The 129,871-nt window shown below is 46.1% G+C and overlaps 2 protein-coding genes across 6 annotated transcripts in view; both read left to right on the top strand.

Annotated features, from left to right (window-relative positions):
* Positions 1 to 36,505, top strand: part of ITGAV (integrin subunit alpha V) — an 89,548-nt gene extending 53,043 nt beyond the window's left edge. For both annotated transcript variants that reach the window (XM_041773838.1, XM_041773839.1), the window contains exons 13-30: positions 297 to 488; positions 2,778 to 2,823; positions 4,027 to 4,134; positions 6,378 to 6,436; positions 7,932 to 8,086; positions 17,321 to 17,458; positions 19,998 to 20,065; positions 20,712 to 20,859; positions 21,417 to 21,509; positions 22,356 to 22,435; positions 23,509 to 23,589; positions 24,091 to 24,196; positions 24,800 to 24,958; positions 25,763 to 25,873; positions 31,489 to 31,602; positions 31,707 to 31,814; positions 32,370 to 32,492; positions 32,776 to 36,505. In XM_041773838.1, the coding sequence (XP_041629772.1) occupies positions 297 to 488; positions 2,778 to 2,823; positions 4,027 to 4,134; positions 6,378 to 6,436; positions 7,932 to 8,086; positions 17,321 to 17,458; positions 19,998 to 20,065; positions 20,712 to 20,859; positions 21,417 to 21,509; positions 22,356 to 22,435; positions 23,509 to 23,589; positions 24,091 to 24,196; positions 24,800 to 24,958; positions 25,763 to 25,873; positions 31,489 to 31,602; positions 31,707 to 31,814; positions 32,370 to 32,492; positions 32,776 to 32,871 (1,985 nt within the window). In that variant the 3' untranslated portion in view covers positions 32,872 to 36,505. The remainder of the gene's footprint in view (positions 1 to 296; positions 489 to 2,777; positions 2,824 to 4,026; positions 4,135 to 6,377; positions 6,437 to 7,931; positions 8,087 to 17,320; positions 17,459 to 19,997; positions 20,066 to 20,711; positions 20,860 to 21,416; positions 21,510 to 22,355; positions 22,436 to 23,508; positions 23,590 to 24,090; positions 24,197 to 24,799; positions 24,959 to 25,762; positions 25,874 to 31,488; positions 31,603 to 31,706; positions 31,815 to 32,369; positions 32,493 to 32,775) is intronic.
* Positions 36,506 to 46,489: 9,984 nt separating this feature from the next.
* On the top strand, positions 46,490 to 108,762 carry FAM171B (family with sequence similarity 171 member B). 4 transcript variants are annotated; one of them, XM_041722196.1, is made up of 8 exons: positions 46,490 to 46,827; positions 81,477 to 81,710; positions 88,378 to 88,470; positions 91,368 to 91,526; positions 94,077 to 94,247; positions 97,895 to 98,011; positions 103,628 to 103,751; positions 104,000 to 108,762. In XM_041722196.1, exons 1-8 carry the CDS (start codon positions 46,611 to 46,613, stop codon positions 105,342 to 105,344), a joined length of 2,460 nt encoding a protein of 819 aa, XP_041578130.1. In that variant the 5' UTR covers positions 46,490 to 46,610; the 3' UTR covers positions 105,345 to 108,762. The 4 variants fall into 4 exon arrangements, with proteins under 4 accessions (XP_041578130.1, XP_041578131.1, XP_041578133.1 ...); XM_041722197.1 differs by lacking the exon at positions 46,490 to 46,827 and adding an exon at positions 56,550 to 56,580; XM_041722199.1 differs by lacking the exon at positions 46,490 to 46,827 and adding an exon at positions 58,885 to 59,593.
* Positions 108,763 to 129,871: the final 21,109 nt, after the last annotated feature.

The raw sequence follows: 129,871 nt of genomic DNA on the forward strand, positions 1-129,871 counted from the left end.
CAGATGCTGAGCGCTAGTTCTGCTTTCCTTGGTAAAAGCGGATCCTCTTCAGCTTTCTTTCAGGCAGCAAGGACAGGTCCTAATGCAGGTCTTACCTGACAGCGGCTGGGTGGGGGGGGGGGGGGCTTTGGAAGGCAGAAGATCCCTGCATTTAGGCCTCTGCCGTGTAGATAACAAGTACTAACACCACTTTCTCTCTGTTCTCGCCCCCCCCCCCGTCCCCCTTACTTTTCCTCCTCCTTCCCCTTCTCCTCACTTCTCTCCAAACCCCCCCTCCTCCTTTTCTTCCCCCACAGATATTGCGATTGCTGCACCGTACGGGGGTGAAGATCAGAAGGGACTTGTTTATATTTTCAACGGAAGACTAACGGGCTTGAACGCAGCCCCATCTCAGGTCCTGGAAGGGAGGTGGGCCGCGCGGAGCATGCCGCCCAGCTTCGGCTACGCAATGAAAGGGGCCACGGACATAGACAGAAACGGATATCCAGGTGCTTTGCCGGGAAAACAGAAGCGGTCCTTGGGCTTCCCAGGCCCCATGGCACACAGTTGTAGTTCCCATCTCAAACCTCTCCATCTCCTGATGGAGGCTGTGAGTCATCTCGGGGCATAGTTCGGGTGTTGGGTATACCTGCTGCGCTGACGGCGCAGCTCTGGTCGCTGAAGCGAAGACCAGTCTGCTCGTTGGGAATCTCCAGTGTGACCCGCCCCCTCTACGTTTCCTTTCGCCTTTTGTCCTGAAGTCTGTAAGCGCGTCAGAGAAAAATGTTGCAGGAGCTCGAAACAAACGCTGAATAGTCATTCTAACTTTTTAAAGTGTCTTTTTTGTTCGTTTGTTTTTAATGGTCTAGCATTTTCACGGGCTTGACGAATCTTTGTGATTTAAACAAACAAACAAAAAATGCGTTATCGCATGTGATTCTCCCGGGAAGGCCGGTGAGGACTCTAGGCCAGCCCAGCCCCCTCTTGCACCCCGTGACGGATGAGAAAAGAAACCGAAGAAGGGGGTTTGTCCGAGGTGGTTGCCGGTTGGTTTGAACCAGCACAGGAAGGGAGGCCTCTCTCTAGCGCTTATATACTTTGGCGCGTTATGATGGATCCGGATCAGAACGGGTCCATTCTTTCAACGAAATATAAAGCGGAAGATTGGGGTTACGTTAATTGTTGAAACCGGCTCATTTGAGCCCAATATCCAAATGTGTTGAAATGCTTTGGGAAATAGGACAGAAAGTTGATTCTTACCTGTTAGTGTTATTTCAAGAGATTTTTTGGTTATTAATGCAGTATAGTTGTCTTAGAAATTTTAGAAAATGAAAAAAAAAGAAATTTTAGAAAATACAACAAAGTGTATCTTCCAATCATTTTTCCAATGCATTCACACAATATTTTTTTTTAGCAAAATAGAGGTATGCTTCAGGCACCGATAATAGCATATTTTATTCACTTAAAGTCAAGAATCTTCTCCTGTATTATTCATGATTCTTCTAAACATGAGTTTTACATTTCCTCTTCTATCAAATGTCCGTATCGTGTCTTATTTAACTTTATTTTGGGACATTTATATCCTTGCATGTAATTCCAGTGCATAACTCTGATTATTTCTTTAGGACAGAGTTCTAGAATCCTGAGTCAAAGATAGGCACTTCTAAAAAAAGTCTGTTGAAATGTATCGTCAGGTTACAATCCCGCTACTTCCAAAATATTTTGCAACTTTTTAAAGCACTCACCAGAGTGATCATCACCCAGACATTTGTGTCTATACTGAGGATCATCTGTTGTTTCTTTTAAAATAACTTTAAATTATATGAGAGGTGGAAAATGTTACTTTGTTCTACTTCATAGTTTTAATCAGGGAGGGTAAGCATTTTTATTTTATATGTATATAAAAGCATTTTTATATATAATATATATAATCATATATATATATTCTGTGAATTTCTTTTTACTTTCTTTTTGCTTATTTCTATTGGAATGTTATTTTTCTTATTTTTTTTTCTTTAAACTTGTGGCAGTGCCTTAAATATTGAAGATTCTAACTCCTTAACATATATATATTATATATATAAATATACATATACATTTCTGTTACGTTTGCTTTTTGCGCATAAAGGAGTTCTTAATTTTTATAGAACCCAATCTATGGATCTTTATGATTTCTCATGTACTTTTCTGCTTAGAAAGGGTTTCCTCAGACTTACCCTGGGTATGCTACAAGATGGAGCTCTTCTTTCGTTTTTTTGCTTGATTGCAAACCCGTTGTACCAGCTACATATAAAAATTAATGCATTGTTCATTTGAATGCTGCCAGCTGTCATTCTAAGTATTGTGCATATATGTAATGTGCTTTTTTGGTTCTGTTTTGTTTTTGAAACAAAGTGAAAAAAATTTATAATGAAATTTAAATTTATAATGAATTTTACAACGAGACTGTAAAATCCACAGGCACCTCTATAAAACTTCTTCCTTTGAGGGGCATACGTATTTGAGCTCTAAGCATTTCCTTATTGTTGCTTAGGTTTATAAAGTTTTCGTTAAAAAGGTACTTGTCTACCAGATGAACGATTAGCTTTATGATGAGTGTTTGCCATTTGATGACCCCTTATTTAGAGTTTTCATAGGTCTTTGCCTTATAGATATTATCTTACAACCACTTAATGAAGAATAGTTTTGAAACTATGTCTAAGTCTTTCTTGCTTGCACTGAAAGTTTCATAGAATGGTGTGTGAATTTAAAAAAGCATTATTGATTATTACTAACATGTTTTTCTCCTCTCTTTTAAGACTTAATTGTAGGCGCTTTTGGTGTAGATAGAGCTGTGTTATACAGGTGAGCATGATTCTATACCCTGTAATATAGGAATATTCTGAATTGACAGGGAAATCTCAAAGGAGAGAGATGGAGAGATTTTTTTTTTTTGATTTGGAAAAGCATTCAGATTTTAAATTATGTTCAATATATTCTCCTGTTTTAAATCTCTCTTTAAAATTTACATGAGTTTACATTCTCTTCTAAAGAGGCAAGAAATAAATTTGGTGTTTATGCCCCAGCATTCTGTGACCACAGGGACAGTATGTAATGACTCCCCAAAACCATATTTTTATTATTAGAGCAATATGTATAAATCCACATACCTGTATTTCTCAGCTTCATCCATGTTCCCGATTATTTATATTTAACCAGTTCCTCATGCTTTAGGCTATCATCTGGAATCCCAAGTAGGTTACACTTCCATGGGCTGTGTTTATACGTGCCAGGATCACCAACATTCGTTCTGTGTAATGGAATTTGTGTTGGTCAGCTCGAGACCACCTGTGTGTCCATATAGATTCCAGGATTGATCCTGGGAAGAAAATAGTATATTTCTTACACAGGGTTTAAATCTGTGCATCTGAACTTTGGAAGACTATTTTAATTTATTATTTCGGGTTTTCAAAAATGGTCATCAAAGAATTAATCATGCGTGTTGTAAATACTCAAATAGTACAGAAAGGGCATAAACAAAACAACACGCTTTATCTCATGCCGGTCACTGGTTTACGGGTATATACGCCACCAGAAACAGTCCGTGCACTCAAAAAGTAGATGTGTGGGGGTGTGCATCCTTTGTACGTGGTGGTTTATATTATCTCTCATAAAAATTACATGTTGGATGTATCTTAGAGATGAACTGACGTCCCCACGGTGGACGTATGTCGCTCCTCTCCTCTCCCGGATTGCGTTGCGTCACGGAGAGCCCCACAACGCGTTGGGCCATCCTGCTCGGGTGGACTGACCGCAGATCCGGTGGCCGGTTGTCCGGCTTTGCCTGGAACTGAGGGATTTGCCAGGTCATGGGACTTCCAGTGCTAAGCCACAGGCCCCGGCAGACAGGAGTGCTGGGCCACTCTCTGTGTAGCTGGTTTTTATTTTTGCTACGATAAAGAGTGCTTTAGTGGACATTGCACTTGCATATGCGGTGAATGTAAACCTAAGGTGTTTAGGTCAACGAACATTTCAAATTACTTTTTTTCTTTTCTTTTTTTACACCAGAGCCAGACCAGTTATAACCGTCAATGCTGGCCTTGAAGTATACCCTAGCATTTTAAATCAAGACAATAAAACCTGCCCACTCCCTGGGACAGAGCTCAAAGTTTCCTGGTAAGGGCATTGGGCTAATAATAGTTATTATTGTGATTATTGTTGCAGTCATTTTGAAAACAATTGGAAATGGGGTTGGGGGGACCTGACATATTACTAAAACAGTTTCTGTGAGTGTCCTCTCTTTTCGTAGGTTGGATTATGGAAATATTATTGCAAAGTAGATAAGTAGAAGTCTCTAGAAATATGCTGCAAACTAGTATGAACTTCATTTTTAAAAAAATGATGCATGCTCAGTGAATATATTCAAACAGAAGAAAAAGCTCATAAGATCTGATAACTCAGTTATATTTAAGTCTAAACAGGCCTATGAACATATTAATTTTTAAAAGATATGATGTTGGGACTCCTGGGTGGCTCAGCGGTTTAGCGTCTGCCTTGGGCTCAGGGAGTGATCCCAGGGTCCTGGGATCGAGTCCTGCATCGGGCTCCCTGCAGAGAGCCTGCTTCTCCCTCTGCCTGTGTCTCTGCCTCTCTCTGTATCTCTCATGAATAAATAGATAAAACCTTTTAAAAAAAGATATGATCTTTTCCAGATTTAGTATCTGTGAATAGCTAGCTGTATGAAAAATATTATATATATTAAATATATATTATAAGTAATATATTACTAGTATAATACACTTATTCTTCTAATTATTCCTTTATTAATTTCTAAAGAAAAATATAGTTTTTGGTAAGTTTAATGTCTGAATTCTTTTCTAGCCCAGTATTTCTCAATTCTCCATTACTTGCATGCTATTTTTTGCTACATTATATGATTTTTAGTATATTTTCATCCTACCTATATGTATAAGTTTTTAAAGTTTTTTTCTTCCTCTTCTTTTTTTTTTTTTAAGCCCGTCATGGGGCTTGAACTCATGACCCTAAGATCAAGACCTGAGTTGAGATCGAGAGTTGGACACTTAACTGACTAAAACTACCCAGGTGCCCCTACAGTATTTTTTTTCTTTAAATTGATTCATATTTTACTTAAAAACATTTTTAAAATAAGCTAGAGAAACCCAGCATCTTTTTCATACATGTCAAAATAAGGATAAGATTAAGAAAAATCTTGACCCATTTATTACTGAAAATGCCATGAGTACCTCACTCTGGGGAACATGTTTCTTTATGTTCCTGGTTACATGGAGAAATCAGGGATCTTCTGACAAATGCAGGGTGGAATGATTGGAAGCTGGGGAGATTTTACTTCAGAGGAATTAACGAAAAAATATTTTTCCTGATTTTGTTTTTGAATTACATAGTTACTAAAAACGTTTTTCACAGTTTTATTTCTTTCATTGGCTTGCATTAAAAACTTACTAACATTTTATCCTAATTTATATTGATTGGCAGTGAAGTTGTTTTCAGATTTTGGCTTTAAGTTTTACTGTCTTTCTTCCCTTTACTTTGCATACCCTTGTGAAGTTGCTAATAATAATTTAAAATTTTGCTAATAATTCAAAGGTTTCGAAGACACTGAGCAGTAGCTTTCATATGTTTTTGATTATGGCACGTAGTATGAAATACATTTTGCATCATGAGCCAGTGAAAACATGTATGTAATTAAAAGTTCTATGAAATCCTACGCTTCAGTCAATTTTATTTATTTGGTTTATTTTTTTAAGATAGTGGCTAACCGAACCCATTAAACTGATTTCATCACCCGTTAATAAAATGTGAAAAACACTCTTCTAGAGGAGCTTTCTAATTAAAGGAAGCTTTGATGGGGCTTTTTAGTAAATGAGATGTTATTAAAGATTTTATTTATTCATGAGAGACAACAGGGCGAGGCAGAGACACAGGCAGAGGGAGAAGCAGGCTCCATGCAGGGAGCCCGATGTGGGACTCGATCCCAGGACCCTGGGGTCACGCCCTGAGCCCAAGGCAGATGCTCAACCACTGAGCCACCCAGATGTCCCAATGAGATGTTATTTTGAACCAGGTCTGCCCTTTCCTCCTTGAGATTTATCAGTAGGTTCTCTAAACATGAGAAGAGGTTAGAAGATTTCTTTCTTTCTTTCTTTTTTTTTTTTTTTTACCATCAAGGTACCATGAAAGGAAATGTGCTTAAATTACTGAAGCATGAGTTAGGTTATTCTGTGTAGTTTCACATTTCATGAATAATATTAAGACATGAGAGATATAGAAGGCTTCACTATGTAAACTATGTGTTAGAAATGTGAGATTTAGGGGTGATATTCAAAACTTTGTCTAAACTGGATTATAGTATTTGTTAATACATTTTTATTTTCCTACAGTTTTAATGTCAAGTTCTGTTTAAAGGCAGATGGCAAAGGAGCACTTCCCACGAAACTTAGTAAGTATTCTGTGGAAAAATCCTATAATGATTCTGCATATATAGCACTCAAAGTGTTCTAAGATACCTGAATACTCAAATAGTTGTTATTGTTGTTTTTTATTTTGATATTTGTGCTTAAACACACTTAACATTGCAATATAATTACCTTGTTGACTCTTAAGTTAATTCAGATATAATACATATTTACTGACAATGTGAACAGAACAGCCCACGGAATGGTAAATGCGGCCTTCAGAACGTTAAACAATTACAATGAGAGATAAATGAACTCTAGGGTAAATGAGTGTCATTGTTTATAAATAGATGCCCTACTGAAGAGTTGGTATTTTCTTCCTTGGAGAAGTCCCCAGCAATCTCAGGAGTGGGGAGGGGTGCTCTAGCCACAGTGGAAGACGTTTTGGCCACTAAATTTAAACCACTTGGCAAACTCCTGACTTGACTCCTCCTTTCCAAAACCTGGTTTATGTGGTCCAGGGAGCAGGGTGGGAGAGCTAAGTGACTGTTGCCAAGATTTGTCATCATGTCCGTGACAAGTGCTGAGAGGTAACGGTAGAGCAGGGGAAGAGGACTGTGTCTTGTTGGGTAAGTGTTTGTGCGTGGAATATCAGAGAGAGGAGCAAGGCAAGGTGTCACTGGAAGGTGACTCTTCAGGAAAGACTTGAAGGAGATGAAGGAGCGAGGGGATGTCTGGAGGGTATTTTGCACGGAGGAAATGGCAAGTTCAGGGGGCCTGAGGCAGGCGTATGCTTAGTGTGTTTGAGAAACACAAGGAGGGCAGAGTGGGGGCGTGGACTACAGCTGGAAGCAAAATCACCCTATTCTCACCCACGTTGACGTGAAGTCCAACATTTAGAGAAACTTGGTTTTAAGGTCTGCACTCTTACCCACTCGGAAGAAACTACTTAGAGAAGAACTGAGTCTTAGAAGGAACTCACCCTAACAGACATGCGTCAGCCTGGGGGTTGCACATTCCTTTTAAGGTCGTTCTTGATCCAGTCAACTTTGCTTCATGAGGGACATATATATTTATCTGACCATCCGATATGGTGGCTTCATTAGAAGTAGTAGTTGCAGGTGATGCAAACTGTTTATTCATCCTTGTGGTTAATAAAATGGCATGGGTGCATATTAGCGAGAAATTGCTGCTACTCAGATTAACCCTGGAAGTCATAATTCACGTACCCTTCATGCCCCAAACTTCTTCCTCTCAGCTTCAAAGAAAAAATTTCCCTTTTATCTGGTAGTTATTTTACTAGTTATAGTCTCTATTGTCTGCCTTAATATATGGCATTACTTTGGGGATCGTTGATTATTCTTAAATATTTATCTGTAATTAATATGTTGTAGTCTTACTACATTATATAGACATTTTTAGTGAATTGCAAGGAAATTACTTCTTAAGCAATAAACATCTCTGTTTACATGAAAACTCTAGGTGTCTAGGACAGATAGGTGTCCATAAAGGTTGTTATATATCCTTTGGTTTGTATAGACTTCCAGGTGGAGCTTCTTTTGGATAAACTCAAGCAAAAAGGAGCAATTCGACGAGCGCTATTTCTCCATAACCGGTCTCCAGGTCACTCTAAGAACATGACTATTTCAAGGGGAGGACAGATGCAGTGTGAGGAACTAGTAGCATATCTGCGGGTAAGAGATACTTTTCTGCTTCATTATCTTTTACTTTTTACTATGTTTTTAAAAATCTGTGTGATTTTCACTTTGTATAAATATTTTGGTATCAAATCACAAAAAAAAAACCACAGAAGAATACACTTGAGGAAATCTGGCTTTTTAAAGTATCAAACCTGAGTAATGGATTTTTGTTCCTGGCAAACTGGATTTTCCAAATGGCTGTTCTAAAATGGTGCTATTGAATAACTGTAACAAATACATTTCTTAAATATTGCTAGATTCCAAAGACATAAAAGGAATCTCCAGGGCCCAAGAAAATAAGTGATCAGTTAAAAAAACTACATTGGCAAAATTTGACTTATTAGTTGTATACAAAGATGTGAGCCAGAGCAGCAGGGGAAAGGATGAGCAGTAATTGCCATCTCAGCACAGGGATTCGGTCTCCCCCGGGGACTTTTGCAAGCTGGGGGGTCTGACCTGATGGCTTCATTAGGTCTAGACACTTGTTTGAGGCTAAAGTGGCCCCAGGAAAAAGGTGTCTCCTAACTCCAGCAAAAGCAAAATGCTACGCCTATATGGAATAATCTAGTATGGGCCCCTCATGATTTCCACTGGTTAACTTAAGTGAAATATGAATTCATTAAAAAAAAAAAGCATAATGAGGGAAAAATAGCACTAAACACACAAGGAAATAAGCCATTAGAAGAAACAACAAATTTTAAACCTGCAGAGGCATTAGATGTTTGAATTATCAGTTGCAAAATATGAATTTTTATAAAATGTTTAAATAGAGAATAAACCTTTTTAAAGAAAATACAGAAACATCAGTGAAGATTTAGAATACAACATAAATAACAACCTCAATTTGATAGACCTGTATAGAATACAAAAATTGGCCATATATAGGTCATAAAGGAATTGTAAACAAATTTCAAAAAGTTGGAATCTTAGAAAATACATTGTTTGATCATCGTGCAATTTTTGGAAGGTAATAACAAAAAGATAAATTGGGAAGTAGGAATTGCGATTTTAAATAACGTGGATCTAAAAAGAGGTCATAATGGAAATTTACTTAGAAATGAATCACAATGAAAATTCTGTTTACTAAAATGTGTGGGCTATCACAGAAGCAGAAAGTAAAGTAAATGTGTAACCTTAAGTGCTGTTTAACTTAAAGGTAGATCAAGAAAAAAAAATTGAAGGAAAACAAAACAAATTTAACTCCACAAAATAAGGAATTGAAAGGGACATAGTGACATAAAGAAGAGATTACAGTAATAGAATATTCTAATAACCTTGTGCTAAGATGTAGAAAAACTTAAACAAAGCAAGGATATTCTTAGAAAATCATAACACAACTGCCATAGAGGAAATAGAAAACGTGAATAAGCCATTTAACCGTATAAACCATTTTAAAATAAAGTTGACAGTTAAGAATCTTTACACAAAGGAAACACAAGTCCCAGGGGGTGTTATAGGTGATATCTACCAAACTATGAAGAATGAGATATTCTGATATTAAGCTCTTGGAAGCAATAGAAGAATAGAAAATGTGTCCAACTTAATACTGTTCCTATGAAGCCAGTGTAATTGATACCCAGACTGGTGGAGGATAGTCTAAGTGGAATTTCATGCCAGTCTTTCAGAAAGACATAGATGTAAAATTAGTAAATCAAATATAGGCAAACTAAATCTTAAGAGTTCATAAACAAAAGATAAAATAAGTAGACCAATTTCAGTTTGTTCTAGGGTGGGTTAACTTTAAAAATATAGAAGTATGACTTAACACATGAATACACTGAAGAAAAAAACAGGAACGTCTTAAATAAAGGAAAAGCTTTTGATTAATTTGAATTAAATCACTCTTCATGATTTCAGCAAGCTTCAAGTTGGTAGTTTTCCAAGATGGTGGAGGAGTAGGAGACCTTGGTTTTGTCTGGTCCCAGGAATTCAGCTAGGTAGCCGTCAAGTCATTTTGAACTTAGTGGGAGATGCAAGAGAAGAGTAGTCATGTGACCACTTTCTGCACAGCAGAGATGCAGAGAAGGGAATCTGGGGTGATATATGGGAAGATGAACTGCAGGGGGAGGGAGCCTGTATAAGCCAGCTCCTAGAAAGTGGTAGAGCAGCGGAGCACAAAACCAGAACTTGCAGAAGTCTGCTCTATGAGGGACATTCCTGCCTGAAAGTTGCCCAGGTGGCGAAGTGGGGTGGGATATTAGGTGGGACAGTGTGGTGTCGGGATCCCTGGGGTCACAGAAAGAACAGGGGTGCCTGGGGGCAGCAGAGTTCCCAGGCGTTGGAGCGGGGAAGGCAGCTGCAATCAGCGAGCCCAGGAGGGGGCCCTCAGCTCAGTGTGGCCATGAGCCCTGAACTGAAGCACAGGCAGGCGACCGCCCTCTGAGCTGAGGCCCAGAAAGCATAGAACCTTGGTGAGGCCCATTCCTCCCCAGAGAGGAACGGCACAGGTGCAGCTGCAGGAGTCTGTAGGGTTTGGAGACCCGAGACAGAAATGCTCGGTCACAGGCTGGGTGAGCGTGGAGTGCAGAGGGAGACCAAGGAGACAGGAGTGATTGACTGCTTTTCCCCAAGGGCGCACTGAGGAGTTGGGGCTCCTGGGGCTGCAGATTGGGAGGCCACCATTTTCACTCTTGTCCTCTAAAGCCACCTAGAGCAACCTGGGGCCTCTTACTTAGCTGAGCCTTCTGGCAAAGTTGGTGCAGTTCTGCCCCGGGGCAAAGACGTCTGAGAACCAGCGCGGCAGGCCCCTCCCCAGGAGATCACCAACGGCATCTGGCTAAGCCTCAGTGTACTGATCCCACAGAACTGCAGAACTCCAGCCCTAGGGGAAGATTGTATGTAAAAGCCACGGGGTTTACTCTCATGATTCTGTAGACTTTCAATTTCTTTTTTTTTTCTCTTTCCTTTACAACCAATTTCTTATTTTACTAACTCTTTTTAAAGTCTTTTTTAATTTTCATTTTTACACTTACATTCTATCCTTTCATTGTATTTGATTTTACTTTCATACGTATATTAAGTTTTCCTTTCTTTACAGTTTTGGGATCTAGTTTTCTAACAAAGAGACCAAAATACACACAGGATCCAGTGTATTGCTCTGTTCCATTCCCCTATCTATATTTTCTCTTTCTCTTTTTTTTTTCTATTTTTAAATTATTTACTTATTCATTTATTTATTTTTGATTTCTCATTTGTTTAGTGTATATTTCTCTGGGGTCTTTGTTGCCATTTTAGTATTTTGTTTTCATTCACCTGTTCTTTGGACAGAATGACAAGATAGGAAAACTTAACCTCAGAAAAGACAGCAAGAGGCAGTACTGACTGCCAGGGACCTAATCAGTATGGACATAAGTAAGACATAGGAACTAGAGTTCAGAATAACAGTTATAAGATACTAGCTAGGCTTGAAAAAAGCATAGAAGAACTAGAGAATCCTTTTCTGGAGAAATGAACTAAAATCCAATTAAGTTGAAATCAAAAGGCTATTATTGAGATGCAATAATATATAATCTAGCTGTTAGGATAAATGAGGCAGAAGAGAGAATAATGATCTAGAAGACAAAATGATGGAGAATAAAGAAGCTGAGAAAAAGACAGATAAACAACTACTGGATCACAAGGGAGAATTTGAGAGATAAGTGATACCATAAAGCAAAATAATTGGGATCCCAGAAGAGTAAGAGGAGAGAGAGGCAGACTATACTGGAGAACTTCCCTAATCTGGGGAAGGAAACAGGCATCCAAGTCTAGGAGGCACAGAGAATTTCCCTCAAAAATCAGTAAAAATAGGACAGTGCACCAACACAGAATGTGAAACTTGCAAATCTCAGAGACAAAGAGAAAATCTTGAAAGCAGCTCAGGGGAAAAAGAGGCTTGTAACGTAACAGGGTAAAAACATTAGACTGGCAGCAGCCCTGTCCACTCAGACCAGGCAGGCCAGGAAACACTGTCCTGATATATTCAGGTGCTAAATGAGAAAAATACGCACCCAAGAATACTTTATCCAGCAAGGCTCTTATTCCAGATAGAAGGAGAGATAAAAAGCTTCCAGGACAAACAAAACTACAAGACCTTGTGATCACTAAACCAGCCCTACAAGAAATATTAAAAGGGATCCTTTAGCGAACAGAAAGCCCAAAAGTAACAGACCCGAAAGGAACAGAGCAACATACAGAAAGTGACTTTACAGGTAATGTGATGGCACTAAATTCATATCATAGTTACTCTGAATATAAATGGCCTAAATGCTCCAATCAAAAGAGACAGCATGTCAGATTGGATAAAAACACCACATCCATCGATATGCTGTCTCATTTTAGACCCAAAGACACCTCCAGATTTAAAGTAGAGTGGAAAACCATTTATCATCTTAATGGACATCAAGAGAAAGCTGAGGTGCCAATGGTTCTATCAGACAAATTAGATTTTAAACCAGAGACTCAACTAAGAGATGAGGAAGGACACTATATCATAATTGAAGGGTCTGTCCAACAAGAAGGTCTAACAATTGTAAATATTTATGTGCCTGACATGGGAGCCGCCACTTATATAACCCAATTAGTAACAAAATTAAACACGCTGATAATAATACAGCAATAGTAAGGGACTTTAACACCCCACTCACTGCAGTGGACAGATCATCTGAGCAGAACAAGGAAACAGGGGGCTTTGAATGACACACTGCACCAGATGGACTGCACAGATAAACTCAGAGCATTCCATCCTAAATCAGCAGAATGCACATTCCTCTTGAGTGCACGTGGAACATTCTCCAGAATAGATCACATACTGGGTCACAGATCAGGTCTCACCCAGGACCAAAAGATTGGGATCGTTTCCTGAATATTTTCAGACCACGATGCTTTGAAACTGGAACTCAACTGCAAGAGGAAGTTTGGAAAGAACTCAAATACATGGAGGTTAAAGAGCATCCTACTAAAGAATGAATGGGTCAACCAGGAAATTAAAGAATAATTTAAAAAAAATAATGGAAACAAATGAAAATAAAACTATTCAAAACCTTTGTGATGCAGCAGAGGTGGTCCTAAGAGGCAAGGATGTAGCAGTATAAGCCTTTGTCAAGAGAAAAGAAAGATCTCAAATACATGACCTAACCTTATACTAAAGAAGCTGGAAAAAGAACAGCCAATAAAGCCTAAACCCAGCAGGAGAGAGAAGTAATAAAGATGAGAGCAGAAATCAATGAAATAGAAACCAAAAGAAAAGTAGGACAGATCAATGAAACTAGGAGCTGGTTTTTTGAAAGAATTAGTAAGATGGATAAACCCCTGGCCAAACTTCCCAAACTATTGTAAGAACATATTCTGAGCAACATAGCGAACAAATTAGGTAATCTGGAAGAAATAGATGCATTCCTAGAGATGTATAAACCACCAAAACTGAAGCAGGAAGATAGAAAACCTGAACAGAGCCATAACCAGTAAGAAAATTGTAGTAATAATAAAAAAATCTACCAGCAAACAAGAGTCCAAGGTCAGATGGTTTGCCAGGGGAATTCTGCCAAACATTTAAGGAAGAATTAATACCTTTTCTTCTGAAGCTAGTTCAAAAAATAGAAATGGAAGGAAAACTTCCAAACTCTTTTCTATGAGGCCAGCATTACTTTGATCCCCTAACCAGACAAAGACCTCACCAAAAGGAAGAATTGCAGACCGATATCCCTGATGAACACGGATGCCAAAATTTTCATCAAGTTACTAACCAGGGGCAGCCCTGGTGGCTCAGTGGTTTAGCGCCGCCTTTGGCCCAGGGCATGATCCTGGAGACCCAGGATCAAGTCCCATGTCGGGCTCCCTGCATGGAGCCTGCTTCTCCCTCTGCCTGTGTCTCTGCCTCTCTCTCTCTCTCTCTGTGTCTCTCATGAATAAATAAATAAATAAAATCTGAAAAAAAAAAAAAGATACTAACCAGTAGGATCTAAGAGTACATTAAATGGATTATTCTTCACCACAACCAAGTGGGATTTATTCCTGGGCTGCAAGGGTGGTTCAACATCTGCAAATCAATCAATGTGATACACAGACATTAATAAAAGAAAGGACAAGAACTGTATGATCCTCTCAATAGAAGCAGAAAAAACACTTGACAAAATACAGCAGCCATTCTTGATTAAAACTCTTCACAGTGTAGAGCAAACATGCCTCAATATGATAAAAGCCATTTATGAAAAGCCCACAGTGAATATCAGGAACAGGTCAGGAACACAGTAGGGATACTGCTGCTGTTCAGCCCAGTCCTAGAAGTCCTAGCCTCAGCAATCAGACAGACAACAACAACAACAACAAAAAAGCATCCCAGTTTGCAAAGTAGTAGTCAAACACTCACTCTTCACAGATGAAATGATCCTGTATATGTCTAAAATCCAAAAGACTCCACCCCAAAATTACTAGAACCATACAAGAATTCAGCAAAGTGACAGGATACAAAATCAATGCCCAGAAACCAGTGGCATTTCTATACACTAACAATGAGATGGAAGAAAGTAATTAAGGAGTTAATCCCTCTTAGAACTGCACCCAAAAGCATAAGATACCTAGGAATAAAGCTAACCAAAGAGGCAAAGGATCTGTACTCAGAAAACTATACAACACTTATGAGAGACATTAAGGAAGACACGAAGAGATGGAAAAACGTTCCATGATCACCGATTGGAAGAATAAATATTGTTAAGATGTCAGTGCTACCCAGAGCAATCTACACATTCAGTGCAAACCCTGTCAAAATACTGTTAACTCATTTCACAGAGCTGGAACAAAAAAATTTGTATGAACCAGAAAAGACCCTGAATAGCCAAAGGAATGTTGAAAAAGAAAACCAAAGCTAGGGGCATCATAATTCCAGACTTCAGGCTTTATTACAAAGCTGTGATCATCAAGACAGTGTGGCACCGGCACAAAAACAAACACAGAGATCAGTGGAACAGAACAGAGAACCCAGAAATGGACTCACAACTCTATGGTCAACTCATCTTCAACAAAGCAGGAAAGACTTTTTCCAATGGAAAAAAGTCTCTTCAACAAGTGGTGTTGGGAAAATGGAACAGCCCCATGTAAAATGAAACTGGACTGTTTCCTCACTCCATACACAAAAATAGACTCAAAATGAATGAAAGACCTAAATATGAGACAGGAATCCATCAGAATCCTAGAGGAGAACACAGGCAGCAACCTCTGCCACCTCAGCTGTAGCAACCTCTTCCTAGACAGATCTCCAAAGGCAAGGGAAACAAAGGCAAAAATGAACTACTGGGACTTACGATCCAAAGCTTCTGCACAGCAAAATAAACAGTCAACAAAACTAAAAGACAACCTACAGAATGGGAGGTGATATTTGCAGATGACCCATCAGATAGATAAAGGGCTAGTGTCCAGGATCTATAAAGAACTTACTAAACTCAACACCCAAGAAACAAACAATTCAGCCATGAAATGAGCAGAAGACATGAACAGGCATTTCTCCAGAGAAGACCTACACATGGCCAACAAGCACATGAGAACATGCTCCGCATCACTGGCCATCAGGGAGATACAGATCAAGACCACATGAGATCCCACCTCACACCAGTGAGAATGGGGAAAATTAACAAGGCAGGAAACCGTAAATGTTGGAGAGGATGTGGGGAAAGGGGAACCTTCTGCACTCTTGGTGGGAATGTGAACTGGGGCAGCCACTCTGGAAAACCGTGTGGAGGTTCCTCAAAGAGTTAGAAATAGACCTGCCCTATGACCCAGCAATGGCACTGCTGGGGATTTACCCCAAAGATACAGATGCAGTGAAACGCCGGGACACCACCCCGATGTTCACAGTGGCAGTGTCCACAATGGCCACACTGTGGAAGGAGCCTCGGTGTCCATCGACAGACAGATGAATGGGTAAAGGAGATGTGTTATACCATGGACTACTGCTCAGCCAGCAAAAGAATGAAATCTTACCATTTGCAACGACATGGATGGAACTAAATGGTATCATGCTAATTGGAATAAGTCCCATCAGAGAAAGACAGTTAACATATGATCTCACTCATATGTGGAATTTGAGAAAGCAGGACCATAGGGGAAGGGAGAAAAAAATAAAACATAATGAAATCAGAGAGGGAGACAAACCATAAGAAACTCTTAATCATAGGAATCAAATGTGGGTTCCTGGCCCTCCAGTGGGGTGGGGGGATGGGGTAACTGCGTGGTAGACATTAAGGAGGGGTTGTGATGTGATGAGCTCTGGGTTATATAAGACTGATGAGTCCTCCAACTCTACCTCTGAAACTAATAATACACGAATGTTAAATTAATTGAATTTAAATTCTAAAAAATGTTTAAAACAATAAACAAGCTTCAAGCTGTAACTGTGAACAAACACCATCCTCCTACATTCAAACAAAGCTCGCCAATACCTGTTGGTTGGTCAAGATGTGAATCCATGGAGTTCCTCCACATTGCTGGCGGCAGTGTACGTCGTGAGGACTGCGATCTTCCTGACCTCAGAAAGCTATTTACCAGCATGTAGAATAATCTCTCTCTTAGTTTTTTAATAATAGTAAAAACAACTTTCAATCCCCAAGCAAGCCAAATAACCTTTGACAGGAGGACGGATAAATAAACACACTGTGGGTTCAATATATAATGAAATATTTCTCCGCAGTAAAAACATCAGTTGCTTGCAACATCTCGGACGGATCTTAACAAGAGTGTTGACCGGAAAGCAAATCACAGAAGAATACATATGACCTCACTCTGAAGGACACGGAAAAGGAAGGGCAAGCTGAAAAATATATTGTTTAAGGAAAAATATAGGATGTAGTAAAACTACCGGAAACAAACAAGACACTGATGTACTTAAAAATTTAGGACAGTGATTACCCGAGAAGGAAGGCCAGGGCGAGAGACGAGAAGCGAACACGGGGAGCTTAAGCATGATTGGGAATGTTCTAGTTGTTTTGAGCGCGGCGTGCCTGTCTTATTGACGTGCCTTGTGTACTTTTGTATGAATTAAGTATTTTATCATAAACCAAAATGGATTAAGGGTTCTCACTGAGAAACAAGCGTTTCCGGATGCTCTTCTCACTCTTGAGTACAGCGTTTCAGGGTTTCGGTAGAATTGGGCCAGGCCGGAACGCGGCTGGCTTCGTGTGGTGCCCTCACAGATTTCCCTGGGTGGTTTGATGTCATAGATTGAGGTCCTCGTTGATGGGAAGCTTTTCTGTTTCTTAGGATGAATCTGAATTCAGAGACAAACTCACCCCGATTACCGTCTTTATGGAGTACCGGTTGGATTACAGAGCGGCTGCTGATGCGACAGGCCTGCAGCCCATTCTCAACCAGTTCACTCCCGCCAACATCAGTCGGCAGGTACTTCCTACCTCCCCCTTACCGCTGCTTTGTGTTTTAGTTTTTCAAAGTCTTACAGTTCATCTTTTACGTATCATCAGGGATTGCTTTTACAATGTTGGCTTTCCCGTCAAAGACGTCCGCGGGGAGGGAATCCGAATTTTCACGTCAGCGTTATTTGAAGCCACTCGGTTATATGCAGAGGAAGAGAGAGTCGTACTTCACACACATGAAACAGTAAAATAGTTGAAGGAGAACAAAGTGCAAGTGTATTTACCTAGTGCTTCAGCATTTTGATGAACAAGCTTTATATCTATGTTTTCTCTGATTTACATTTTAATTGTAGAGAACGCTGTGTGCGCACATACGCAGCTGCTTAATCTGTGTTATTTACAGATTCGTGTATATCGTCATTTCATTCTAATTATTTTTTTTTATTTATTTATTTATTTTTTTAATTTATGATAGTCACACAGAGAGAGAGAGAGAGGCAGAGGCACAGGCAGAGGGAGAAGCAGGCTCCACGCACCGGGAGCCTGACGTGGGATTCGATCCTGGGTCTCCAGGATCGCGCCCTGGGCCAAAGGCAGGCGCCAAACGGCTGCACCACCCAGGGATCCCCATTTCATTCTAATTAAATTGACATTTAAGATCTGTATCCTGGGATCCCTGGGTGGCGCAGCGGTTTGGCGCCTACCTTTGGCCCAGGGCGTGATCCTGGAGACCCGGGATCGAATCCCACGTCGGGCTCCCGGTGCGTGGAGCCTGCTTCTCCCTCTGCCTGTGTCTCTGCCTCTCTCTCTCTCTCTCTCTCTGTGACTATCATAAATAAATAAATAATATATAAATAAATAAATAAATAACTGTATCCTGTAATTTTATTCAGTGTAGCTGCATATACCTTGTGATTTGGAACAGTAAATTAAACCTTTCTTTATTTTCCCCCTTTAAATCATGTTCTCTCTTTTTGTCTGCCCCTGGCCTTGAAGCTTTCTCGATATTAACAATAGACAAACCAAGAATGGCCTCATCTTTTTTTTTTTCTTTCTTCTTTCTTTTTTTAAAATAAAGATTTTATTTATTTATTTATTCATGAGAGACCCAGAGAGAGAGGCAGAGACACAGGCAGAGGGAGAAGCAGGCTCCATGCAGGGAGCCCGACATGGGACTCGATCCCGGGACCCTGGGGTCATGACCTGAGCCAAAAGGAGATGCTCAGCTGCTGAGCTCCCCAGGCATCCCTTTTTCTTTCTTCTTTAGAAAATTTTTAGATTCTTTCTCTAACATTCCACCCAACATCTTCTGGTACTTCCCACTATTTCTCTTTTGGGTTTTCCATGCTGCCCCAGCCTCTAGATCTAAAGGGAGAAAATTCAGGTTTTTGCCTATTTCCCCTGCCCTGGGGTGGTTGACTGCAGTGCTTCTCGTCCCTTTTCCTTCATTGCCTTCCTCATGGCCTTGCATATGCCGGGCTCACGCCGTTTCCATTCCCTTTTGTCCTCCTGCACAATTTCTGCCGGGTACCCGTTGCTCCTTATTCTTTTACGCTCTGCAGCTATATTTCCATGATGTTGGCAGAAGCATCGTATGTAACAGGAAATTCTAAAAGGGAAATTTGTTTTGCCCAAGATCACACAACTTAGCCTCAGCGGGTTCAGGCTGACTCCTCACTTCTCTTCTTTTTTCTTTTGAACCCTCATTTTTTTACTTTGTTCCCCATCTATAGGGCACTTCATTCTAAAATCATGACGCCTTAATTTGAGATAGAACTAAAAGGTTCCAACTAATGCATGATAGCCTATGAATGTTTTTCTTCTTTTACATTCTTTTTTTTTAAATGAATTTATTTTTTATTGGTGTTCAATTTGTCAACATACAGAATAACACCCAGTGCTCATCCCGTCAAGTGCCCCCCTCAGTGCCCATCACCCATTCACCCCTACCCCCCGCCCTCCTCCACTTCCACCACCCCTAGTTTGTTTCCCAGAGTTAGGAGTCTCTCATGCTCTGTCTCCCTTTCTGATATTCCCCACTTATTTTTTCTCCTTTCCCCTTTATTCCCTTTCACTATTTTTTATATTCCCCAAATGAATGAGACCATATAGTGTTTGTCCTTCTCTGACTGACTTATTTCACTCAGCATCATACCCTCCAGTTCCATCCACGTCAAAGCAAATGGTGGGTATTTGTCATTTCTAATGGCTGAGGAATATTCCATTGTATACATAGACCACATCTTATTTATCCATTCTTGACTAGCTGCACTGGCCTGTTCAAAAGTAAGCAGCCATGGGGCTCTTGGGTGGTTCAGTTAGTTGAGCGCCCGACTCCCGATTTTGGTTCAGGTCATGATCGCAGGGTCCTGGGATGGAGCCCTGCGTTGGGCTCTGTGCCTAGTGGGGAGTCTGCTGGAGGATTCTGTCCCTCCCTTCCCCCTGCCACGAACCCACACGTGCTCACACTTTCTTTAAAATAAATTTTTTTAAAAGCAGCCATGATACTTTTTATATTCAGGGATGCAAACAAATGCTCTTTTTTTTTTTTTTCTTTTTTTTTTTAGGCCCATATTCTGCTTGACTGCGGTGAGGACAACATCTGCAAACCCAAATTGGAGGTTTCCGTAGATAGGTAAGCCTTACTCCAAGCAGTAAACACTCCAACAGATTTAAATGGAGGAACACACTCTTCTCTGCAAAGCAATAGTATATTTTAATGTGAACTAGTTCTATTGGAGGATGATTCATGACGTCTGTAGTAGTAAAACTATCAGTGTTGGACTTTAGAAAAATAAACGCTGTTTTCACTAGTTGCCTGGGTGGACAGATCCATTTCCGTGCGGGATGAGTAGTGTTAGCATAGTAAATGTCGTATCCTCTTAAAGGCCTATTTCATTGTGAACTACAGGAATCCGATTAGTATTTTATGATATATAAATCTCCATGACCATTGTGAGAATCATGGGAGGGATTAGTTCAGCTTTTAGAGAAAAAAAAAGAGAGAGAATTAATCAGCACCTACCAAGAGATACAAAATCACTTCAGTAATAGCTATGACTGGGGGTGCTCTGTCAGTGGCGTGAGAGCTTTCTGTTACCGAGAGGAGCGTTGGATTTGCACCCAGCGGGCTGTTTCCAGTTTTCTGTGGAGCTGCGAAATGGTCTTAAAATATCTTGAACATGTCTCAGTGCTGTCTGCGCATTTCTCTTGTGTCTTTGAGCAACCGTGCCCTCCCCGCGCAGCCCTCTTTCATTGTCTGGATTCGTGTTCACTCGTAGTGATCAAAAGAAGATCTACATCGGGGACGACAATCCTCTGACCCTGATCGTCAAGGCCCAGAACCAAGGGGAAGGTGCCTACGAAGCTGAGCTCATCGTGTCCATCCCCCCGCAGGCTGATTTCATCGGGGTCGTCCGCAATAGCGAAGTAAGCAGGCTGCCTCTTTAGAAGTCGAGACGCACTCACGGGCCTCGTTAACCTTAATGAGTCAGCCCTAATGAGTCAGCCCCCTGTTTAGCAGAGGACGGCCAGGCCGGTGGGGCAGCAGGGACTGTCTTGCTTTGCATAATTCCTCTCAAGCCTAATACTCTGCATAATGCATTGAGAGGACATTTTTAGAATTGCCAGCTAAGTGCCTGAAACGAGGTCAGATAGATAAAGTGCCTGTGCCTCTCCATCAAATAATTTGTTAGGGGTAATAAGGTCATTTATCTAAATCCCCTAGGAATCTCTCAGAAATATCCTCATCTGTGGTGCTGTGCACAGTTCAGGCTTCTCTCAAACCTGCCCCCCATTTGCCCTAATAGATGGATGAAGTTATAAAACAAGAAACTGAACTATAAAGTTGCATGATATTATCTAGGAATTTTATAGTGTGTGGCCTCTTCTTTTTTTTTTTTTTTTTTTTTGTCATTAATTTATTTATTTTCCTTTCAATCTTTTGTTTGTTTTGTCTTTTTTTTTTTTTTTTTGGCCTATCAAAGGCCTTAGCGAGACTTTCCTGCGCATTTAAGACGGAAAACCAAACCCGCCAGGTAGTATGTGACCTTGGAAACCCAATGAAGGCTGGAACTCAAGTAAGACATTTAAACTAAATGGATTTTATTTTTCTTTTAAAGAAAAAAAAAAAGCATATTTTTCTATAGGTTTGTCCAGAGAAATTATTTTTATAAATACTTCAGAACATGTCTTTGTTAAGTTGGTTTTGGTTTAGAATGTGATGATTCGCAGAGTTTGTTTGGTTTTGACTAAGATGATACAGCGATGGCTTGTGCCTTTACACGGTCTTCAGCTTGCCAAAGGGGTTGGGAACATGGGTTAAACTAAGGACAAGTATCCTGTGTCCTAAATGACCTCCAGAAGCCCTGCCTTCTCTTACCCTGTGAGTTCAGTGATTTCCTTTAAGAACAGTTCTCCCCTGCTGGAGTTAGGATGGTTGTGGTCAGAAGAGTTGTGATGGGCGTGGAGAGATTTGGGGGGGGGGTAGCCCTTCCTCTCCTGCCTTGTGTAGCCAGGTTCTCTCGCTCTTTAAACCCAATCACTTATTCCTTCCTGCTCCATTAAGTTGTTAAGTTCCTGTCACCAAATCAGTCTGCAGAATTGCTGTACTTTTCACTAAATCAAAAATTATTTACTTTGGCATTTTTAAAATAAAATTAATATGGGGTGTTATTATGGGGAGATACACTTACAATCTGTTAATAATTGTCAAATAGGCCCCTTTATGGATTGGCCCACGTATCTTAAAGAGATGCAGTAGAAGATCGGATTTAATTCTTTGTTGGAGTGCTTTCAGTTTTATTACAAACTCAAAAAAACCCGATTTTGGAACAAATTTTTTTTTTTAATTTGAACATGGAATTTAGATTTCACTGATTTGACATTGTTTTAATGAACATCACTATTTCTTCCTCCCCCTGCAGCTCCTAGCTGGGCTTCGTTTCAGTGTGCACCAGCAATCAGAGATGGATACTTCTGTGAAATTCGACTTACAAATCCAAAGGTTTGAAAACAACTTTTCTTGGCTTGTAGTAACTATTGAGGAAATACTGTTTGTTCATAAACATACAATGTAATATAATCTGAATGTTATGGAAGAGAATAGGCTAAAATTTCGGTATTTTATTATACCATTTTTTATTTTTTAATTTTTTAAATATTTTATTTATTTATTCATGAAAGACACAGGTAGAGAGAGAGGCAGAGGGAGAAGCAGGTTCCGTGCAGGGAGCCCGACGTGGGACTCGATCCCGGGTCCCCAGGACCACGCCCTGGGCTGTAGGTGGTGCCAAACCGCTGAGCCACTCGGGCTGCCCCATGATTATACCATTTTTAAAAATAAAACAATATTCATTGTTCTGTATAAATATTAACGTAGTAAATGCTTAAAATATGGAAAATCTAGAAACATACAGAAAGTAATAATTACCCATAGTCTTGGGTGAACATTTTTTTGTTTATTATATCAATTTATTTTACAGAAAAAATTCTTTTTTTACCTGAACACATCTCTGTATGTTTAACCATTTCCTTATCGGTGGACATTTAAGTTGTCTCTAATTTTTTTTTTTTAAGACTTTATTTATTTTGAGAGAGGGAGCGAGCAGATGAGCAGGAGGGGGTCAGAGAGAGAGGAAGAGAGAGACTGTCAAGCAGACAACGTGCTCAGCACAGAGCCCAACGTGGGGCTTGACCTCGTGACCATGAGATCATGACCTGAGGTGAAATCGAGTCGGACGCTTAAGCCACCGACCCACCCAGGCGCCCCTGCCTCTAATTTTTTTTTTTCAAACTGTGATGAATATCTTTGTAGAAAATATGTTTTTCATTATACTGTTTTTAGAATCAGTATTTCTATCATAAGAAAAATTTGTTAGTTTCATGCTTGTAAAACAAAAGTAAAGAAGTAAAATTTGGTCATCTTCTTGGAATGAAGTGCTAATGAAAGTTACTTCAGAAAGTTTTTCCTTTGTCGCTTTTAATTCGTTCATTTTTAGTTTCGCTGCACTTGCCTCTGTATGTCTTTGATGGTGAGCATGCTCCGTTCAGGCCTAAATATGTATTTCTCTTTTACAGCTCCAATCTCTTTGACAAAGTAAGCCCAGTTGTGTCCTACAAAGTTGACCTCGCTGTCTTAGCTGCTGTTGAGATAAGAGGGTCAGTATGATTATGACTTGAGTGTCTCATTCTTGTGAGTTTTAAACTGCTTTAAAATGCAATTACTTTTTAAAAGCAGCTACTGGGCCCAGTCGCTTGTTTTTGGGGGGGTATCCCTTCGAGTTTCATGGTAGCTTTGCTAGAGCTATAGCTTCTGTGGAAAGAGGCTCCTAGCTGCATTCCAGAGCCCCCAGATCTTTACTTGGTAACCCTCTGGAAATGAACCAGACGTGGCAACGGCAGGCACAAAATAAGTGCATTGAACTCTTACGCAAATTCATTTACCCCTTCACTGTGGCATGAGATTCAATAAAGAGTAGTCTGTGTGTAGGTGTATGTGCCTGTTCATGTATACAGGTGGCTTTTTCTTTTTCTTTTAAATTATATATATATATATATTTTTTTTTAATAGTTTTGATTTTATTTATTTAGGTACTTTTGAAAATGAACTGACCATATCATTTTGGTATTCATGGTAGATTTTCTTTGGTCATTGTTTAGAGTCTCCAGTCCTGATCATATCTTTCTTCCAATTCCAAACTGGGAGCACAAGGAGAACCCTGAGACTGAAGAAGATGTTGGGCCAGTTGTTCAGCACATCTATGAGGTTTGCAGTTGTTAGCATAACCGATGCACGGGGAGAACAGCTAGGCGACTTATAAGAAAACAAGTCTGATCAATGATTATGAAAACTCTGCATAGTTTCAAGATGTATCAGAGATGTCTTTGAATTTTTTCCCTATTCAAAAGTTCCTTTTTTTAAAATTTTTTTTAAGACGAGTAGCTTCAAGTAGTTAAAGAATGCACTTTATACGAATTGTTGCCTTAAAACCACTGAGTTCTACTTGCATGAAAGCAATAGGCCATCATTGAGTATTTTCCTAGGGACATTTTGCAGCTCTGACTGAAAATGGAGCGTGCCTGTAGCAGATCTTCCCAATTTTCTGTCTCTGCCATATTTCACTGAAAACTTTTCATATTTCCCTCCTGTTCACATTTTCATCCTGACACATATATGGCCCCTACACTAGAGACAGATGTTGAGTTTGAGCTCCTTTGCCTAGTAAGGATCATGTTGTAATGTCAGAGTAACTATGGAAGCTCTGCCGTTACTCACATCCTCTTGCTGGTGATTCCTAACGTTGATGTAGGAGGAGGATTATGGAATAGATTTTTGCTCAGAGTATTTACATTTTCTTTTCCCCCTCAGCTGAGAAACAACGGCCCAAGTTCATTCAGCAAGGCAATGCTAAATCTTCAGTGGCCTTACAAATATAACAATAACACTTTGTTATACATCCTTCAATATGATATTGATGGGCCAATGAACTGCACTTCGGATATGGAGATCAACCCTTTGAGAATTAAGGTGAGGTGCTCCACGGCAACTCTTTATTATGATGATATTTCTTTCTTTTCTTTCTGAATCTATGAGAGAAATGCATGAAGTTAAAACAATTAAGATACAAATCCACTCTACGAAAATATTTTACTTCCTAACCCACTACACTAAGGATTAAATCGTCTGTTTGTATGACGACTGAGGATTAATTCTTCACTCCGCAAAGTCCTACTGAAGCAGGTATTTATGGGGTGACCTGGTTTGACGTTGGTTCTGTTGCATTTTGGCTTATCCACCTACGACGTTGTGTCAGGCGTGTTTGGTTGTTGAAATTTTTGTCCTGGGTTAAAGATCTAACATTGTACTTAACCTGGCTCTTTTGACTTCCGCGACTTAGAAAAATGTCATTTTGTGGAATTTTGTACTTTTGGACCTAAGTCCTCTCCATCCTAGCACATGTATTTGGATAAGAAGCTATTGCCCAATGTGGACTAAGGAAAGTTAAGAAAACAGAACAAAAAGTGTATAGTCCTGACTGACACTCGTCACAGCTGTGCACCGAGAGATTTCAGGCTGTTTCACTGTGTTTCATCAGATTCCACTCTGGCTGTGCGAGGGAGAAAATCATGGCTAGGCAGACGTGACCCTTTTCCACCTATTAAGGACTCGAATCTTTATTCTCTGTGCTTACTTTCCACCATATATTAAGTGGTGAATTTGTCACAACACGTTTTCAGTCACCCTGTGTTAGTCAGAGATAGCAGTCGATGCCAAAATGTCAAGGCAGGATGTTTTCCGTCACCGTTCCCCACCTGTTTCTCGGTCCCCCAGATCTCAGATTCGCAAACCGAAAAGAATGACACCGTTGCTGGGCAAGGTGACCGGAACCATGTCATCACCAAGCGGGATCTCACCCTCCGTGAAGGAGACGTTCACACTTTGGTAAGCGCCACCTCGACAACAAGCACTTTCAACATTTAAAAATATGTGATTATAGAACTGACGCCAAAGAACATTTCAAAAATAACAACAGCTGTGCCTGGAAGAGCTACATATATTTTTACACTATTTTTCACTCCTCTTACTTTCCTTGTTCTTAGTCAAATTAACACCAGACTTTCTTCAAATGGTCTGTCTTTATAGATTGCTAATAAAAATATTTATGTTCCAACTCATTTCTCCGGCTGGACTCTAACTGGCCTCATCCTAATCCTGGAGGCCTTAGTGCACTCTTGCAAGATAAACCCAGGAGGCCACTACAAAAATATATTACAAGAATAATTAGCATTATGATCAACCTTGGTTGAGGCAGCCTGTGTAATGACTATAGTTTTATCAAGCGGCTTATCATTTAAGTTTTTGAAATTTGGGACACCCGGGTGGCTCAGCAGTTGGGTGTGCGCCTTCAGCCCAGGGCGTGATCCTGGAGTCCCGGGATCGAGTCCCACATCGGGGCTCCCTGCATGGGGCCTGCTTTTCCTTCTGCCTGTGTCTCTACCTCTCTCTCTATGTCTCTTACAGATAAATAAATAAAATCTTTGAAAAAAAAATAAGTTTTTGAAATTTAACAGATCTGCAACCCATCAGCTGGTGGAGAATCCGGCGTCGAGTTTATGCTCATTAGCAAATACCAGTTACATTCCCGTCACCAGATTCCATAGGGCTCCTTAGTTTCCATCCACCTCAACCCCCAGGGACGTCAGGCACGATTAATCACATCCTCCTCTGTGGAACACCCCTCATTCTCTTTCTTAAAGACACTATTCTCTTGGTTTTTCACCTCCGATGACCGGCTACTTCTTAATCTCCATTCGCAGACCTTTAATTCTGTAGAGTGAGCCGGGCTCACATCTCAGGTTTCTTAGCTGCTCCACGAACAGTCGTTCATCAGATCTGTGCTGTCCAATACTAGAGACACCGGACACACTCAAGTGTTCAGGAGCCACCTGGGGCTGGTGGCTGCTACCTGGGGCAGCAGAGCTAGCTCCGTACTCGTGAGTCGTATCCTTGTAGGAAGCTGTAATCAGACGCTGCTGCACTAGAGGACATTTTCCACTCTCCGGGCTGTAAATACTCTCTCTGTGGAGATGGCTTTGATTTATATTTCCAACCTGATCCTATGCATTGAGCTCTGGACTCCATTATCCAGCTGCCTCCTGGAACTCCTCCTAAATATTTAATAGGAGTCTTAACCTTAATCCCAAGAAGGTACCCCTGAGTTTTCCCAGCCCTGCTCCTTCTGCAGTGTTCCCCAGTTTAGCAAATAACCAGTCCCATTCTCTGTCCCAAACCTGGTAACTGTGCTGGACTCCTCTTTCTCCCTTAAACCTCACGTCCTCTATATTAGCAAATTCTGTCGATTTCCACTTTCAGAACACCCTGAATCTGGCCCCTTCTCAGCAGCTGTAGCACTGCTACAGCCTCACCCAGGCCACCTTCCTCTCTCGCTTGGCTTCCATACCTGCCTTTGTGCCCACTGGTTTGTTTGGCACATGGGAGCCACGGTAATCGTTTCAAATAGAGAACGGGTCATGTTGCTCCAGGGCCTTCCCGTCTAAGTCACAGGAAACCAGAGCATGCAAAGCCTCGAAGCCCAACAGCATCTAGGCCCTTACAGCTTACTGACTGCATTTCCTCTCCTTACCCTGCTCCTCGTGTTGTGGCCGCCTTACTTTTCATTGAATGGACATTCCCAAACGTGCTTCTACATCTAGGCCTCAAAAATTGTCCGTCTGCCTGGAATGAGCTCTTTAGGTGAAATGCTGTTTGTCCGGATATCCCTGTGGCTTATGTCCCCATCTCCTGCCAGTGTCCTTAAATGGCAGATTATGACAGGACTTCCCCTAACCCACCCGTGTGAAATTGAAGTTACTTTTAGCCCTCGCCCCCCTCTTGACCCTCTTCTCTATACTCCTACAGAACCTACATTTAAAGAACAATTAAGATAAAACTTTTACATAATATAAAATTCACCATTTTAAAGCGTGCGATTGAGTGATTTTTAGTATATTCACTACATTGTGCAACCACCACTATTCTGATTCCAAAACATTTATTTTATTTTATTTTATTTTATTTTACTTTATTTTATTTAATTTTATTTTATTTTTTATATTATCTTTTTTTTTTTTAATTTTTAAAGATTTTTATTTATTTATGATAGTCACACAGAGAGAGAGAGAGGCAGAGACACAGGTAGAGGGAGAAGCAGGCTCCATGCACCGGGAGCCCGATGTGGGATTCGATCCCGGGTCTCCAGGATCGCGCCCTGGGCCAAAGGCAGGCGCCAAACCGCTGCGCCACCCAGGGATCCCTATTTTTTATATTATCTTAAAAAGAAATACTGTACCCGTTATGCAGTCGCTGCCCATCCTTCCCTGCCTCCAGTCCCTGGCAACCACCAGTCTGCTTTCTGTCTCTAAGGATTTGTCTGTCCTGGACACTTCATGTAATGAAGTCATACAATACGTGCATGGCTTTCGTGTTTGGCTTCTTTGACTCAGTGCGGTGATTTTTCAGCGTCACCGTGTCATAGCACGTCGTAGTACTTCAGTCATTTTTATGGCTGAATAATAGTCCATTCTATGGATATGTGATAATTTGTCTATTTATTGGTTGTCAAACATTCAGATCGTTTCTACTTTCTGTTTATTTTGAATAGTGCCGCTGGGACTATTATGGGGACATGTTTTCAGTTCTCTTGGGAACAAACCTAGGAGTGCAATTGCTGGGTCATATGGGAACTCTGTTTAACTTTTGAGGAACTGCCAAACTTTTCCAAAGTGGTTGCATCCTCCTACATTCTCAGCCAGCCCTGGATGAGTCTTTCAGTTCCTCCGGGTTTGCCGTCACTTGCTCTCGCCTTAAAGAAAATTCTCTTTGTTTTATGGTCATCCTTGTCAGTGTGAAGTACTGTCTCATCGTGACTTTACTTGTATTTTCAACTAATGGTGTTGAGCATCTTCTGAGTTATAGCTTCTTTTGAGAAATGTCTCTTCAAATTCTCTGCCCAGTTTTATTTTTTGTTGGTTTATTTAAATGTTATTTATTTATTTGAGAGAGAGAGAGAAAGCAGGGGGAAGTGGGAAAGGGAGAAAGAGAGGGAAAGAATCCTAAGCAGACTCCACACTGAGCGCTCGGCCCACCTGGGGGTTTGATGCCATGACCCTGAGATCATGACCTGAGCTGAAACCAAGAGTCAGTCACTCAACCAACTGGGCCACCCAAGGGCCCCATTTTTAAATTGGGTTGTTTGCCTTTGTCGTTAATTCCTAAAGAGTTCCTTATATATTCTGGATACTTCCCTTTTCAGAGCTGTTATTGCACATATTTTCTCTCATTCTGTAAGTTGTCTTTTCACTTTCTTGATAGTGTATCCCTTTGATGCAAAAAGTTGTCAAATTTGAAGAAGTTCAGATTGTCAAGTCCTTTTCTTCTTTTGTTGCTTCTACTTTTACTGTCACGGTTAAGAAACCATTGCCGAACCTGAGATCCTGAAAATTTACACCTAAGCTTTTTGGTTTCCTAAATTTTATACTTTTGACTCTTCTATTGATCTATACATGTATCCTTGTTCCAGTACCAAATTGTTTTATTATAGCTTGGCAGTAAGTCTTTAAATTGAGAAGTGGGAGTCCTCCAATATTTTTTTCCTTTTCAAGATTATCTTAGGTGTTTGGGGTTCTTTGCAATTCCATACGAATTTTAGGATCAGCTTGATCATTTCTACAGAAAACGTAGCTGGAATTTTGGTAGCAGTTTTGTTGGATCTGTAACAATTTAGGAGTATTGTCTAAACATTAAGTCTTTCAGTTTTTTTTTTTTAATTTATTTATGATAGTCACACAGAGAGAGAGAGAGAGAGGCAGAGACACAGGCAGAGGGAGAAGCAGGCTCCATGCACCGGGAGCCCAATGTGGGATTCAATCCCGGGTCTCCAGGATCGCGCCCTGGGCCAAAGGCAGGCGCCAAACCACTGCGCCACCCAGGGGTCCCCAGTCTTTCAGTCTTGAACATGAGATATCTTTCTATTTATTTAGGTCTTCTTTGATTTCAAGTTCAAAAATATTTTGTACTTTTAAGTATATGCAGGTCTTGCACTTTCTTGTTTAAATTACTTCTATGTATTCTCTTGGGATGCTCTTTTAAATAGAATTGTTTTCTTAATATCATTATCAGAATCTTCATTACTGGTATAAAGTAATATATGTAACTTTATATATATATAAATGTGTAATATATATAGCTTTAAATATAATATGTATAACTTTAAATGTATTTAAATAATCACAAGTTATTTATATATCAATCTTGTATTCTGTACCTTTTCTGTACTTATTAGATCTACTACTATTATTGTGGATTCTTTAGTGTTTTCCGTATATAAGAGCCTGTCATCTGTGAATACAGACAGTTTTAGTTCTTCCTTTCCAACTGGGATACTTTTTATTTATCTTTTTCCTTGCTTAATTGTACTGCCTAGAACCTTCTAAACAATCTGAATTAAAGTGTGATGAGTGGGGCAGCCTGGGTGGCTCAGCAATTTAGCTCCTGTCTTCGGCCCAGGGCGTGATCCTGAGGTCTCAGGACGAGTCCCACGTCGGGCTCCCTGCATGGAGCCTGCTTCTCCCTCTGCCTGTGTCTCTGCCTCTCTCTCTCTCTCTCTGTCTCCGTCTCTCATGAGTAAACAAATAAAATCTTAAAAAATAAATAGCGTGATGAGTGGGCACTGTTGTCTTGTTTCTGATCTTAGGGGAAAGCTTTTGTCCTTTCACCATTAAGTATGATGTCCGTCACAGGCTGTTCACAGATGCCCTTCCTTAGGCCAAGAAAGCTTGGCTATTCCTTGTCATTGACTGGAAGTGCCACTTACTAGATAGCACTGACATGTCTAATACGGTTTGACCAACATATACAAGGTGGTTATTATCTCCTATCTTTACCCGCCTGCCTTCAAGTTACTGATAAAAACACAGAGTGTAGCAAAGACCATCAGCATGCCCCTCGATTTCTATAGGTCTGACTTGGATTGGCTATTCAAGATTCATCCTGGTTCTTTTTCTTTTTCGCAGGTATATTGTGATCTGTTTTTTCTGTCCTACTATAGCATCATGCTCTGGGTTTACCTAAGAAAGTCAACTTCTAGAAGAATGTTGACTTCTAGAATCCTAGAATGTTCCAAGAGAATTGACTTCTGGCCACAAAAATAACATCTTTTAATATTATAGATCTTATCCTTATCTAACAAATCACTTTGACTTTATTTTTTTAAGTAGGCTCCGTGCCCAGCCTGGAGCCCAACATGGGGCTTGACCTCACAAGCCTGAGATCAAGAGTCAGGCGCCCTAACCGACTAAGCCACCCAGACGCCCCTAAAAGCAACCCCTTTTAACAGAAAACATTCATAGATTCCATGGTTAGCCTATTCATTATTCTTAGAAGGCAAAGGGATCTCTATCATCTCTTCAGCCTTCCCGTAAAACGACTAAAATGCCTAATTTTCCTGCGTTCAGGAGATGATAGATCTTTTCTTACAAGCAAAGAACTTGTTTCGGCAGGGTTGTGGCATTGCTGAGTGCCTGAAGATCGTCTGCCAGGTTGGACGGCTGGACCGAGGAAAGAGTGCCATCCTGTATGTGAAGTCCCTGCTGTGGACGGAGACCTTTATGAACGTAAGTAGATAGACGGATAGAGCATTTGCCGGTCTATCCATTTTCTCCAAGACATGAAAAAGGCCTCACATCTAGGAAATCGTTTTACTGTTATTTCCATACAGAAAGAAAACCAGAACCATTCATATTCTCTGAAGTCATCTGCTTCTTTTAATGTCATTGAATTTCCTTATAAGAACCTTCCAATTGAGGATATCTTCAACTCCACATTAGTAAGTCACCGATTTGGGGAAATGGAATAAATACACCCAGTACCATGCTGTAGATATTTTTTAAAAATTTTACTTTAAATAATGACACCTTAACTATTTTGATAATTTAGTACCTACCAGGCCTATAACCTGGTTTAATATCATTTTACTCCCTCGCCCTACAATTAGGAAAGGTAGACCTTTGCTTTAGCATCCCTATGGGAGAGATTCCAGGGGAGGGAGCGTGGGGAATTTTTCTTCACAAAGTTTAGAAAGTTGGAAATGCGCTATCATAGGTGAAGGCTAAAGATTTTAAAGATGTATAATTTAAGGATTAAAAAATGGGACCGACACATCGCAGTTGGATTTGATCATTTAAAAATCACCTCCGAGGTACCTTGACGTTCACCTGCCGTTGGGCAGCTGCATGCTGTTGGTACCAAGTGTATCACCACAAATGACCACATGTAAGAAAAGAAAACGTGAATACCGTTAAAACAAAATGTAATGGGCGTTCAGACATTTGCCGGGTAATTCAGCGACCTGCTTTTAAAACTCAGAACCTCCCCCCACCAGGTCACCACTAACGTCACCTGGGGCATCCAGCCCGCACCCATGCCCGTGCCCGTGTGGGTGATCATTTTAGCGGTGCTGGCGGGGTTGCTGTTGCTGGCTGTCCTGGTGTTTGTGATGCACAGGGTAAGTGGCGGGCTTGGGAGGCGGCGGAAGGCAAAGCCGAGGAAGAGGGCGAGGGAGGACGGGAAGGGAGGAGGAACAGAAAAGAAGGGAAGGAAGGGGCAATTTTAATAGTGCGTGATGAGCATCACGTATCTGAAGGAAGAAGAGTTGTACTCGGTGCACCGACGTTCCCCCGGTGCTCATACAGGCCCTCGGCGCTTGTAATCTGCTTCAGTAATGTTGGTTGTTCTTCGACTGACAGATGGGCTTTTTTACTTTTTATTTTATTTTATTTTATTTTCAGATGGGCTTTTTTAAACGTGTCCGGCCACCGCAGGAAGAGCAAGAAAGGGAACAGCTTCAACCTCATGAAAATGGCGAAGGAAACTCAGAAACTTAACCGTCATTTTTAAGTCATGCTACGCTCTGACCCGTCAGAGCTTCCGACTTCATCATAGGTTTCAGTTTCCTTTGCGAGGAATAAAACTTCCAAGACTGTACTGCTGACGGTGCCCGTTGGTATTAACCACACAACAAGGGCAATGGGTGTCAACTTTTTTGTCATTACTAAGTTCAAACGTACGTGTAATACACACCACTGACTTGCGTTTTTAGGTATTTAAATAATGAAATTTTAAGCAATAGTTGTTCTTCGATGTACATAAGACAAGGAGCACCTGAGTTACCACTTTCTATAAGATAGGACCTCCTACGATGATTATTTCTGATTTTGTGTGATTTTGTTTGTTGTTGCTTTTGTGGTTTTAAGGCAATCCATATTTGGACCTTAGGATCCACATCTTTTGTACAGGAGCTTACTGTTAATACACATTACACTACAGTTGAGTTTTTAAGCTACTAACTTTATAACTGCATGAACTTGGATTTAATATTACCTGTGTCTTAGAACTTAAAAAAAAAAAAAAGCATGATCCATCCAGATTCTTTCCTGTAATAGAAAAGGTATAGTGTTTTAATATGAAAGTTGGGTACATGCTATTGTGGTTTTATTTTTGTTTTATCCACTCCATTTCCTTACATTTCAGTTTGTATACGTTTAGGTTCTATTTCAAATCCTTTAAGCCAACCTATACTAAAAATTCTATGATCAAAAATGCCTCTTTTGTGTAGTAGTTTTAATTTCCGCTACTCATCATCATGCTTAAAGCCATATGCGTTTGGAAATCATTTCTGAAGTACGGAAATTCCATTGTATTAGTCTGGCTATCCGCAATACAAAAAATATATATATATCATTTAAGTTAAAAGACTGTAGTTCTTTGATAGACTTGCTTATTAATAGTACGCTCTTAGAGCAAGAATTTTGAGCCTAGATTAATTTATTTTCTTCCTATATATGTAATCTTCCTTACATCTCTAAAACTTTACTGAGAATGGGTTAAGATCAATGACGAATCTTTATAATGTGCAGGAACCTGCACCCGACCTCCAACCCCACGAGAAATGCGTGGAATTGAAATTCTTAAAGTAGCTTGCTGGTTTGCTTCCGGCAATAATAGCATGATGCTCACACGGACATTACCTTAGCTTAAGCAAGGGTATCATGTGTAAAACCAGTCTCAGCTACCAAAATAACGTAGAGTAGTTACTTTTATAAGCAATACAAGTTACTGGGAGCCTTTTAAAACTTTTATAGTTTTATTAACATAAATTACTTTTTTAGAATTTTTATATAACAGCTGCACAGGTAGCAAATTGTAATTTTATCTGCCTGGAGGGTGATGATTCTTCTAGAGGAATAATGTGATTTAGTCACAGTTCCTCAAGGTCTGGGAACGACTATTAATTATATCTATTTTTGTGCAATTACATCATGTTGTGCTTTAGAAATTGAGAGTTTAATAGGTTTTTAACTGCTGTCCTCATTAGGCAAGGATAAATATTTCCCTTAAATAATTGAATATTTTTCTATGATTTAAAAATAATTGAAATTTATCGTGCCATGTCTTGTGTTCGAATTCCTCACACAAGGGGCTAAGCTAGAATATATTTGTAAAACAGAGGAACGTGAGTTATATACGTTAGAACGTGACAAGACCCTGTATTCAGCTTAGATGAATTTCAAAATTAATAGATTTTGTAGCATAGGTTTTGCTAGTAGCTCAAAAGATCTTACTCGTATGCAATAAGTATTTTTATTACCAGTAAGTCTAAAGTTTTTAAGAAAAAATATTTTTATCCTGGGATCTTCCACCAAACAGTCACTAAGTTGACGACTTTGACTTTATACCTGTTTCCCCACCGAATAGTAGTCATCCCTGAAAGTAGATGTTGGATAGAAATCCTCTCTTTACAAGAAATGTTAGTTTGCTTTTGCACGGTCTGTTCCTCCTGTGGCCTGTAGCTCAAGGTATAATTGTGTGTGGGAGACTGAAGGATATTGGTGTTGGAAGCATGATGTTTTAAGTTCCCTTTTATGAAATGTAGTTTTGAGCAATAGTATTTTCTTTTAAAAAATGAAAACATGTATCTCTACAGAACTATGGTAGAAGTATGATTTGGAAGCTCACACTTCGAGGAAAATGTTTGGGAAAAATGTTGGGATGATTTCTACCCCAAAGCAGCATGTGAATGTATTTGGTTAAAAACGTCAAGCAACAGTTCTGTGAAAACTTACAATTTTCAAACATTTTTAACATTTTTTAAATACTACTGTTTGTGATTCATTGAGATTTAAAATGCATTTTGAGTGTAAAATTTGAATAACCTGATGAGTCTTAAAAAACAGTATTTAAAGCATTTAATATCGGTGAGAAATATACTCTTGCCAATTTCTCACGTAGGCATTTATTCCAGAATTGATAGCTTGAGAAACATATGTGTGAGGGATACTCTTTCCCTCTTTTCCCCTTTATCTTTCTCTTGTAATGAATCATTATTATAATTGTCGTATAGGTCTTCATAATTCCAAAGTGTAAAACAGTTAAAACTCGCGTCCCACAGTCTTACCTGTGTTCTGGAACTACTGCTTCGTAGCGAATTTTCACCAATACTTCCTATAAAGTGAAAATGCAAGCATTTGTAGAAGAGACTGTCCTTCTACTGGCTTCCTAAGAGGGCCGCGGAAGGTTTGTGACGGTTAGTGACGGCCCCGAGGGAGAGTTAAGTGGCAAAGGTAGAGCGTATAAGAGATCAGCTACTTTTTATAAGGCGACCTCCGAGTTGGTAGACGGTCCCGTGTCGCGTGCCAGCCTCGGAGAAGAGGAAGGCCTTCTTGAAACACGGGTACGACCCTCGCTGATCTTAATGTCACTTTGTCTGTACCCTTGGGTGGTTTGTATGTGCGGTCAGTTTGGTCAACAACAAATGTGAAATTCAAAAATTGATTATAGTCTCAAAAAAGGGCAAAAATAAATAAATAAATAAATAAGTAAGTAAGTAAGTAAGTAACCTAATGCTCGGTGTTTTGGAGACCAGCCCTTTTACCTTGTCGGTGGGCTAGCTTGGACAACACACCCCAGGCCTGTATGCTTGTATTTCATTGCGGTTTCTGATTTGTAATGAATTTCTTGGGGGAGGCGTCAGGTCCTTGATTTCTGTTGTCACTGTTCTCAAGTGCAATATAACAATATAACCAAACCTCGTGCATTTTCAGAGTCGCTGTTAACGTGGTAAACCTAAACTAAACAGACTCATTAAAATTTTGGTTCGTAGGAAGGAGTGATTCTGCTATGGATGAACGAATGAAGTTACTCACCCCTAAGAGGTGCATTCTACGTTTTATTCCAGGCTGGGCGTGAACTATTCCCTACTAGTCTTGAAACACTTTTGAAATATCTTGAAGTGGCCTGGAAGCTATATATATATATGGAATTAACTTGCTGCCTAGTAACATAGAAAGTGGTTTTCTTTGTTTAGCTTCTCTTATGGTCGCCCACATTGGGTGAGACATAAAACGCGTGTCTTCTAAAACTTGTCATTTGCTGACTTGACTGGAGTTCGTGAACACCCGCACGGCTTCGTTCCCACCGTGTAGCTTGTGTCTGTTCAATAAACTTGAGCATATGGTGCCACTCTCGTGTGCGGGCCTCGTATCTTCCCCCGTGACGTCGTCTTTTTGATCACGCGAGCCCTCAGCAAGGCGCCCAGAGGATGCCCTCAAAGAGGTACCTCTGGATGTCTGAGTTCTTGAAATACGCGTGATAGTCATCCGGAAAAAAAGTAATACAAAAAGAGCGAAAGGAAGCTAATGTTAAAATACACCGGTCACAAATCCCAGAATCCTAGACCTGTTGAGAGTTAAAAGGGGTTTCCAGTGCCGATGATGGCAGGGCCGCTTTTATCAGGTGACAGTGGCGAGCGATGAACAAAAGGGGGCACAGAAAGCCTTTTCGGAAACGCTGAGGTCACCCACAGCTGGCAGGAACTGGAGGGGCTGTGAGCCTCACTGCGAGGGCAGCGCCCTCTCGCCCGGAGCTGCTTGGTGTCACTGGAGAGCGGGCCCAGGGGCCCCGGTGTCCTGGAGTGACGGGCCTGCCGCCAGGCGGGAACAACAAAGGGAAGGGGCCGCCCCGTGGGCGGGAGGGACGCCTCCGCCGACCCTGTTCTGACCCTGGTCCTGCAGCAAGACTCCGAGGAGCCCCGGAGGAACCGGCCGTGGGAGGTGGGGGAGCCGAGCGGGGCGTCCAGCTAGTGGCCGCCGGGGGACGGGCCGGGGACGGAGGGTCACCGGGGAGGCCGCGCCCGGGTCCGCCCCGGGCCGGAGAGCTCCTTGCTGTGGGAGCTCCTTGCTGCCACGGGCGGCCACGGCCACGCACAGTGCACGCGGGTGTCTGCACACATGGGGAGACCGGGCCACTGTGCTCCCAGTTCGACGGGGAGTCAGGAGGGCCCCGCACACACCGTAGCACACGCGGCCACTGTGTCGGCGCCTCTAGGAAGATGGAAGTGATGGCACTTCAGGAGAGACTGGAAGGGAGCAAGGACTCCGGTGGGAACCTTAGGACTCACAAACACGCAGGGTCTGGCATCACACTCATGGGAGGGGGGTCCACGCGCACAGAAGGCAAGGAAGAGCCGGTGAGTCTCGGGGGCCCCGGATTCACCGCAGCAGGTGCGGGTCACGGGATGAACAGCCTCAGCCATGGGTCAGTCTGGGCGGGAAAGAAAGGAGGCAGGAGGGAGAAATGGGGGGCTGACTGCAGACCAGAAGGGGGCCGGGGGCCGTAAATGAGCAACCGAGCCATTCTGGAGGCTCAACGGAGCCTGGACAGGACACTCCCCCCCCCCCCCCCGAGGGCCTCTGGAGCCAGGGTCTGCGCCACCCCCGGGCCCGGGCCAGTGTCCCAAGCTCACTTCCGTCCCCCCGGCCCGGGACATGCCCTTGTAGGGGGGCCGCGGGGCCCGAGCAGCAGCCGCGCCAACGGGGGACCCCCTGAGCACCACTGGGGTCCAGCAGGAGCCATGCGGTGGCCTTCGAGATTCAGGAACACCATCGCCCAGCTGGCAGGCAGGTGGACGGTTTTGAGTTTCTCAGGACGCGTCAGTGAGGAAATGAAAGGGGAGAAGTTATTAAAGAACAAGCAAACGTCCTTCACGGTGACGTCAGCATCGGCCTCCACTTGAACCTTTCCCGCTTACACCAAAGCCAAGCACTTGCCACCTGTGCTGCTACATTACTGGCACCAAGCGACCTCGGGAGCCTTTCCTCAGCTCACAGGTACTCGGTGACCCCCGGGTGACAGAGGTGACACGGTGGTAACTAATTTCACCCCATTCCCACCGGGCAGCCGTGGCCGCTCAAGGGGAGCCCGAAAGCGCCTGCACGACGAGCGCCGTGATTCAGCCGCAGGCCTGGGAACGCGGTGGGCCCAGCCTGCAGACACGGTCTCCTCTTCTCACCCTCAATCCCCCAAATCCAGTTCTTCACCGTATCCGCTCCACACCCTCTCCTAGATCCCTTCGGGCTCGGTCACTGCATGAGCCCCATTATTTCATCGCGGCCTAGATGATACATTAGGCTCCCGTGACCGTGAGGTCCTTTTGCGGTGAAGGGTAACGTGACCTCGGGGGCCAGGGGCTGAGGTCAAGGACACCTTTCCGTGTGTGGGGGGGTGGGGGGAGCTGCATTAGGTCTACAGTCCCCTCTGGCCCTCAGAGATTCACTTCAGCCTCATATAAAATTCAGGAAACTCGCGCCAAAGTCCCCAAAGTCAAGCCATCACAGCATTGACTCAAAGTCCCCAATCCCTCCTCGACTCATCAGGGCCAATGTCCCAAATCTCATCATTGTCTGAGTTAGGTGTGAGCGAGGCCTTCCTGGGATTCGCTCTCTGCGGGGACCCTGAAACTAAAGAAACAGGGTCCTCTGCTCCCAACATACCACCTTGATGGGGGGGAGCATATGATAATTTTAGATGTTCTGGTTCAAAAAAAAGGAATAAAAAAGTAGAAGGGGGAAAAAAAAGAAGTCACTGGCCCCAAGCACCTTCAGAGTCCAGCTGGGGAAACTCCACCTGGATTCAGAGACCGCGACAACTCCCTGTGGCTCGGGGTTCCGGGTTCCACCGTCTGAGTTTTCCTTACCCGCCCCCCCAGCTCCCACCATGACACGTAGCACATGTCTGCAGTTAAAGGGTGTTTTTGACTTATTTCACCCAGTGTGGGGGCCCGGGGTGCTCTTCCAGGTTGTGCCCTGTCCTTCTTAGACGGTGCTTCTGCTGGTAACGGACCTGCATCTGCGGGAACCGTGCGGGTGTCCCGCGTGTGTCGGGCAGATTCCCCGCCACCCCGGAGGCCGCCCCGTGGACCTTGCCGCAACCATCCCGTCTCTACCTGGGGCTTCCTTTGGGATGTGTGAGGGGATCTGTGAGTCACACATTTAAGTCTCTTCAAAGAAAATTTTCTGGGCTCTCCGTGTCCCCTCCACAGCCAACTTCCTGACGGGGAACCTCTTCACTCTGATGTCCTCTCACCCCGGAGATGCTGAGAATTTCCCAGGTCGTAAAGCCCCGGTCTCCCGAGTTCTCTCTCTCTCTCTCTCTCTCTCTGTCTTTTAAAATTTATACTTATTTAATGAATGTATGTAATTTAGGCCCAGAAACACAGGAGTGGCTTGGGCAGGCCTGCACGCACAGGGCCACCCGCGATGCCGTGGAGATGGCGCCCGCTCTCCCGTGCACAGCAGGTCACCCAGGCGCGGGCAGCCACCCGAGGACTTGCCAGCCTATTCCCTGACGAGGCCTCTACACCTCAGATTCAGTAATTGCTCCAATCACACGATCCCCTTTGGCTAATAATCCTAAACCGTCCCTGTGTCCAGGACGTGGATGGTCCTAACTGGGCAAGCAACCGACCACCTTGGCCGACGCTCGCCAGCGGTCAGTCCGTTGGTTCTCGAACTCGGACGGGCTGGGTCACGGTCAGATGAGCGGCCACAGCAGAGCAGAGACAGCCAGAGTTTCAGGGACGTCATTGGTTTAACGCCCCCCCTCCCCGGGGCGTCTGGCAGCCCCCGAGCCCAGGCGACTGTGGCACTGGGTCACTGGGTGCGCTATCCTGTCTCGTCACGACTGTGTGGTGCTCGGGGTGCTTGTGGAGCTCGTGGTGCTCGTGGTGCTCGGGGTGCTTAGGGTGCTGGTGGTGCTTGTGGTGCTTGGGGTGCTCATGGAGCTTGGGGTGCTCATGGGGCTCATGGTGCTCATGGTGCTCGGGGTGCTCAGAGTGCTCATGGAGCTCAGGGTGCTTGTGAAGCTCATGGTACTCGGGGTGCTCAGGGTGCTTGTGGTATTCATGGAGCTTAGGGTGCTCGTGGAGCTCAGGGTGCAAGGGGTGCTGGTGTTGCTTATGGTGCTCATGGTGCTCATGGTGCTCATGGGGCTTGGGGTGCTCAGGGTGCTGAGGGTGCTGGTGGTGCTCAGGGTGCTCATGGTACTTGTGGAGCTCGTGGTGCTCGGGGTGCTCACGGTGCTTGTGGTGCTCGGGGTGCTGAGGGTGCTGGTGGTGCTCATGGTGCTTAGGGTGCTCCGGGTGCTTGGAGTGCTCTGTGAGCCACCGCAGCTGCTGTAGCTGGTGCCCCAGGGGGCTGTAGCACACCTGCTCATGCGCCGTGCCCCCCGTCCCTGCTCACTGCCACGCTCAGAGCACTGCTGGGGACCCCGTCCCACTGCTCCCGGGCGTTGCCTCGGGCTTGGCTGCTCTTCACCCATCCGTGAATTCCATAAACCCCAGCCCTGAAAGGCACCCGTCGGATCCCAAAGCCCGAGTGAGGCTCCCGGCAGGTGGGGGCTGTGCTGCCCATCGCCCGCTCAGGCCTCTCAGGGCCCCCCCAGCCTTGCCCTGCTCCTCTCTCCTAGGCGCGCACTCTCAGGTCAGACGTCCTGCGGGGCTGGTCCTGGAAGACGCGTCTCCTCGGTTCAGGCAAACGCTTTGCAGCCGGGCCCATCTGGGCCTTCTGCGGGCAGCAGGGACACCGGCGAGCCCAGCCGCTGCTTGTCGTCGCAGCTGTAAGGGGGTCCCCTGCCATCTCCCGGGAGCTTTGGAATCGGCTTGCCAGTCTCTCCGGAGAAGTCATCTTGGCTTCTGATAAGGCTGCCGTTGGTTCTGTAGACCGGTCTGGGGGGTTCTGCGTTTTCTTTGTTTCTTTTTTAATTAGGGTGTACTTGACATTGAGCAGTATAGTCATTAGCTGCAGGCGGACGACGTAATGATTGGATATTTGCATATATTGCAAAATGATCATCTCCCTCGGCCTCGGGAACGGCCGTCAGCATGAGCAGTCGCTATATACGTCTCGTACACACGTGTGCATGTGAAGGTCGACGCCCTGAGCAACCTTCAGACACGCACCGCAGAACTGCGCGGCCGCACCGAGCTCCGGCGCCTTCCCACGGCTTATTTATGCTGCAACTGGAAGCTGGAACTTTTGGCCCCTTCCCCCATTCTTCCCGCCTCCATCCCCTGCCTCAGGCAAGCACCAACCCACTCCCTGTGCCGAGGAGCTCGCCCTGTTGTCATCCCTGCGTGATTCCACAGAAACACGAGATCGTGAGGGGTCTCTTCCTGTCTGACTTCTTTCGTTCGGCGTAACACCCTCCAGGTCCACCCGTGTTGTCACTAAAGGCAGGGTCGCATTCTTTTTTTATGGTTAAATAGTATTGTACTTCGTGTGTGTGTGTGTGTGTGTGTGTGTGTGTGACACGTTTTCTTTGTCCATCCAGCCATCCAGCCATCGAAGGACACCTACGTTGTCTCCGTGTCTGAGCTGCGGAGAACTGAAGTGCCGTCGTCTCTTCGAATCGTGTTTTCGTTTCCTTTGGGTAAATCCAGAAGAAGAGTTGCGAGACTGTACGGTATTCCTGTTGTTGTTTTGTTTTCCGGGGACCCTCCACACTGTGATCCAGGGTGGCTGCGCCGATTTACGTTCCACCACCGGTGCCCGAGGGTTCCCCTTTCTCCACATCCTGCCAACACGTATTACTTCTGGTCTTTTTGGGAAGAGCCATGCTAACAGGTGTGAAGTGATGGCTCGTCGGGGGTTCGGCTCTCGCGTCCCCGATGATCAGTGACCGGAGCCTCTTGGCGCGCCCGTTGGCCGTCAGCCTGTCTTCCTTGTAAAATGTCTGTTCACATCCTCTGCCCACGTCTAAATCGTACTGTTTGGATCTTTTTTTTGCTACTGATTTGTGTGAGTTCTTTATATATTTGGGGTATTGACCCCTTATTGGATATGTTATTCACGAATATTTTCTCCCGTTCTTTAGATTGCCTTTTCATTTTGCTGATGGTTTCCTTTGCTGTGTGGAAGCTTTATAGTTTGATGTACTTACATTTTTGTAATTTTTGCTTTTGTTGCCTTTGCTTTTGGAGTCAGAAGCAAAACTTCACAAGACTTTTGATTTTCAGAAGTCAAAAACTCACTGTCAAGGTGCACGTCAAGGAACTTACTGCCTAGGTTTTCTTCTAGGAGTTTTAGTCTTATATATTCAAGTCTTCAATCTTTTTTTTATATATATTTATTTTATTTTTAAGTACTCTCTACACGCACCATGGGGCTCAAAATCACAACCGTGAGATCAAGAGTCGCATGCTCCACCAACTGAGCCAGCCACTTGCCCCTCCTCTCTTTAATCCATTTTCAGTTAGTTTTTTTATATACTGTCAAATAACAGTCATTTCATTCTTTTGTATGTGGCTGTTCAGCCTTTCCAGCACCGTTTATTAAAGAGACTGTCCTTTCCTCGTTGCATATTCCTGTCTCGTGTCATAAATTAATTGACAATTTCTGCATAGTCAACTTCTGGGCTATTTTATTTGCCCATTTTTAAATTGGATTATTTTCTTGCTATTGTTTAAATTCCTCACATATTTTGGATATTAGCCCTTTAGAAGATGTGTGGTTTGCAAATATTTTCTCCCATGCTATAGGTTGTCTCTTCACTCCGGTGATTGTTTTCTTTGCCTTACAGAAGATTTTTGGTTTGATGTAGTCTCACTTGTTTTTTGCTTCTAATGCTGGTGCTTTTGGTGTCATATCCAATAAACCATTGACAAAAGTGATATCAAGAAGTCGTCCCCTATGTTTTCTTCCAGTAGTCTTATAGTTTCAGGTAGTGTAATTAAGTCTTTAACCCATTTTGGATATTTATTTATTTATTTATTTATTTATTTATTTGAGACAGAGAGAGTGAGCATGAGTGGCAGGGAGGAGCAGAGGGAGAGGGAGCAGCAGACTCCCCGCTGAGCAGGAAGCCCCATGTGGGGCTCCATCCCAGGACCCCAGGATCATGACCTGAGCTGAAGGCAGATGCTTAATTGACTGAACTACCCAGGTGCCCTGTCTTTAACCCATTTTGGATATTTATTTATTTATTTATTTATTTATTTATTTATTTATTTATTTATTTTATTTTTAAATTTTTTAAAAAAGATTTTATTTATTTATTTATTTATTTATTTATTTATTTATTTATTTATTTATTTATTTATTTTATTTTTAAATTTTTTAAAAAAGATTTTATTTATTTATTTATTTATTTTATTTTTAAATTTTTTAAAAGATTTTATTTATTTATTTATTTGAGACAGAGAGAGTGAGCATGAGTGGCAGGAGGAGCAGAGGTAGAGGGAGCAGCAGACTCCCCGCTGAGCAGGAAGCCCCATGTGGGGCTCCATCCCAGGACCCCAGGATCATGACCTGAGCTGAAGGCAGATGCTTAATTGACTGAACTACCCAGGTGCCCTGTCTTTAACCCATTTTGGATATTTATTTATTTATTTTATTTTTAAATTTTTTAAAAAAGATTTTATTTATTTATTTGAGACAGAGAGAGTGAGCATGAGTGGCAGGAGGAGCAGAGGTAGAGGGAGCAGCAGACTCCCTGCTGAGCAGGAAGCCCCATGTGGGGCTCCATCCAGGACCCCAGGATCATGACCTGAGCTGAAGGCAGATGCTTAATTGACTGAACTACCCAGGTGCCCTGTCTTTAACCCATTTTGGATATTTATTTATTTATTTGAGACAGAGAGAGTGAGCATGAGTGGCAGGAGGAGCAGAGGTAGAGGGAGCAGCAGACTCCCTGCTGAGCAGGAAGCCCCATGTGGGGCTCCATCCAGGACCCCAGGATCATGACCTGAGCTGAAGGCAGATGCTTAATTGACTGAACTACCCAGGTGCCCTGTCTTTAACCCATTTTGGATATTTATTTATTTATTTGAGACAGAGAGAGTGAGCATGAGTGGCAGGAGGAGCAGAGGTAGAGGGAGCAGCAGACTCCCCGCTGAGCCTGAAGCCCCCCATGTGGGGCTCCATCCCAGGACCCCAGGATCATGACCTGAGCTGAAGGCAGATGCTTAATTGACTGAACTACCCAGGTGCCCTGTCTTTAACCCATTTTGGATATTTATTTATTTATTTGAGACAGAGAGAGTGAGCATGAGTGGCAGGAGGAGCAGAGGTAGAGGGAGCAGCAGACTCCCTGCTGAGCAGGAAGCCCCATGTGGGGCTCCATCCAGGACCCCAGGATCATGACCTGAGCTGAAGGCAGATGCTTAATTGACTGAACTACCCAGGTGCCCTGTCTTTAACCCATTTTGGATATTTATTTATTTATTTGAGACAGAGAGAGTGAGCATGAGTGGCAGGAGGAGCAGAGGTAGAGGGAGCAGCAGACTCCCTGCTGAGCAGGAAGCCCCATGTGGGGCTCCATCCAGGACCCCAGGATCATGACCTGAGCTGAAGGCAGATGCTTAATTGACTGAACTACCCAGGTGCCCTGTCTTTAACCCATTTTGGATATTTATTTATTTATTTGAGACAGAGAGAGTGAGCATGAGTGGCAGGAGGAGCAGAGGTAGAGGGAGCAGCAGACTCCCCGCTGAGCCTGAAGCCCCCCATGTGGGGCTCCATCCCAGGACCCCAGGATCATGACCTGAGCTGAAGGCAGATGCTTAATTGACTGAACTACCCAGGTGCCCTGTCTTTAACCCATTTTGGATATTTATTTATTTATTTGAGACAGAGAGAGTGAGCATGAGTGGCAGGAGGAGCAGAGGTAGAGGGAGCAGCAGACTCCCTGCTGAGCAGGAAGCCCCATGTGGGGCTCCATCCAGGACCCCAGGATCATGACCTGAGCTGAAGGCAGATGCTTAATTGACTGAACTACCCAGGTGCCCTGTCTTTAACCCATTTTGGATATTTATTTATTTATTTGAGACAGAGAGAGTGAGCATGAGTGGCAGGAGGAGCAGAGGTAGAGGGAGCAGCAGACTCCCTGCTGAGCAGGAAGCCCCATGTGGGGCTCCATCCAGGACCCCAGGATCATGACCTGAGCTGAAGGCAGATGCTTAATTGACTGAACTACCCAGGTGCCCTGTCTTTAACCCATTTTGGATATTTATTTATTTATTTGAGACAGAGAGAGTGAGCATGAGTGGCAGGAGGAGCAGAGGTAGAGGGAGCAGCAGACTCCCCGCTGAGCCTGAAGCCCCCCATGTGGGGCTCCATCCCAGGACCCCAGGATCATGACCTGAGCTGAAGGCAGATGCTTAATTGACTGAACTACCCAGGTGCCCTGTCTTTAACCCATTTTGGATATTTATTTATTTATTTGAGACAGAGAGAGTGAGCATGAGTGGCAGGAGGAGCAGAGGTAGAGGGAGCAGCAGACTCCCCGCTGAGCCTGAAGCCCCCCATGTGGGGCTCCATCCCAGGACCCCAGGATCATGACCTGAGCTGAAGGCAGATGCTTAATTGACTGAACTACCCAGGTGCCCTGTCTTTAACCCATTTTGGATATTTATTTATTTATTTGAGACAGAGAGAGTGAGCATGAGTGGCAGGAGGAGCAGAGGTAGAGGGAGCAGCAGACTCCCTGCTGAGCAGGAAGCCCCATGTGGGGCTCCATCCAGGACCCCAGGATCATGACCTGAGCTGAAGGCAGATGCTTAATTGACTGAACTACCCAGGTGCCCTGTCTTTAACCCATTTTGGATATTTATTTATTTATTTATTTATTTGTCCCCCCCCCCTCCTCCCGCACGCCGCCACCCTCTCCCCGCCATCCTCCCTCTTCTTGCAGACCCTCCCTCCGCGCCCCGCCTCCTCCCTCCTCCCGGACCCCTTCGCCCTCTCCCAGGCCCCGCCCTCCCCTCCCTCTCCCTCCCCCAGGCCCCGCCCCTCCTCCCGCCGCAGACCCTCGCCTCCACCCCTCTCTCCTCCTTCTCCCCTCTCCTCCGCGCCCCTCCCCCCCCCCTCCTCCGCAGAGCCCGCCCCTCCTCCGGACCCTCCCCTTCTGCAGACTGCCAGGCCCCTCTCCTCCAGCGCCCCTCCTCCTCTCCCTCTCTCCGCAGGCCCGCCCCCTCCTCCCCGGACCCTCGTCTTCTGCAGACCTCGCCTCATCCGTCGTCTGTCTCCCTCCTCCTCCCGCCTCCTCCTCCCGTCCCCTCCGCCCTCCTCCTCCTCCTCCTCCTCCTCCTCCTCCCGGCGAGGCTGTGTGCCGCAGACTGCGCGAGCGCGAGCGCCAGGGAGCGAGGCAGCCGGGAGCGGGGGCGGAGCGGGGCGGGCGGGAGCGGAGCGGGAGCGGGAGCGGGAGCGGGAGCGGGAGCGGGAGCGGGAGCGCGCAGCCCGGGCCCCGCCGCCGGAGCCCGCAATATGCCCCCGCGGCCCGCGGGCTGTCGGCCATGGCGGGGCTCGGCCGGCGCGTGCCCGGGGCGGTGCTGCTGGGCCTGGCCGCGGTGCTGCTGAGCGCGCGCCTGGTCCCCGCGGCCGCCCGCGCCGAGCTCGGCCGCTCCGACCTCAGCCTCATCCAGCAGCAGCGGCAGCGGCAGCGGCAGCGGGAGGAGGCGGCGCGGGACCGGCCGGGGCCCCCGGCGCCCTCGCCCACCGCGCCCGCCGCAGGTAGGTGCCGCCGGGGAGGGGGAGGGGGAGGGGGAGGGGGAGGGCGAGGGGAGGGACGGGGAGCCCGGCCCGGCCCGCCCCGCCTCGCCCCCGCGCCCCCTGCACGGCCCGCCCGGTGCGCGCCCCTGGGCCGTCCGCATCCCCCTTCCCTCCCGGGCTGCACGTCGGTCCGCGGGCCTCCTTCCAGGGCCACGCCGCGGGACACCACGGAACAGCCGGGGTGATGGAGGGCGGGGCGGGGCGGGGCGGGGCGAGGCCCTCAGTGCCCGCAGGGCCCCCGCGGGCCGGCCCCTGCTGCTCCCCTGCTGCTCCCCTGCTGCTCCCCTGCTGCTCCCCTGCTGCTCCCCTGCTGGCGGCGCGGCGCGGAGCGGAGGCGCAGGTGCCCGGGCTCTGGGGCGGGGGCGGGCTGCGGGCAGCAGGGGCCAACCAGGCCGCCTGCCCGCGGAGGGGGGAGGAAGAGCGAGCATCAGGGCTCCAGCAGGCTGGGCAGGTGCGCCCCGGCTCCCGCACCGTGACCCGCGCTCCCACGTTTCTTTTTGTGCAAACATCCTGCTGCCTGGTCCTGCGCACGGTGCTGGTAGAGGGCTGGAGGGGGTGGGGTCCTCCCGTCCGCCTCAGGGTCCAGCTCAGCCCCCCCCCGTCCGCCTGCAGGGTCCAGCTCAGGCCCCCCCCCCGTCCGCCTGCATGGTCCAGCTCAGCCCCCCCCCCCCCGTCCGCCTGGAGGGTCCAGCTCAGCCCCCCCCCCCCCCCCGTCTGCCTGCAGGGTCCACCTCAGCCCCCCCCCCCCGCCGTCCACCTGCAGGGTCCACCTCAGCCCCCCCCCCCGTCCGCCTGCAGGGTCCACCTCAGCCCCTCCCCGTCCGCCTGCAGGGTCCACCTCAGCCCCTCCCCGTCCGCCTGCAGGGTCCAGCCCAGGCCCCCCCCCCGTCCGCCTGCAGGGTTGAGCTCAGGACCCCCCCCCGTCCGCCTGCAGGGTCGAGCTCAGCCCCCCCCCCCCCCCGTCCCGCCTGCAGGGTCCAGCTCAGGCCCCCCCCCCCCCGTCCGCCTGCAGGGTCCAGCCCAGGCCCCCCCCCCCCGTCCGCCTGCAGGGTCCAGCTCAGCCCCCCCCCCCGTCCGCCTGCAGGGTCCAGCCCAGGCCCCCCCCCCCCGTCCGCCTGCAGGGTCCACCTCAGCCCCCCCCCCCCGCCGTCCACCTGCAGGGTCCACCTCAGCCCCCCCCCGTCCGCCTGCAGGGTCCACCTCAGCCCCCCCCCCCCCCCGCCGTCCACCTGCAGGGTCCACCTCAGCCCCCCCCCATCCACCTGCAGGGTCCACCTCAGCCCCCCCCCGTCCGCCTGCAGGGTCCACCTCAGCCCCTCCCCGTCCGCCTGCAGGGTCCAGCTCAGCCCCCGCCTGGTGACCCCCAGGTGACCCAGCCCGCCCGCGCGCTGCAGGCCCGGAGCCCCCGCAGGGACGCCGGCCCCGACCCCAGGACCCCAGAGCGTGCTCAGGAGGTCCAGCCCCAGCGTGGGGCGCCCCCGGCCAGGCACCCGTGCCCCCGAGCGACCCCGTGTTGACCCGGCCTCCCCCAGGAACCGTAATCCGTGACCCCGGGTCTGACCCCGCGGGTCTGTGTGCAGATGCGAGTCATGAGAAACTGCGACCGCGGGAGAACCGTGGCACCGAGCTGCAGATCAAAACACCTGTGAAAATGTTTCTGGAAAACGTTCTTGTTCCACAGCCTGGCAATGTTTGTTTTATTTTTAATTTCAATTTTTATTTTTTAAAGATGTATTTATTCATGAAAGAGGCAGAGAAAGAGAGAAAGAGGCAGAGACACAGGCAGAGGGAGAAGCAGGCTCCATGCAGGGAGCCCGATGGGGGACCCAATTCTGGGTCTCCAGGGTCACGCCCTGGGCCCAAGGCAGACGCTTAACCTCCGAGCCACCCGGGTGTCCCAGTGTTTGTCTTATTTACGTATTAGCTCAACCCGAATAAAGGGATCACTCTCTAGTAGATCCCATTAGAGCCTGCGGAGTGACCTACTGTGACTTGGGCTCTTCCCTGAACCACGAACTCCCCAGAGCCAGGGGCAGGCAAGGGAGCCATTCAGTTGATTGGGGTTCTGGTCCCTGTGGTGTCCATCGATGAGGCCTATGGGGAGATACGACCAATAAACGAGTGAAGATGTTCCTCGGCAGCCTTTGTCCTGCGGTTCCCTCGCAGCTGGTGACCTCTTGAGAAACGGGACATAGGATCACTCACGGCCCTCCGGGGGCTGCCCTTTCCCTTCACACCAGATGCCAGGCCCCGAGGCGTAGACCCTCCCTGTGCACCCCCCTCCGTCTCTGACCCGGTCTCAGCACACGGGCTCTGTGTGGTCCATTTGCGAGTGGGGCCTTTGCACCTGCCGTTTTCCCTGCCTGGAATTCCGAGGCTTGACGTCCCCGGGCGTGCTGGCTGTCACTGTGGCGAAGTCGCCCTTCCTGAGCAGCGCCGCTGCCTAGGAGCCCGCCGGCCCCTTTGCGTGGCTTCTTCCCCGGGGCCCTCGCCACCTGCAGCCTGTCCCGCGGGCCGGCCTCCTCCTCCTGGAACCTCGGGAGCCCCGGGGCCCGCGCCCTGCTCCCGGTCCGCCCGGTTATCCACGTTCCAAGTACTTGGAAGAGCGAGGGTCGCGCCGAGGCTCGGCTCAGTTGGCTGAACAGGTGAGTAAAGTGAACACACACGACTGCCGGCATCCAGCGTGTGCTGCTGGCTTAGCTTGTGAAATCCCGCCCCGGGGCTCAGCGGGGGGTGATGTAAAAGTAAAGAAACGTCAGACAGAAACATGCGTAAGGAGGCGTCGTGAGGTTTAGATCTTCAGCTGCTTTCGTGTGTATCCTCTGAGTGCGTCCTGTCGCCAGCGCTCACCCGAGGCCACTTCCAATCCTCTTCTGACCCGGGAGGTATTAACACGCCTCCAAGTACCTGGCAGGGAGCTTGAGTTAATTCCTCGACTCCGCTTGGTGCTTCTGATACTCTGGGCGTGTTACGTGAAGAACGACGGGCCTTGTCATGGGCAAAACTCAGAAAAGTGGCTGGTGTGTGACAGCCTCGTCGGGGCGTCGTAGAGGAGCTAAGTGTTGACAGGGCTGCGTATCCTGGGTACCCTCAGTCTCGAGGCTCCTGTGCTCTGTATGTCCCTGTGGCTGAGCAGTTAGAGGTGGGGGTGAAGGAGTTGAACATGGGATTAAAATAATCAGCGTGTTAAAAAAAGTGTCTATTTTCTCATTACCTTGTGCGTCTTTGGAGAGCGGTGGGCGCGGGGACCAGGGCTGGGGGCCGCCCGGTGGCTCCGCCGGTGCACGTGGCAGCTTGGGGGCCAGGGGAGCTGGAGAAAATAACGAGCCCCGTTTCCGATTCTCCGCGTGAGGCAGACACGGGGCACCTCCTCGAACCTTGCATGCAGAAGAAGCTTCTGGAGAGAGAGAGATTCGTGGTGTGAAAGGTTTGTACACTTCACTGACCCATGTTGTGGCCTTTCGGGTTTGGAGGCCGTCGGATGTACGGGTCAGCAGAGGAGCCTTTAGAAGCGCTGCCTGGGAGCCCCCGCGCCGCTGTCTCCCCGCACGTGCAGTCAGCCCCACTGTGCGGGCACTGGGGGCCGGGCTGGGGAGAACCGACGGCTTTGAGGTGGACGCACCCTAACTGTACCACTTTGTGTTTTTGGCATGCGAATCGGCTCCGTGACCACCCCCTGCCCGTGGCCGTGGAAGGTTCCCGCCGGCCGCCTTCCCGGGCCAGCCCTGGCCCGCAGCGAGAGACAGCTGCTGCTCGAATTCCCCTAATCACCCCGGGCGGGGCAATCCCGACTCCTTCCAGGACCTTAGTGACCCAAGGGAGCTCTTGCTTGCTCTTGGCTACTGGTTGCGAAGCACGTGCCTCTGTGCTGAATCGGAGCTCAGTTTGCGTCGGTGCAGGTTTTGTAATGTTTCTAATGTGGCCGAGGAGGAATGACCCAGTAGGGGTTTTGGAACAAAGCTCTAGCTTGCCTGCAGTTGAGTGTGCGAGTACTGACCTGGGTTCTCCTCCAGAGTACTGACCTGGGTTCTCCTCCAGAGTACTGACCTGGGTGCTCCTCCAGAGTACTGACCTGAGTGCTCCTCCAGAGTACTGACCTGGGTGCTCCTCCAGAGTACTGACCTGGGTGCTCCTTCAGAGTACTGACCTGGGTGCTCCTCCAGAGTACTGACTTGGGTGCTCCTCCAGAGTACTGACCTGAGTTCTTCTTCAGTGTACTGACCGGGTGCTCCTTCAGAGTAGTGACCTGGGTGCTCCTCCAGAGTACTGACCTGGGTGCACCTCCAGAGTACTGACCTGGGTGCACCTCCAGAGTACTGACCTGGCTGCTCCTTCAGAGTACTGACCTAGGTTTTCCTTCAGAGTACTGACCTGGGTTCTCCTCCAGCAACCGGCGAACTGGGTCAGCTGCCCTGTCGTGCCCATCCCTGTGGCTTAGTGTCATGCGTCTTAATTTCCTTTGCGCCCTGTGGCCTTGCCTGGGAAGTGGGTACGGTGCTTTCCATCAGCTCGGGGAGAGGTATGCCTCATAGTATTTACCTGGAAAATTCTGGATCTTTGAAAGCTAGGTGTTGTATGGCAGTGCGTCGGAAGCTCTCAGGGCTGCTGTGGGCTTCAAAGAGCGTGGGAGATGCCTCTTGAAGGCAGCACCCTGCAAGCAATATCCCCGTGAGCAGCATCCCCGCGCCTTGGCGTCCCAGGTCCCAGGTCCCAGGCCTGCAGAGCTCCTGGGCGCCCTGTGATTCTCGGGAGGGGATTCCTTCCACATCGGGTCACCTGTGTCAGGATGAGGTAATCGCTTTGTGTCCCTGCCACCATGTCTCATGCCGCTGGGATCCAGGTACCCAGAGTGTCCCGGGCCCGGTGGGTCCCGCTGCACCCACGCCCAGGCTTGCTGAGGCCTGGTAGCATTGCAGCACTCAGGGCAGGATCCTGGGCCCTGGGGTCCAGTCCCGCATCACACGCCCTGCTTGGGGTGGGGGTGCCTGCCTCCCCTCCCTCTGCACCTACTGCTCCCCTTGCTGCTGTGCTCGCGCTCTCTGTCAAATAAATAAATACAAAAACCTTAAATAGAGATCTCCTTGTTAAGGTTCTATGTCTTAAACAGATTAAGATTTAAATCTTAATTTATGAAACCTTAAATCTACGGGAGCAAGAACTTGATTTCTATCTCGTGTACTTCTTCTCCGAAGGAGCTTTTCTAACCAAAATAATTGAGAGGCCAGTATGCATTAGCACGATCAGTTATTGTGCTTGGTTCAGGTTTGTTTCCGTTCAGTAAAGAAATAGGAATCAAGAACGACGTTGTTTTCATTGACTTGTTAGCTCTGCCGACCTTTAGGACGCTTACTCAGCGACGGCAGTACCAGTTCGTGTGTATGGACCTGAATGCTCGCTGGCTTTAGGGGACCAGTTAGTCGGAAGCTGGGGGAGATGCCCAGACTCAAAGCGGAGCTCCCGCCGTGAGGGCCCTGGCTTATCCCTGGGACAAGAACTCCAGGGATGTTGTCGAATTCCATATCCTTTGGATTTTCTGAGATAAAATACATCCAGCATCCAGGGTTTTATTCCCACCCGCCTCGTCCGCTGCTCTATAACAGACACAGAAGCAGGATGGACGCGTGGATGGTTTGTTTTTCCTGATGGACTAACTATGCCCAGGAGTTGACAAGAAGTCGCAGGTGTCTGGGAATCGCCGGCTCACTGGATCCTGTGACCTGTTCCACCCTTGCTTGCTCTCCTGTTTTTGGAAATGATAGAAATTAAGTTGTCAAAATATGCTCAGTATCGTTAAGGGGGTTCTGTTTCTTCAACACTTTGAACATACTGCAAAGTATCTACCTGCTTTCTGTATTTAAATGAATTGGTGTGTTCCAGATATTTGCATTTAGAGACGTCTCTTCGTAAAATAAGTACTTGTCAGAGTATAATTTCTAATGTATTTGTGCTATTAGCTTTTGGACTTTGAGCAGCAGAGCTATGGTTTACTACTCCCCAAATTAATCAGTTTAACTCTCATTCATAATCACGAGCAAGAAAATCATTTTGTTTATTTATTTATTTATTAAGGAAATTGTTTAATACTAACGTGTGAAGCAGCTAATCTGAACTTCCAGTGCTATTTAGAGTGGAGAAGTGTTTAATATCAATTAAAATATGTGATAGGGGATCCCAGGGTGGCCCGTTTAGTGCCGCCTTCAGCTCAGGCCGTGACCCTGGGGTGCTGGGATCGAGTCCTGCATTGGGCCTGCTTCTCCCTCTGCCTGTGTCTCTGCCTCTCTCTCTGTGTCTCTCATGCATAAATAAATAACATCTTAAAAAAATATATATGTGATAGTTAAGAATACGAATTTTTCACTCTGCAGATTATAATAAGCCCTTTAGAAATCCTTTGCTCTTGGAACTAGGACGAGGTAGAGATGACCGGGCTCTCAGTGCTTTGCCCGGCAGGGATGGAATGGCCACCCACGTCTATATGATGGGAGCTAGAACAGACGTCGAGGTGCCCCCCGGCAGGTACAAAGTCTGATAAGGCTGATAAGCAAGAATAATTTGATGATTTCCTTGAAAAATATGACCAAAATGAGTGATTTTTAAATCCTCTAAACTTTCCCCATCAACGGATTCACGTTTGTGAGTTGAGTGAGGAGAATCAAGAGAACGTGTGGTTTACAGCTGCTTCCGGGCCACTGTCTTGCCACCAGGGAAGGGGTCGTGATTGCCCGAGCTTGGGTGAGTGCGGGGTGTGAACCTGGGGTCTGGAGAGAAAGGAGTCCGGAGTGATCTGACTCCCCGGGACGAGAACGAGGGAGGGTCCGGGGAGTGAGGCCCAGGGAGTGGAAGGTGCTCACGGGCTGTGGCTGGGGCCGTCCCTCCTCCTGGGTGTACGGGGGGGGGGGTGCTCACTGCCCTCTGCACCCGGTCCGGTTAGTGAGTGGGACGGCAGCGTGACTGGTCCTCCTGGCAGGGACCTCCTTACCCCTTAAAACAGCTGGTGCCTTCGGATGCACGTGCCTCGGGCAGTCCCCTTTCATCCTTTGGCTTCTCTGTCCCGTTTGGGGAACGGCCACCCATGCGCAGCAGACACCTTGGGCTGAGTCGCACGGCTCCGCGTTGCTTTACGTCCACGTTCCATTGTATGGTCACCTGGTGGGATGCCTCATACCTGAAAAAATCCTCCGCTCACGAGTCTTTGGCTGTCAGCCCCAAAACCCTCTACATCTTGGCTTTTGGCCTTTCCACCGAGGGATGGGGTCACTGAGATTAAGTCAATAGTCTTAATAAGGGCTCTGATGATTCTGTGAGTCATCTAATCCCTCTAGGCCTGATTCTAAACCTCAATCAGTTTTAGCAGAGGAGGACCTACCCTGGTGGTTCGCAATTTATAAAATCCTAAGCCTTTCCCCACCCACTGAAAAAAACATGTATTAATCTTTGGTCTTTAAACACCTTTGGGGTCAAAATGTCATTTCGGCTTATAAAGCCTTAAGTCCGCCGGCAGTTGGACTTGCTGCTTTCCTTACCAGAGCTGCTCTGGGCTTTCTGAGTTAATAGTGTTTGTAAACCCGCGGAAACCTGTCTGGTTTTCCTACTCACCCTTTCTGGCGCATGCCTCCCCTGGTTTTCACGAATAACTGGTTACATTGGGCAAGTTTAGATGCTGCGGAGAGTGGGTCAGCCGAGTGCGGAGTTTGTTTTGAGGGACGACTTTATATTGCAGAATTTTTTCCTTCCATTTGAAAATCCGATTGGAGAGATTTGTGTTTCGACACATTCTGATGTTCCAAAGGTCAGACAGCAGCATGTGTTGCAAAAAAGAAATAGGCACCGCTGGCCAACGCAGGCCTCCCTGTGACCGTTCCGCTCCGTGGACGTAAGGACCGGCTCAGGGTCCGGAGCTCTGCAGGGGCTGCTGCGGGGGGGGGCAGGGGGGAGGCATCACGGATCCAGCAGCTTAAAGGTCGGCCTGACGGAGGCGGATGAAGATGTACTGACCAGTGTACTGCCCTTCCCTCCCTCAGCGTCTCTTACCAGTAACACAGCATCGCGTCTATGGCTTTGGCTGATTTGCTAGGCAATAATTATGCTGTTTTTAAGAAGTAATGCTCGAGTACTGATATTGCAATCATGAAGCGTTTGGTGCCGTAATATATAGGTCGCTAAAATATCTTTATATCCCAAGACACAACGATAGGAAAAGATAGTTCATGGTTTCATTTCATTTAACACTTTCTCACGGTCTTCTCACTCCCGTCTCACGAGGTGGTCTCACCCCTTACGTTGCTTTAGGTGCCATCTCCGTGCTGAGACTCCCCAGAGCTCACCCCGTATATATCGGCCGCTTATTTTGACCTTTCTGGGGGTGTATCACAGGTGTTTCCGTGTAAGCGTGTCTAAAACTAGACACTTGCATTTTCCCCCCACACCTTCCAGAATAGAAAAATCTCCTCCTTTATTTTTTTCTTTAGTTATAATCCCTTGGAATTTATGTTTCTTAGAAGTGGGAGTTTTTAACTTTGACCACATTCTCCTTCCTTCCTTCCTTCCTTCCTTCCTTCCTTCCTTCCTGTTATTAAAAACCCATGCAGCGCCTCACTGGGCCGCGTGGGAGAGCCGGGGGTACCGTCCTGCCGTCGTCTGCACCTCCCCCTTCGTCTGCCTGTCTCCCGAGTCCTCCTCCCCTGGTCGCGTTCCCCGTCCTCACTGCCCCTGCCCTGCTTCCGTTTATTCTTCAGCCGTGCTTCAGATCGGCATACGATGGCCTTCCAGTGTCCGTTCTTGATGCTCTAAATCCACGTTCCCCAGAGCAACCACGGGGATCATCTGCTCCCCACCCCGTAGGGGTCATTTTATTTTTAAATACAAACCTGATCAAGCTTCCCAGGACATTGAGAACCAAGTCAAAGGTCTGGACGTGCCCTGACGAGGCTTTGCAGGATTTACTATTCCAGTCTCAGCTCTAGTTCTCCGCCCCTTGAGTGAGACCTCGGGGCTTCTGACACACACACGCACGCACGCATGGGGTTCACCTGGCTAATTCACCCAAAGTCCAGATGTCAGCTTAAATGCTACTTCTTCTAAACAGGTTTCCTTAGACTTTCCAAACTGAGCTGGGTTCCTCGGTGATGTGCTCTCGTAAGCTTGTTCAATGTAGGTCGTTGATTTGTAGCCAGGCACCCACCCCGGATTTCCATATTTGCCTTCCCCAGATTAGAAGTCGGATTAGAAGCCGGACTAGGTGCAATAATTGTTTTGGTTGGGGTTGTAGTCCTGCGTAAATATTTATGGAATAAGTGGATGACCCCATGTAGAGAAATATTTAATTAGATTCTTTCTTTCATTCCCATGCTTGAGGTAGCTTCTCTACAGAGGATATAAAGGGAAAGGGCATCATATAGGGAAGAGGCTGTAGGGCTTTTGGAATGAACTGGCCAAGGTTTACACGTTTGGGTTCAGGAGAGTGCCTCTTTGGAAAGTATATATATGGGAAAAGGAAATGTGTGTACTCCAATTCAGTACAATGTATATTGGTTTATATATGGGGCCAGAGGTAATATATGGGATTCCTACAGTGACTGATTTCATTCATCCTTTTTTTTTTTTTAAATAAAGCTCACCAAGTACCTACTATTTGCCAGGTGCTCCCTCACCACTGATTGCACAGGACACCCAGTGGGGACTAGACCAAGAGACCATAAATGAGAATAGAGCGTGGTAAGTGCTGTGTTGTGGGCGTGGAGAGGATACCGTGGAGACACAGGTTTAGGGGAAATCGTTTCAAAGTGATGTAAAAAGGCAAATGAAGGGGATGATTTTCTTACATCTGATTTGGATTTTTTTTCCCCCCATTTCTTTCTGTGATAACAATGTAATTCTGTTCCCTTTTATCTTTGGTATTCTCTGGAATTTTATTTCCTGCTTTTATGACTCATCATTTTGAGATTTTTTTTTTTTAGAAAAGAGAAAAAAAATAAGGCAGTTTCTTCCACAGTGTGCATGAATTTCTTGAAGACACCAGACTGATGATACACTCTTCTCTCCCAAATAGAGGAATGGAATTCAGAATTCAAGCCTAAGCCCGTTTCTTCCAGTGTAGATTTGCGGTGACCTAGGAATCAGTACTTTTTGCATTTATGTTGATAGACAGCACAAATACTTTGCCATTAAAACAGATGGCGTGTCTCCACCTTGGCCAAATTGTGCTGTTTTCTTAATATGTCTGTCCTCAACATGAACAGAGTGCAGGCCAGATGTGTCTTTTTTTTTTCTTTTAAGATTTTTAATTTATTTATTCATAAGAGACACAGAGAGAGAGAGAGAGAGGCAGAGACACAGGCGGAGGGAGAAGCAGGCTCCCTGCAGGGAGCCCAACGCGGGACTCGATCCCGGGACCCCGGGGTCACGCCCTGAGCCGAAGGCAGACGCTAAACCGCTGCGCCACCCAGGCTTCCCAGGCCCGATGTGCCTTGACGCCTCCTGTAACGTCTTTCTCTCCCATCTGTGCCAGCCTGGTGGCCATTCCCCAAATCTGTCATGAAGGCACCCTGGCTCCTCTTCTTCCCCCTCCAGTGACCCCAAATTCCATTTCCACACCCCACTGAGAAAAGCGACTTAAGAACGGTTAAGACCATATCTTGTTAAGAACGGTTGACCATCCAAACTGAGACTTTTACAAAATGTAATTACACGAAGCCGCTGCTTGTTGTCTTGCTAAATTAGAAAGTTTATGAAACCCTAATAGATAGGAATTTTATGTGTTCAGGGAGTTTTTCTCCGTTACAGTTAATCTAGAGATGTGCTCGTAGCAAGAGGCCATTTAGCTGAAGTTTACTGAAGCAGGAGGAAGGGCCTCGCCGTGACTTAAGCCATAGGCGCTGATGTATTTTTGTGGATATCGTTGAAATTTGCTCTTACCACTGAAGCCTTCTGTAATGCAGTTTATGGTTTTTTTTTTTTTTTAAAGCTCCTGAAATTTTGTCACTCTTCCAGGCTGGGGGAATTGAGACACTGAAACAGGTGGCTCACCAGGGAGAGCATATGGGCCTCCCGCGGCTGTTCTCCCTTGGGCTAGAGCCCCAGCCTGCTTGCCTCCTGGGGCTCTTGCGTGGTGTGTTGTCTCTCGGGGCTCTCGTTTACCCATCGTGCCACATGCCTCGCCATTCAGAATGTGAACTATATTTACATGGAAGAGGTAACTTATAAATTTACTAAATGGAAGACATGGTCTTAACCTGGCTGATCCACCCTCCCACCCCCATGGCGCCCATTGAATCTCTTCGGTCCTTTTTGTAATCACCTGACCTGGAGAAGCTGGCATCCCCCCTTACACTCACCTGTCACTCCATGAGGTCTTTCAAGTACACACCACAGTGTCTTTAATATCCATTGCTTCCAGGATCCCTGGGTAGCGCAGCGGTTTGGCGCCTGCCTTTGGCCCAGGGTGCGATCCTGGAGACCCGGGATCGAGTCCCACGTCGGGTTCCCGGTGCATGGAGCCTGCTTCTCCCTCTGCCTGTGTCTCTGCCTCTCTCTCTCTCTCTGTGACTATCATAAATAAATAAAAATTAAAAAAAAAATCCATTGCTTCCGTTTTGTTCACAGCTGCTTGCTCTGCCAGGTGCCACTGCACCCCCCCCCCCCATATGTTGGGTCTGTGGTAGTGACTCATTAGGGCTCCCTCTTCTTTTCCTCCCTCTCACTCAGACCATCCCTCACTGCTGGGCCTCTTCCCGCAGCATTGCTTTCTTGTCTTAAGCTTTTCATTGTATTGTCATGCAAATGTGAAGTCTTCTGACAGGCTTCGACTTCCCTCCAACTTTTTGTAATGAATATTTTGAAATGTACTGAAGAATTGAAATAGTAGGATGAATATCTGCGTATCCTTCACCACGATGCAACGGTTGTCAAAATTTTGTCGTATTTGCTTTATCTCTGTTACAGTTTGCTTTATCTCCGTGCGCGCGCACGCACGCTCACTCGCACATGCACCCACATGCACGTGCACGCACTTGGTGTTGAGGAGCCAATTAAACCATACCCGTAAAAAAATAATAAAATAAAATAAAATAAACTGTAGCCGTGTGGCTCTGGACTTTTGATCCCTGCAAGTGTCAGCCTGCCTCTCTTAACATCTAGGTGACTGTCACTGGACAAGCAGTAATCCTTCGGAAATGGTAAAATAGGTAACGACTTTTTAGTGAACTGTATAAAAATTAATGAGGAGAAGGTAGGGCTTCAAGTAACGAATGAGTGAATCTTACAGACCATATGTGGCAAAGTTTTAAGGGCTCTGTGTGGTTGGCTTGTTACATCTGTGCAGGTAACACTCTATTTACACTACAGGTGCACCACGCGACTGAGCCTCGCGGGAAGGTAGCATTGTCGTCCGTGACTCCCCGGAATATGCTCTGCGAGGCTTCCAGTTCATTTTGTGCTTTGGTCATGACTTTCCAGTCAGAGTCGATTGTTTGCAAGTAACTTCGGCGAGGTCATAACGTAGAATTCTCTGGCACATCTCTTCCCGTTTCTTCCGCTGCCCGCATCCGTCCACGTTTGGTGGTGGCCATGAGAAGACGTGAGGCCTAAGCGTTCTCGTCCGCCTTGCGCCTCGCCGTGTGCACGGAGAGGAGACGCCGTACACGGAGGTGGAGCCCCCGGGTCCAGGCGTTCCCCGCGCCCGGCCGCATAGCTGTTACCCTCGTGTTTGGCTTGCGCTGCCTTTCCTTGTGTAAGTTGATAAATTCCCATTTTTGCCTCAGCAGGCTCTGGTTGGGTTTCTGATCACCGAGAAGCCAGAGCAGGCCCCGAATGTTGTTTCCTGCCCTGAGTCCCAGCTCCACACAGATTTAACATCTGCCGGCATCTCTCTCCCCAGGGGCACCGTCCTGCCTCCCTCTGTCACCTCTAACTACCCCCAGGCCCAGCTGGCTGAGCTCCACTTGCTCCACAGAGCTTCCAGGCCGTGCTTGGTTTTCTCCTTCTAGATCACGTAGGGCCTCTATTTGGAGACACAGTATTTGATAACCTGGTGCTTTAGTCTGTCCTTGTTCCCGGAGCGCTTCTTTTGTCCTTCTCTTGAGCTTCTGAACTCCCTTTGGGCACAGATGTGTGCATCCACCACTTCCTGCCCTGGAATCCTCGTGCTCAGGAAGCGCTCGGGGAAGCGTGTTGATCCATAGCGTCATTCTGACCGTACCTGTTGACAGGAGCATCGAAGGAAATCCGAGTGTCTTCCGCTGTTCGTATATCTACTCCTCATGCCCATCACAGGGCTCGACACGTAGTCAGCACTGCCAAAACGTACGGTCATTAAAAAAAAAGTGTGTTTGTTCTTAGACTTAGGAGTTGGGGGCAAATGCTGACGGTATTAAAATGAATTTGAAGCCACGAATTGAGAAATGCTGTGATGCTCTAGGGTGGAGAGCCGCGGCGCGGTCAAGCTACTGGCCTACCGAGGCGGGTGCTCACACCTGAGCCCTCTAGAGAGGCCGGCATGTCCTGCCCTATATTTCTGTTTCCTTCCATTTTTACTTTTTTTTTTTTTTTTGTCCCTCATACTTTGTTTTGTCACAGTTTGCAGCATGATGAGGGCCTCATGCCTCTCACTCCCGCCCCCTTCGCGTCCCTCGCTCAGGCGCCGGTTTGCAGAAGGGACCTTCTCATCCCCTCAAAATACTGCCCGCGGCCACTGGTGATAAACAGGTTTCTAAGTGCCCTGGCACAGGTGCCCCCGTGACTGTGGCCTCGAAGACCACCCAGCGGAAGCCGTCTGTCCCGCGGCCTGGCGGAGCCCACAGCAAACCCCTTGTCGGCACTAAAGAGCCGCGTGACGAGCTGAATATTAGTTCACGGCTGTGGTGTGGGACGGCGCCGCCCTGGAAAATTCCGGGCACGGAGAGCCAGGGCGGCGGCCTTGGGACCGGGGGTGGTGAGCTGGGCAGGATGCGTCTGCGCCCGGGCCCGCGTCCCTGTCGGGGCAGAGGGCGCGTGTGGCCCCCGAGCCCGGGCCCGAGGCCGCTGTGCCACCGTGTGCGGCCTCAGAGCTGCTGCGAGTATCCGGTGACACGTGCGACGCTCCTGGAGGCCCGCGCGCGATTCCCGGAGGGCGCTGCTCGTCCAGGCAGCGCTGGGACGTCGGGGTGCCTGCTGCGGTGTGTCGCCGGGGACGGCGACCTGGCGCCCTCACGGCCCCGCCTGGCGGCTGGCGATGGGCCTCCGTGCTCCTCGGTCAGGCCGCCTCTCGACGCGCCTGAGTGTTTCCGTCGTCGGAAGTCCTGCAGCCTACCGCGGAGTGGGTCACCTGCCGAGCCACGAGTGTCCTCGGAGGGGCCTCGAGCAGGTGGGCGAGCCTGGCGAGCGGCTCAGCCGCGGGCTCCGGGTTGTGGCCGTTCCACTGCTCCTTTCGTTGCGCTGAGAAGACAAACTGGCTTTCAGGACTGAACTCAGACGCTCGTCTCTGTTGTTATTTTTTTCCCGCCCAGAGAACTTAACCTGAGCGAGAATATTCTCAGGTGCAACAGGCCGATGATGCTGGCTCTGGTTCTTCGGAAAACTTTGTATTCAATGGATAGTGTTTTTTCTCTGTAGAAAGAACGAGAATGTTTTGCAGGTGTCGGGGAGGAGTGTTTGTCCGTCAAACGGTGTCCGGAAACGTTCTCAGAAAAGGCCTCTGCTGCGAGGCAGGCAAAATCTTACGTATTTTTGATTATAGAGAGGAGGCGTAAATCGTGTTTCCTCTAGTAGCGCCAGGTACTCCCCTGGCCAGGTACTCCCCGGCCAGGTACTCCCCCGGCCAGGTATTCTTCTGGCCAGGTACTGCCCCAGCCAGGTATTCTTCTGGCCAGTTACTCCTCCTGCCAGGTACTGCCCCAGCCAGGTATTCTTCTGGCCAGGTACTCCCTCGCCAGGTATTCTTCTGGCCAAGTACTCCTCCGGCCAGGTACTCCCCTGGCCAGGTATTCATCTGGCCAGGTACTCCCCCGGCCAGGTATTCTTCTGGCAAGGTACTGCCCCAGCCAGGTATTCTTCTGGCCAGGTGCTCCTCTGGCCAGGTACTGCCCCAGCCAGGTACTCCCCGGCCAGGTATTCATCTGGCCAGGTACTGCCCCAGCCAGGTACTCCCCAGGTCAGGTGCTCCTCCACAGCACAGAGGGTCATTCACATCCTAATGGAAGCAGCTGATTGATTAACTTATTGGTCTTAGAGGATCGCATTCTGTGAAACCCGAGGCTGACTGAATTCTGGGGCTGGTAGGGTAGTTGCACCGCACAAGTTCAGAATCTTCTGCTGTCAGCCACATTCCCGAATACAACACATTTAAGCAGCTATCCTTAAAACATGGGATGAAAGATTGGACTAGAATTTTATTTTATTTTATTTTAAACATTTTATTTATTCCTTCATGAGAGACCCAGAGAGAGAGGCAGAAACCCAGGCAGAGGGCGAAGCAGGCTCCACGCGGGGAGCCCGATGCGGGACTCGAACCCAGGACCCTGGGGTCGTGAAGGCAGCCGTTCATGCCTGAGCCCCGGGGGCCCTGGGCCGGAGCTGCAGAGCGCACGCCAGGAGCGAGTCTCCGCAGTCCTCGCCGCGCCCCTTGGTCGGTGGGGGCCCGGGGAGTCCTGGGCAAGGTAGGGCAGGTGGAGCGCGGCGGGGCCTTGCCAAGACTCCTGGCCACGGGCGGCCCGTGTGCAGACCTCGGCGACGCCGGCCGCGGGCGGTTGGGAGGACAAGGGCTGACTGACGGGAGCGAGCAGGTGGGCATCGCGTCCTCCGTCCCCCGTGGGCAGCGGTGGCGGGCGGGAGTGGTGGCGCCGGCTGGCAGCTGGGACCCGCCTCGGCCCGGTGGCCTGGGCCAGCTTCGCGGGCTCCGCCGCAGGCGCGAACGGGCCTTTCCATGAGGTGCTCCTGGGTCCGGGACGCCCGGGAGCCTGAATGCGGTGCAGCTCGAGGTGGGGGGGGGAGCGACGGGCTCTCCCCGGCCCCCCGAGGCCCCCAGGCTGCGCGGCAGGTGCTGCTCCAGGCCCGACCCCGTGTGCAGCGCAGCACGAGGCGCCCCCGGGACCCTGGAGGGGCCGGTCCCGGAAGGGAGGACGCGGGCTCCTTCCTGGTGGCCCCGGGCCCCAGTGTGGGGTCCCTGGAGACGGGCCTGGGCAGGCGCGGCCGCCGTCCCCCATGCACCTGCGAGGAGGCTCGGCTCGTGGAACCCGGGGCGGGACACACAACCTAGGATTTGGGGTTGGCGCCTTTGAAGTGACTCGCATCTTCACGGTACGAATAGGTTCTCCTGCTTCCGCTTTGGTTTAAGGCACTTTCATCTTAATCATGGACCATTTCAGACGCGGCCGCGCCGTCGTGTACGATGCACGTCCCGCTCCCCTCCCAGCTCACCGGGTATTAGCCTTGGGCTGCACTTGCTCCGGATTTTCCTCTCCCTCTCTAGGGAATAAAAATCGAGGGTGAATCAAGCCCCACTTTCCTCCTTTTATCCACATTATCCAGAATTATGATCACGTCTTTATACGTCCTATCATCATTATTCTGAAGTGTCCATCTGTTTGTTCGGAAAACCGTAACAGGTATAGGTACATACGTATCTTTTTGCAGTTTGATTATTTTTTTCATGTGACGGCAGGTTGGGGGGACTTGGCACATGAACACCATTAGGCCAGCTTACCTGCTGCGTGGTACCTGGCGGTAGCAGAAGGGCACGCTGGCGCCCGGCGAGGCTGTCGCCGCAGCGCACGGGGCTCAGGCTAGCGGGTGTCTGCTTGCACGCAAGTCTAAGAATTTATATGTTTTTCGTGCAGAGAAATCGAATCGCCACATGGGATGGGTGTGCACTTCCCTGTTTCCAGGTCCGTCCAAGTGCTTCTCGAACGTAGCTGTAGGGTTTGCATTTTCCTGATGATATAGGCGCCTAACATTTTTTTTTTTTCAAATTTTTCTTCTACTTTTCTTCTCTGTGAGTTGTCTTTTCTGTAGGCATGGTCTGTTTTTCTCCCTTTTCTTTTTTTTTTTCTCCCTTTTCTTTCTTAGATTTTGTACTTTTCCCATATCTTTAGCAATCTTTGTAGTTTATATTTTTTGCAGATTCCTTTCCCCAGTGTCTGGCTTGTCTTTTACCAATATTTTTTAAGAGTCTTTAGAGTGTTTTGTGGAAAATTTTCGATATTTTGACATAGCGAAATTTTTTATTCATCGCATTTATGTATCCAGCTTACGAGTTCTTTCCCTAATCTAATGTTATTTTAAAAACCCTCTGAGTTTAATTCTAAAAGTTTTCCTGTTCATATTTAAGTGTTTAATCCATCTGGAATTTATTTTTGTGTAAGGAGTGAGGTATAGACATAGACGAAATAATCAATTTTTCAAAAGTCCTTCAATACCTATACACGTTACATTCTTTATTCTGTTTTTAGTTCACAGTGGGCTTCAAGAACTATTAGAACATTTAAAAAGTAGTTATACTTTAATGCAGGATGTACAGGAATTTGTATTGGATGCATCAGATCTGGTGTTTAAATATGTGTTCTTTTCTCCTGAATTATTTATTTATACAGTAATACTGCTTTCAAAGCTTTTAAGATGAAAATGGTCCTAAAAAAAAAAAAAAAGAAAAAGAAAAAGAAAAGAAAATGGTCCTTGCCGATGTAATACAGGTGTGAAGGACGCTGCAGGACTAGCCTAGAAGGATGTCAGCGAATCATTCTACTGTGGGCGATGCTGTGCTCCGGGTCTGCTGAGGCTGACGGGGCGTGCGGGGTGTCGGGGGGACACTACCAGTTCACCTCAGAAATGAAGGACCGAGTGTGGGCTCCTTTGCTGACCAGTAGGGACAGCCTGGCTGGTGGTGCAGGTTTCCTGGCAGAGCCGGAGGCTGAACTTTTAGAGAGTTTTTCCAGCTGAGACCTGAGCTCAGAGCCTGGGGAGCGAGCTCTCAGTGGAGGTGATGGGGACCTGAGGGTCAGAGCTGGCCTCCTGGGATTTCTGCCACCCGGGTGGCTGCTGGAGGCCCTGTGAGCCCAGGGGACCAGCCTGGTGGCCCAGACCTCCCGCCTAGTGGCTACTAGAGGCCCTGTGAGCCCAGGCCTCCTGCCTGGGTGGCTGCTGCAGGTGCTGTGAGCCCAGGGATCCACCTGGGTGGCTGCTGCAGGTGCCATGAATCTAGGGGACCCGCCTGGGTGGCTATTGGAGGCCCTGTGAGCCCAGGCGACCTGCCTGGCAGCTGCTAGAGGTGCTGTGAGTCTAGGGGACCCCCCTGGTGGCTGCTGCAGGCGCTGTGAGCCCAGGGGACCCGCCTGGGTGGCTGCTGCAGGCGCTGAGCCCAGGGGACCTGCCTGAGCGGCTGCTGCAAGTGCTGTGAGTCCAGGGGACCTGTCTGGCGGCTGCTGGAGGCCCTGTGAGCTCAGGTGACCCGCCTGGGTGGCTGCTGCAGGCGCTGTGAGCTCAGGGGACCCTCCTGGGTGGCTATTGGAGGCTCTATGAACCCAGGGGACCTGCCTGGGTGGCTGTTGGAGGCCCTGTGAGCCCAGGCCACCTGCCTGCGTGGCTGCTGCAGGCGCTGTGAGCCCAGGGGACCTGCCTGGGCGGCTGCTGCAAGTGCTGTGAGTCCAGGGGACCTGTCTGGCGGCTGCTGGAGGCCCTGTGAGCTCAGGCGACCTGCCTGGCAGCTGCTGGAGGCCCCGTGAGCTCAGGGGACCCTCCTGGGTGACTATTGGAGGCTCTATGAGCCCAGGGGACCTGCCTGGGTGGCTATTGGAGGCCCTGTGAGCCCAGGCCACCTGCCTGGGTTGCTGCTGCAGGTGCTGTGAGTCCAGGGGACCCGCCTGGGTGGCTATTGGAGGCCCTGTGAGCCCAGGCCACCTGCCTGGGTTGCTGCTGCAGGTGCTGTGAGTCCAGGGGACCCGCCTGGGTGGCTATTGGAGGCCCTGTGAGCCCAGGCCACCTGCCTGGGTGGCTGCTGCAGGCGCTGTGAGCCCAGGGGACCCACCTGGCGACTGATGTTTGATGCTGAGTGGTTGCTCCACGGAGAGGAGAGCAGTGAGCAGGTTGTCAGGGATTCATGGGTCAAAGGAGGTTCGAACCCGTTTTATGGTTCTAAGGCCGTAGAGCCGGATGTCGATTAAGCATGTTTATTTAATTCTTGTCGTGTCTACCTGTTACCCTGGTTACAGAGCAGCCCGTCCTAGGAGTGAGGCTATCCCTTTTATGCTTGCATGGACGCTTTGTTTTTAGCGCTGACTGCTTCAGAAATTGGGTTATGTAGCTTCTTCGGGGAAACGTGTATTCAGATTTGGGGGTGGCAAAAAGCAGTGTGTCGAGTTTGGTCATTAATCTTCCTTTGTACGGCTTTGGCATGGCTTGAGGTAGGGAAGAGAAGGCCAAATGAGCTCATCTAATGTTCTGGAATCTTCCATGATGGCTGATATCACCTTTTGGACGCCTCAACTTTCTGCTTGAGAAAGGATAATATCTTTAATGAGCCCCACACTGTCTTCACTACTTTGTCACCACGAAGGGTTGGGTAGTTTCATTTCATTTTATTTTATTTATTTTATTTTATTTATTTAATTTTTATTTTATTTTATTTTATTTTATTTTATTTTATTATTTTATTTTATTTTATTTTATTTTATTTTATTTTATTTTTATTCTATGTTTTTTAAAGATTTATTTAGTTATTCATGATAGACATAGAGAGAGAGAGGCAGAGACACAGGCAGAGGGAGAAGCAGGCTCCATGCAGGGAGCCCGACACGGGATTCGATCCCGGGACTCCAGGATTGTGCCCTGGGCCAAAGGCAGGTGCTAAACCGCTGAGCCCCCCAGGGACCCCCAGTTTCCTTTTTTTAAAATCCGGTTTCCTCATTCTTAAAATGGGAAGAGTAATACTTTAAATGGTTTGTGGGACTTGAGATGAGTCGAGAGAGACAAGAAGCTCAGAACGGGGCAGCCCCGCAGGCGCCCAGTGCCGACCGTGTTTTGCTCGGTTTACTGAACACGGAAAGTCTCTTCTTTGCACTGAGCTTCCTTTTCTACCCACGTCATTCCAGATCCGTTAGGTGGAGGTTAAAATGTGTGATACGTACCGTTGCCGAGCAGCAGTGATAAAAACAAACGAAGTCTTTTTTCCTAATTGGCAACTCACAAGTGTGGATCATTCATCAAAACCTGCTCGAAGACTCTTTGGCCGGTATCACTCTATTCCATCATGTTTATATAATTTGCCTTTCACGTGAAAATATCTTATTGAGGCGGTTTAGTTTCCTACAAAACTTCTTCTAAGCGTCTTAGAGTAACAGAAGAGAATTCCCAGAAAGGTCAGATCAGTGGCCTGTGCTCAGGGGAGGCTTCCTCAAGTGAAGGAATCGATCCTGACGTCTGGGAACCACGGCGGCGCCACCCGCGGACCTTCCTGTCCTACGGGCCCGGCTGCCTGCGCATCGTCCCGTACGGTAGGTCTTCTAGAAGCTTTCCATCGCCCTATGTCCTGCTGCTTTTTCACCGCCGCCCCCCACCCCCGACATAACTTAATGAGAGGCTGGTGGTGCTTACACTTCCCCGGCCCGCGGCGGCTGCGTGTCCTGCGGCTCGGGCCCTGACACGGGGTGTGTGGCTGCAGGACGGAGGCTGCGTCCACACGGGGGGCGAGAAGCGTGGGGCAGATGCGGGTCGCGGCCGTGACGGCTGGCCTCGGAGCCCGGGCGGGCAGGGGCTGCGGCCACTCCGTGCTGCCTCGCTGCCAGGAGGGCGCCGGGAGGAGAGGGCGAGGTCGGGCCGCTGCCCCACCTGCCTGGCCGCGGGGCGCGGGGCCTGGTGGCCTCCCCGGGGCCCTCCCGCCTGCGACGTGGGCCGTATGGGGCAGCGCCTGAGTCGGGAATCCGCGGGAGCAGGAAGGAAATCGGGATGACGTGGGAGCTCTGCTGAAGGTTGGTTTAAGGGAAACTGGGATGATCTGGGAGCTCTGCTGAAGGTTGGTTTAAGGGAAACTGGGATGATCTGGGAGCTCTGCTGAAGGTTGGTTTAAGGGAAACTGGGATGATCTGGGAGCTCTGCTGAAGGTCGGTTTAAGGGAAACTGGGATGACACGGGAGCTTTGCTGAAGGTTGGTTTAAGGGAAACTGGGATGATCTGGGAGCTCTGCTGAAGGTTGGTTTAAGGGAAACTGGGATGATCTGGGAGCTCTGCTGAAGGTCGGTTTAAGGGAAACTGGGATGACTTGGGAGCTCTGCTGAAGGTTGGTTTAAGGGAAACTGGGATGATCTGGGAGCTCTGCTGAAGGTTGGTTTAAGGGAAACCGGGATGATCTGGGAGCTCTGCTGACGGTTGGTTTAAGGGAAACTGGGATGACTTGGGAGCTCTGCTGAAGGTTGGTTTAAGGGAAACCGGGATGATCTGGGAGCTCTGCTGAAGGTTGGTTTAAGGGAAACCGGGATGATCTGGGAGCTCTGCTGACGGTTGGTTTAAGGGAAACTGGGATGACTTGGGAGCTCTGCTGAAGGTTGGTTTAAGGGAAACCGGGATGATCTGGGAGCTCTGCTGAAGGTTGGTTTAAGGGAAACTGGGATGATCTGGGAGCTCTGCTGACGGTTGGTTTAAGGGAAACTGGGATGACTTGGGAGCTCTGCTGAAGGTTGGTTTAAGGGAAACCGGGATGATCTGGGAGCTCTGCTGAAGGTTGGTTTAAGGGAAACCGGGATGATCTGGGAGCTCTGCTGAAGGTTGGTTTAAGGGAAACTGGGATGATTTGGGGGCTCTGCTGAAGGTTGGTTTAAGGGAAACTGGGATGACACGGGAGCTCTGCTGAAGGTCGGTTTAAGGGAAACTGGGATGATTTGGGGGCTCTGCTGAAGGTTGGTTTAAGGGAAACTGGGATGACACGGGAGCTCTGCTGAAGGTCGGTTTAAGGGAAACTGGGATGATCTGGGAGCTCTGCTGAAGGTTGGTTTAAGGGAAACTGGGATGACTTGGGAGCTTTGCTGAAGTTTGGTTTTTCCCGCACGAGCTCCCTGGGCAGGTGGCAGCACACCTGCTCATCTGCCCACCGTGGCTGCCCCGTTCACCCTATAAACCGGAATCGCTTTCTGGAAGGCGTTTCAGTGACACAAGTCGAGAGGCTTTCAACCGTTTATACTCTTGACCTGATATTTCTCCTCCTAAGGAAATAGTCGACATTTCAGAGGAGCGTGCAGGTGCCTGGGTTTCTAAGTAGAGCATCGTTGGCAAATGTGAGAAATAGAAGCGACTGAGCGAACGCTCATGGGCAAAGGTCCAACGAACGTAACCCAGAGAAGGTTGTTCAGTAATAAAATGTGGCAGTTTTCACGCGTATTTAATACCATGGACCCGTGGTCTCACGCAGCTTGTGACCGGCTCCGTCGGCCGCTTCTCTCCCACCTGCAAGGCGAGCGAGCGCGTCCTGTTGCTGCCCTGACCCGTGACCCCCGACAGGTGATAGGGCCAGTATCAGTTTGCCGACCTTCCTTCCCGCCTAACGTCACGCTTGCATCACCATGTACGTAGTGACACGTACACGCAATAGAATCTTAGTTTGGTGAATCTATTCCTTTTCCCAGTATGCTTTCCAAAGGACCACATGTCTCACATGTTGGCAAATTGAACACCAATAAAAAATAAATTTATAAAAAAAAAACAAAAAAAAGAAAACAAAGGACCACCTGGAATCCGAGTTACTTCTGAGACACTGAATTAGGAAATAACTTTTATTTTTTTTCTATTTTTTTCCTCTATTTTCTAAATTTTCTATATATGTTAGAAAATAAAAACTACTAAAAAATATTGAGTGAAGCCAAACCCTTTTATTTATTTTTTATTTTTTATTTTTTTCAAACCCTTTTAAATAGCAGGACGCAGACAGGCCCAGTGGCAACGACTATCAGGAGATGCAGCCTGAGGTGGGGGCTCTTTCGTGCCCGGGTCCTGCGTCTCTGATTCCCTGGGGTGCTCGCACCTGTGGGGCCAGCAAAGGGGGGACCACCACCGAGCCCACTGCCGTCCAACATAAGTAATTTATTTTTATTTTTTATTTTTTATTTTTTTTTAAGATTTTATTTATTTATTCATAGAGATGCAGAGAGAGAGAGAGAGAGAGAGAGGCAGAGACACAGGCAGAGGGAGAAGCAGGCTCCATGCAGGGAGCCCGACGTGGGACTCGATCCCGGGACCCCAGGATCATGCCCTGGGCTGCAGGCGGCACTAAACCACTGAGCCACCGGGGCTGCCCCAACATAAGTAATTTAAATCCTTTTATATTAAAAGACACAGGACAGTGGAGCCAAGGAGGATGGCCTTAGGTCGTCTCCCTCTCCCCCGGGACATGCTTCCTTTTTTTATCCTGGGTCAGTGGTTCGCAGCTTGACTGTGAATTAGCATCATCTGGGACCTTTTAAAATATGTGATTCCCCGGACCCCATCTGCGCTGATTCTGACTTAATTGGACCGGGGTAGGGGCTGGGCTCTAGCAAAGGTTTCCCCACATGATTTCATGTTTACCCGGGTTGCGAGCCGCTGCCCTAGGCCCGGGGAGCGGGGTGCTGGGAAGGCCGACAGCAGGAGCACGGCCCCGGGCGACCCTGCTGAGGCTTCGTGGGCTGCTCCTTTACTATTGCACCCAATGTCCGTTCCGACAGCCACGCGCTCAGGGAGGGGGGGGGCAAGTGGACACGGGGGCTTTGCCACCCTTGTGTTTTGAAAACCAGTGGTTTCCGGGAGTGTTGAGACTAAGACAACTCGGGGAGCGGGCCCTTTGTAGGCGGGCGTGCCTTCAGAGCCCCCGTGTGACTCGTTCGTGCCTCCCGCCGTGACCCGGGGCTCCTCCGTCTTCACACCTGTGCTTGGTGTCCGGCAGTCGCTGCCCCCTGCGCCCGGTGATGTCCTGCCGGTGACTGGAGGGGAGCACCGTGCACCTTCCAGGCCCCGGGCCCCGCCGGGTCCGCGGATGCCACTGTGGTGCCTGCGTGAGAAGTGAGGGCCTGTTGGGGCCCGGGGAGCACTTCGGGACCTGAGGGGCCAGATCCTGGTGTTTGGTGCCTCCTGCGTCAGGCCGTGCCAGGGGCTGCCCCCGGCCGATGGTGGCTCTGGAAGGCGTGGTCCCCTGCTGGGGCCTGGCCTGCGTGCACGCTCCTCTCCGCAGCCCTGGGCGGCGGGAGACAGGTGCTGGGGGGGGGGGCAGCTGGGTGCACGGCAGCCTGCAGGTGCTCCGCAGGTGCCCCGCTGGTACCCCACAGGTGCTCTGCAGGTGCCCCGCAGGTACCTCACAGGTGCTCTGCAGGTGCCCTGCAGGTGCCCCGCAGGTACCCCACAGGTGCCCCACAGGTACCCCACAGGTGCTCTGCAGGTGCCCCGCAGGTACCTCACAGGTGCTCTGCAGGTGCCCTGCAGGTGCCCCGCAGGTACCCCACAGGTGCCCCGCAGGTACCCCACAGGTGCTCTGCAGGTGCTCCGCAGGTGCCCCGCAGGTACCCCGCAGGTGCCCCGCAGGTACCCCGCAGGTGCTCTGCAGGTGCCCCGCAGGTGCTCCACAGGTGCCCCGTAGGTGTCCCTCATGTCCCTGCAGGTGCCCCGCAGGTGCCTCGCTGGTGTCCTGCTGGTGCCCCGCAGGGCCGCACTCAGGAGACCCGGCCTGCGGGAGCGAGGACCAGGGCCCGTCGCGGGCGGTTGGCAGGGCCGGGTGGGGACCCGGAGCCCAGGCCGGGGGCCCGCGCCGTGGACGCCGTGTGCGTTCTCTCCTGCTGCAGGCCCCCCAGCTTGGCACTGGGCGGCCCAGGGGGCGGTCCTGGGCCCTCTGCAGCTTCTGCACCCTGGCTGGGAGCCTGGAGGGAAGGGACTTCTGGGGGTGAGTTTCGGGGATATTCTTAGTCCGGTAGGCCGGGCGGCTTATACACAGCACCGAGTGGGTTCCCTTTCTCCCCGGACGGCTGGTCCCCTCCAGGCTTCCTAGATCACACCACCTGGGGTGCTTGACGCTGAGCCGCTAAATTGCAGAGGAGGCTGTGGCTCTGTGCGACCGAGGGAAGCCCGCCAGCCGCTGCGGAGCCCCGCCTCGCACACCCCGCACGCCCCGCACACTTGCCGGCGCCACGTGGGTGACAGGCAGCAGCGATGGCTCTCCAGAGGTCCCCTTTCTCCCACGCGCCTTCGTCAATCTTTGACACACCCGGGGGAAAACACGAACTAGTCAAAGATTCCTCATGGTTATTTATTCCTTTTAATAGCGATTTACCAAGACACACAAGTCTTTGTGCAATGGATTTCACAAAATACTGTTTATATTAAAAACGTTTCGTTATTTTCCCAAATGGGTTTTTTTTCTCCCCCTGATAGCAGTTTTTGCTTTGTTTTCATCTATCTTACGTGTTTCCAGTCTTATTTCCAACTCCATTTTGATTTCTTGGTGATTAATTACTAGAGTATTATCCAACAGATGATGTAAAGTTGAGTAATAATTGGTGGAACCTAATCTTTATATAATTGCTTTTCTTTTTTTATTCCCCTTTTTTTTCTTTATTTTTTAAGATTTATTTGTTTGAGAGAGTGAGCGTGAGCATGCACGCGAGGGGGGCAGGGGCAGAGAGCGAGACTCCACCCGTAGACTCCCTGCTGACCCTGGAATCCGAGGGGGGCTTGGTCCCAGGGCCCCGAGGTCATATCCTGAGCCCGACTCAAGAGTCAGACGTTGAACTAACTGAGCCGTCCAGGTGCCCATAGAATTTATTTATTTATTCATGATAGACACAGAGAGAGAGAGAGACACAGGAGGAGGGAGAAGCAGGCTCCATGCAGGGAGCCCGACGTGGGACTCGATCCGGGGTCCCCAGGGTCACGCCCTGGGCTGAAGGCGGCGCTAACCCGCTGAGCCCCCCGGGCTGCCCTTATTTTTTATTTTTTAAGTAGGCCCCTTGCCCACCATGAAGCTCAAAGTGGATTTGGACTCGCAAGTCTGAGATCAGGACCTGAGCCCCTAAATCAAGAGTCGGCTGCTTGACCGACTGAGCCACCCAGGCGCCCCACTGTGTGCTTCTTCTTAAGTCAGAAGGACTCTTTTCTGTTCCCCACGCCACTCGTTTTGGAGATTCCTACTCACTTAATAAGCCTCTGGTCATAATGGAGAAAATGTGTTTTTTATTTGGTTTGTAACGTGTCACCTTTGGAGATAATGTCCTTATTCTCTTTCTTTGATTCCTTCTTAGATTCGACATTTTCTCTGTAATATTAATTTACTTCAAATAAATTTGTTTCTGCTTCAAGCAGGAACAGTTTTTTTTGTTTTTTGTTTTGTTTTTTTGTTTTTTTTTTTCTGTTCGATTCCAGAGCCATTGAGCATCGTGGATCCAGTCTGGTACTTAAGTGATGGTACTTAAGTGATGGCTTTTCTATTTTAGCGATGTTTGCTTGTTTTGTTTTAATTTAGCCGTATTTTGTTCCTTTATTTTTTTTTTTAAATTTTAAAGGTTTTATTTATTTATTCATGAGAGACAAAGAGAGAGGCAGAGACACAGGCAGAGGGAGAAGCACGTTCCCTGCAGGAAGCCCGACGTGGGACTCGATCCGGGGTCCCCAGGGTCACGCCCTGGGCTGAAGCCCGATGCTAAACCGCTGAGCCACCCGGGGATCCTCTTTTGTTCCTTTAAAGGAACAAGGCCGTAGGTCCATATTTGAAGAGCTGTGAAGACCAAACCGTTGCAGCCCTGGCCCCTTCCTCTCCGCTTTATAGAATATGGAACAATATGGTCCTTTGTCTTTATAAGCTTCTTTGTCGTCCTTGCTTTTTTCCTCAACTTTCGACCCTTCCAATTAAAATAGGGAAATGGTGCTGGGGACCCTGGGAGAAAGAGTCGGTATCGCTTTGTAGCAGTAAGAGTAAAAATTCTACATTTGATCTTTGCTGTAATACAGTTGTTTTATATTTATTTAGCAAGTTTTGCTACGTCGTCGTCGTCGTCAGCATTATCCTCTAGTCCAAATCTCCAAGTTAAATATTCTTACGAAGAGGAAGGCAAAGTATTAATTTCCAAAAGGAAAAAGGAATTTTAGTAGTTGTTTGTGGTTGTAATTGGTGTGATCATGTATCTCTCACTGGGAACTGTGGCCTCAGACTCATCCACAGGCAACCGTGACGACTGCGTCTGTCTCTACTGAGGGTCTTAAATACACAGGCCTTTAAGTTTGGGGCCGGATGTTTTCCATTTATGTCTTAAAGGTATTTGCATGGTCAGCTCTAAATTAAGATTTCTGTGACTAGGTACCTTGTAGGGAAATGGTGAAGAATGAATAAACCCTGACTTGGGCTGTGGCCAGAAATTTGTCATCTTTTGGGTTCTCACCACAAAGTCTCTACTGTAATGGACCAAAAAAGTCAGATGATGGAAAACCGGAGAGAGTGAATGGGCAGGCGCTGGACTAAAAATGTTTGACATAGTCCCCATACAGAAATGATGGTGCAAACTGATTTTAAAGTAAATATTAAATTCACGTTTTTGGATATTTTTAAAAACCACCTTCATCAAGGTATGACTGACACGTTAAAAGTTGTGTATGTTCCATGTACACACTCCATGCGTTTGGGCTTACGCCCATGAATCCACCCCCAGCATCAAGGCCATATGCATATTCATCCCCTTGCAAAGTTTCTTCCTGTCCCTATTATTAGTATTATTGTCAATTTTTTTCTTTTTTTTTTTTTTTTGTGGTAAGAGCACTTAGAGATTCACCCTTTTGGCAGATTTTAAATATGTAATACAGCATCATTAGCAGTAGGCACTATGCTGGATAGCGAATCCTGAGAACTTATTTATCTTATAACACTGGAACTTACTGTACTTTGAGCATCACGTCCACCTCCCCCCAGGCCTGGCAATCACCATCCTACTCTCTGCTTCTATCAGTTTCTTTTTTTTTTTTTTTAATTTTTATTTATTTATGATAGTCACAGAGAGAGAGAGAGAGAGGGGCAGAGACACAGGCAGAGGGAGAAGCAGGCTCCATGCACCGGGAGCCTAATGTGGGATTCGATCCCGGGTCTCCAGGATCGCGCCCTGGGCCAAAGGCCGGCGCCAAACCGCTGCGCCACCCAGGGATCCCATAATTCTGGATTCCACGTATACGCGAGATCATAATGTTATTTATCTTTCGGTGTCCGCCGTATTTCCCTTAGCATAACATCCTCCAGGTCCATCCGTATTGTAGCAACCGGCAGGATTTCCTTCTTTTTTTAAGGTCGAGTAATAGTCCACTGTACGTATCGATATTTTCTTGATTCATTCATCCACGGTTGTGCATTTAGGTTCTTCCCATATCTTGACTATTCTGAATAATGCTGCAGTGAACCTGGGGGTACAGGTACCTCTTTTCAGGATGGATATATTATTATTATTTTCTTTTAGATTTTATCTAAAGAGGTTTATCTGAGAGGCACAAAGAGAGGCAGAGACACAGGCAGAGGGAGAAGCAGGCTCCACCCAGGGAACCCGATGTGGGACTCGATCCCGGGACCCTGGTGTCACGACCTGAGCCGAAGGCAGATGCTCAACCCTTGAGCCCCCCAGGCGTCCCAACACTGTGTCTTTTTAATGTTTGTATCCCTAATACCTGCTAGAGATCTAGCCCGAAGTGGGCTATAAATATTCGATGGATGAGATAATGTAGGTGAATATTTTGTGTTTTTTAAAGATTTTATTTATTTGAGAGAGAGAGAACATGATGAGCTGGGTGAGGAGGGACAGAGGGAGAAGCAGGGAGCCCGATGCAGGACTCGATCCCAGGACCCTGAGATCATGACCCGAGCCCAGGGCGGATGCCTAACAGACTGAGCCCCCAGGTGACCCCGTAGGTGAATATTTCCACTCGTCCCCCACCAACCACTTCATCCCACTCTATTTTTATGCTTTTCATTTCTAGCCTAGTTCTCATGAGCGTGCATAATAAACCTCACTGAAATCTTAAAATTCGTTAGAGTATCTTCTAGATAAAATTTGATCTGCAATCCGTCTACAAAAGCTTCTTCATAAAGCTAGCAGGTTTTTAGCATGATATTCCTTAAAGAAAAAAAAAAAAAGATCGTTCCATACGAAGTCGTTGTTAGATGCTTGAAATATAATGGAAAAGAAGCAGGGCTAGATTTTTTCCTGGAGAAACGTGAAAATAAGGTGGCTTCTCCGTGGGCACAGCTGTAACCGATGTGCCAGTAACAGCATAATAGGGTGATGTCAAGTTGTCTGGAGAAGAAGCAGGGTCATAATTTTTTTTTTTTAAATTTTTTATTATTTTTTTTTTATTTTTTTTTTTCATAATTTTTTTTTTAAAGATTTTATTTATTTATTCATGAGAGACACAGAGAGAGAGAGAGAGAGAGAGAGAGGCAGAGACACAGGCAGAGGGAGGAGCAGGCTCCATGCAGGGAGCCCGACGTGGGATTCGATCCCGGGACCCTGGGGTCACACCGTGGGCCGAAGGCAGGTGCTAAACCGCTGAGCCCCCCAGGGGTCCCCAGTAGGGTCATAATTTATCAGCCTGCCCCGCTGCAAGCTCTCGGTGGTCGCCGAACAAGTGGCTGGCTTCACTTTTCTAAGACCCTTCCTGGGCTGTGAGTTACCCGTGTCCACCCTAAAGCAGATTCATGATACAGGCTTGGTTCTAACGTGCTTTTCCAGGAGGGCCCCGTTACGTGTGGAGCAGCCTCTTGGGTTTTGTGGTTCTCACTACCTAACGGGCTTTTGGAGTGTGTGAGGGTTAGACTTTCCCCGGCGGGCGGCCCGAGCACCGTGCTCATCCGTGGGTACTTTAGCTTTCCTTTGTTTCTCTCAGCATCTAGATCATGTGTTTGCTGGGCGTTCAGCTGGAATCATTTGATACCGAACCGCTCCTAAAAGCCCTGGGGGGGGCAGCCCGGGTGGCTCAGCAATCTAGCACCTGCCTTCAGCCCAGGGCACGATCCTGGAGACCCGGGATGGAGTCCCACGCTGGGCTCCCTGCATGGAGCCTGCTTCTCCCTCCTCCTGTGTCTCTGCCTCTCTCTCTCTCTCTCTCTCTGTGTCTCTCATGAATGAATAAATGAAATCTTAAAAAAAAAAGCCCTCGGGGGCTCAGCGGTGGAGCATCTATCTGCCTTTGGGTCAAGTCGTGACCCCAGGTCCCGGTTCAAGTCCCACATCAGACTCCCTGCATGGAGCCTGCTTCTCCCTCTGCCTGTGTCCCTGCATCTTTCTCTGTGTCTCTCATGAATAAATAAATAAAACCTTAAAAAAAAAAGTAACGGTGACATATTGAGAAGAAGATTATGTGGGCGAGACATAATGATTATAATTAAGTGACAGGGAAAATACCAAGTGCGCGGAAAGCTGCAGAGTGCAATGGAGAGTGGGTGGCTCGTGGAGGCCGAGGCCCCTGTGGCTGAGGATTATGTATTTAATCACAGAATCTGCCCCATCTAAACGCCGAAGTGTTTCTGTTGGAGGAGAGGCCTGGCGGGGGGGGGGGGGGTCGTCAAGGAGGCAGAGAGGTAAGAGGTGGGTGTACGTGGATACCTTCTGGCCGCCAGCCCTGTCGGCCTCCTGGACTCAGCAGCCTCCTCTTTAAGTCACGGGCAGGCGGTTCTGGACTTTTCCCTTCATTTGGAGGAAAGGGAAGTGTTCGTGCTCCTTGAATTGCAGTGGGCAGGCCTCCCGCTGAGGCTTTTTGTCTTTGTTGTTGTTTTTTAAAGATTTTATTTATTTATGCATGAAAGGCACAGAGAGAGAGAGAGAGAGAGAGAGAGAGAGAGAGAGAGGCAGAGACCCAGGCAGGGGGAGAAGCAGGCCCCAGGCAAGGAGCCTGACGCGGGACTCGATCCCGGGACCCCGGGGTCACGCCCTGGGCCAGGGGCAGGTGCTCCACCGCTGGGCCACTGGGCGCCCCTGTGTCTCTTGTCCTAAGTGCTGGTTTGCTGCTGTTGCTCACGCTGGGACCAGACAGTGGGCGGGGGCGGGGGCGAGGCCACGAGGGCGGCAGGTGCACCACCCCCCCCCCCCCCCCCCCCCGGGAGGCCAGGGCCTGCGACACCCCAGCCTGAGGCTTTTCCACTCAGGCTGTGGCCCTGGAGTGCTTGGGCCCTGGAGTCGCAGGAGCCTGTGACCTGCCCCGACGCTTCCCGAGTTGCGCTTTAGCCGGTTTCCCGGCCGTAAAACGGGGACGGGGGTGCGGGCCTGTCTTGGGGTGACCTTGGACAACACGCGTCACGTTTCAGCACCGGGCCTGGGGGCGCGTGCGTGAGCAGGACACCTCGTCTGCCCGCTCGGAGCCAGCGCGGCCTCTGCTTCCCGGCCGCCCCGAGGCCCGACGCTGTGGGGGACCTGCGCTCGTCAGCGTCTTCGGGGCCGCCGTGCTGTGCGGGCCTGGGGGGGCCCCTGCAGAGCACTTGCCCCCGGCTTTGACCAGCCATCTCCTCATCCACTTGAGCCTGCACACGGTCCTGCCGAGGAGCGGCAGCAGCTCCACTGGGCCTTAGAAGGCGCCGAGAACATTCCGGGAGCAGCCGCCCTCGGGAGGCCTCGGCCGACCGCCCGCCTGCGGGACGGGGCCGCGGTACGCAGGGGTGGCCGCAGGCGCTTAGCTCCAGGGCTTGCTGCGCTCGGGGTTGGGCTGCGAGGCTCTGAGAACTTCTGGAACGGGTGTTCGGAGCAGACGAGTAGCTCAGGATTCCCGCTGCTGCGCGCTGTGGAGCCGGGCGCTGGGCCGCCGGGGGGGGGGGGGGGCTGCCCACATGAAGCCCGCGCCCTCGGGCGCTTCCCCCTGCGGGTCCTTCCTGGTGCCAAGCCCACCCTTCCCTCCGCAGCTCCGGGGAGGACGCGGGCCGGGAGCGGCCTTCAGTGGCTGCGGCAGCCCCGCGGAGCTGCAGGTGCAGATGAGGGTGCGGGTGCAGGTGCAGATGAAGGTGCAGGTGCGGGTGCGGGTGCAGGTGCAGGTGAGGGTGCACGTGCGGGTACAGGTGTGGCTGCAGGTGCGGGTGCGGATGCAGGTGCAGGTGCAGATGAGGGTGTGGGTGCGGGTGCAGGTGCAGATGAAGGTGCAGGTGTGGGTGCAGGTGTGGGTGCAGGTGCGGGTACAGGTGTGGCTGCAGGTGCGGGTGCTGGTGCTGGTGTTGGTACAGGTGCGGGTGCAGGTGCAGGTGCTCACCCTGTGTGACTTTGGCTGCGGGGGCCGGGGCCTGTGGTGAGGGGAGGGACCTGGACGGTGACCCTGACTGTGACCCTGACCGTGACCCCAATGGCGACCCCAACGGCAGAGGCCGGGCCGCAGCCCCGGAGCCAACGGGCAGGCCTGTGAAGGCACCAGCCAGGGCGCCCAGGGACAGGGGTACCTCCTGGCGGCTCCCGGGCCCCTTCGCTGGCCTCATCCTGGGGCAGGGGCTGGACGGCCGGGGGACTGGTTTTGAAGGGACGGCTGCTGGCCGTCCGACTGCACCGCTGGGCCCCGGGCGGGCCGTCGTGGGGCATGGGGTACCACCTCTCATTTACCGATGTGCTCACCCCAGTTGCGTTTCCCACTGGAGTGTGAGGCCGCGGGTTAGCCTGAGCTTGTGTCTTGGGGAAAAAGCGCCCTTTTGTCCTGTGTACTTGGTGTTACGCAAGCCTTGCTCAGCAGCTGCGACACTGTATTCCGTGAATGGACTTTAATAGTGGGACCCCAGGACTCCCTGTTGCAGGGCGTGAAATTGGCTTCGCAGTCGTTCGCGGGGACACTGAGGGCTGACAAGGCCTCGACCATGTGTGAGGCTTGGGTGGGTCCGTGTGACCCGTCTGGATTCTCATGCTTTCACTGGCAAAGTGGACTTGATGTCACAGGTGTCACAAAGGTAAAGTGAGATTTTTGTGATAAAAGACCTGCGAGGCTTGGCATCAGGAATGCGTTTATCTCCAGTCCTTCTTCATATTTTGATTTTAAGTGTTACAAACATATTTTTTTTTTTTGAGCAATGGGCTAAACTTACAAAATGATGAGAAAATAGTTAAATAATTTAAGGAACAGCAGGTGCTAAAGCCCAAGGCTTAGTTGGCCTCAGCATACCTGATACTCCTGAATTTATCTATAAAAAGTAATAATAGTAATGATGCAGGGCTCCGTCTCAGGACCCTGAGGTCGTGACCTGGGTGGAAACCAAGCGTTGGACCCTTAACCGACTGAGCCACGCAAGTGCCCCCCCCTCCCCCCGTGATTCCTTATTTTTATTTTTATTTTTTAAAAGATTTTATTTATTTATTCATGAAAGACACAGAGAGAGGCAGAGACCCAGGCAGAGGGACAAGCAGGCTCCATGCAGGGAGCCCGATGTGGGACTTGATCCTGGGACTCCGGGATCACACCCTGGGCCGAAGGCGGCGCTAAACTGCTGAGCTGCCCGGGCTGCCCTCGTGATTCCTTACTGATGCCTCTGATGTATGTGAGAGGGTCTCCAGTTACGGGCTGATTATTATTATTAATAACGATATTAAGTGACAACCAACCACTGTGCTGAGCACATTATTTGCGTGATTTCATTTTACTACCTCAAAGTAGTTGACTGTTCTGATTTTACAGAGGAGCAAAGGGCCTTTGAGAAGTAACTGCCCCCAAGTCACGTCTCTAGGGATGGCTTTGCACCATTAATGGTGCAAGAGAAGGCATCTTTGGCAAAGGTGTTGTGATACAGGCGCTGCAAAGGCTTCTCCGTGGTGGCACAAGTTCTTTTATTTTATTTTATTTTTTAATTTTTATTTATTTATGATAGTCACAGAGAGAGAGAGAGAGAGAGGCAGAGACATAGGCAGAGGGAGAAGCAGGCTCCATGCACCGGGAGCCTGATGTGGGATTCGATCCCGGGTCTCCAGGATCGCGCCCTGGGCCAAAGGCAAGCGCCAAACCACTGTGCCACCCAGGGATCCCGGCACAAGTTCTTTTATAACAAGACCTCAGTGCTGGGAAACTCATGAGCGTGTTATCAAGATCTGTGAAGCTGGAGGTTTAAGTTAGAAACAAGCCGATTTTGATTTTTCTCAATTTCTTACCTTACTACGCTTTGTTATGTTTATTTAACAGATAATGCTTCTTGATATTTTAACGATGTCATTTTGATGTCTTGTCATTTGAAACACGTCCCTTTGCTTTCCAGGCAACAGCACAAAACAAAGGAGCTGGCCACGCACGGGGTTTGGGGAGATTGCATTTTATTCTAGGACCGCGGACTATAGTTTGAGTTCGTTAATGGATAGCATTGAAATTAGTGAGGCCAAGTCAAAGTGTGTTTTTCTGAGGAGAGAACCTCTGTCGTCCCCTTATTCACTGCTTCCTTTTATTTTTATAATTTTTATTGGTAGAAAAAAATTGGAATACTGTCTTATTAACAATAAATTCAAATTTTATTCAGTTTTAGGAGGAATAATGAATTTGTCGGGATGTTTTCATACCTCGTCCTAGCAATCCATCCATACATATGGATGGATTTCCATCCATGGATTTACATATATGGATTTCCAGATTTTATCAGCAGTTTGGGGCTGTTATTCGGATGTCTTGAGTGATAGCACACAGCATTCTGGGATCTAACACGCTGCCATTTCTGGCTTGTTTTCCTCTTCCAGTGTCTGTCTTTATGCTGAAAGTGCAGGTGAATGACATCATCAGCCGTCAGTACCTGAGCCAGGCGGCCGTAGAAGTGTTTGTGAACTACACGAAAACAAACTCTGCAGTAACTACGGACAATGGAGCAGTGTTGATAAAAGTACCCTACAAATTAGGGCTCAGCTTAACCATTGTCGCTCACAAAGATGGCTACGTGTTGACTCCCCTGCCTTGGAAGACTGGAAAAATGCCAAGTAAGCACTTACGTAGGGTCTTGCCTTTACTAAATGTAAATGGAGTTTACGATCTGGTAGATGTAATGGCAGACATCCATTCTGGTAAACGGAAACTGAGAAAACCTATGTGAAGTCAATACAGAGAGGTTGGAAGGAGAGCCAGTTTGAAGAAAACATGATTTTTTTAAAAAGATTTTATTTATTTATTCATGAGAGACACACAGAGAGAGGCAGAGACGCAGGCAGAGGGAGAAGCAGGCTCCATGCAGAGCCTGATGCAGGACTCGATCTCTGGACCCCGGGGTCATGTCCTGGGCCGAAGGCAGAGGCTCACCCACTGAGCCACCCAGGGGCCCTGATTTTTTTTTTTTTTTTTTTACCCCACAAAGGCTTGAAGGAATCCTGAGCAAGAGCTGTGCTCAGGGACAAAGCTTGTCTGCAGGTGGCAGAGGGGGCTTGGCATGCCGGAGGGTTAGACGCAGGCTGGGCCAGATGACCAAAGGATGTTCTCAAAAGAGGAGACGAAAGGTTTAGATTTATGTGCTGAAAAATAAGGCAGTTATCACAGATTCCTGAATGCAAAAACTGTAAGTTGTTCGGAAATTGGATTTACTTCACAGTGTATGACGTTTAGGCCAAAAGCAGGGCTACGGTGGATTCAGGGAGCCTTGCTCCAAAGCCCCGCTTGTGCTCCTGGTGGACGGTAACGAGAGCCTGATGCGAGAGAGGGATGAAGAGAAGGTGAGTGCAGGAGACTCACTGAGGAAAGGATTGGTAATTATTGTGTGATCATTTCACGGGATAAACACTTATCAAATCATCACGCACACCTCAGACTTACACTGTCATGTCAGCTATAGCTCAGTAAATTTGAGGGAAAAATAAGAATGAATAGGACTTAGGGGATCCCTGGGTGGCGCAGCGGTTTGGCGCCTGCCTTTGGCCCAGGGCGCGATCCTGGAGACCCGGGATCAAATCCCACATCGGGCTCCCTGCATGGAGCCTGCTTCTCCCTCTGCCTGTGTCTCTGCCTCTCTCTCTCTCTCTGTGTGACTATCATAAATAAATAAAAAAAAAAAATAGGACTTAGGGTGACTGCTCGGATATTGGGAAGTACAGACCATAGATCTGTAATCCTAGAATGTAAGTCTGGCTGATTGGAAGTGTGATACATGAGGTAGCCAGTCTTGCTTGCTTGCTTGCTTTTTTTAAAAATTGTGATGGTTAATTTTTTTAAATTATGTTTAGTTATGTTAATTTATTTTTAAGTTAGAATTTAGATGCTTTATTTGGTTTCATATTGGGAACATTTGAGTTCTTGAGACATTGTTCAAGTTTAGAATGAGAAAGAAAATGAAAAATGAACTAGGTAAACCAAGCTTCATGTGAATAAGATTTAATAAAATCATGACTCAGAAATCTAGTAGGGATATGTCTGAGGTGAATTCGTGGTCTTCCATGCTTTAGTTTTTTTTTTTTTTTTTTTTTTTTAAGCCAGACATCAAGCACAATTATTCATTAAATGAAAGTTAGAAGAATAATGAAAGAAACCAAAAGTAAGATGGGAAAAAAGAAATAAAGATAAAAGCAGATGAACATTAATTAGAAAATATAAAGAAGAGATCATTGACAAAATGCTAGTTCTTTGAGATAAAATAAATTACGTGTGTATCTGGTTAATCTAAACAAATAGGGAAGTACAAGAAGAAAAAATATAAAATCTTTTATTTATTTTTATTTTTTTAAACTTTTTTTTTTTAAGATTTTATTTACTTATTCATGAGAGACACAGAGAGAGGCAGAGACACAGGCAGAGGGAGAAGCAGGCTCCACGCAGGGAGCCCGACGCGGGACTTGATCCTGGGACTCCAGGATCACACCCGGCTGAAGGCGGGCACTAAACTGCTGAGCCACCTGGGCCGCCCTATAAAATCTTTTAAACCATAGTAATGTTCCTTATCAAATTGGATGGTAATAATCTTAAAAAACCTAGTAAACAATTTTGCAATAATATAAATGATTATGTTGTTTTAGATGAGGTAGGCCAATAGCCATGGATAAAATGTTGTGAGTAAAAATAGCTTGATTCAAACGCTATTAAAAAAAAAAAAAGTTACTCCAAATCATTTTATAAAACCAGTGCAGCCTTGATTCTGAGACCTAACAAAGGTAGTGCAAAATTAAATGCTCTCATATGTGCTCTCTCTCTGTCATATACACAAATGCTCCTCTGTAGGCCAATCTATCTAACTTACACTCTAAGTACAAAAATCCTTAACAGAATAGTAAAAAAAGAATTTCACCACATTTAAATTTAGCTTTCTGTTAAGACCAAGTAGGATCTTCCTTCTTTGTAGGTCTATAAGGATGCCAAATGTGTTACTCTATTGACTTTACACACCCTATTAGATCCCATTGGAACTGCCAGATGATAACATCGACAACTGTCTGAAGTGCATCTTGTAAGTTCATCATCTGTGCCTAAGAAAAAGCTCCGTGGAAACTAGGACCACAAAGATCTCCTTGACATGCGAATATCTCAAAATCGTACTTAACTGTAAAATGTTAGAGATGATCCTACTAAAATAAGCTGAACACAGATGTCCGTATAATCTTACATTATACAAGTTCTTATCAGCAAAAATAGATCAACAGACCAAAAAAGGGGAATGGCTATGAGAAAGAAAGAATCAAGACCATTACTATTATCCGTTATCATCACATCCCTGGAGAATTACAAAGCATGAATCTTAAAACTCCCGAAATTAATGGAATTTGACAGAATTACTGATTGTGGATTAAGCATTGGTAAAAATCAGTACACATTCTTATATGCCAGAAGTAGTTACCAGTTATGGGACATGAAATGCCTCTCAGAACAACAAGAACAAACAAAATATGCAGGGAAGTCTTTAAAAAGTGTGAAATAACCATGTGTTAGGGAAAATAAAGCGACCAAATGTTACTGATAAACCTTAACAAAACTAAAAATCTGAATAAATGGCAAAACGTTATAGTTCTTTAGAAAACCCGAATATTGTAAAAGTTTCAGTTCTTCCTAATTTTTAAAAAAAAAAACGTAGCAGGATAATCCTTGGAGAATAAATGTGGAAAAATGCCTGGAAATAATTTTAAAAGAATATTTATTAGAGGTGATTTGCCATTTCAAGTAATTAAAATATTATATAGCTACACAACTAAAACTCTGTGATACTGTGGTACAAATCAGATGGTAGCATGTAGAAGAAAATGTAATCAATATATATATATATTTAGAAAATGTAATCTATGATAAGGTACCATTATCAATCAGACAGAAAAGGCTGAATTCAATATTCAGGAGGTAGTGTTAGGATATTTTGGTTAACTATTTGGAGTAAATGAGTTAGGATTTATATTCTAAATATATTGCTCATAGAGTTCAAATGTGGAAAATCAAATCATATTAAATACAAGAAAAATAAAAAACTACTGTTTTTTTTATTAGGATGGTCTACTTAAGCTTTAAAGCAATGTAAGAGATCATAAAAAGTAGATTTCACTATTTTTTAAAAAAAGGTACAGTGTAGCATGGCGACTGTAGTTAATAATACCTAATACTGTACTGTATATTTGGAAGTTGCTAAGAGAGTAGATCTTAGAGGTTCTTATCACGGGGGGAGAATGTGCCTGCGTATAGTGGTGGATGTTAACTAGACGCTGTGGCGATCATGTTGCCATATATACAAATATTGAATCGTTATGTTGTACACCTGAAGCTCATAAGTTATGTGTCAATTATATCTCAGGAAATATGTCTAAGGAAAAATATGAAACAATAAGGAGGAACATATTTCTAATGATTTTATTTATTTATTTATTTATTTATTTATTTATTTATTTATTTATTGGGAGTGAGAACACAGGAGGAAGGGGAGGGGCAGGGAGAGAGAGAGTCTAAGCAGGTTCCATGCTGACCTTGGTGTCCAATGTGGGGCCCGATCTCAGGACCCGGAGGTCACGACCTGAGCCACACCAAGAGTTGAATGCCTCACCGACTGAGCCACCCAGGCCCCCCTTGGAGTAATATTCGTAATAGGCAAATAATTCATACAAATTAGTGAAAAAACACCAACGCCCTGGCTAAATGAGATAAATGGACAAAATCGGCCTGGCGATGTTCAAAACAAGAAAAAACTAATGATTTGTCACTAAACGTGACAAAATGTTTTATTTTCCTAACAGTCTCAGATTTGTACACCAAAGACATACCTATTTCTTTTTTTTTTTTAAGATTTTTTTTTTAATTTATTCATAGAGACACACACAGAGAGAGAGAGAGAGAGAGGCAGAGACACAGGCAGAGGGAGAAGCAGGCTCCATGCAGGGAGCCCGACATGGGACTCGATCCCGGGTCTCCAGGATCACGCCCTGGGCTGAAGGCGGTGCTAAACCACTGAGCCACCGGGGCTGCCCAACATACGTATTTCTTAGATTTTTTTCACCTTAGAAAAGTTTAAGAAAAGTTGAACGTGCTCGGTATTGACAAAGTGAGGTATGATGGGCATTCTCAAGCCGGGTTGGTGGGAGTACAAGTCAGCAAAAGCACCTGGAGAACAATTCAGAATTATGTGTGTCCGAAGCCTTGAGAATCTTCATGACCATTGACCAGTATTCCACTGGTCCTAAAATCAGATCGACAAATAATTAGAATTGACACATATTCGTACACAAAGATGTTGATTCAAATATTATTTTTTGCCATAACAGCAAAAATGAAAACACTAAATATATATTAGTATAGGGTGGCCGGGGTGGCACCGCCTTCGGCCCAGGGCGTGATCCTGGAGACCGGGATCGAGTTCCGCGTCGGGCTCCCTGCATGGAGCCTGCTTCTCCCTCTGCCTGTGTCTCTGCCTCTCTCTCTCGTGTGTCTTTCATGAATAAATAAATAAAATCTTTATATATTATATATATATATATTAGTATAGTGGTTCAGTAAGTCTTGATACTTAAGAAAATGAAGTGTGTGACCATGCAAATGTTAGGAAAAGTTTCTGTTGAGGGACACAATATTATACGCAGATATTTTCACCCGTTTTCATTTAAGATAATATCTGTACATAATAGTGTGACTATTCAAACAAAAAAATCACAGGTAAAAACCCAGGAAGAGTATGTACTGAAGTATTTAATAAAGATTGTCTGTGCTGGGGTTGTGACGACCATCCCTTTTGTCGCGTTCTTGTCTGTACGTCTCAACTTTTCCAGAGTGGACATTTATTCCCTTTATAATGAGGCACATTTTGTCAGTGAGGGGAAGTCTACGGGTACGTCTTACTGGGGTTCAGAAGATTCTCTGTAAGGTTGGTAACCTTAGGCCGTCAGAGCTGCCCCCCCTTTTACGCTACGTGTGACGGAGAGAGTGGCCGCGCGTGGGACAGGGCGCTCGTGACCCTCCTCCCGAGGCCCGAGCCGCTGCCTCCCTCCCTCCCGGCTCCCTAACGCATCCTGAATTGAAATTGCGCTTTGCCTCGGCAGCCCTCTTTGCCCCTGGAAGGGAGAAGGGGCATTTCATTATAGGTCCCTTCGTATCTTTTTGTGTCTTGTCCTCTCTTCCACGTTTCCTTCACAGCCCTTTGCAGGATCTTGAAGCAGGAGAGTATTCCCGTGCAAGTGGGTCTTACCCTGTCCTGAGGTCAAGACCCACTTGTTCTGTTAATTTCTTGCTAATAAGTATAAAGGCGACCGTCGCGTGGAGGAGAGCCCGCAAGCGAGAGCCCACGTGTAGTAAGTTCATGTGATCTGTGCTTGCTCATGAATCTTGAAATAATTTCGTGATTCCAGGTCAGCCCCCCTGGTCCCAGAGGGTGCCTCTTTCTGGGGGCACATCTGGCCTCCCGTGGTCGCCGGGACCCTTTGTTCCGCTCTGGGTTAACCTGTTTTGCCGCTGGGCCAACGCGGAGCCTGCACACCTGCTGCGTGATGAAGACCAGTGCACCCTCCGGCAGGACGTTTGACAGAGCCAGCCGGGGATGTGGTGTCTATCTCAGGAGCCTTGGATTGTGGAGCCAAGATTATTATTATTATTATTATTAAAGATTTTATTTATTTATTCATGAGAGACACAGAGAGGGAGAGAGAGAGGCAGAGGCAGAGGGAGAAGCAGGCTCCATGCAGGGAGCCCGACGTTGGACTCGATCCCGGGACCCCGGGGTCACGCCCCAGGCTGCAGGCAGGCGCTCAACCGCTGAGCCACCCAGGCTTCCCCCAAGATTATTTTTTAAATCATTAGAAAGAAATGCCAAGTATAGTTTATGTAGTACTCTCTACATCATACTATACTATACATACTATACTATGGAGAAAATAGAGGATTATTCAGGATTATTCGAGCGTTTAACCCGACCATATGTATCTGGGGTTAGAGAACATCGTTAGTCACTTTGCTATAAACTACTGGAAAATGCAATTAGTAAAAGAAAATAGTGAAATACAGTTAGTAAAAGGAAAGAGCGACGGCTGACCTTTCGTTCTCACCTTGTGGTATCCCCCTTTCTCCCCCCGCCCCCGTCATACTTTACCCCTGGTTTTCCTTGTTTCCGTAGGTTCCCCTGCCCCCACTTCTCGGGCTGCTGGAGCAGACCATTCCGGACCCAGCGCCCCCACACTTAGTAAACTACTCCAATTGCGCTCTGTTTTGCAGTCTATTCGTCAGTGACTCTTGCACTGGTCCCGCAAAGCCAAGCCAACATTTGGCTGTTTGAAGACACCGTTTTAATCACCGGAAAACTAGCTGGTAAGTGCGACACTCCTCGGCGCGAAGTAAGACCTTCGGGTGACCGTGGCGATCCCCTGGGTTACGGGACTGTCCTGTTCAGGAACGAGCCCGTGTTGGGTACGACGTGGAGAAAACCCCAAGTGGTCAGGGCTGGGCAGCCCCGCTGTAAGCTGGGCTGAAGGGGTGGGGACGGGGCTTTGTGTCGCGGGGATCGCTCATGGCCGTTGGGGCGCCGCCACCTCCCACCCCTGCCTGAATGGGAACGTTTGGCTTTTGGACACGTCGCAGATGCTCAGCTTCAGCTTCTTGCCAAACCACACGGCTCCCCGGGCTCTAGCGGCGACCGAGGTTGGGAGAACTTTGGGGCGCTCGGATTTGCGGCCACAACGTCCCTGCCTCTGGCATTAGACCTGCCGCCCGAGTGGCCGAGGCCCGAGACCTCGAGGTGTCTGCTCAGCAGGTGGGACTTGCCTGCCCTGCACAGCCCTGCACAGCCCGCAGGGAGGGCGGCGGGGCCTTACCTGGGGTCTGGCTCAGGCCGCGCCTCCCGTTTGGCTTTACGAGCCACGAGGAAGAGCCGCAGCCCCCCTCGGTGGTCCTTAGCATCGTGTCACTCTTACTGCACTTTGCATAAAACCTCTACAGATGGCCACGATTTCTTTTCTTTTTTTTGTATTGGGGAATTAATGGTTAGGCCTAAAGCATAGTAGGAATGACCGGTAGAGGCAGAAAATGTTCGAAGTAGAGTCCAGGAAGCGTCGTGGCAAAAAGACCTTGCTTGGGAAGGCTCGTGTTCGGAAGCTATCTCGTTTATTTCTAAAGTATCAAAAAAGTAAAAAAAAAAAAAAGTATTAAAATACTTTATCCCATGGAAAAAATTAGACTTGGGCATGATTAATTTTGGAGTCATTTCCTGAAGACAGGAGCCGACTGCCCTGCTCTAGAAGCCCAGTGCGTTTCACGGAACCTGGAGCCGCTGGGCGTGCTGGGCGGTGGCCGTCGGGACTGGGCCCGGGGCCCCGAGGAGGAGGCAGCCCCTGGCTGCAGGGGAGGCTGCGGGCTACGCCGCTGGGCTTGGTGACCCCCCCCCCAGTCTGTTTCGGGTTGAGGCATCCCCTTCCCGAGCTGTCCTCTTCAAAGCCCATTTCAGATTGTAGTTTCCCCCAGAATATAAGAAACAGGCGGGTACGCACGTGTGCACGCGCCGCCCTCTGCATTTCGCGAGGTCACAGAGGACACCTGTCGGGGAGGCGCGTCGGAGCTCTCTTGGGGTCTCTCAAGTCACCTCCTCCTCCCGCCTGGTCTCCCTGGGAGGTGAGCCCGGGGGAAGCCAAGCCGCGGACGGGCTGTTTGTGCAGGCGGCCGTCCTCCCGCAGGAAACCCCCTTCCCGATCCCTCATCTTCCCTAAAGTGTTTATATGTTTTCTTCCAGGATTTGGCCAGAAAGGTGTCTGGTTTGCACGATGAAAAATGCGTTAGGTTTTGTGTGTATTTGTGGTGAAGTGAGCAGGAGACGTCAGAAACCTCAGGAACGTACAGAACCTTAGGGAAACAGCCGCACATTTCACGTAGTGTACGTGCTTTCAGTTGTTAAGAAATCGGGGGCTTCAGCACAATTAAGGCACATAATGTGTGTATATATATATACACATTTTTTTTTTAAGTTTTTGACTTTGTATCTGAAATGGCTTCAAATACAGAAATAATTTCAAAATACAGAAAAGTTGCAAGAATAAGAGACAAGTCACGCCTGTAGACCCTCTACTCCGATTCCCCCGTGAAGAGCACTGGATCCCATCTGCTTTACCATGTGGATCCGGGTCTGGGTGTGCTTTGGCCCTGTTTGTTTTTTTCCTGAACCATATGGAGGGAAGTTGCACGTGTCGTGGCCTTTTACCTCTCAGGACTTAAGCAAGCAATGCCTAAGAATAGGGATATTAAAAGGCCGTGGCAGCGAAATTAATGTTGCTGGGATAATTTAACCATCCAATTCCAGTTTTGTCCACGGACGTTTTTTTTTTTTTTTTTCCCCCATTCCAGTGAAGGGTCAGGAATTACGTTCCGTTTTCATGTCTCAGCCTCTATTAATGTGAAACTCAGGACACCTATTTTAAAAGGATCAGGTGTAGTTGGTATCTGTAAAGCAATGGGTTGGAAGGTATAAGATTATAGCCTCAAACAGTTTAATCAAACAAGAAAAATATAAATGTGTTGTTTCTATTTACAGCCCTTATTTCCCAGGTATTATTTTTCTAGCTTTGTATGTAGACTATACGCTGATTTTGAGAAATTATCTTATGCTTCATCTATCATGTATTGTCAAGTAACTAAAAACTTTACATTTAAAATTCTAATAATTTAACTGATTGCTTGTCTTTTTTTTTTTTTTTTTTTGCTTCTGTCTTTATCAGTGAGTGACCTTAGGTTCAAAGCAATAGTTGATGGTTTTGATAAGTTTTAATGATTTGAGAGTTGACCCTGAATCGTTCAGAATGCATTGATTATAGAAGCATCAGTATTCTCCCCGAGTTCAATTAAAGGATAGTCGACGTTATTAACATGAAATAACATTTATGGATCGAATACCTACCGTTTTTGGTCGGTTGCAGCCCTTTCTGACAGGCGCCGTTAACTGGACTCCTGTGACAGAAATGAGACCCCAGTGAACCATCCGGGCTGACGTCAGTATGTGGTTTCCTACTGGAACACCCCAAAAAAGGGGGAAGTTCTGTGCAGGAGCATGAAGCGGTTTCCCGGGTAAAGGTTCCTCGTGGGATCTAAAGGAAGGAGGATTTCTTATTTATTTCCGTTCTGAATCTAAGATAATAATTATGAGATGTGAAAGCATCCTAAAGCAATGATGCTCTGCTTAATACGCATTTGTCTGTTTGTTCATGAAGTTTCCTTTTTTCCAGATGCCAAATCTCAACCAAGTGTTCAGTTTTCAAAAGCCTTAATTAAACTACCCAACAACCACCACATTAACAACGTAACAGGCTATCTCACAGTCCTACAACAGTTTTTGAAAGTGGACAATTTCCTGTATACAACTGGAATTACCCTCAATAAATCAGGTATTATCTCATTTTTCACCTGACCTGTATTCATAAGGAAGAGTACGTAGTAGGGCTGCTTATTAAGATGTTTGGAGGCGATTCCCTTTTACCCAACAAAAGAAAAGTTGTACCAGGATACGCTGCGTACCTTATATCGGGTGAATGGGAAATTTAATGTGCAGGATGAGTCTTTCCAAAGGAGGTGAAGGAGGTATAGATGATAGTGATACGTTGTATAACTTTGCAAGTTAAATGATGTATTCAAAAAATGAAAATCTGATTGAAAGAAGCGTGTACGTGCTTTTATAATCCGACCTTCTATTCAGTCTTACCGGGTCAATGATTAATGCATAATTGTTGGGCACAAAAAAGTTTATAGGTCAAACAATTTGAAGTTTTTCTATTTGTATTCGATATTTGAAGTTTTTCTGACGTATTTGATATTTCCTGAGAGTAAAATGATACCTAGGTATTTTAGAACAGTTAACCCTTGAACGATGTAGGGTTGCCTCCCCACCCCGTTAAAAAATGGTGTTAAATTTTGATTCTCCAAAAACTTAACCGCTAAGAGCCTGTGGACCAGCATCCTCAGCAGTGACAGTCGATTAGCACTTGTAGGTGTCCAACGTGCTACGTACTGTAAGAATACACAAAGAGTGCACGTCTGTTCCCTGGGACAGCCTTTGCTGGCTTCCATCTTGCTCGCTGTGCTCCCCCACCCCCTCAGCACTGGGGACTTCCCCCCAAGCTGTCATCTCAGGGTCAGCTTCTTGAGGAAGCCCATGGAAGATCCCTGCCGGAGTTCTCCAGGTGCGAGTTCCAGGATGCTCCAAATAAAACCGTGTGCGAGAGGGGGACCCGCAGACCGTGTGGCCGAGGAGGCTTACGTTGCCCCGGAGGCTTCATAGGGATGAGACTCTCGCTTCAGTGAAAAGGGGACCTTAGAGCCCTCCCTTCCAGCATTCCACCTGCATTTGAGATTATTTGTTGGACGTTTCTGTTATCCCGAGCGTTCCGCTGACATTGTAAAAGTTCTGGAGCAGTGCTGTCGGATGGGAGTGTTCCTGTGCTCTGTCCATCAGGTCATATGGACACCTTTGGTGTCATATGGCGGCTCCTGCCGCACGTGCCCGTTGGGCTCCGGGAGTGGGACTAGTGCACCCAGGAGCAAAAACACTCCTTTCCTCGGAGTTTAAGGTGGACATGGTGCAGGTGGTCCTGTCCTGGATGGCTTAGGCCTGGAGTTCCGGGTGGTTAAAGCGGCCTCCTTCTCATGGTCTTGTCGTCTTTTCCCCTTGTACCCTCCTCCTCTCCTTCCTCATTGAGTTGGCCTCATCCCAAGTGGTTTTGGCGTGGTGCTCTTACCAGCTTCGGCTGCATGGACCCCGGTGAAGACACTGACGGCGTGGAGCTGGGGGTCGGGGTGGAGTTCAAGCAGTCACCCCAGAAAGCCATGGGCAGCCCGGGTGGCTCAGCGGTTGAGTGTGGCCTTCAGCCCAGGGCGTGACCCCGGGGTTCCGGGATCGAGTTCCGCATCGGGCTCCCTGCATGGAGCCTGCTTCTCCCTCTGCCTGGGTCTCTGCCTCTCTCTCCCTCTCTCTCTGTGTATCTCTCATGAATAAATAAATAAAATCTTTAAAAAAAAAAGGCCAGTTATAAATCATATGTATAATCATACTTTAAATAAGACCTTAGGCAAACAGTATGACCAGGTCTATTAATCCCACTTTCCTCAATTTCCAAGCTCTGAAGTCTAAGTGATGCTGTAAACACATAGGAGTCCAAGTTTCATTCATTCTTCCAGTGATGCTGTTAATCAGACGTGTATCACAGCTTATTACCTTTACGCCAGCTGACGGTATCACTGATTTTGTTTCATGTTTGTCAGACCTATGAAAACTTGCATTTCGAGTGAGAATGTGTTTTACACAAGGTAACTCTGAGGAGTAGGGCCCGGTCGGGGGTTCTAGGACTTGAAGCAGATGCTCTCGGAGGCAGGAGAGACGGGGTTTTAGGCTCCTGTCTGCCTTGAGGACACAATACAGTAGAACCTTCCTGTGGGTAGGACACTAGTGAGATGTGCTTTTGTTCTCGTTTTTTTTTTTTTAAAGATTGATTGATTGATTGCTTTATGATAGAGAGAGAGAGAGAGGCAGAGACACAGGCAAATGGAGAAGCAGGCTACATGCCAGGAGCCCAATGCGGGACTCGATCCCGGGTCTCCAGGATCACGCCCTGGGTCAAAGGCAGGCGCCAAACCGCTGCACCACCCAGGGATCCCCTGTTTTGTTGGTTTTTAAAACGTTGAATTAGATTCCAGTGACCTTAAATCACATGACTGAGATAATTAGGTCTCTAGGCTTATATTGATTTGTCGGGTTGTATAACCTATACTTAGGATATATTCTGAAATTCTTTAATGAGGATCCAGTATCTATCTGATACTGAAATGGGCGACCCTAGGTGACTAAAGGAATTGGATATCTTAGGCCCGTATTGCTTTGTTATTAATATGTAACTACAGCCTGTGTCGTACGTACGGTTTTAATAAACCGTCTTCCTTTTTAGGTGTTGAAAGCCTTGAATTGACTCCTCTTGCTGCAGTATGTGTGAAAATATATTCCGGGGGAAAAGAATTAAAGGTGGATGGTTCTATTCAAGTGTCTCTCCCGCTTCTACATACAAGTGGCGTAAGTGCAGGGGATCACGTACCTGCCTGGACGTTTGATATGGACATAGGTATGTAAGCTACGTGAAAACGTGTTGAATATTTCCCTTTTGAATGTTTGATCTAAGAAATATGTTTCTGTGTTACTGTTAAATTTTTTTTCAGCTTTATTGAGGTATAATTGGCAACCTTGAATGTTTATCACAGCCTTAAAATTTAAGGGGTCTTATTTAAAATATATTAAAATATGTCATTTATATTTAAATGTTTTATATTCAGTAGAGCATTAAATCAGTAATGCTGCAATTTTAAGTACTTTAAAATGACTAAAGTTGGCCCCGCTTTGATTAATGTAACTGTGGGGAAAATGATATTAATTATATTACATTTAAAAAATAGCATTATTTACTCACATTCCCTTCCTTCTTTTCTTTCTTTTTTTTTTTTAAAGCTCTATGCTGGACATGGGGCTTAAACTCACAATCCCGAGATCAAGAGTTAAGTGCTCTACTCACTAAGCCAGACAGCCCCCCTTCCCCTCCCTCCATGCCTTTTTAAACATCCCTCAGGATCTTTTTTTTTTTTAAATAAATTTATTTTTTATTGGCGTTCAATTTGCCAATGTACAGAATAACACCCAGTGCTCATAATCCCTCAGGATCTTGATAGGCAACATGAACTTGTATCTACAAGGTTAGTTAAGGCAATCCGAGAAACGTATGTTAATTTCATGAAAATAAATAACATCATGTTATTAAGATACAGAGTGGTTATTTAAAAAACAAAACAAAACAAAACAAAAAACCCAGATACCGTTATTGATCCCTGAGTTGTTTAGCCTCCTAAGTAGATGTACTTTTTTCCTCCTCTGCTTCTCTTGATATTGTTCTTGTGTCTCTATATAAATAAGATGCGAGTCTTTAAGTTACTCGTAACCCCCTCCAAAAAGGGATATGCTCCATAAATGTTTTGGGTGAGTCAAGATACAGCCCAGACAGTCTCACAGGACTTGATTCCTCTCATCTGTTTCCTCCGTGTTAGTACCTTCCTGGTACTAGAGAGGCAAGAAGGGTGGAAGTGCTCAGGCTTTTATACCCACCGGGGTTAAAGCCCAGTGGAAAGGAAGATCCTTTCCTAGTAGCGATTACACAAACTCTTGGATTAACTGCAGTTTTAGAATGGAGTTTTCATGCCCATCTCAGAACCAGCCATTGTGTTCTGCAAACAGAATGTACAGATTCATTAAAAAAAAAAAAAAAAAAGAATAAAAGGTACAGATTTGTTTTCAGGAGGTTGTGTGTTGGAGCCCCACACTAATGTGGATTGAAAATAGGGAGCCCGTCAACCTTTAAAGGAGATTTGGAATGAGATTTGACTAATTAGAAGGGTAGTCAGAAAAAAAAAAACAACAACAAAACACCAAAACCAAAAAAAAAAAAAAATCCAAATAAATGTTCACTATAAAAAGTGAATAATAATATACACACGTTTTTAAGAGCGAGTGGAAACTATATGAGTAAAAAAGATAGTTGTAGGGGAAAAAGTCTCCTCTCCGTGCAATTCTGCACTCAGTACTTCACTGCCGGTCACCAAATGCAGGGCGTGTTTTTCTCATACCGAGCAGTTCTCCAAGAGCTCGGTGCCCTAAAATTCTATTCCATTTACATACTATCTACCTGGGATTAGCATCAGATCCCACACGTTAAGGACTCAGTCCCACAAGATTGTCGCCTACCCCCCACCTCCGAGGCCAATTGCAAGTCCAGTTTGTCACCCATGCTTCTGACCAACTGGCTAGAAATTGGAGGTCCCCATGACCGTCTCCTGAACTTTGATATTTGCTAGACCAGCTCACAGGAAAACAATTTACTTACTAGATTATCAGTTTATTATTAAAGGATATAAGAGGATATCCTCTCCTCTGGGTGCATCACCCTCCCATCACCTCCACGTGTTGACTAACTCTGCTTTCTGAACCCTGTAGTTCAGGGATTTTTATACATATTTTATATATAAAATATATATATTCTATATATTCATTATATAGACACAATCCGTCGTCATTGACCATTGGTGATTGAACTTAATCTTCAGCCCATCTCCTCTCTCCGAGAGTGTGTAGGGTGGAGCTGAAAGTGAAAGTTCCAACCCTCTAATCACACGGGGTTTCCCTGGCAACTAGCACCCCCCTCCCTCCCAGGGGACTTTCCAAAAATCACCTGGTCAATATAGACTCAGGTGTGGTTGAAAGTGGCTTGTTAGGAACCACAGGAAGCACCCTTTCACCTTTTATCACAAGGAAACTCCAGTGATTTTAGAAGCTCTGTGCCAGGACTAGGGTCTATGACCACATATAGTATATTATAATCATTAGATTAAAAGCTCTAAGTCCCAGAGTCTAGTCCATTTGCCAGCAGTGTGATTCTGAACAAATCATTTATTTGGGCCTGAGTTTCCTAATTTGCTGAATAAAGGAGTTGTTTTAAAACACTTCAAAGAATATCTGTTTTGAGTTCTGATTTATGATTGTTCATCCTGACAAAGGCCTTTGTCTCTAATGTACCTTCCAGTAACAAGTTTTTTGCATTCATCTCTCAGATATAGGTAATGCTGAATTTTAATGTGACTGTTTAAAAACCAATAAGTTGATCCATTTCCATCAAGTTTGTCTTCCTTATTAAAAACACTGTTTTACATGTTGTAGATTTACTGTGCATTGATAAACCAGTGTACGAATATACACTGAACTTCTAAAAAGCTTTGTCATGCTGAACTTTATGAAAGATCTGGGTTTTACTGAATTCTTTTTCTCTATGGGTAGCATTTTATTAGATCAGATAGCATATAATTTATTTTTTTAATTTTTGTTTTTTTAGGTAGGCTCCACCCTGGGCCAATGCAGGGCTTGATCTCACAACCCTGAGATCAAGACCTGAGCTGAGATCAAGAGTTGGACACTTAACCGACCCAGACACCCAAGCACCCCAGATCAGATCGCATCTTTAAAAATATTCTTAAGAATCTGGTTCTAGTAATAGACCGGAAGAGTATTTAATAAAGAGTTAATGAGACCGTAAAGCAAACATTATGCGTTTAATCAGAATTCCAGGACAGGTGACAAATAACCACTTACTCATAAATTTGGATTTCACTATTCACATCCTTCTGACTTATCCCAATATGCCCAATTTAAACATTATTTGGAGCATCATGATTTCCCCAAATATGTGTCCTTTCTTAGTTTATTTATAATGACTTTATTTCCTTTAGTCATAACAAACATTCAAACCATTCTATTGTAGGTATTATAATATGCACTATACGTATATTTTGAAGATTTTGCTTATTTATTTAGAGAGAGAGAACACGTGTGAACATGGGGGAGAGGTAGGAGAGGGAGAGAGAGAGAAGCTCAAGCACACTCCACGCGGAGTGCAGAGCCTGACGTGGGGATCTGTCTTACAACCCTGAGATCATACCCTGAGCCAAAGCCAAGAGTCGGATGCTCAACGAACTGAGCCGCCCAAGTGCCCCAATATGCACTGTATTATGATATAATATATAATGTATATTATCCCATGATAATGTATTTTCAGAGTTTTCATGATTTTTGGAAGAGTCCTACAAAGTATTCTATACATAACGTCAGCAAACTCCTATCTGTCAGCGCTAAAGATATATAATCTAACTGATTGGCATTTTTTACTTGCCATTTTAGGTGCTTGGGTGAATCATGGCCGGGGAACAGTCAAGGCATATAATAATCACTTAATTTGGACGTACGATGCACCACATTTGGGTTATTGGATAGCAGCTCCACTTCCAGGAACTAGAGGTATTGTAAAGATGAAACAAAAGTAATTTGAAAAAAAAAAATCCACATAGTCAAACTGGAATTGATATCACCAGGTCTTGCTTTTATTCTAAACATTGCCGCTTACCAACCGGATAATGCTAGGAAAAGCTTCTAGTCTCTTGATCTCAGCTTTAGGAAAAGATTAAGCTCAGTGAACTCTAAGGTCCTTTATACCTATGATGTCTGATGAATCTGTAAAGTATAGATTTTTGTTCAAGTCAAATGTCTTAACTTTCCAAGGATTCAACCCACATCAGTTAGAGCCTTGGGTTGCGAGCAACAGGAACAGATCTTGGATAATTACATGAAATGTATTAGGATATAGAGAGTTCATAGGATCCCAAGGAAGGCTGAAGAACTAGATTCTACAAGGCAGGGGTCCTAGGGAACCAAGGCAGCAGGCCTCCTTGACTGTCTTTGCAAGATTGCTGCTGTGCATGTGGCTGACTACGTTTTGCGATCTTTTCCTCACACTGTTCCTTGTTTTAGGGATGAGGAATTAGGTTGGCCTAGACATGGGTCTTGAGCTCTCCCCTGGGGTAGGGGCTGTTGAAAAATAGTGATCCTGTACTGTTTTTAAGATAGGACATGTGATACCCCAAGTGAAGGTTGGCCTGACATCGGAACTGAAGGTGGGCGAAGACTAAGGCTTGTCCACTGGCAATGATCTGTTCATATTCTAGGACAAATGAATATTTTATTTTTCCTGGATTTAACACGCTGTCAGATTATCTGTAGGATTTGTCGTAAGGAAATCACACTTGCATCTTGAGTCGTATAAACCTCTCAAACTCCCAAAATACTTGGATGTCACGTGCCGTAAGGTCTTCTAACCTGTGCTGGTGCGGACTGGTGACGGCATGGGCCTGCTACCGCTTGACGGGCCTTTTGGGCGCTCAAAGGCATCATCTGAGTTGCTTCTTGGCTTTCCCTGTTGCCGGCTTTGCTAAACCCACTTAGCAGCCTTCGGCATCTTCTTGCTCTTTTATCTCATTTTCCTTTTCTCCTTTAACCTGTGAGTTGGTTTATTTATCGAAACAAAACAAAGCAAAACCTTCACTTTAGTGAAGCGTTGGGGGAGCGTGAGGGTTGAATGTGTGTGTTGTTCCTACATCTTTTTTTTTTTAAAGATATTTTATTTATTTATTCATGAGAATACACAGATGAAGAGAGAGAGAGAGAGAGAGGCAGAGACACAGGCAGAGGGAATAGCAGGCTCCATGCCTGGAGCCCGACGTGGGACTTGATCCTGGGACCCCAGGATCACACCCTGGGCTGAAGGCGGTGCTAAACCGCTGAGCCCCCCAGGCCGCCCAGTTCCTACAACTTTCATCACATGTCAAGAGATTTCCTTTGGTTTATTGAGGGTCTTGGCTCCCGGCTGAGAGGCAGCTGCACCCTGACTGTTTTGTGCTGGTCAGGGACAGCCCCCTGCACCCCCTGACCTAGGATGTGGGTGACATTTTACATATGTTCGTTCGTTCCTCTGCAGCGTTCTAGCCTCTAACTGTATGGCTGCCTGTTAATAATTTGAAGGGTCTCAGTTCTTTCTGAAAATGTCTTTTTTAATAGTTTCTTTTCTTTTTCATTTTATATTGGCAACCTCTGAATTTTAAACCATGCCAGGTAACGAGATGTTTTCTTATTTCAGTGAAACCAAAATTTAGTATTCTTTTTTTAAAAATTTTTTATTTATTTATGGTAGTCACAGAGAGAGAGAGAGAGAGAGAGAGAGAGAGAGAGAGGCAGAGACACAGGCAGAGGGAGAAGCAGGCTCCATGCACCGGGAGCCCAACGTGGGATTCGATTCCGGGTCTCCAGGATCGCGCCCTGGGCCAAAGGCAGGGGCCAAACTGCTGCACCACCCAGGGATCCCCAAAATTTAGTATTCTGATAGAAGAAACATGAGCCCTTAACCATTATGACCAAGGATCATAACAGGGATGTTGTCCCGGTTTTTGTCTGAACTTTGTGTTTATGAGATTATTTATTCAGAAACCAGAGGGTGATTACTTTTGTTCTTCATGATGCAAAATATCCTGCAGTCATGCCAGCTGTCTGTCCTTATTTCATTCTAGATTTGCAACTGTAATGAAATATTGATGAATAAGAGCAATTAATATTTAATACTTCAACTAAATCCAAGTGATGTCACTTCTAATAAAATAACCTAAGGAACATTTGCATTTCATATATATATATATAATTTATATGTATACATACATAAATTACATTAGTCAAATTACATATAATTACATTATTACATATTACATATATTGTAAATGTATTACATATAATAGTATTACATATACTATTGCATATACATATACTGTAATAGTATTACATATAATGTAATTACATTTAATTACATTTTATTAAATTACATGTAATTACATTATATATATATAAATTACATTAAAGTTCTTATATATATAAATATACCTGAAACCAATTTATAAAAGATGACTATGAATCATAAAAGCTAAATAATTTTCTAAAGCAGGTGGAAGTTTTGTGTTAGCTTATACGTCAGAAGAGCTTTTGTGTGAATCAGAGTACTAAACTGCAAGTGTGGGATTCCCATTTAGTGTGAATTAAGTAGCTTCTGGTGATGGTTTTGAAAAATCCACCTGCAAGTGCTTCACGGTCAGATGAACATTATACTAGAAATATAGGTAGCTTTATTGCAGCTCTGGCTTTGCCAGTAAATATCTGGCTGAGCTTGAAAACAGGTACTTAACCCATCTTAATATTAGTTTTCTTATTTCTAAATTGAGGAGTTGCGTATGATGATCTCTAATATCCCCCTCCCCCCCCAATTTTAGATTGTGAGTAAAATCACATTTTTGTACAATCAAAATCGGTCCTCTGATGGACTAGTGTCTGTTGTGCTAGAGCTGCTTTACTTAAAATTCGGTTGATAATATACTAAATCTGTTTTTTAAAAATTTATCTTGAACAGAATTCCAGAATTCCTTGGAAAATAAGTAGAAGAAATTAAAATCAAGTAGTTTTTCATAGATGGCTATAGTAGAGTTTAATAAACAGGTACTTGCGACTGTTTTTAAATATACATTTTCAAATATATTTAAGTGGAAATATAATTCTCTGCCTTTCTCTTTTTAGGCACGCACGCGCATGCACACACACACAGATGCGTACTTTTTGCTATTGTCATACATATGAAATTTGGGGGGAAACCCAACAGTATCAGCATCACATTTCCAAAAGAGTGTTCCATGGGAATCCTGTGCGGTGAAAAACTGTTAGCATCACTCTGTCGGGGAAGCATATGTTCATGTGCCCTTAGGAGAAGTTGAGTTTCACCCAGTTATTCTCAAACTTCACTCCGATGCAGCTCTGGATCCTGAGTAAGGATCTGCAGAACGGTTCCCCTTTTTCTTTTCTCTTTGAAGGAATGCCCTGTTGCTCAGCGCGGCCCCTGGTTGTCCATCAGACACGATGAGCCCTTTGTCACCACTTCCCGGCTGTGTAGGAAAGTGTGGCCCGTTCTTGCATGACCTTCCAGTTTCATTCAGCAGCAGTGGTGTTCCTACAGCGGACACCTTCCGACTGCTTCTCATGTGCTGAGCACCTGTGCTACCTTTTCAATCCTTGCAACAACCCTCGTAGGTGAGACCTGACAGGAACCGAGACACCATTTGCCCAAGAAAAAAAAAAAAGGAGAAAGTTACAGAGAAATAAATGGTGATGTTGGGGTTTGGGTGCTTCTCTAGAGGAAGGGCTTGCTCTACACTCACGGGAAGTCCCAGGGACATTTCCTAAAGGCTCCTCAAGGCGCTAAAGGCTCACGTGGGGGTGGGGCCGGGGGATCTGAAGGCTAAGGTAGCAGCACGTACCTGCTTCCCCTCCGTCGGTAGTATTTTCCTCCTTCCTCCCCACATCAGGCTTTATACATGAAGTCTCCTGCATGGAGGGGGGGGGGGCTTTCTGTTCCTCCCCAGAGGGGGATGAAGGTGGGAGAAAGGTATAAATTTAAAGAAAATTAAACTTTACTATTAAGTTTCTCTTAAAAAAGAAGAGTGAGCCTAGGATTCTGGCTCCAGAGTTTGTTGCATAACCAAACACTGCTTCTCCCAAACCCGTACGACTCCCATTAGGACTTTATTTTTATCAAATTAGATGATGCAAAAGCTAAAGGATCTGAAGACCTTGTGATCCTCAGTCTTTCCTGGTGTCCCTGGTGAAGCTGAAAGCCTCATTCTGGACATTTCTCACAGCAGAGGTTGCTGGAAAACCAGTTGTCTCCTCGTTCTCGTCACCGTATCATCCTGAGCACGTCCGAGGCTCGGGCTGAGAACCATCGGTAGCCTTGTGGTACACGGGGGCCGTCTTAGTGACGCTAAAACTGGCTGCCTCCTCATTAGTTGCCTTTATTTACGTGCAGAATCTTTAATAGCCTGCAGCTGATCGCCCCAGTGCACTAACCTGCCTTTACTGCGGTTCGGCTGACGACGGCCCAGTGTGTATCCGAATCCTCACACGGGAAGGTAGACGGTCCTTTGTGCCTCCGCGTGGCATCTTCTCCATCTGCAGGCCAGGCTGAAGGAAGAGCCGACCCCGAATCCTTCAAGTCCCGCACATTTGGATTCTTTCTTTCTTACCTACTTACCTTGGCAAATTGTTTTGAATGTATCTTTAAAACATCTCTTTAGGGGCTCCCGGGTGGCTCGGTTGGTTAAGTGTCTGCTTTCAGCTCCGGGCATGATCTTGGGGTCCTGGGATCGAGCCCCAGGTCAGACTTTTTGCTCAGCGGGGAGTCTGCTTCTCCCTCTCCCTTTTGCTCTCTCTCTCTGTCTGTCTGTCTCTCTCTCAAATAAAATCTTTAAAAATAACTTATTTTTAAATTGCATATAGCTGGGACGGTTGGGTGGCCCAGGGCGTGATCCTGGAGACCCGGGATTGAGTCCCACGTCGGGCTCCCTGCATGGGGCCTGCTTCTCCCTCAGCTTGTGTCTCCGCCCCTCTCTCTGTGTCTCTCTCAATCTCTCTCTCTCTGTGTCTCTCATGAATAAATAAATAAAATCTTTAAAAAAAATAATAAATTGCATATAGCTAATGAGTCGACCCTCCCTACTAACATCCTATTCTAAAACCTCTTTGCACAGAAATATTTTCTCCTACTTTATTCCGCCAGATATTTTGCTACCGTACAACTTGGGTCAGTTTTGCTGCCTCTTGAAGCAAATTCCCTCACTGTCTGGCCTGGAAGCCAATGTCAAGACTGTTGGGCTTGGCCTGGTTTTGTGCATCATTTGTTCTCCTTCCAGAACGTATAGGCTGAAGGAAGAGCAGCACTTTGGGATACAGTGTCCATAATTAGAGGATCTCAGCAAGATGGCAGGGTCGTGTCATGCAGCCTCGGTTAAGGTGCTCACATTTCATTGAGCACAAGTCAACTGATGAAGCCCAAAACGTAGGGAACAGACATTCCACCCACAGGGAAGCCCGCCATTGGGATGGGAACCACCAAACACAACTGCGTACACGTACGCCTTTCCCAGAATAGGACCTGGTTGAAAATTTGATCTAAAATAATGTATTTTCTCCATTTGTTTATATTGAACCATTTAGGTTCAGGTATAAATGGAGACTCAAGGGACATAACTGCCTACCACACGGTGTTTCTCACAGCCATATTAGGAGGAACAATCGTCATTGTCATTGGATTCTTTGCTGTACTTCTTTGTTATTGCAGGTAAGAAAAATACTAATATGTATAAACACAGAAAACTATGCAATTACAGCATCATGTCTGTGTGTTCTGGGAATCACAAGGTCTATGAAAGTCAGTACTCGGATCTTTTCAATATGTAGATTGAAATAAAAGTGGATAGACTCCACGGTGGCATTGCCTATATACACACGTATCTTGAGATTCTTAAAAAAGAATGAATCTTCTAGATCATAAGTTTTAAACACTTTTTGCCACCTCTTCTACTCTAGGGATAAGTGTGCTACTCCGCAGAAAAGAGAAAGAAATATCACTAAGCTCGAAGTACTCAAGAGAGACCAGACAACTTCAACAACACACATAAATCACATCAGTTCGGTCAAAGTCGCGTTAAAAGCCGAGGACAAGTCGCAGTTATTTAATGCCAAAAACTCCTCCTATAGCCCTCAGAAAAAGGAGCCATCGAAGGCAGAAGCGGAAGAAAGAGTTTCCATGGTAAAGACTCGGGACAATTTTAAGATCTACAACGAGGATGTTTCATTTCTATCCGCCAATCCAAACAGTTACTCGAGGAGCCCAGCACAGTCTTTGGAGCCCAGCGTGGGGTGCAAACAGCCGAGACCTGTTAAGAGCCATCTGGCTTCGTCTCTAGGTGAGGCTCAAGAGGAAAAGCGGTATCTCACGGGTACGGAAGAGGGATATGGACATTCCCACATCCCCGAACAGCTTATGCATATCTACAGCCAGCCCATTGCCATCCTTCAAACGTCGGACCTTTTCGCCACCCCCGAGCAGTTACCTACGGCCAAGTCGGCCACTTTGCCACGAAAGGGACAGCTGGTCTATGGCCAGTTGATGGAACCGGTCAGTAGGGAGAGTTTCACACAGACGTTACCCAAAATGCCGGTGCATTCTCATGCACAGCCCCCAGACGCCAGGGAAGAGAACATCCCCCTGGAAGGCCAGCAGAGCTTGCCGTCCCAGACTTCCGATTGGAGCCGGTATTCCAGCAGCTTACTCGAGTCTGTTTCTGTTCCCGGAACGCTGAACGAGGCTGTCGTGATGACTCCCTTCTCATCAGAGCTGCAGGGGATCTCGGAGCAGACCCTCCTGGAGCTGTCCAGGGGGAAGCCGTCCCCGCATCCCAGAGCGTGGTTTGTGTCTCTCGATGGAAAACCGGTCGCACAAGTGAGACATTCCTTTATAGACCTGAAAAAGGGCAAGAGAGCCCAGAGCAACGACACGAGTTTGGACTCTGGGGTGGACATGAATGAGCACCACTCAAGCAGAAAGCTCGAGAGGGAGAAGACTTTCATCAAGAGCGTGCATCAGCCTAAGATCCTTTACTTAGAAGATTTAGACCTGAGCAGTAGTGAGAGTGGGACGACCGTGTGTTCCCCCGAGGACCCAGCGTTAAGGCACCTCCTGGATGCAGGGAGCGGAGCCATCCTGGAACACCCCGGCGAGGAGTCTCCGGGAAGGAGAAGCACCGTCGAAGACCTTGAGGCCAGTACATCCCCCACCAGAAGAAGGGGCAGAGCGGCACTAGCCAAAAGAGACAGCAAGACTAATATCTGGAAGAGGCGAGAGGAACGCCCGCTGATTCCCATAAATTAGCCCGTCGCGAGGGTGGCCGTGTCCCTGCCGCCTCACTTGGTCTCGCTTCCTGCACGTTGCTGGGTGAGCCTCCGAGGACGTGGAGGCCGAGCCATCCCGTGGGCCCTGGACACGTCTCAAGGGGAGTAAATAGTAAACCGGCAGTTCACTGATGGGACAGACGAAGATACCAAGGGATGCTTTTCTGGCCTGTTCGTTTATTTTTGCGGGGTGAATTGGAAGGATCCAGGAGTTCAAAATGTAAAATAGTTTCAAGACGTTAGTTCTCTGAAGATGTTGCTTACGTAGCCAACGTAGCCCTCTCTTAAGAATAACCGTGAAGTGTGTACTCCCAAGGCGGCCTCTGCCTCGATGATGCCCCCGCGGACCCTTCGGGACCGCAGCTGCGCTCCGGGCAGCGTCGCCGTGAAACGCTGCCCCGCGTGCTCCTCTGCCTGCAGGTGGAAGTAACCACACGTGTTTTGAACTGACGTTGCCCGAGAATGTAAAGGCCAACCACGATTCCCTTCTTTGTGTGAGCAGCATGTGTGTCACCCCCCAAACGAATCTTAACTCCTGCAAGATGGGCAAGAAGCAACTCGGTTGTCAGAGAGGTTGTCAGAGAGGTTCTCAGAACCAGCTCTTTGGTTGTTTGGGATGTGACTTCACAGAATAAATGATAAGGGGTTAACTTATTACTTATAAGTCATCCTGAATTTTCTATTTTTCTCTGCTTCTATAGTGAAATGAGCTTAGCTGTCAAGGAAAACTTTTATCAATCTGAAAAAAACAAAAAAACAATCAAACACCGTATCTTGAATTTTGAATTTAACAGTCACTGGTACATGTAGGGCTAAAATTAGCTTTAAGATAGTTTTTTCTATTCCTCCCCCCACCCCCAGTTCATTCGTTTAAAGACTTTTAAACTTCATTTAAAAAATTAATACTTTTGTGTTCATTAAGACCTTTCGGTTTATTAACAAAATATGTGAAACTAAAGGAAATAAACATTTATTATTTTTTTTTAATGTCGACAAGCAGGAAAAGAAATTCTATTTCCCTGAGACTCAGAAACACCTTCAGAATATTAGGTATGTATCCAGATGTTTTTCTCTTGACGTTCTTAAAAGATGTTTTAGAAAATGTTTCAATTTAATGGAGAAGTAAAAGTCTTTTTTAGGGACGCCCAGGTGGCTCAGCGGTTGAGCATCTGCCTTCGGCCCAGGGCGTGATCCTGGAGACCCGGGATCGAGTCCCGCGTCGGGCTCCCGGTGCATGGAGCCTGCTTCTCCCTCTGCCTGTGTCTCTGCCTCTCTCTCTCCTTCCCGCCCTGCATCTCTCATGAATAAATGAATAAAATCTTTAAAAAAAAAGTCTTTTTAAAATCACTTTTAGCATTTGCAAATTTCTTTCTAGTTTTAGAAGTAATGTATTCATGTCCTTTTCATCATAGCAAAGGATTCAGAATGAACACACTCAACAGCTGTTTTTAATTATAATTGTCTTCAACTCTGAGTCATCATTCATACGTCCTAAAAATAAGGCTCTTTGTTAATTAAAATCAACTCATCCCATTTTTCTTAAAATGTCCATGAAGGCAAAAATCTGAAGCAGCTTCCCCTTTCCTTTGGGGGGAAAAGTAAAACTAAATGACTTTCTTTCTCATCTTCTTCTATTCAACCTGGGAACCCGTGTTCGTTCAACATAGACAACCAAGGCGCATCAACAAGCTGAGAGAATCAACGTCGGTCCTATTAGCATTAGTCAAATTTCACCTGGATAGTCCATGAAAGACAACAGCTTTTTTTTTTTCCCCCCAGGATAGTAGACTTCAGCCAGTTTTTTCCTAGAATTACTTCAGTTTTTCCTATAATAACACCAAACCTGTCAGATCATACTCCTTTCTGTATTAACCCAAAGAACCTAAAAACCTAGGTAAAAGTTTGCCATATTTTACCCAATCCATAGAAGAGAGAAATATTTGGGGTAATACCTAGGTTTAGTTTTTTGAGGAGGAGATTTCTTATTTGTCTACAGAAAGAGGCATTAAAAGTGGCATACACGACGATGACTTGGGAAAGGTTACGGAGTTAGTGCTCTGCTGAAGTGCCTTTGATACAGACTTGCTTTATCGGAAGGATATGATAGCATCTTTCTTTAATGTGCGTTTTCTTTCTGTTGGCCAAATTAAGCGGATGTGCAGTTTTTGTTCATTAAAAAATACGGACCTCGCGTTTCATGTTGGAACAATGAATTTTGCATGCAGGTAACGCTTGTGGGGTTTTTTTTTTTTTTTTGGATCCAGTTTATATTGATGAATTATGGTGGAATGAAGCTAGAAACTATAGAGTAAAATGTTGTACTTCGATATATTAAGTTTATATTTTCCCCACCTTTAAATAAAACTGTTCCACCTTTTAGCTCGGTAATGAAATACACGATAGAAGGGTATACTGTTCAACTATGCCACGTACTCATTCTCCTATAAAGGAAACGAGAAGATGTATCCCCAGGGTCTTTGCTAGAGATTTTTTTGGTTTCAGGATAAAATCTTACTTTCTTTTATACGCTGCACATTCTGTTCTCAATGGGGAAGTATCGGCAATTTACCTTTTCTAATGATCAAAAATGTGTAACTTCTCGTTTGTGAGTAGTTCACAAATTTCCTGTTAAAAAGCTGAAGCCATCTACTTTTTCTTAACCCAAGTAATAATAAGCCTACGGTATTCACAACTTTCTTAAATTTTTAAATGGAAAACCAACAGTTTTTTGCAAATGTAACTCTTGGGAATTTTGATCACAAATTGTTAACATTTGTGGATCCTTTGTATATACTTTGGATATATCTTAAAAGCAAAATTATCCCTCAATTAACTGATGGATTCGTTTACTAAAGCACAGCTATATGTATTTTTGAATACATATTATGATCTTGAGACTTTATAAAATCAATTTTTATGGCATTTATGCAGTTGTATAGGGTTTACGCCCTTTTATAATATGCAGTATACCACGAAGGTCACAAATGTTGAGGAATAAAAGCACTTCTTTGCTTTGGCAATCATTTTCAGATCACTTTCTGTGTTTGGATCCTCTGATATCAATACATACGGAGTTTTAGGAATCCGTGGGTCAAATACTGTCCCTCAAAACTTCCCACAAAGGTGAAGCTCAAAGTTCGTATTCACTTGTAGGGAATGAGTCCTGCGTTCACCCATGTATTGGCACCGTAAAGAATTTGACCATGCTGATTTCCATCTCAGACCCTAAGTTGACGTATTGCCCTCTTGTTTTTAAGTATTTCTATCTTTTGTATTTCAACAGAGGAATCTCACATTTCACTGTATTTATTGTCATTATTACTATATTTACTGCTGAAAACTGTAACAATCTGAAGATTTGTAAAATGTTAAACATAGTTCATTAAAGATAATAAATCTAAAAATGTCCTTGATGCTTTTTTTTTTTTTTTTCACTTACTTTAGAGGGGAGGGAGGGGTATAGAGAGAGGGAGAGACAATCCCAAGCAGACCCCATGCTGAGCATGGAGCCTGATTCTGGTCTTGATTCCATGACCCTGAGAACACAACTCAAGTGGAAACGAAGAGTCGGACATTCAACCAACTCCACTGCCCAGGCATCCCCTTAATATATTCTTTAATTTTGGGTAAACTACAAAAAATTCCTGCCTAAACAGTCATTTAATCTAATAAATAATCAATGATTACTTTTTCCATTATTACACTCCCGGTGGCAAAATAAATATTATTTGCGTACCCTTTGTTTATATAATAAACTTGATTCCTCTTTGTATTTCATATTCTCCAAAGTTCACGTTTTTACTGTTAAAGCTGAGTATAGACAAATTATTTTTCCATTCAATGAAAAGACTTGTTAAGATAATGTGATAGAATGTAAAATAAAATTGTGGTACTCAAAATACCTGCGTGAGAAAATGATACAATATCCTCTCCCCACCTCCACTTAAAGTATTTGGACTTTAAACCTAACACAATATAATCACACAAAGGCTGTTCACACTTAGAGTGCTAGATCTCCTTCAAGAGCCCTTCTGCTCACCTAATTGAACCATACTCAAGTTCAGGCAGTTTGTATTTTGGGCTTTTAGAATACCTCTTATTAATTTACTTTATTTATTTTTTAAGTAAGCTCCATGCCCAAGGTGGAGCCCAGACACAGGGCTTGAACTCACAACCCTGAGATCAAGACCTGTGCCGAGATCAAGAGTCAGACACAGCCAGTAGAACCACCCACATGCCCATATTTTTTTATTTTCAAGTAATCTCTATACCCAATGTGCGCTTGAACTTAAAACCCTGAGATCAAGAGTTGCATGCTCTACCGACTGAGCCAGCCAAGCGCCCCTAGGATACTTTTTAGAGCCATTAGCTTGGCTGCTGTGTTTTCAGACATTTTGTATAATTTACATAAATTAATATGGTAGTAGAAATATCTGTGGTTAGTTCTAATAGGAATTGGGCCCTGAATGCACTTACAGTGCCGATTATGACCCCAGCACTGTTGTTTGAGATAGACACTCCCATTTGGATCCCTGTAGAATGGAAGCCAGGCTGCGTGGCTACCTCTGTTCCAGGGCCTGGTCTCCCACTCGGATAGCCTAGAGTCTTAACAGAAATAATGTAGTTTCTGGACTCATCCAAGCTCACATGGAACTGATTATAATAGAAAATAGGTTTCATAAATCACGATCAGAGACATGGTTGCCAAACAGATGATGTTCATGAGCCAGTCATCACATTCTCACCTCAGAAGGGAAATTAATAGGGGAAGACTAATAGGTAAGAACTATAGGAAAGATAGTCGGATGGAGCTAGATTTTTAAATGAATTTATCAGAAGCGATTTACTGATCAGCTAATTAAAGACCTTTCCCTCAACTACATGCTGTTGATACAGCACTAGTTAAAACTATACCACAGTGTTGCTTTATCAAGAATTCTCAAAATCACTTTGGCCTTTTTATAGGTAGATTTCTCTAGTACAGTTTCCAGGGAGATAGATTAATTCTATCAGTAAGCTCTCTCTGAATCAACTGTGGGGTTAAATTCTTTTGAGAACTCTTTATTGTCTTAAATTTGGATTTGTTTGCTCCATCAAAATAAATTATTTCCTTGACTTTCTTCTCTTTTTCCTTTATTTTGGGTCTGTGGACTTCTGTCCAACTGGGGTTTATTTTTAAAATAAAAACATTTTCAGAGTTTGATTAGAAAAAAGTCATCTAGAAATAAACACATTGATTATAATCAATTTAAAATGTGAAATACCAAAAGTTGCAAATGATGGAAAAAAAATTTCACTGAAATATATATGGCCGATTTCTTAGGCAGAGAATGGTGATGATAATTTTCTTTTTAAATTAGATAAACTTAGAGATCACATTTTAAAGTTACCTGGGTTTGTCAAAACTGCAATAACACTTCTTTCCACTTTGTTAGCTATAGTAGATAAATACCTATCTGCTTCTGTTGGGGAAGTTTACAAGTTGAGAAGTATATGATATTTTTTTCCCTTCAGTGACCTTTCCTGATTGAATTTTACATTTCCTAGTTTTCAAACCTATACTCACTTGTAACTAACATATCACAGTCCTGTAGGGACACCCAATTTCCTACATGATTTAGCCTTTTTTTCTGTACTTCAGATTGACTAGAAGTTTCATAATTCATATGTTGACTGATTCTAATCCTTAGAGACCTTATTAAAACACTAGACTAACTGTACACAGTCTGATTCAAAACAAACCAGATAATTACATTCCCAGGAGTCTCTGGGCTTATTCCACTTGAAAAGCTTAAAAACCTTTCTTACATACAATGTTGAAAAGTGTAATTGTGGCTGCTAAACAACATGGAATAAATAGCTCGGAATAATTTTTATTTTACATAGTTATATATTTTAGTCTAGAAAAATAGGTTTTTGTTTTACATGGAAAGCATTTTTAAAAAGTATATTTATTCAGCTTAAATTTACCCCAATATCCAGATATTTTTGTCCATTAGATACCGAAATGCTTAATTATTAACATGGACTTTAATAGATAATTTATTGTTACTATTTGTTTTCATTTAGGTTTATTACTGATTATTGGGATGAGTGAGGGAGATCAGTCCTTTTCTTTTAGCTATTCTGAATTATAAGGAGCAGTGGGGCATCTAGATTTCTCATGTACCTCCCTTACATGGCTGATGGAAAACTTAAATAAGGTGGTATAGAGGAAAAACACAGGCTAGGCAAATATTATTGTTTTTTGACACTAAATTTGATGAATTTAAATGATAAGGGGTTGCTTTTATGTTTCAACCTTGTTAACCAAATGTATCTCTATTTAAGAACTCATGATCAGCACTGCAAACTAACTGGCATTTGAAGGCTGCCTTTGATAACTGAATTATTACAGCCATTATTGTTGTGCTTTTTCATTAGGATCACCAAGTTTTGGATAAAAAAGAGGACCAGTAAAATTAGGGAGGAAGGGATCCAAGCTGGTGGTGTAGGATGACCCTGAACTTACCTCTTCTCAGGAACACAACAAACTTAACAGCCTGTAAGGAAAATTATAGTATACTTTTCCTCTGAAAAGGAGGAACTAGAGAATTAGATGAACAATGTATTTACAACAATTCAATATATTCACAACAAAAGACAAGAGATGCACTAAGAAGAATAAAAGAGGCAAAGACATGACCTTGCTCTGGACCCCACTGCTGACGTAGCTACCCCACAACTGGGAAGGATCCCCAAAATGTGTAGTTGTCTTTTGAGGAGTGAAGGGACTATTTCCCACACTAGGCAACCCAACTCGCTGAGCTGGTATTTGAAGGATGAGACCCCAAAATGTCTGGTATTGAAAATCCAGGCAGGGCACCCCGGGTGGCTCAGCGGTTTAGCGCCACCTTCAGCCCAGGGCGTGATCCTGGAGACCCGAGATCGAGTCCCACGTCAGGTTCCCTGAATGGAGCCTGCTTCTCTCTCTGCCTGTGACTCCGCCATTCTCTCTCTCTCCTCTCTGTGTATTCTCATGAATAAATAAATAAAATCTTAAAAAAAAAAAGAAAATCCAGGCAATAAAAATCAGGAGAATCATAGACCTCTAGGGTACAGAAATCCCACCCTTATAAGGCTTGTACATGAATTCATTTTCCCTGAGATCCAGCCACAAAAGCAACAGATTGAAAAGTATCTAAGCTATAAGCAAGGGAGACCCACTTACTAATTTTAAAACAGCTGCTGGAGAGGCAGGAATCTTCAGGGACTTTATCCAGGGACAGAAGTTCTGGAAGATACCATTTTTACAATCTTGTTCTAACCTGCTGGTGACAGAGCCAAAGGGCATAATTTTTGGTGCTCTCCTCCCTCTAACCTGCTAGCACCAGAGCATGGTCGGCCTACCCTGTGCCCTAAGTGAGCTGGATGAGCATCCTGAGCCCCACCACGCAACACATGGGGATGCCCACGCAATGGCTGGCTCTGGTGACCAAGGGAGATTGTACTTCTGGCCCACATGCGACAGCTTCGGCACAAGACCACTCTTTAAAGGCTAAGAGAGGGTAGCCATTTTGCCAAATAGTATAGACAGAGAAACAGGCAAAATGGGGAGACAGAGGAATATGCTCCAAACCAAAGTACATGACACACCTCCAGAAAAAGATCTTAATGAATTGGAAATAAGCAACCTGTGTGATAAAGGATTCAAAGTAATGGTCACAAAAATGCTCACTGATCTTGGGAGAAGAACTGGATGGACACAGCAAGAAGTTCAACAAAGAGATAGAAAATATAAGAAAATACCAAACAGAAGTCATAACCGGACTGAAAAATACAGTAGAGGGGTACGACAGCAGAACAGATGAAATAGAAGCACAAACCAACAAACTGGCAGGCAAAGCGATGGAAAACATCCAGACAGAACAGCAAACTGAAAAAAAAAAAAAGAATTAAAAGAAGTGAGGATGCATTTAAGACCCTCTGTGACAACATGAAGGGGAAATATTCACATTATAGATGTCCCAAAAGGGAGAGAGAAAAAGGGCCAGCAAAATTATGTGAAGAAATAATGCCTGGAAACTCTCCTGATCTGGGGAAGGAGACAGACATCCAGGTCCAGGAAGCCCAGAGAGTTCCAAACAAGATGGACCCAAAGAGAAACATGATGAAACACGTTATAGTTAAAATGGTAAAAGTAAAGGATAGAGGAAATCTTAAAAGCAATAAGAGGTAACAACATATGGCTAAGAGAATTTTCATAAGGGTGTCAGTGTATGTCTCAGCAGAAAACTTCTAGGCCAGAAGGGAGAGATGACATATTCAGAGTGCTGACAGGGAACCACTGCCAGCGGAGAAGTCTCCACCCAGGCAAGGCTATCATTCAGAATTGAAGGAGAGATTAAGAGTTTTCCAGACGAGCAAAAGCCAAAGGAGGTCTTCACCACTAAACAAGCTTTGCAAGAAATGATAAAGCTAAGCTAAAAAGAAAAGGCGCTAATTAATAGTAAAATATATTAAGTTTTATTAAGGTCAATAAACAAAGGTATGACCTTTATGACCTTTAACCAATAAACAAAGGTAGATCGACCACTTATAAAGCCAGTATGAAGGGTGAGAGACAAATTGGTAAAGTCTAAAAAGTATGATAGTTAAAGAATACATGAGACACATAAAATTAAAAGATAGAAAAAAAAAATAAAAGATAGAAGATGTGGGTTCCCCTCCAAGATGGAAGTGGGCTTCCATCTCGGAAGGTAAATTAACTCACCTCCTCCTTGGACACACCAAACCTACGCTTACTTAGAGAGAAATCCTCCTGAAGGAGAACTGAGGGCTGACTGGACCGCTTCTGTACAGCAAAAGCTAGAGAGACCGCACAGAGGTAGAGGACGGCAAGAGAGACAAAGACACAGCAAGGAAGGGAACCATGTCCCAGACCCCCCCCCCCTCAACGATAAGGGAGCTGCTGGAACTCTTTCCAGGTTGGAGGGGTTGGAGACACCACAGTTTACATTTCTTCTCCTTGATGACATGGACAGGAGCAGGGGCCGGGGGCCCTGGCTGGCCTACTGCCTCAGTGAGCTCGGGCACCAGCCCATACCAGCCCCCCACCAGCCATCCCCCCGAGGTACTTGAGCAGGGCACATCCTGGGACGCCCTTGGTCAGTGCTCACTGTAGCTCCAGCCGTCTTGCCAAGGTGACGCGGGCAAGCACCTGAAATACTCCAGGCCCGCTCTACTTTGGCTCGTAGGGCACCCCCAGTGCAGAGTGCTCTGAGACCTAGCTCATGCCTGCTTCAGATCCCGCCACCCTGCCAGGGTGCTTCTTGCACATAAGCTGTGTCCTCCTCTGGTCCAGCTGTCCCACCAGCGCACACCCTGCATGGAGCACTTTGGGATACCCTGGCCTGCGCTCCACCTTGGCTCTAGCTGCTGTGCCGAGGCACCCTTGGCACAGAGCACTCTGGGACACCCTGCCCTGCCCTACCCACTTCCACTGCAGCTGTCTTGCCTGCATAGGGCACCCAAGGACCCCCTGGCTGGTGCCCCACCTAGGCTCCAGCTACCCTGCCAGAGCAACCCCTGCACGGAGCACTCTGTGGCCCCCTGGCCTGCATGCCAGCTTGGCTCTAGTCTCTCTGCCAGGATACCCTGTGTGGATCAGCCCAGGACCCTCTGGCTTATACCCAATTCAGCTTTTGCTGTCCTGATGGGGCGTTCTCTATGAGAAGAGCCTCAGGATCACCTGAGGCATGTCCACTTCAGCTCCAGCCAGGGAGCAAGGGCACCCCCAGCGTGAAGTACTCTGGGCCCCAGTCCACACCAGCCACAGTTCCAGCCAGCCAGCCAAAGTCACAGGTGCATGTAGTATACACAGGGGATGACTATCCGGAAAACTATTGCTTCAAGTTTAGGAGAAGTAGCTGTTTTACTTATTTCATAGAAACAACAAGCAAAATGAGACAGAGGCATATGCTACAAATCAAAGAATAAGATAAAACATGAGAAAAGTAACTAAATGAAATAGAGATAAGAAATATGTCTGATAAATAGTTTAAAGTGATGATCATAACTAGGCTCACTGGACTGGAGAGGAGAGTGGAGGAATTCAGTGAGAACTTCAACAAAGAGAAAATATATTTAAAAAGGAGCAGAGTTGAACACAACTGAAATGAAAAAAGAAAATAACACTTGAAAGAATCAACAGTAGCAGTTCTTAAAAGGGAGGTTTATAGTGATGGAGGCCTACCTCAAGGAGCAAGAAAACTCCCAATCTAACCTTATACTTACACCGCATAATCCCGGAAATCTACTTTTGGATATTTATTCAATGAACATGAAAACACTAATTCAACCCATACACGGAGCCCATGTTCTTCGTAGCATTTTTCCAACGGCCGTGGTTTGAGGGCTACGTGTCCGTCGCTAGACGAATGGCTAGAGACGTCCGTCCCCACACGGAGGGAGATGAGTCACGAAACAGAAGCCCGTGTTGCCGTTTGTGACAGCTCGCGGGACCCGGGGGCGGGTGGGGGACGAAGGCTGTGCAGTTGCAGTCCCTCTTGGAACCTAAAAAACAAACAAAACAGAGACAGATCAGAGAATGCACTTCTGGTAGCCAGAGGGCATGGGGTGAAGGGGTCCCAGGTGGGACACAGGTAGCCGGCCGTACTCGAACGACGTGGTACAGAGTGAATGGGACCACGGGGGTGACGGTTCCCCAGTGCTCAAAGCTATGGGACCCCTGGACCCCTGTCACAGCCTGATATCATCCTGGGAGTCGATTACGTGGTGCCCAAATGGGGGGTGTCTCTTGATCGGATGGGGGGCCCCAAATGGAGGGTGACCATCAGTGGGAACGGGTGGCGCAGGCCGTGAAGGGATTCGCCGCAGGCTGAACAAGGGAGACAAACCTTAGTGGGATAACCCGCAGGGGAGCGGCGGGCAGACAGTGGGGGAGAGGCTGTGTGCAGGGGGGCAGGGGCCGGGGCTGTTCCTAAAGGGAGAAGCTGGGGACATAGGGCTACGCGTGGAAGCTCTCCTTTTTGGGGGAGCCTGCCCAGTAGCCCTCTGGCTGCTTCGGGCCCCCGGGTGGATTGAGGGGGGCTCCGTGGCCCCTTCTGCGATCCAGTGCTCAGGCCCGTTGGCCTACGCGCAGCCTCTGCAGGTTGCACGTTGTCCGTCGGTGGATCTCATGCAGGGGGTGCTGGGTGCAGCAGCTCAGCCTCCCAGAGCCCCAGGAGCGGCTCCGCTCTCCAGGACGGCCGGACCAGAGCCGGGCAAGGCGTCCAGGGACGCTTCTGTGGGCCTGTTGTCCAGCGGCTCCGGAATCAGGGACCCGGGTAATTTTTGACATTCCCTCACCCCAGTCCTTTTCGTTTTTTTTTTTTTCTAAATTTTTATTAATCCGAAGTGTAAGTCATACAGTTTTAAAGTATTTTTAATGTCATGGGTTTCTTCAGAAAAAAAGAAAACACTCCTTGAGAACTTTTTTCTTGATGTCTTTACTCCTATTTTGCATAGATTTCTAGACTTCTAAGAGAATGTGTGGCAGTGTAGGCGCTTTCCCGCCGGCCCGGGGACTCCGGTCCGCCGTGCCTTGGGCGTGTCGGCCTCGGGCCCTGCCCTCTGGCAGAGCTGCTGCTGGCTTCACCCCCGCCCCGGGGCCTGTTAATAGGAGAGGAAGACCGGGAAGCACACGAGGCCTTCCTGGGGTGGAGCCGCCCCCCACCTCGCCGTCTGTGCTGCTGGAGACTTGGCTGGTTTTCCTTCCAGTACGTCGGGGGGAACGGGAGGGTCACTGGCGAAGCTTGGGGATGTCCGCAGCGGAGGACACGGACGGCGATGGGGCTGTAACTGTCATCAGCAAGACCCCAACGGGCCGCCCTTGTCTTCACAGAAATACTGAGTCGAAGGCGGTTGAGGCCTCATGGGCTCAAGAGGAACCTGTGTCCCTCCCTTGACCCCACAGAGGCAGCCGGGTTGGAGGGCTTCCCCGGAGGGGGCTGGCACAGAACACCTCTCCCCGAGGGATCCATCTGTGTGGCAGGACGGACGCCTCCCCGCCGGACACCTGCTCCTGTCCCCTTGTGAGGTGCACCCCTTGCCCCTGAGCCCCAGGCCCCCAGGCCGCTCTCCTTGGTCCAGGACCACACGCCCCGCTCTGCCTGACTCCTGGAGCTGCCGTGGGTGCACAGGCCCCCCACGCGCACCATCACATGTCGCCTTCTCCCGTGAACCTGCCCCACGTCAATCTGGTTGTTGGTGCAGCTGGACGGGCCTGTACTGTCCCGTTTTAAAGTGACCTTTGGCCCCGCCGCCAGAGGATGCCTGGCCGAGCCCACACGGCGGCGCAGCCTGTCACCCACGGGCGCTTCTCGCCTCGGGTTTGTGCAGCACACCTTCCTGTCGCAGCACACCTTCCTGTCGCAGCACACCTTCCTGTCGCAGCACACCTTCCTGTCGCAGCACACCTTCCTGTCGCAGCACACCCTCCTGTCGCCCACGCTGCTCCCCGGCCTGCGGCAGTCCGCCAGCCGCTGCCAGCTTTGTGGCTGGCCCACCCAGGGACTTCTGTCTTCGTCGTCACGTTCTTGGGTCCCCTTATCAGGAATTCCAGGTGGGCGAGTCCACGTCCACAACACAACACGGTCACCGGCAGATACGGGTGATTTCGACGATGAGCAGGGTTCATAGATGGGACACCTCACGCTCCGCCGACGTGATGTGGCCCCAGACCCGCAGCACCAGCAGCGCCTGTGGCCGTGAACTGCAGGCCCTTCGGTGCTGCTCCCAGACACACTTACTTCATCTTTGCATTTTAATAAGATCTCCCGTGATGCGTAAGCAATGCAGTTTGAGAAGCACAACTCTTTTTTTTTTTTTTTTAAGATTTTATTTACTTATTCATGAGAGACCCAGAGAGAGGAGCAGAGACACGGGCAGAGGGAGGAGCAGGCTCCCTGCGGGGAACCCGACGTGGGACTCGATCCCGGGACCCCGGGGTCACGCCCTGAGCCCAAGGCAGGTGCTCAACCCCCGAGCCCCCGGCGTCTTGAGAAGCACAACTCCAATACTCACCTGTGCTAAGTAAAATCTTTGAGGATCTGAACTACATGTTACGGGAACCTCATCAACTACCTGGAACAGGTGCTGCGCTCCTGTGCTCCGTCCTCCCCTTTGCCCGTATAAAAACCTTCCTTCCTACTACGGCTCCTCACACCGGAACAGTGTATTTTAAATTCACGGTTGTCCACCACCACCCCCCACCCCCCCGCCGCCCTTTCTAATTCCTTGAAATTTTTAAGATGTTTCTGGCTTTGGAATAGTGCATTTGCCTTTCTCTCTTTGGAACACTGGTCTCTGCGGAGGGGCGCCTGGGTGGCTCCGTCGATTGAGCCGCCGACTCTTGATTTCCCCTCAGGTCATGGTCGCAGGGGCCTGGGATGGGGCCCTGCCCCGGCTGTGTGCTCAGCGGGGAGTCTGCTGGAGGGCTCGCTCTCCCTCTCCCTCTGCACACACATGCACACCCATGCATGTGCTTTCTCTCTCTCTGAAATAAATAAATGAATCTTATAAAAAGGTTTCTGCTGAATTCCTTAGACCTTCTCTTACCCCATCTGAGTTGGCTTCTGACCCCTAATCCTTAGACGCTTCCACCTTATTATTCTGATCCTACTTTTTTGTTCGTTTTCATGTTTAAAATTACCTAAGTTGTCTACTTATCCACCTTAGATATTAAGCTTCTGGAGGATGAGGACCTTCTCTGTCCCTTGGAGCATAAATTCAAAAACACAGTGATTAATTAGTTTTCTGAATAATTATATCAACTTTGAATTGTTTCTGTAGTTACTCATTTACTTCTTGAAACTAACAATTTCCTGAAAGCTCAAAGTAAAGTTTTCAAAAGATGCATACCTGTGTGCACGCACATATACACACACAGTCTCTTGGACTCTAAGTGTCAAAAGCCTAGAACCCAGGTGTGATAAATTGAATAAAAATATTTTTGGAAAAAAATATTTTGTCTGATTTGAGGTGCCTTTTCAAAAGAAAAAGAATAGATCTTCAATGGAATAATATTTGTAGAAGAGAAACTCTTTAAACCTTCAGAATTTAGGGCACCTGGGTGGCTCAGTGGCTGAGCATCTGCCTTTGGCTCAGGTCGTGATCCTGGGATCCCGGGATCGAGTCCCTCATGGGGCTCCGGGAAGGGAGCCTGTTTCTCCCTCCACCTATGTCTCTGCCTCTCTCTCTGTGTATTTCTCATGAATAAATAAAATCTCTAAAAAAAAAACCCCTTCAGAATCCATAGAAAGGGTCTAACCACGGCAAAAATTTTATAAAATTAAGAGAAACAAAGTAACCACAAATAACCCATTTGTAATTAAAGTAATTCTTGGAAATGTCATCTTGTATAAAGAGGAAGTTTGGGAAGCAACCAAGATGTCCTACATGGCTTCTGCAGGTGAATGGATAAAATGGACAGTGGGATATTATTTAAAGCTAAAAAGAAGGACCTATCAAGCCATAAAAAGACCTTAAGTGCATATTACTAAGTGAGATGTCAATCTGAAGAGGCTGCATACTGTGTGATTCCAAAAATATGATATTCTAGAAAAGGCAAAACCTTGGAGGCCAGTTATGGTGAGGAGGGTAAAAATGCAGAGCACAGAAGACGTTTGATACAGTGAAAATATTCTATATGATATTATAATGAAGGATATATATTATTAAATTTGTCCAAATCCACAGATATACAATACCAAGAATTAACCCTAAATTTCATTTTTATGGGTTTTGGTGATTTGTGGACTTTGGACGATTATGATATGTCAATATAGGATCATCTTGATAAAATAGGTTCCATTCTGGTGAGTGATGTTGATAATTGGAGGAGCTATGCATGCATGGGGGCAAGAGGTATATGGTAAATCTCTGTACCTCTCCACAATACACTACCAGCCAGAAATTGATATGAAACAAAGAAGGCCAATATACAATGATAAAGATGCCAATCCAATAAGAGTATATAATATTCAAAAACATTTATGCAACGACACAGGAAAACCTAAATATATTAAACAAATATTAATACACTGGGAGGGAAAAATGGCAATACAATTATAGTGGGGAACTTCAGTCTCAGTTTTATCAATGGAGATTTCATCCAAAGAAACGATCGGTGAGAAAACATTGGACTTAAATGACGTATTAGACTAGATGGACTTAACAGACATTTACAGAACCTTCTATTCAATAGGAGCAGGACATACATTCTTCTCAAACACACATGGAACATTCTCCAGGATAGAGCATATGTTAGGTCACCTGCATTTTGTTATTTAAGAAGAGTGAAATAATATCAATCATCTTTTCTGACAATAGTGGTATGAAACTAGAAATCACATGAAAAAAACTAGAAAATTCATAAATATGTAGCTATTAAACAACATGCTACTGAACAAGCAATGTGCCAAGGAAAAATCAAATGAGAAATTCAAAAAATATCTTGAGAGAAATGAAAATGGAAAAGCAACATACCAACACTTAGCGGATCCAGCAAATGGGATTCTAAGAGCAAAGTTCATAGTGATAAAGAAAGCAAGAAACATTTCAAATAAACAACTTAACTTCACACCTCAAAGAACTAGAAGAAGAAGACTAAACTAAGCCTGATGTTAGTAGAAGGAAGGAAACAACAAATATCAGAGAGGAAATAAGTGAAATAGACTAAGAAGACATTAGAAACAATAAATAAAACTAAGAGCTGGATTTTTCAATAGGTAAACAAAATAGAAAAATTTTTAGCTACTCTTACCAGATTAAAAAAAGAGATATGACTGAAATAAAATTAGTAATCAAAGAAGAGAATTTATAGCTGATAACATAGAAATACAATGGAGCATAAGAGACTACTACACTAACTGGGCCACCTAAAAGAGATGGATAAATTATTAGAAACATAAAACCTGGGATCCCTGGGTGGCGCAGTGGTTTGGCGCCTGCCTTTGGCCCAGGGCGCGATCCTGGAGACCCGGGATCGAATCCCACGTCGGGCTCCCGGTGCATGGAGCTTGCTTCTCCCTCTGCCTATGTCTCTGCCTCTCTGCCTCTCTCTCTCTCTCTCTCTGTGACTATCATAAAAAAAAAAAGAAACATAAAACCTACTAAGACTGAATCACGAAAAAAGTAGAAAATCTGAACAGATTGATTTCCAGTAAGGAGATTGAATCAATAATTGAAAACCTCTCAACAAACAAAAGTCCAGGACCAGACAGTTTCACAGGTGAATTTTTCCAAACATTCAAAGAAGAAACAAAGCCAATCCATCTCAGACTCTTCCAAAAAAATAGAAGAGGAAGAAATACTTCCAAACTCATTTTACTAGGCCTGCATTACCCTGATGCAAAAAACAGGCAAGGATCCTACGAGAAAGGAAATACAGGCCAATATCCCTAATGAACATAGAAAAGAAATCAACAGGAAAGTGGTCACCAAGATGGGAACATGGGTTGTTTCTGGCTTCATCCACGCTCACAAGAACAACTAATAACTATTCATGGACAAGGTACCACCAAGAGAATCCTAGAACACAGGGTGAAGCTGAAGCACCTCCCTGTAGCACAAAGACCAAGGCAGCCTGCATTGGAAGGGTAAGGGGAGTGGCTACACGCTGACTATACTGCCTTCTACCCAGGAGGGTGCAGCAACACCCTGAGAGAGCTCCCCTGAGAAAACAGAGCCCAGTGGACAATGAAGTAAGCTCCATTGTTGCCTACTTCTTGGGAGCCCTGATTCTGGTCTCCCCCACAAGGATTACAGAAGAATCCACGGGGCTTTAAAATTAGGAATATGACTGTGATGGAGAAGGGGAAGGGGCTTGCAGTAGCCAGCACTCAGATCTTGGTAGACTGAGCTCCTACCTGCGGCCCCCATGCAGTACTTGTAACCGGCAGATTTGCTCGTTGGCAGCCCCACATCAGCACAGTCGGAGAAGAGGACCGTCGAAAACAGTCCTCTGATTCTGGTCCTCAACTGAAGGGTTTTGCTGGTCCCATAGCCTAGTCCCCCAGCACCCACAGGGAAGCTGTGTCAAACCTTCACATACTGCTGAGGAAAGCTCCTAGCCTGACTCACCAGAAAGTCTGGCAGGAACATTGGGAAGCAGCACAGCCAAGCAAACCCCAAACAGCGTAGGCAGAGCTGATCACCAATAAAGCCGGTGGCAGGCATGGAGGATTCCCCAACCCCACCCAGGTGGGAAACAAATTCATATTCCCACCCAATGCTCGATGAAATTTTTAGCCCCACCCAACCAAAAAGCCCGGCCAGAATGCCAGCAATGCTTGAATTGAGTCCAGCAGGCAGAGACGATTGTCGGCAGACCAAAACCAGCGACTCTGGCCAGGGAACTTAGGACACAGGGTGGCACGAGTCAAGGCCACAAATAGCCTTACTGGCCTTGGAGCTGGTCCTCCCACTGCGCTTAGGCAGAGAAAATAATTCACAGCACCACCCATTGCTGAATATAGCTATCGGTACCTCGGCCAGGGAACCCATCGGAGCCCTGGGGAAGCCGTACAGCCGCCCTAACAGCCTTATATTGAAGCCTATATTAGCCTTCCATTCAAGTGGTACTTGAATAGAGCCCAGCCCATGGCTTTCCCCTTCTGAGCAGCACTGATGGCCCCATATGGCCAAGGGATTCAGTAGACAGTCTTGCCAGATTTGGGTCACCCTTCCCAGATTAGTGCAGACCCTGAGGTACATTCTGCTGCCCAGCCAAGGCAAGAAAACCAATTCGTAACCGAACCCTGCTGCTGAGTATAGTACCAATTCTAACCAGCTAGTAAGCCTGATCGAGGAACCCAAGCAACCACCGAACGCATGCTGTAGCCTCACATAGGCTGGAACCAAGCTACAGGTCCTAGCCAACTGTTCTAGGCCAGTATTACTCCTCCAACCTCCGAACTTGGGCAGTTACCTTGGTCTGCAAAACACCAAGATTAGCAAGCTCCACCTGACCAAGGACATCATCGGCAGACTTACCCAGAAACCCACACTGAACTGACTGATGAACTGTCTCTGCCAAGGTGAACTTGTAAAGTCTATTTTTTTTTTTTAGTTTTATTTATTTATGATAGTCACAGAGAGAGAGAGAGAGGCAGAGACACAGGCAGAGGGAGAAGCAGGCTCCATGCACCGGGAGCCCGACGTGGGATTCGATCCCGGGTCTCCAGGATCGCGCCCTGGGCCAAAGGCAGGCGCCAAACCGCTGCGCCACCCAGGGATCCCAAACTTGTAAAGTCTAGATGAGAAGACTGCTTACATATGCAGATACTAATTTAAGGAATCAAGGATCATGAAATATCTGGGAAACATGACAGCACCAAAGGGAACTAATAAAGCTCCAATAATTGACCCTAAAGAAATGAAGATCTGTGAACTGCCAAAAGATTTAGAATAATCCTTTTAAAGAGGTTTATTGAACTCTAAGAACAATCAGACTACTAAACAGAATTAGGAAAACAATGCATGAACAGAATGATTTCAACAAAGAAACAGGATAGAAAACAAAGAAACACAAACACCCTAGAGCTGAAAAATACAATGATTGGAAAGAAAAATTAAACAGAGAGCTTCACATGAGGACTCATCATGCAGAAAAATCAATAATCTAGAAGATATTTGAAATTATCTAGTCAGAGAAGCAGAAAGAAAGAAGAACGAAAAAGAGTGAAGAAAGCCTATAAGATGTATGGCACACAATCCAAAGAATAACCACATTATGTGAATTCCAGGAGAAGAGAAAGGAACAGAAATATATATTTAAAGCTGAAAACCTCGCTAACATGGAATGAAATGGACATCTAGTTTCATGAAGCAAAAAGGACCCTAAATACATTCTACTCACATAAGATTACACTGAGACATTATAATTAAATTGTCAAGACAAAGACAAAGAAAGGGCTTTGAAAGTAGGAAGAGGAAAAAAAGGAATCATATACAAGGAAACCCACATAAGACAATTGGGTGTTCCTCAACAGAAATGTTTCAGTCCAGGAGAGATGGGGATGATATATTCAAAATATTAAAGAAAAAAACTATCAATATAGATTCTATACACATCAAAGTTGTCCAGAGGTCAAGACTTTCTTTTTTTAAACATTTTTTTATTTGTTTTTAGTAACCTCTACACCCAACATGGAGATTGCACTTACCACCCTGGGATCAAGTACTGCATACTCCTCCAACTGAGCCAGTCAGGTGCCCTGAGATAAAGACTTTCTTGAACAAACAAAAGCTGAAGTTTGTATCACTAGACCTGCCTTATAAGAAATGCTAAAAATGGAAATAAAAGTATGTATGCTAAGTCACATCACAAAAACTTAAGTAATGTAAAACTTATGATAATGGTAAATATATAGTCAAAACTGATTCCTATAATTTATAATGGTGGTATGCAGTCCGTTTGAAACTAGGTTAAAAGTGAAGGAACAAACATAGTAAAAAGAACCATAACTACAATAATCTGTTATTACACGATATAAAAAATATGCAAACTCTAGGGCAGCCCGGGTGGCTCAGTGGTTTAGCGCCGCCTTCAGCCCAGGGTGTGATCCTGGAGGCCTGGGATCGAGTCCCATGTTCTCTCTCTGCCTGTGTCTCTGCCACTCTCTCTCTGTGTGTCTCTCATGAATAAATAAATAAAATATTTTAAAAAAATGCAAACTGTAACATGAACAACCTAAAATGTGAGCTGGAAGAGAAGCAAAAGTGTAAAGTTTAGGAATTGTACTGAATTTATCAGTTTAAAATAGGGTGTTACAACCTTAAGCTATTTCATACAGTCCTCACAAAAACCACAAAGAAAGAACCTGTAGAAATTACACAAAAGAACACAATAAGCTAAAGCATACCAATAGTAAAAGACACCAGATCTAAAAGAGACCACAGGACCAAAACAATAACATAACAATGGATATACAAACCAACCAGAAAACAATTGACAAAATGGCGACAGCAAGTCCACATGTATCAGTTTGCTAATATAAAGTATAAAGTACTTTATACTTTAGTAGATTTAATTTTCCAGCCAAAAGATAGAGAATGGCAGAATGGATTACACATAAGATCCAACCATATGCTGCTTACGACAGACTCACTTTCGGCTTAAAGATACTCATAGACTGAGAGCAAAGGGATGGAAAAAGATATTTTAAGTAAATGACATTCAGTGAAAGGCAGGGGTAGTACTCTTACATCAGGCAAAATAGACTTTAAGTGGTAAAAAGAGACAAAATCATTTTATAATGATAAAAGGGTCAAACTAACAAAAAGAAATGGCAATTGTCAATACTTATGCACCCAACAACAAAGCACCTAAGCATATAAAGCAAAAACTAACATCTGGAAGGAGAAATAAATGGTGATACCATGATATGAATTTTAACAGCTCATTCTCAATAATGGAAAGATCATCCAGACAGAATCAAAAAAATCCTGAGAAAGAAAACCAAAGCAGGAGGCACCAACTTCCTGACTTCGGCTATATCATAGAGCTAGAGTAATCAAAACAGCAGGTGCTGGCCCAGACACCAATACATAGGTCAACGGAACGCGCAGACTAAAAGCATCACGATGGAGATAGATGTTCATGCAAATGGAAACTAGAAGGAAGCTGAGAGGGTTATACTTAGAGATTCTAGGAGAAAGCGATAACAGAAAAGAAGGTCATTATAATAATGAAAATTGACCCTGAGAAAATAGAAGCGAACCCCTCACAGCTACATGGCTGCTAAGTGGTAGAGCCAGCATCGGAACTAAAGTCGCTCTAAAGCCAGTGCCTGGGCTTGCTAACTGCGCCATGTTGTACCTTGACTCTCGCCTCACCTGGGCTATGGCAACGCTCTCCTCACTGGTATTCTCACCTCTTGTATTTTTTCCCAACCTGTTCCCCAGACTCCAGCATGTTGAACTTCCTAACGTCGTGCGTGATCTACCTCGACCCAATGTCAGTTGGTTTCCCTTTGGTAACAAAGGTCAAAACTGTTTGACATGTAATGGTGACAAGAATCAATTCATGTGACCTTAGGTATGTCATCTTCTTTTGTGAATTGATCCAGGTCAATTTGCTTAATTGCCCTGCAGCAATTCCTAATAGTATTGATCGTACTATATTAGTAAATATTTATTTAAAAATATGATTATCCCTGATGAACATAGATGCAAAAATCCTCAACGAAATATTAGCAAACTGCATTCAAAAATACATTAAAAATGTCATTCACCGTGATCAAAAGGGGATTATTCTGGGGATGGCAGAATGGTTCAATATTTGCAAGTAAGTCAATGTGATACATCACATGAACAAAAGATAAAAATCATATTTTTTCAATAGATATAGAAAAAGCATTTGATGAAGTTCATAACCAGTTTAGGATAAAAACTCTCTAAAAGTGGGTTTAGAAGGAACATACCTCAAGGTAACATATGTAAAAAAGCCACAGCTAACATCATAGTCATTGGTGAAAAACTGAGAGTGTTTCCTCTAAGATCAGGAACAAGACAAAAATGCCCACTCTTGCAACTCTTATTCAACATATTAGAACCCCTAGCCACATTGATCAGACAAGAAAAAGAAATATGAAGGTATCCAAACTGGTAAGGAAGATGTTAAGCTGTCACCATTCACAGATGACATGGTACTATACATAGAAAACCCTAAAAAAAAAAAAAAAGAAAAAAGAAAACCCTAGAAAGTCCACACACACACACACACATACACACACACACCCCTTCTGAAGTAATAAGTAAATTCAGCAAAGTTGCAGGATACAAAATCAGTACACAGAAATGAGCTGTTTTTCTATACGCTAATAATGAAATAGCAAAGAAATTAGAAAAAAAAATTCCATTTACAGTTGAACCCAAAAGAATAAAATATCTAGGAGTAAACAGCAAAAAGATGGACTCTGAAAATCTTAAAACACCAGTGAAGGAAATTGAAGATGACACAAATGGAAAGATAATCCACGCTCTAGGATTGAAGGAATTAATATTAAAAAGTCCACAAGGGGGCCCCTGGGTGGCTCAGTCAGCTAAGCATCCAACTCCTTTTTTTTTTTTCTTCAAAAGATTTTATTTATTTATTCATGAGAGACAGAGAAAGAGAGAGAAGCAGAGACCTAGGCAGAGGGAGAAGCAGGTTCCTTGCAGGGAGCCCGATGTGGGACTCAATCCTGGGACTCCAGGATCATGCCCTGAGCTGAAGGCAGACACTTAACCTCTGAGCCACCCAGGTGTCCCTAAGCATCCAACTCTTGATTTCAGTTCAGGTTGTGATCTCAGGGTCATGAGATTGAGCTTGCATCAGGTTCCACAGCAGGGAGGCGCTTCTCCCCTCCTCCCTCACTCTGCCCCTCCCCCGGCTTGTGCACACTTTTTCTCCCTAAAATAAAATAAAATAAAATAAAAATATATAAATATAAATAAATAATCTTAAAAAAATATAAAATGTCCACCCATACTACCCAAAGCAATCTACAGAGTCAACACATTTCTATCAAAATCCCATCAACATTTTTCACAGAATTAGAACCAACAATCCTAAAATTTGTATGGAATCACAGAAGACCCCAAATAGCCAAAGCAGTCTTGAGATAGAAAAACAAAGCTGGAGGGACACCCAGGTGGTTTGCTGGTGGGGCTTCTGCTTTTGGTTTAGAGCATGACCCTGGGGTCCCGGGATCCAGTCCCCCATTGGACTCTCCACAGGGAGCCTGCTTCTCTCTCTGCCTGTGTCTCTGCATCTCTCTCTCTCTCTCTCTCTCTGTGTCTCTCATGAATAAATACAATCTTTTTTTTTTTTTTTTTTAAATTTTTTATTTATTTATGATAGTCACACAGAGAGAGAGAGAGAGAGAGAGAGAGGCAGAAACACAGGCAGAGGGAGAAGCAGGCTCCATGCACCGGGAGCCCGACGTGGGATTCGATCCTGCGTCTCCAGGATCGCGCCCTGGGCCAAAGACAGGCGCCAAACCGCTGCGCCACCCAGGGATCCCGAATAAATACAATCTTAAAAAAAAAAAGAAAAACAAAACTGTAGATACCACAATTATAGATTTGAAAATATATGCAAAACTGTAGTAATCAAAACAGTAAAATACTGGCTCAGAAATAAATACAAATCAGTGGAACAGAATAGAGAGCCCAGAAATAAACCTAAATTTATATGGTCAATCTGTGACAAAGGAGGCAAGATATACAATGGGGAAAAGACAGTCTCTTCAACAAATAGGTGTTGGAAAAACTGGACATCTACTTGCAAAAGAATAAAACAGAATCACTTTCTTACACCATATACAGAAATAAATTCAAAATGGAATCAAGACTTTAATGTGAGACCTGAAAACATAAAAATCCCAGAAGAAAATATAGGCAGTAATTTCTTTGACTTTGACCTTAGCAACTTTTTTCTATATATATCCTCTCTGGCAATGGAAAGAAAAGCAAAAATAAAATATTGAGATTGTACCAAAACTAAAAGCTTTTGCACCGTGGAGAAAACCATCAACAAAACCAAAAGGCAACCTGTTCAATGGGAGAGATATTTGCAAATAGTATATCCAATGAGGGGTTAATATCCAAAATATATAAGGTACTTATATAATTCAACACCAAAAAAAGCCCCAACCTTCCCCAAAATAAAACCCCAACAATCAGATAATTGATTAAAAAACGGGCCGAAGACCTGAATAGACATTTCTTCAAAGAAGACATGTAGATGGTTGACACACATGGAAAGACGCTCAATATCCCTAATCATCAGGGAAACGCAAATCAAAACTGCAATATCACTTCACAGCTGTCAGAGTGGCTAAAATCAAGAAGACAAATAACAAGTGTCGGTGAGGATGTGGAGAAGAGGAAGCCACGTGCACTGCCGGTAGGAACGTGGGTTGGTATAGCGACTGCGGAAAAGAATAATCCAATGATTCTACTCTTGAGTATTTGCGTCAGGAAGGTGAAAACAGTAACTCGAAAGGATATACGCACCCTTCCTTATGTTTATTGTAGCATGATTTGCTGTCGCCAAGACGTGAGAGCAGCTGACATGTCCACCGATAGATGAATGGAGAAGGAAATGTGGTATACGTACACGACGGAATATACACGCCGCCAAAAAGGGTGAGATCATTCCATTTGGGACAACATGGGTGGACCTAGAGGGTATCACGGCAAGAGAAGTAAGTCAGACGGAGAAAGACAAATACCATGTGATCCCACTCCTCAATGGAATCTAAAATAAACACAGAAAACGCAGAATCAGGACTGTAAATACAGAGAATGAACTGAGAGGAAGGTCAGAGTGAGTTGGGTGAAATGAAGAGGAAAGGGAGACACAGGCCTCCAGGTGTGGAATGAGTAAGTCACAGGAACAACGAGCAGAGCGTATGGGGAACGGTCAATGATGTAACAGCGATGGGACGGGACAGATGGTAGCTCGACGTGGGGCGA

This window comes from Vulpes lagopus, chromosome 11 (genome assembly GCF_018345385.1).
Source record: "Vulpes lagopus strain Blue_001 chromosome 11, ASM1834538v1, whole genome shotgun sequence".
Taxonomy (NCBI): domain Eukaryota; kingdom Metazoa; phylum Chordata; class Mammalia; order Carnivora; family Canidae; genus Vulpes; species Vulpes lagopus.

What these genes read in the sequence shown, in the direction of transcription:
- FAM171B (XM_041722196.1), top strand. Translation starts at nt 46,611, where the DNA reads ATGGCGGGGCTCGGCCGGCGCGTGCCCGGGGCGGTGCTGCTGGGCCTG. An exon ending in GAAGACTGGAAAAATGCCAA is followed by an intron (nt 81,711 to 88,377) that starts GTAAGCACTTAC and finishes TCTGTTTTGCAG; the next exon opens with TCTATTCGTCAGTGACTCTT. An exon ending in GTACTTCTTTGTTATTGCAG is followed by an intron (nt 103,752 to 103,999) that starts GTAAGAAAAATA and finishes CTTCTACTCTAG; the next exon opens with GGATAAGTGTGCTACTCCGC.